At 43.9% G+C, this 129,841-nt stretch overlaps 14 protein-coding genes, 1 long non-coding RNA gene and 1 other non-coding gene across 27 annotated transcripts; 7 read left to right on the plus strand and 9 right to left on the minus strand.

Moving 5' to 3' along the window:
• Positions 1-395: 395 nt before the first annotated feature.
• On the plus strand, positions 396-1,226 carry LOC112938264 (uncharacterized). The gene has a single exon (XM_026023945.2). It carries the CDS (start codon positions 396-398, stop codon positions 1,224-1,226), a length of 831 nt encoding a protein of 276 aa, XP_025879730.2.
• A 5,113-nt stretch (positions 1,227-6,339) lies between these two features.
• LOC4334713 (uncharacterized) lies at positions 6,340-9,206 on the minus strand. 2 transcript variants are annotated; one of them, XM_015773777.3, is made up of 8 exons: positions 9,030-9,206; positions 8,714-8,803; positions 7,987-8,046; positions 7,739-7,778; positions 7,553-7,646; positions 7,158-7,217; positions 6,957-7,048; positions 6,340-6,816 (listed from the first exon to the last, which is right to left on the minus strand). In XM_015773777.3, the coding sequence occupies exons 1-8, from the start codon at positions 9,158-9,160 to the stop codon at positions 6,733-6,735; spliced, it is 651 nt and encodes a 216-aa protein (XP_015629263.1). In that variant the 5' UTR covers positions 9,161-9,206; the 3' UTR covers positions 6,340-6,732. The 2 variants fall into 2 exon arrangements, with proteins under 2 accessions (XP_015629263.1, XP_015629262.1); XM_015773776.3 differs by having other exon boundaries at positions 7,739-7,781.
• Positions 9,207-10,686: 1,480 nt separating this feature from the next.
• On the plus strand, positions 10,687-16,539 carry LOC4334714 (uncharacterized). 2 transcript variants are annotated; one of them, XR_001544396.3, is made up of 11 exons: positions 10,687-11,136; positions 11,236-11,356; positions 11,745-11,830; positions 12,053-12,449; positions 12,559-12,659; positions 12,741-12,807; positions 13,175-13,402; positions 14,177-14,626; positions 14,783-14,855; positions 15,501-15,869; positions 15,990-16,539. XR_001544396.3 is itself a non-coding variant. In XM_015774558.3 (10 exons), exons 1-10 carry the CDS (start codon positions 10,736-10,738, stop codon positions 15,743-15,745), a joined length of 2,169 nt encoding a protein of 722 aa, XP_015630044.1. In that variant the 5' UTR covers positions 10,687-10,735; the 3' UTR covers positions 15,746-15,953. The 2 variants fall into 2 exon arrangements, 1 of the variants encoding a protein (XP_015630044.1); XM_015774558.3 differs by lacking the exon at positions 15,990-16,539 and having other exon boundaries at positions 15,501-15,953.
• Positions 16,540-16,605: 66 nt separating this feature from the next.
• TRNAQ-UUG (transfer RNA glutamine (anticodon UUG)) lies at positions 16,606-16,677 on the minus strand. Its single transcript has one exon. It is a non-coding gene; the product is annotated as a tRNA-Gln (tRNA).
• Positions 16,678-17,334: 657 nt separating this feature from the next.
• On the minus strand, positions 17,335-20,470 carry LOC4334716 (G-type lectin S-receptor-like serine/threonine-protein kinase At1g34300). Its single transcript, XM_066308820.1, has 2 exons — positions 17,638-20,470; positions 17,335-17,523 (listed from the first exon to the last, which is right to left on the minus strand). The coding sequence occupies exon 1, from the start codon at positions 20,231-20,233 to the stop codon at positions 17,657-17,659; it is 2,577 nt and encodes an 858-aa protein (XP_066164917.1). The 5' UTR covers positions 20,234-20,470; the 3' UTR covers positions 17,335-17,523; positions 17,638-17,656.
• Positions 20,471-36,092: 15,622 nt separating this feature from the next.
• LOC4334717 (ammonium transporter 3 member 2-like) lies at positions 36,093-39,789 on the plus strand. Its single transcript, NM_001418998.1, has 3 exons — positions 36,093-36,805; positions 37,078-37,363; positions 39,001-39,789. The coding sequence occupies exons 1-3, from the start codon at positions 36,146-36,148 to the stop codon at positions 39,492-39,494; spliced, it is 1,440 nt and encodes a 479-aa protein (NP_001405927.1). The 5' UTR covers positions 36,093-36,145; the 3' UTR covers positions 39,495-39,789.
• Positions 39,790-39,911: 122 nt separating this feature from the next.
• Positions 39,912-40,759, plus strand: LOC4334718 (subtilisin-like protease SBT3.17). The gene is made up of 3 exons (NM_001419001.1): positions 39,912-40,112; positions 40,226-40,323; positions 40,432-40,759. The coding sequence occupies exons 1-3, from the start codon at positions 39,937-39,939 to the stop codon at positions 40,506-40,508; spliced, it is 351 nt and encodes a 116-aa protein (NP_001405930.1). The 5' UTR covers positions 39,912-39,936; the 3' UTR covers positions 40,509-40,759.
• Positions 40,760-48,872: 8,113 nt separating this feature from the next.
• LOC9267218 (zinc finger protein STOP1 homolog) lies at positions 48,873-50,445 on the plus strand. Its single transcript, XM_015774561.3, has 2 exons — positions 48,873-48,998; positions 49,088-50,445. The coding sequence occupies exon 2, from the start codon at positions 49,120-49,122 to the stop codon at positions 50,275-50,277; it is 1,158 nt and encodes a 385-aa protein (XP_015630047.1). The 5' UTR covers positions 48,873-48,998; positions 49,088-49,119; the 3' UTR covers positions 50,278-50,445.
• A 280-nt stretch (positions 50,446-50,725) lies between these two features.
• LOC4334719 (uncharacterized) lies at positions 50,726-53,074 on the minus strand. 2 transcript variants are annotated; one of them, XM_015774564.3, is made up of 3 exons: positions 52,865-53,074; positions 52,319-52,391; positions 50,726-51,556 (listed from the first exon to the last, which is right to left on the minus strand). In XM_015774564.3, the coding sequence occupies exons 2-3, from the start codon at positions 52,388-52,390 to the stop codon at positions 50,972-50,974; spliced, it is 657 nt and encodes a 218-aa protein (XP_015630050.1). In that variant the 5' UTR covers position 52,391; positions 52,865-53,074; the 3' UTR covers positions 50,726-50,971. The 2 variants fall into 2 exon arrangements, with proteins under 2 accessions (XP_015630050.1, XP_015630048.1); XM_015774562.3 differs by having other exon boundaries at positions 52,857-53,074.
• Positions 53,075-53,690: 616 nt separating this feature from the next.
• On the minus strand, positions 53,691-56,552 carry LOC4334720 (uncharacterized). The gene is made up of 5 exons (XM_015774566.3): positions 56,317-56,552; positions 55,199-55,398; positions 54,277-54,378; positions 54,129-54,180; positions 53,691-54,041 (listed from the first exon to the last, which is right to left on the minus strand). Exons 1-5 carry the CDS (start codon positions 56,423-56,425, stop codon positions 53,929-53,931), a joined length of 576 nt encoding a protein of 191 aa, XP_015630052.1. The 5' UTR covers positions 56,426-56,552; the 3' UTR covers positions 53,691-53,928.
• Positions 56,553-57,261: 709 nt separating this feature from the next.
• On the minus strand, positions 57,262-62,374 carry LOC4334721 (uncharacterized). 2 transcript variants are annotated; one of them, XM_015776659.3, is made up of 10 exons: positions 62,248-62,374; positions 62,020-62,119; positions 61,788-61,890; positions 61,291-61,434; positions 60,564-60,622; positions 59,941-60,008; positions 59,802-59,853; positions 58,729-58,917; positions 58,038-58,640; positions 57,262-57,774 (listed from the first exon to the last, which is right to left on the minus strand). In XM_015776659.3, exons 1-10 carry the CDS (start codon positions 62,262-62,264, stop codon positions 57,559-57,561), a joined length of 1,551 nt encoding a protein of 516 aa, XP_015632145.1. In that variant the 5' UTR covers positions 62,265-62,374; the 3' UTR covers positions 57,262-57,558. The 2 variants fall into 2 exon arrangements, with proteins under 2 accessions (XP_015632145.1, XP_015632146.1); XM_015776660.2 differs by having other exon boundaries at positions 61,784-61,890.
• Positions 62,375-64,038: 1,664 nt separating this feature from the next.
• LOC4334722 (protein DETOXIFICATION 54) lies at positions 64,039-67,592 on the plus strand. The gene is made up of 2 exons (XM_015776661.3): positions 64,039-65,081; positions 66,588-67,592. The coding sequence occupies exons 1-2, from the start codon at positions 64,107-64,109 to the stop codon at positions 67,161-67,163; spliced, it is 1,551 nt and encodes a 516-aa protein (XP_015632147.1). The 5' UTR covers positions 64,039-64,106; the 3' UTR covers positions 67,164-67,592.
• Positions 67,593-83,069: 15,477 nt separating this feature from the next.
• LOC4334723 (uncharacterized) lies at positions 83,070-85,189 on the plus strand. The gene is made up of 4 exons (XM_015772713.3): positions 83,070-83,124; positions 83,208-83,560; positions 84,584-84,807; positions 84,887-85,189. The coding sequence occupies exons 2-4, from the start codon at positions 83,339-83,341 to the stop codon at positions 84,993-84,995; spliced, it is 555 nt and encodes a 184-aa protein (XP_015628199.1). The 5' UTR covers positions 83,070-83,124; positions 83,208-83,338; the 3' UTR covers positions 84,996-85,189.
• Positions 85,190-92,087: 6,898 nt separating this feature from the next.
• On the minus strand, positions 92,088-93,500 carry LOC112938206 (uncharacterized). The gene is made up of 2 exons (XR_003241245.2): positions 93,073-93,500; positions 92,088-92,462 (listed from the first exon to the last, which is right to left on the minus strand). It is a non-coding gene; the product is annotated as an uncharacterized lncRNA (long non-coding RNA).
• Positions 93,501-101,450: 7,950 nt separating this feature from the next.
• LOC4334726 (uncharacterized) lies at positions 101,451-108,766 on the minus strand. Of its 8 annotated transcripts, none has more exons than XM_066308826.1 (5): positions 108,304-108,766; positions 102,731-102,810; positions 102,492-102,651; positions 102,098-102,284; positions 101,451-102,011 (listed from the first exon to the last, which is right to left on the minus strand). In XM_066308826.1, the coding sequence occupies exons 1-2, from the start codon at positions 108,720-108,722 to the stop codon at positions 102,759-102,761; spliced, it is 471 nt and encodes a 156-aa protein (XP_066164923.1). In that variant the 5' UTR covers positions 108,723-108,766; the 3' UTR covers positions 101,451-102,011; positions 102,098-102,284; positions 102,492-102,651; positions 102,731-102,758. The 8 variants fall into 8 exon arrangements, with proteins under 8 accessions (XP_066164923.1, XP_066164924.1, XP_066164922.1 ...); XM_066308827.1 differs by having other exon boundaries at positions 102,492-102,547; positions 108,304-108,743; XM_066308825.1 differs by having other exon boundaries at positions 102,492-102,645; positions 108,304-108,743.
• A 1,976-nt stretch (positions 108,767-110,742) lies between these two features.
• On the minus strand, positions 110,743-115,321 carry LOC4334727 (uncharacterized). Its single transcript, XM_015776759.3, has 9 exons — positions 114,752-115,321; positions 114,229-114,350; positions 112,831-114,116; positions 112,498-112,746; positions 112,234-112,400; positions 111,958-112,037; positions 111,725-111,872; positions 111,351-111,500; positions 110,743-111,267 (listed from the first exon to the last, which is right to left on the minus strand). Exons 1-9 carry the CDS (start codon positions 115,127-115,129, stop codon positions 111,031-111,033), a joined length of 2,817 nt encoding a protein of 938 aa, XP_015632245.1. The 5' UTR covers positions 115,130-115,321; the 3' UTR covers positions 110,743-111,030.
• Positions 115,322-129,841: the final 14,520 nt, after the last annotated feature.

Raw genomic sequence — 129,841 nt, forward strand, 5'->3', positions numbered from 1 at the left:
TTATTTTTTTATCTTCAGGAGAAATGAACACCACCAATATTTTATCAAACCGGATTGTTTTATCTCCACAAGTGGTTCGGATGGCAATTTCATCTTACTTGGCACGTTGACCTGGTTTTCATCTAACACAATATCTACTTGACATTTACATAGTGTTAATGTCAAGAAAAAAATAAAAATAGATAGACCCATATATGTAAGTCTATAAAAAATAGAAAATAAAATACGCATATAATCCGACTCGGTTCAGCCCTGTCGTGACCCACCATCGGTATCGGACTCGGACTCCACTCTTGCTCGCTATAATTGGCGCGCTCGGCAACAGCCAACACTGCAATTCGTCTTAATTAGTTCGCGCGTCCATCGATCACTCGCTGCGCTGCAACCCGTCTCCAATGGCGACCGGTCGCAACGACGAAGAGGAAGCCGAGAAGGCTTACGAGCTCGCAGAGAATCGCTTCCGCGCCAACGACATCGCCGGAGCGCTCCACGCGGCCCGGGAGGCGCGGCGGCTGTTCCCGCCACTCCCTGGCGTCGCCAGCGCCGTCGCCGCCTACGAGGTCCACCACGCCGCCGCCTCCCGCGCAGACGCCGGCGACAAGTGGTACGCCATCCTCGCCGTCGGCGACGATTCATCCGCGACGACCTCGAGCGGCACTAATGGCGCCGCCGCCGTCATCACGCACGAAGACCTCAAGCACCAGTACCACCGGCTCTGCCTCCTCCTGCACCCGGACAAGAACGCCGCCGCCGCCGCCGAGGGCGCCTTCAAGCTGCTCCGGGAGGCGTGGGACAACCTCTCGCTTCTCCACCCGCCGGGCTCCGCCGCGTCTCCTTCGGTAAGCTGTCCGCCACCGCCGCCGCCGCCGCCGCCAGGGCCGCGTCGCATCTCCTGCCGGAAATGCCGCGGCTCGTTCTTCACGGTGGTCGGCGACGGCGTCTCCGGCGTGAACTGCGTCCACTGCAACCGCTGGGTGAGCTTGTTCCCGTGCCCCGCTCGCTGTGCGAGGTGCGGCGTGAGGTTCACGGAGACTGTGTCCACCGGAACGCGTCTCCTCCGGTGCGCCGCCTGCGAGAGGAGCTCCTACGTCTTCGTCAAGAACCCCTACTGCGCCACCTCCTGGATAACCGGATCTTCATATCGATTAAAATGTTGTCGAAGAAAACCATTTAGTGCTCCGACTCCCATCACAAATTTTGACAATTTAACCCTTTATAAAATCTAATTTTACAAATGAACTGTCGCCGCCAAAACTTATTTAAAAATGACCTTTTTTTTCAGCGCCAAATCGTGTGACGCTGAATTTAGACACATAAGCGCCAAATAGTATGGCACTGAATGCAGATTGACACGCTGACTCAACCTTTCATTCGCGGTGGCACGACATTCAACGCTAGTTGACGTAGTGCTGAGGTGTCTAAGTTCAGCGCCATAGGATTTGACGCTGAAAAAATGTTATTTTTTAAATAAGTTTTGGCGATGTTTCATTTGTAAAATTAGTTTTTTCAAAGGATCAAATTATCAAAATTTGTGTACCCCCATCCTAAATCAGTTAGTCTCTTTAGCATTTAAAATTTACTAGATGAAAACATTCAAATTTGTCATGTAATTTGTTGAAGACATTAAATATGCAATTCAAAAGAAGCCAATGGATTATTTTGTGAAATTTGTACTGTTTGGACAGGGGCATGGACAATACGTAGCCACTTTTGTTTCTCTCGCGCACACACACACTTTCTCTTCCATCTCTCTCTCGGGTACTCTGCTTCTGGAATCATACGGCCAGTATTTAGCCATATGTCAGTAAATTAATTGGTGAATGAGGAGCCAATCAGCTGGCGGCAACACGACCAGCTTTAGATAGATAGATAGATAGATAGATAGATAGATAGATAGATAAATTCCAAGATAGTTCCATCAATTATGTTAATTCAAATTTCTCTCCTTTGTACTGTTATATTATTGTCGGTCCACTATAGTCATTTTTCTCAAATCTTAATCTATACGTACTAAATAATCTAAAATGATAACTAATATGAGACGCACTCTAAAAATATACAAATTTAAATTCAACTTACATATATGCAGGAAAACAAAATATTTTACTCTAAATAAAGTTTCTATGCAAACCTCTGCATCTTCAAGATATGGTGCTTCTCAAAACTCAGGATGCAGTCGATAATTAGATCATCAGGGAAAGGTATATACTAGATCTGTAAATCTGTAACCACGTTCATTTCGTTCCAGATACATTGAGTTAGAAAGTACTTTGATTTTTACGTGCACGCTTCCCAAACTATTAAACGGTGCACTTTTTTAAAAAAAAATCTATAGGAAAGTTGTTTTAAAAATCATATTAATCCATTATTGAAATTTAAAATAGTTTATACTCAATTAATCATACGCTAATGGCTCACCTCGTTTTGCGTATCTTCCCAATCTTCTTAATCCCCTATCCCTCAAACCTAGATCCTCAGCAAGAAATTGAAAAAAGTGAAATATGCTGAGATATTCTGATCGTTTTTGTTTTACCTTTCTTTTCTTTTTCTTGTTCTCCACGCATACATCATGCATTACTTCAGTAACATGGTGTGTATCTGTATATATTTTATCTTATCTTAATAGCTTATTTACCCATTAGGTATTGTTCGGTTAGTCCCTCTTTCAAAGATCAAACTTTATATAGATTTATGTCGGCCGCACTTAATAAATCCTCTAAAAATATTGCGAAACAAACACTACAAATCCCTCTATTGCTTAGAATCTCACAAAACCTTACAAGTGGTGTTCAGCTATGAAATTAACTAACTATAGTAGACATGTATTGATGAATGTAAATATGTTTTGTTGGTAATAAGGCTTTTTTCTGGAGGTTTGGTCTTTGGCTTTCCATGTGGCAAACTTCTTTTATACTCCATCCGTACTAAAATATAAGTGGTTTTGGATAGATCAATGAGACACTTCTTAGTACTATAGATTTGGACAAACAGCTAGTTCCATTTATCCAAAATCTCTTATATTGTAGGATGGAAGGAGTATTAGCACAACCTACTTTTGTATTGAATGGTTCTCTCAATAGGAAGGCCATTATCAAGGTCGCATGACAAGGCTACATTGTCAAGCTTGCGTGACAAGACTAACCAACCAGGACGCCTGCAAGTTTAGGGGCATGTTTAGATCGATGATATTTTCAACCATACCATTATTTAATAAAATCGATAATTATGTGGTTACATTTAGTTTATTAAATATTGACAATATGTATAAAATTTTGGTAACATTATTAAGCCAATTCTATTAAAATTGACAATTATTATCAAATTTTAGTATGATTTTTATTTTGGCACCAATATGAACGGATCCTAGATTATACGAGGCACGGCATTGTTTTTTAGTCAGCAATCTGCACCAGCCTTCGATGATCCGACTCGGTTCAGTCCCCTGTCGCGACCCAACCATTCGGACTCGGACTCGGACTCCCCTCTGCTCGATATAATTGGCGCGCTCGGCAACAGCCAAAGCTGCAACTCATCTTGTTCGTGTCCATCGATCACGCGTCACCCATGGCGACGCCCGGTCGCGTCGAGGAGCTGGCGGCTGAGAATGCTTACAAGCTCGCAGAGAATCGCTTCCTCGCCGACGACATCACCGGAGCACTCCGCGCCGCCCGGGCGGCGCAGCGCGTCTTCCCGGCACTCCCTGGCCTCGCCAACGCCATCGCCGCCTACGAGGTGCACGCCGCCGCCACCACCTCCCGCGCAAACGGCGGCGGCAAGTGGTACGCCATCCTCGCCGTCGGCGACGATTCCACGACGACCTCGACCGGCATTAGCGGCGCCGCCGTCATCACGCACGAATCCCTCAAGCAACAGTACCGCCGGCTCTGCCTCGTCCTGCACCCGGACAAGAACTCCTCCGCCGCCGCCGAGGGCGCCTTCAAGCTGCTCCGGGAGGCGTGGGATAAGCTCTCGCTTCTCCACCCGCCAGGCTCCGCCGCGGCTCCGGTAAGCTGTCCTCCGCCGCCGGCCACCGCCCAACCGCCTGACTGGATGCCCCGGCAGCCGGGGCCACATCGCCGAACAATGTTCTGCCCGAACTGCCGCTGTTCGTTCGCCACGGTGGTCGACGACGGCGTCTCCGGCGTGAACTGCGTCAACTGCAACCACTGGGTGAGCACGTTGTGGCAGACTGGTCGAGCTCCGCCGCCGCCGCAGCAGCAGCAGCAATCGTCGTCGAGGTTCCCGTGCCCCACTCCCTGCCCAGGGTGCGATGCGAAGTTCACGGGCACTGTGTCCATTGGCAAGCATCTCCTTCCCTGCCGCGCCTGCAACAAATGCTTCTTGGTCTTCGTGAAGAGCCCCAACGAAGCCTACGCCTGGATACCCACGCCAAAAGAGAAAATGCCATATGTACACATGGAATTTTAGCTAATCTCTTTTATGTCCCTAAATTTTGCTTATTTTCTTGTATATACTGTTTACATCTAAATTTAGTATCTTAGAATGGAAATAGAGAAATTGCCAATGTTTGGAGGTTCTGCTGGTTTTTCTCTGAGAGCGCCGGTATGACCACCGTGTATAGCGGTGTGTGGCCGGTCTGACCGGCAGAGTCCGAGCCTGAGTCTGCTTTGTCGGGTCTCGAGTTTTCCTTGCTCGGAAAGACATGTTCGGGCTTGCTTTGGTTTCTATCCTGAGTTGGACGTGGAGGAGAGTGGCAAGATCAACCCCTATATAAGAAACAAGGCCGGTTCAATTATAAAAATATCCTACACTCAATCAATAGAATCGTTTTTTTCAATATTGCTTTCTATTTTTCAATTAGCTTTAGTTTAGTTCGTCCATCTTTGTCGATTTGCGCTGAAAATCGTTTCCCGTCACTGCCAGATAGCGACACCTCTTTTTGTAGGTTTGTCCTGAAAATCTTCCGTTTTACCCATGAGACGGATAGTTATCCGTCGTTTCATCTAAATCGGCTCCGCTAGCCGGTTTGATCTATCAAAACTAATCTTTAACTTAGCGATTGCTAGGTTAGGGTGGTTGGCGACTCTACTATCACCGCAAAGCTTTAGGTGTTGCGGTCATACTTGTCAACTTGTCACAAAAAGTTGCCAACACGATTTTTGACGATTCCACTAGAGACAAAATGACAAGCACGACCGCAGCACCCAAAACCTTGCGGTGATAGTAGAGTCGCCAACTACCCTAACCTAGCAATCACCGCATTGATCCTGTTGCCCTTTGTGATGATAGTCTCTGAATCCGATTTAAATATCCAAATCCAAGTCGGTTAGGATTTAGGAGTCGGACTCTCGGACGACCATAAACCTCCTACCCATGGTGCGCACTTGGGCGTCCTGGCTAGGCTAGCTAGCTACTCGCCATGGCGGTAGCCAACCAAGAGCAAGCCGAGGAGGCTTGCCGACGCGCCGAGGAGTTCTTCCTCGCCGGCAACATCGCCAGCGCGCACCGCCTCGCCTGGAGAGCCCAGAGGCTCTGCCCCTCGCTCCCCGGCGTCGCCAACGCGCTCGCCGCCTACGACGTCCACGCCGCCGCCGCCGCCAACCCCGGCCGCCCCAACTGGTACGCCGTCCTCGGCATCGACCAGCCCTCCTCCGCCGCCGCCGCCGTCACGCGCGACGCCATCAAGAGGCAGTTCCGGCGCCGCTCCCTCCTCGTCCACCCGGACAAGAACCGCTCCGCCGCCGCCGACGGCGCCTTCAAGCTGCTGCGCCAGGCGTGCGACGCCCTCTCCGATCACCACCACCCTAACGCCGCCGCCGCATCCGCCGCCGGCACCGCCGCCGCTGCCGACACCGCGGCGCAGACCTGGTGGAGCGAGTACTGGGCGCGCCACCCGGAGATGGCGGCCGCGGCGTCCAGGCGCCGCGGCGCCGCCGCCGATGAGGAGGGGCCCGCGCGGCGTCAAGGGGAGGCACCCATGGTCATCTACTGCAAGCGCTGCGACCGCGAGTTCGTCAGGGAACCCGATGAGTTCGGCGTGACGTGCCGCTGGTGCCGCCGGCCGGTGAGACCGCCGTGGGTGAAGGAAGCCATCGTCTCCGACGACGAAAGCGCCGCCGCCGCCACGGCCGAAGCCGGAGATGTTCCCGTGCCCCGGGCAGTGCCCGCGGTGCGGGGCGCAGTTCGCGTCGATGGTGTGCGCCGGTAAGTGGCACCTCCGGTGCAAAACCTGCTCCAAGTACACCATGGTCGACGTACAAGGCCCCGACATGGCTACTTGCTCCAGGTGATGCTGCATCATCAGGTATTCAGGCTGTTTCAGGATAGCTGACATATCTCATAGCTCCACCTTTTTCCAGGGAAGCTTGCAGATTTGTAAATTAGAAGGAAGATTCATTGCAATTCTATGCTGTTGATATACAAATCTGATACTGTATATGAATAATTTGTTGCAAATATACAAATATATTGACAAGTAAGTTTAGCGAGCTACTGGTTATGACTTACTCCTATATAAGAAGGAAAATCAGGCCAAAGAGGTTAAACAATCTTGAGCCTCTTGCTGTTGAATCGACCAAGATGCATTTAAAACAGATGATGGAACCGCCTAACCCAATGAACTTAAAACAAAATAACGGATGATGTGGTACCTAACTGTATGATGCTACCAAATCTCTACAGAACTTTGTAACTTCTGTTCATATATATACTATCGATATTCTCAAATACTATCCACGGCGTTCTAAAAGGACCATTTTGGCAACAGCAGTTTCAGTCATCGTCTGCTCCAAACTCATCATCCGGGTCCAGGAATGAGCCAATGGACTTGCGAAGGTTGACAATGGATTTGTCATCCTGCAAACACACAAAGAGAAGTACTTGCGAGTAAGAAAATCAGGACACATCAATTCTAACTTGGACTATGAGACATGGTATCAAGTATCAACAGAAACAAGAAATTATAGTAGATCATGTAAGCCATTAAATGACGGAACCTGCTTCATCTTCTTCAGAGATTCTTCTGCATTAGTTATCTTCTCTGAAAATGTTTTCTCGAGTTCAGACAGAGTAGCCTTCTCCTTCTTCCCTGTTAGACAAGATCAGAACAAATGTCTTTCACACATGGTAACTGTTTAAGAGACACTGGTTAAGAATAAAGAACATTTACAATGAGATAGAAAATGATATATCCTTACTTTGCAGTTCATACTGGATAAGTAATTTCTCCTTTGCATCTTCGAACTTTGAGAAAAGGTCTGCAGAACACAGTATATGCATGTGTAAATAGGTTGATAACAGGTGACAACTGATGATATCTATGTGGCAGGAACTAATGAAGTCAGGAAACTGCCAAGGTGCATGCACATTGCTCATTATGAGTATTATTTAATGATATCGCTCCATTTTTGTACAAAAGAAAACAAAGGTCAAGGTTAACTAGTACAATAATCCTGGTACCAAATCTCAAGATAAAATATGACAGTTTTTCCTTGCACAAAGTTCACCTATATAATTCACCTAATAGCACAGGAAACAAACAGCAAAACTCACTTCTAAGTAAATGTGTTTGCAGGTAGCTCATTTGACATACCTTTGAGAGTTTGCATGTGTGCAGCTTTTTCTTTGCAGAATTTATCATGTGTTGCTTGAAACTTGGTGTACTCGTTCTTCAGTAAACCTTCACACTACATCAAATACAAATGAAGCTGACATTAGCACAAACTATGAGGGGATTGTTACCAGATGAGCATCACTGCATTGGATACAGGTCGGTAACCTCTTTTGAAGTCTTTGATAGAACTTTCAGATAATTTTGCCTGCTAATGCAAATAAAAAACAGTTGTCAGAATTCATAGTATATTTGAATGATGCACCGTAATCATTTCCAAGAAAGCTTCATATGATAATCATGTTATAGGAATGAATCAAAAACCACTTTAAATCTCACCACAGATGTACAACAAAAAAGAACTGCATTCATACAAGTAGAAGTTCACAGGCAAGTAAAATGAATTGGTCCTTTACCTTTCCTTCTCAAACTTGCCCTTGGCATCCTGTACGATAGTCTGAATTTCTGTAGCAACACTGAAAATTGAGCAGAACAGTTAGTCATGTAATCTAATATTATGCACGTGGTAGATAACTTCAGAAACAGACCACATTGAGACACCATATTAATTTTGTCATGTGGATATGAAAACCATGTTAGATGAAGCTATTCTTCCACATCACTAGTCTCAACTCATTTTCCATGCTTTGGGAGCGATTCAATTAACGCACTCTACGCCTCACATCTGCTACATTGAGTATAGCCTACAGGAGCTCCAAGGCTCACACAGACTTATACAGTAAAAAAAAATCGGATTCAGGAGATAAGTTGAACAATAAGCAGTTGGCACACTGGTACATCCTACTATATCATTGGTTCATAAAAGATAGGAGACCTAAACGGTGATCTGTTCACAATTCCACAGAAATTAAAGTGACGTGGACCAACTACTGCTGGTCAACACAACGGAACTCATAACAGATCATTGGTGTATAGAGACTTGAGCACAATTCTGCAGAAATTAAGCAAGTGTGGTGCATAGTGACTAGTGAGCACCATCTGTTGATATCTAACAGTAAGCACGTTAAATTATCTCTCAATTAGCACTAATAGAAAACTTAGAAACAATTTCACGCGTGTAATCTACAATACCAATTGGCATGGTAATAAAGCCGCCGTAAAAAGGGTGGGACTCGGAATCACCTGGAGAGGGTTTGCTCGGTCTTCTTCTGGCCATCCTTGTGAGCCTTGTCCTTGATCTGGCGCAGCAGCAACACGATCTCCTTCATGTCACTGCCTCCCCCGATCCCCACCGAAGCACGTCACGAATCACGAAATGCATACGCAGAAAATCGGTTAATCGCACAAAAATCCGGCGCAAAATTAAGACAAAATCGCGGCAAGCGGGAGAGCAACCAGGAAACCCTCGCTTCGAGTTCGATCCGAACATAGCGCGGGGACCCCGGGGAGGAGGGGGAAGGGGAGGCGAGGGGGGGGGGGGGCGCTGCTAGCTAGGCACCTGTCGAGCTCGGCGTCGTCGGAGTCGTCCATGTCGCGGCGCTTCTTGTCGGAGCGGAGCGCGTCGGTTGGGTCCTTGGCTCCTCCCCGCCTCCCGCCGCCGCTCGCCTTCGCCTTCGCCGCCGCCGACATCGCTGGTGCGGTGTGCGAGTGTAGGGGTTTGAGCTTTTGCGGGTGCGAGAGAGAAGGTGAGACGAGGCCGTTTTGGGCTCGCGGGTTTTGAATTCCAGCTGTCACGTACGGACACATGGGCTTGGGCCTCGTCCAGTACTCTGGTACCGACCCAGCATGTTGATGTAGGCCTAAAATACTGCACTGATCTACTCATTCCAGTCATATTTGAAGTTTAGATAATATTCAGTTAAAATTTCAAATAATCAACTTTATGTTAGCATAAGTTTATAAAGTCTAGATAATGATTGTATTTTTTTAGAACAAATTTATATGTATGACATTTTTATTTTGAAATAAGCATTTGAGAAATTATTGAATATTGAAACTTGATTTAATTATAAATTTGTTAGAACAATATACTATCTGTTTTTTTTCTCCAAATCGGGATTTTACAAGAAAAATCTAGCATTTGGTCTAACCAAGTACACCACGGTCGTTTCAGACCACTTCTCGTTGGGTTATGTTGGAACAACCTACTTGGATAGCGATGGTGACACTGATGCGTGTGTAAAAAATCGGCACTCACAGAGCTTTCTCCAAAAGGACAAAGTTTATACTTCAAAGGTCGGAATTTGCCTCAAATAAAGCCTAGTAGCTTCTAGGCATTCGTGGTCATCGGCAAATGTCAGTTGCAAAATCACTTGATGTCAACTCGCAAGGAAGATAAACAAAATCAACATGTTCATCATCTGAAGTACATAATGGCAATACAATGATCATATATCACCGGTAATGTGGAACTTTGGATATAGGAGGGACTTTCCAAAAAAACATAATTTCCCCTTTTCTTCACATGTGATAAATCTCATGTGAAATGTGATGCATCTAGGTGTAGACTGTCATTTTGGACTATCTATCTTATTTATATTTTAATTAAAAATAAAGATTCAAGGTCTGTTTGGTACAGCTTTAACTCCTAAATATAACTCCAGGAGTTGAGTCTGGAGTGGAGTTGTGGAGCTGCCTAAACCCAGCTTCACAACTCTAGTATATTTTGTGAGAGAGCTCTACCCAACTCCACTCCCAGTTTTGATAGAGCTGAAACTGTTTGGCTGAGCTCTAACTCTAGGAGGGGTGGAGTTGGAGCTGGAGCTGTGCCAAACAGACCCTCAAATTACACTGTGCAAACTCCGAACTCTGCAATTTTTTTTACAAGTTGAAAATAAGCTCAAACAGATGGTGGAACGAGATTTGGCCCACTGCCCAACCCGATTTTTCTCATGGGAGGCGCAGGACGGGCCACGTCGGCCCAGAGCCCGGTCACCACAACCCCACGCTGACAACCGGGCCCACACCAGATTCATTGTACCACGCGCCATGGCTGCGCCCCTTCCCCTTCCCGCCACACATCTCACCTCGGCTATCCCCATCGCGGCAGAAACAATCCCGACGTCTCCGTCGTCCAGAACCACGCCACTGACAAGTGGGACCCACGTTCGTGTCCCCCCATGTCAGTGACTGCAGCCCCACCTCCAAAAAAATCCGTAACTCTCGCCTCACCGGCCACCGCTCCTCCCCCCCACATGAGCGGCGATGACGTCGAGGGTTCTCGTCTCCTCCTCCTCCTCCTCCTCCTCCGCCGCCGCCGCCGCATTCCTGCCGCGAATTCCGAACCCCTGCGCGAACCCTAGCCACCGCGGCGCGCCTCCTTGCGGGGCGGCGCTCTGGCGGCACCATTCTGGCCGTGCGGTCACCACGGCCGCGGCCGCCGCCGCCACCGGCGACCACTGGGGCGCTGAGTACCACGGCGGCGGAGGCGGGCGCGGCGGGAAGAGCGCCGCGGGCCCCGGCGTGCAGTGCGACGTGGACGTGGTGTCGTGGCGCGAGCGGCGGGTGTTCGCGTCCGTGGCGGTGGCCGCCGACGTCGACACCGTGTGGCGCGTCATCACCGACTACGAGCGGCTCGCCGAATTCATCCCCAACCTCGTTCACAGGTCCACATTCCATCTCTCCTTCTCGTGTGTCATTGCAAATTCTCGCATGCTCATTGAGGGTCTAATTGGGGGAAATTTGTGCGTCGTTCGGCAACGCAGTGGGAGGATTCCATGCCCGCATCAGGGCCGAGTATGGCTCGAGCAGAGGGGGCTGCAGCAAGCGCTTTACTGGCATATCGAGGCACGCGTCGTGTTGGATCTCAAGGAGGTTCCGGATGCTGTACGTGAAGTGATCACCCTAACCTCGTTTTTGTTATGTTGCAACTAAATTAGTCGTGATTTTCGTTTTTCACGAGGTAATTAAGATGCAATTGAAACATATAGATGGTTAGGTTAGGTGAACATTTGAGCTGAATGCATGAGAATATTTGTAGATTTGTTCCTGACAACCCATGGCATGAACGAACCTAGCCGTCATCTTCTACTGTTAACCTTTCTGAATGCGTTGATTCTTGTGGTGAAACTATCTTGATGTTACACCATATTTGGCGTTTAGTTGTATAAATTTTAGATAGCGAATTTAAAGAGGTGTTGACTATTGAATGATTCTCCTAATTTCCTAGTTATTATATCAAGCTATTCTTCCTTATTAAACAGTCAACATCCAGGTTAATGGACGAGAGCTCCACTTCTCCATGGTTGATGGTGACTTTAAGAAGTTCGAAGGGAAATGGTCCATCAGATCTGGTCCAAGGTGGGGATTTCATGGTCATCGTCTTGTCTTGTTTATTGCATATGCCTTTGATGATCGTCCAGACTGTTTGCTTACTGAGTTACCAGTTACTTACATTTTTGGCAGCCACATGATGCTCTGATCTAGAATTCGTGGATCCTTAAACATCTTCATGTTTTAGCTAGCAAAAAAGTAATGCCAGTTTAGAGGTCTCATATGACATTTTGTTTCGTTTTATGACAGGTCATCTAGTGCAATTTTGTTGTATGAAGTTAATGTGATTCCAAGATTTAATTTCCCAGCAATATTTCTTGAGAGGATCATAAGGTCGGATCTTCCTGTGAATCTTGGAGCGTTGGCCTGTAGAGCTGAAAACATATATTTAGGAAACCAAAGACATGGAACTGCAAAATTTAGTGGTGCAGGCTCCAGGTTTCATAACTTCCGTAATGCAACCACTGAGAATGATGCCATTGCTCCTAGTAAGTTCAAAGAAACACCTCCTTCTGGTCTTGGTGGTGTGCTTGCTTCACCTCCTTCTGAGTTGAACAGCAAATGGGGAGTATATGGAAATGTCTGCAGACTTGATAGGCCGTGTGTGGTAGATGAGATCCATCTTCGAAGATTTGATGGTCTCCTGGTAACTTACTAAATTTGTATGCATCTAAGAATTATCATTGGGTTCTTATATTTTGATGGGAAGCACACTGACAGATTTGTCTTCCCCTCGTGAAATGATTTGATTGAAGGAACATGAAGGGGCTCACAGGTTTGTGTTTGCTAGTATCACTGTGAAAGCGCCAGTGCGAGAAGTATGGAATATTCTCACTGCATATGAGAAGTTGCCTGAGTTAGTAGTTCTATCTTCCTTCAGTTTTTACAGTTCAGATATCTTGTTATACAAGTATGAGCTAACAAAGTTATCTGTCAGATTTGTGCCGAATCTGGCTATCAGTAGGATTATTCGTCGGGATAATAACAAGGTTCGCATACTGCAGGTGGGAGCTTTGCTAAATACTTATCTCATACGTTACTGAATTAGCATCTTAAGTCTAGAGGTGGGATTGCTCCTTTTCTATAGAAAGCGTCAATCCTCAATTTCACTTTCTGGTTGATAGCTAGCTTAGGTTTTCACTTTTAGTCCAAGCTACCAAGTGATCTATCATTTTTACCAAGTCTTGCAACTTCATGCTTTTATGCACCTATCACTCCAGAATACTAAACAAATGGAATTTAGCTTTTGTCCTAAAAATGGGAAGAAAGATCACCTTCTCCTCCCAAAAGATACTTTTTCTGGAAGAATTTAATTCAATTTGGTTGTTTCATGAGCTTTGCAAGAACTGCAACATCTCATATCTTTTATAGGAGGGTTGCAAGGGTCTACTTTATATGGTGCTTCATGCCCGTGTTGTTATGGATCTTCGCGAGAAACTTGAACGTGAGATAAGCTTTGAGCAAGTTGAAGGTGATTTCTACTCATTTAAAGGAAAATGGCGCCTAGAACAACTTGGTGATCAGCACACCTTATTGAAGTATATGGTTGAGACTAAGATGCATAAAGATACCTTTCTCTCAGAGTCTATCCTTGAAGAGGTATAAGAAATTTATATGCATGTAGTTTATCAATAAATATAGAGAACACGTTAATGTTATGAAGTGGAAAAATGGTAATTAAAATACGCTTTGTTGTGCCCCTGAATTTCAATTGTGGTTCACTGAGGACCAATTGTACTAATACTATTTAATCCAGGGGTATATGTTCATAATAGTTGGTTTTGATGCTTGGTGATTAAGTTTTCAAAGCAACTTTCTGATGGATGTATCATCTAGTTGAGCATAACATCGTGCTATTGTGCTCATGCGAAAACTTTTAGTCTTTATGTTCACCAGAAATTCAGTAAAAATAAACACCTTCCTGAAAAATGAATGAATCTCTAAATTCTGAATAGGTATAAGCACACATCCTCTATCTGTATTATCCTGCGTTGCTTCATTTGGTTAGTGCAAGAATAATAGTTCCATATTTTATTATCTCTGGATAACCTCACATGGATTTTTTCCCCCTCTCGTCAGTACCAAAAACTTGTTTAAACAGCTTTTTATAAGATATCCTCATGACGCAGACATTGCGCTTTATTAAACTTAGTTGTACCGTCACATTCTTTAAGGATATCTAATCTTATGACTTGATGCTATTTGGGGGGGGGGGGAGGGGGGGTATGTAGGGGAATGAATGCAGCTTTATGATTTTTTGCCACTCTTTCTTCTTATCAAAAGCTGATTTATGCATGGTCATGGTGCTTTGATAAACATGTTAATGATTTTTTTTTGCTAAAAGAAAACAAACATTTTGATTACGTACCTCAGGTCATATATGAAGATCTTCCATCAAACTTATGTGCAATCCGTGATTATATTGAAAAGGCAGAAGCTGAGAGCGGTAACTCCACAAGTAGCTCTATTGTAGCATCAAATGCAGATACTATTGCTATTGATTATGCAGAAGGTAGGCAATCAGAACAAGCATCCACGTCATGTTCTTCGAGTCCTGTGAAGCAGAGACCAAAAGTCCCAGGCCTTCAAAAGGACATTGAGGTCCTCAAATCTGAACTTGAGAAATTTATTGCAAAATATGGTCAGGATGGCTTCATGCCTAAGAGAAAACACCTTCGTTTGCATGGAAGGGTGGATATCGAGAAGGCAATAACACGCATGGGTGGGTTCAGGAAGATTGCCAGCATAATGAATCTTTCACTTTCTTATAAAAACCGGAAACCAAGAGGTTATTGGGATAATCTGGAGAACTTGCAAGAAGAGGTAATGAAAAGTATATACCCCTCCTCCCACTGTGTTCTACAGGGCTTTAGTAGTTCAGAATGCTAAAAATTGTGAGCTGAGATTTCCAGCATGAGGAGTGATAATGAGCACTCCTTTCATTCTTGACATGTTATTAACAGTAACCATTATATACAGATCAGGCGATTCCAGAAGAATTGGGGGATGGACCCTGCTTATATGCCAAGTAGAAAGTCCTTTGAGAGAGCAGGTATTTGATTATTTTTGTCTAAATATTTGCTATGGTCAATTTATTATCTATATTTTCTTAGTGTAGTTTATCTGGCAGTTGATAAACCTTATAGAGTTATACAAAGTCATTCTGACTTTTTTCTGGTCAAAATTATTGAAGCCATGTTTGACTGAGGTGTTTTGAACAAAATTTTTCCCATGCTTGCTTAAGGTACCTGGAAACCTTGGACCCTTTTTTTTCTCTGGGGCATGAAAATATGTTCAGTTTCCTCTAATCATATTAAAATTTTGGCAAATTTGGTTATATAGCATCGAAAGTTCACGTTTTTGGTTTTATAGCACCGAAAGTTACCGGTTCACTTTAATAGCACCCAAAGTTCACCATGTTCCCATTTTTAACACTTCCGTCAATTCTCGATCGTCAGGCCAGATATATATACATGTTAAGATTGGTGAATTCAGTAGTTTTTTTAGAGCGGTGAATTGAGGAGTTGACTACATAGCAACATAGCATTCATGGATGCCATTCCTTTATGTCAGACTGATGTTTGTAACAACCTTATTGCCTGGGTTCCTATCATGCTAGTTTTACCAGTTCTCTCTTTTGTCAAGAACTCACAATCTTTCTTTATGAATAATGCTCGTACTTTGTTGTTAATGATAGGACGTTATGACATTGCTCGGGCGTTGGAAAAATGGGGTGGAGTACACGAGGTTTCTCGCCTTCTTTCTCTTGAACTCAGACGACCTAGAAGGCGAGCCAACTCTGATGATGAGAGTAAGGCTGGATCCTCATATGCCATAACAAATAAACACGCAAGCAAGCCAAACAAACCAAGCGTTTCTCCGGACAAACAGAAATGGCTCCTGAAGCTGAAGGATCTGGATGCTAATTGGATTGAGTACTAACTAGGAGGACTTCACTAATACGGTCCTTCAAATTTATCATCTGACTTCAATGAAGAAGGATCTGATAATCATGTACAGATAAAGGTGGGCAAGTTTCTTGCCTACAATACTGGATTACAACACTGTAAGTTTTCCACGCAAAACTCCCCGCTCTGTAAAGTATTCCACAGCTTTTCTTCGTTATCTGTCCTTTTTCTTCAAAAGAAAATTTGAAGTGCTTGGGTCTTTCTGAATGACTTTCTAGAACTGCCAACTTTGTTGTTGCAACCGAATTGAAGTGCAGAACTGGTAAGAATGGAATTATTTTAAACCCAGGGCATGTTCAAAGTTATTCATTGACATTTGAACCCCGCCTTTTGTTCATCCTGTCCAAGCTCACAAACATTGGAAAAGCTGAGGATGATTACTTGTGTGGTTACACTAATTGTTCTTGGGCATTGGCTGACCGGGAGGCAGGAGACCTGGAGAAAGACCGTATATGACAGTTCAATTGGTGGTGGGTGAGACTGGCGAATATCTTAGTTCGGACTGCTCTTATCATGGCTGAATGTTTCTTCGGTGTCACATGTTAAACTACGAGAAGCTAAGATAAGGACGATAAGTGGTCCAACAATAAAAGGACATGACACTTAGTTCGTTTTGATCAAGAAAATGACTTCAACAGTTTGAGGGTAGGAGGAATTCTGTCGGTAAGGTTGTTATTGTTTTGGAAACTTATGGCTCCAACATCATAATCATCAGTAACTTCGCATAAATGCACCTAAGAAAAGGAAAGGATATGCAGTTTGCGTCAAGAAGTTGTTTAGACAGTGATGATGTTAAATGCAGTGATGCAAAAAGATTAGTAAAACTAAAAAAAAAGGTCCCACCGGGATTCGAACCCAGGTCGCCAGATTCAAAGTCTGGAGTGCTAACCACTACACTATGGAACCATTTTACTTCATTTTCTTAACTAAAGCAATTGGCCAATAAATCTAGGTTCAAGTTGGAATGTGCCGGTATTTTCTGAATGTAACACCGATGAGTCTGCTTGCTAAACAGGAAGCTTATAAATCAGTGAGTCTAAGCTCAACAACATTCTTCAGTGACTGCTTCTGAATGAATAGCTGAACAAGGGGCCAAGACTCAAGAACAGCTGTGTGCTCATAAATCTAGCATTAAATAAGACCCAGTATAAGCCTTAATCACATGTTTCCTCAGCTACTACGCAATTGCAAGCTCTCCATGGACATGGAGATGCAATTGCCAGTGATGACACATGATGCAGGCAATTTGATCTTTGGAAAGGGTTGTCATGGGTCCCATGCATTTAATTTAATGGAATAAAGGTTGATAGAGAAGTTTGTTGAAAGTTCCTGCACATGTTTTTGTGTACTATCAATCTGCCAGATTGCTCATGCCTTGCCCCAAATGCCAAAACAATCTCTTACCAGTAGTATGCATGTGAGTGTGAGGCAAGCTGCTTCTCAGTACTGAACAAACTGAAGTAGCTGAATTTTTATTGATCTGCTTATCTCTGCCTTTGCTTTAGCTTCCCCAAAACCATAATCTACAATCAGACAAGCTATTGCATCTATGTTTGCACTCCATTTATCAATGCATCGCCTCATTTGAATTATTTGTACAAGTTACAACGCGAATATACCATTGAGTTTGATCTAATCTGTACTTACAAATTGCAGAATTCAGCTCATCAGGCACATAGATATCCTCTCAAGTAGAAGTACGAAATTGCTCACCATCAGTGAAAAGCACTTCTCTTCCACCGACAGCTGCTTCTATGTTCCACCAAAACAAAATCAACCAGATCAACTCCCTAATTGCTCACTAACCAGAGCAATTTTCCCATTTACTGGAGCAAAAAAAAAAAGCAAAATCATTTTGCTATTCACCTCATGAGAAGATGAAGTTTTACATTGTCATGTATGGCTCCTGCCCCAGCAGCGAACGAGACGCCCGGTCGCGGATCCTGGCCGACGCCGAGCGTCCCACGGCCATCTCCTGCTGGACCTCGTCGACGTTCGGCGACGGCGTGGGCGCCGGCGGCGCCGCCGAGGAAGTAAACGTGGAGACCATGCTGGTGCTGCCGCTGCCGCTGACACCGGTGGCGGTGGTCGCCGACGTCAGGCTCAAGAAGCTGTCCGACGACTTGGGCGGCGGCGGCCTCTCGAGATCCATGATCCCTTCCAGCATCTGCACCACCTTCCCCATCGACGGCCGCTGCGCCGGCTGCTCCTGGATGCACCAGAAGCTCACCTGCAGCGCGCGCTCCACCTGGACCATGTCGATGTCCTCCCCGGGGAGCTTCTTGTCGACAATGGCGGCGATGTTCCCCTTCTCGTACTCCTCGTACGCCCACACGGAGTACTTCTTCCGGCCGGTCTCCTCCGACACGTCGAAGTTGCGGTGGCCGCTGACGAGCTCGAGCAGCACCATGCCGTAGCTGTAGACGTCGGACTTGGCCGTGATGGGGAGGTTGGCGAGCCACTCCGGCGCGAGGTAGCCCCTCGTCCCGCGCACGCTGGTGAGCGTCCGGTGGCGGTGATCCTTGGGGTTGACGAGCTTGGCGAGGCCGAAGTCGGAGACCTTGGCGTTGTGGTGCTCGTCGAGGAGGATGTTCTCGGGCTTGATGTCGCAGTGGACGATGCAGTCGCGGCACTCCTCGTGGAGGTAGGTGATGCCGCGGGCGGTGCCGACGGCGACGGCGAACCGCGTCGGCCACGGCATCCTGCCGCCCGGCGCGTCGGCGAAGAGGAAGGCGTCGAGGGAGCCGTTCTTCATGAACTCGTAGACGAGCAGGCGGTGGCGCCCCTCGGAGCAGAAGCCGATGAGGCGGACGAGGTTGAGGTGGTGCGTGCTGCTGATGGTGGCCACCTCCATCCTGAACTGCTTCTCCCCCTGCTCGATCCCCTCCAGCTGCTTCACCGCCACCACCGTCCGGTTCGCCAGCACGCCGCGGTACACGGCGCCGAACCCGCCGGCGCCCAGCTTCTCCTTGAACCCCTTGGTCGATCGCTGCAGCTCCCGGTACGAGAACTGCACCGGCGCGCCGGACGCGTACTCCAGCAGCGCGTACTGCGCCGACGCCGCGCCGTACTTGGGGCTGTGCCGGCAGAACACCCACCACAGCGCCCACTCGCACAGCACCAGCCCGGACACCGCGCCGAGCACCACCACCGCGACCACCCACCCGCGGACGCCCGACGCCCTGCCCGACGGCGACCCGCCGCCGCCGAGGGGCGGGTTGGGGATCCCCGGGAAGCAGACCTTGACGAACGACGTGCTGGGCAGCGCCGCGGACTGGTACCCGCTGACGAAGTTGGACACCTTGAGGAAGCAGAGGCCCGAGCCGTCGGAGAGCGCCGTGGAGGCGACGCACGAGCTGCCGGAGAGGCAGTTGAGGCGGCAGGCGGTGATGCCGACGAAGAACTGCTCCGTCGTGATCTCCGGCGGGTAGGTCAGGAACTGCGTGTTGTCGAGCTGGAGCATGGTGGAGTTGCCCGGGCAGTTCTGGAGCTCGATCTTGCGCCGGCAGCCGCCGCGCGGGTCGGCCGGGTTGCTCAGCTGGAAGTTCTCCGACGGGCACCGGCACACCGGCGACGTGCCGTTGTAGCCGCACACGCCCATGTTGCCGCAGTAGCCGAACACCTGGCACTGGTCCGCCACCGCCGACCACTGCTCCGTCGGCGCGTTGCTGCCGCGCGCCGCGCTGTAGGCGCGGAAGTTGCCGTCCGTGTCTAGGCGCACGAACCTCAGCATGTCGCCGCTCTCGCCGTAGTTGCTGCTGTACGCGACGACGACGGGAGAGGTGAGCGAGCCGTCGGTGAGGGAGACGATACCGTTGGTTTGCATCGCCAGCGTCGGCGAGCTCAGCGTCTTGTTCGCCGTGAAGGTGGTGTTGTACCCCTTGTTGAAGTAGGTGACCGTGCCGCCGCCGGTCCACTTGAGGGTGAGGTTGCCGGTGTTCCGGTCGAGGGAGAATTGGTAGCTCGCCGAGGTGAGGTTCATGCCGGAGGTGAAGTTCTGCCCCATCACCACCGTGTCCGTGGGGTGTTCGAACGATTGCCACAACGTCGCCGACGAGTTCCTGAGCAGGAGGTTGCCGCTCTCCTGCAGCGCGGCGGTGGTGACCCCCTGCCCGCCGGTGTTCGATGACCAGACCACGGCGCCGGAGCCGTTGACGAGCTGGAGGTCGCCGCTGGACGAGAGGCGGAGCGCGCCACCGGAGTCAACGGTCGCGCCGTTGCCGGCCGTCCACACGGGCACCCCGCCGGCGTAGGTGATGGCGGCGACGAAGAGGGACGGCGAGGTCGGGGACGCCGTGAAGGAGAGGGAGAAGGTGTTGTTGGGAGACGACCACAACGCCTGGTTCGCCGGCGAGAGGGAGGAGCCCAACGGCATGTCCGCGCCATGGGAGAGGAGAGGGTGGAGGAGCAGCAAGAAGCAGCCGCCTACCAGAGCAGCATCTCCGGCCGCCTTCCGCCGCATCTTCCTCCACCGGAATCAGCCGCCGATTCCGGCTGGTTTCTTGACCGGCGCAGCGATTGCAGCGAGCTACACGCACAGCTCGGCTTCCCCTCTCATGGCGACGTCTCCTCTCTCGCGGAATCCATCGGAGCTCGCGAAATCGGTATTGGCACGGGGATGAGGAAGAAGAAGACGAAGACCTGATTAGGCTCGCTAGGCTGGCAGATGCGGTGAAGAAGAGGAGATGCTGCTGCTGCTGCTGTTGCTGTGGAGGAGAACGTTGAAATGTCTAAGCGTTGGGAGGGTGAGAGACAGTGACACACACTGACCGACCGGGCTGCTCCTTGTAATGACTCTATTAGGGTCAAATCGTCTGCTTATTGGACTAATTAACGCCACTTCAACACCTCAAGTGCTCAATTAGTTTACATAAAATGCTTCCATATCATACATGATACTAGTACATCCAATGAGAGCATAGCTGGTTTGTTAATCCTTAAGATTTTTTTTTCTCAGATGTAACCCCAAGTGATTTTTTTTAAGATGTATTTTGTTTTGTACAACCTTCCGTTTCACAATGTAAAATTTTTTTTAGCATTGTTTACATTCATAAAGATATAAATGATTCTAAATATTTATATGTGTTTAGATTCATTAACATCTATATGAATGTGAACAATGCTAGAAAGTCTTATATTGTGAAACGGAGGAAGTACCATTTTGTACTAATCAATTGTTTCTGTTCCTGGTAAGAAAAGAAGCAAATAATCTTTTTTTTTAAATTAAGAAGTAAAAGAAGCAAATAGTCAAGTTCGTCGAAGCATCGAAAGAAAGAGAGAAAAACAAGAGACCATGGTTTATGAGCATAAATAGACCGAGTCAGGATGGACATCGACTTTGCTGTTGCAACACGGTATGTGGACGTTCACGAATGACAGTCTCCCTCAGGAAGCAATCACAGGCGTCCAATGGACCATGGACGGCCTTGATGAGTCCTCGTGCTCGTGCTCCTGATGAGCTGATGGTTGCAGTGGTGGTCAGCCTAGTGGAGTAGGTTGGTCAACATGGGCGGCTCATCATCCTCAGACCACATTATCGTTTGCTGTTTTCGTTGTGGTTCTCTCCATGGTCGTTAATGATTCATCTTCTTCAGGTGTCAGTGTGTCACTCGGTTTAGTAATTAACATAAGCAGTGAGATTAAAATTCAGAATTAATTACGAATGTTTCTTTTCCTTCTCCCTTTCTTGTACGACTGTCTTTTGTGCTACTGAATTTTGGGACAGAATTTGATATTTGACCTTTCAGAGAAGATTATTCCTTAATCCTTCTTGGAAGTTACAGTATTACTACTTCTGTATTGCTAGCGAGTTGTGCGATATCTGGAAGGTTTTGACGGCTGAAATACATGTATTAGTACTTGTATGAAAATTAAAATCTGTGACAACGGAAGATCAACGCAAGAGGGATCACAATTTACAAAATGTCAAACTGATTGTTGACCCTGGGTAAATAGTAAATTACAGGCAGACAACAAGTCAGACAACACGAAAGTAGTACGTATTACTCCATTCCATAATACAAGGGATTTTGAGTTTTTACTTACACTATTTGTTCACTCATCTTATTTAAAAAATATTAGAATTATTATTTATTTTTTTGACTTACTTTATTATCTAAAGTATTTTAAGCACAACTTTTCGTTTTTTATATTTGCACAAATTTTTTAAATAAAACGAGTGGTCAAACAATGCAAACAAAAACTCAAAATCTCTTATATTATGTGACGGAGGGAGTACTACACAATAATACATGTCAGGTTAGGAAAGCAGAAAGATAGGTTTGTGAACGGTGGCGCTCTTCCTTGAGTGGAGCATTTGTGAATTTGTCATCTCATCGACTCATCATCGTGCAATGGATTTTTTTCGGTTTTAGATTTTTTTTAAAAATATTTACAGAAATAATCTATCGGCCAAAAAAAATTACAAAAATAGACCCTGCCGCCCCATCTCTGGGGCGGCAAGCTGACGTGGCAAACGGGGGAGGAACGGGCGGTGACGGAGGGAGGGTTTTTTGCAGGAAAACCCTTGCCGCCCTCTGGTGGGGCGGCAAGGGGCCCGAATGCAAAAAAAGCCAGTCGGGGCCGGCTATTTTGCAGGCGGCCCCTTGCCGCCCTTTGGCCGGGCGGCAGGCCTCGCTGCCTATAAAAGGCCTGCTGCCCAGCCCCCAGCCCTCATTCTTCTCTCCTCAATTCCAGTGAAAAAAAAAAGAAGAGAGGGGAGGAGAAGAGAAGAAGGGGCGAAGCCCTGCCGGATTCAGACGCCAATTTCAGGTAATATTCATAGATCCTATATGTGACTATTGAGTTAAATAGTGTGTATTCTTTAAAAATTTGTTTGAAAAAATGCATTATATTTTTAGGGTTTTAGTTGTACTAATCTAGAAGTGCGTATTGTAGATATTAGTAACTACGTAGATATGCTAGTTTGGAATCAATACATTACCGTTGCATTGGCTTACACAAGAAGATATTACGTTGTAGATGTTTATTGCATGAAAGAGTAATATGATCTAGTTATTTCGTTGACAGATATGTCGAACAAACAAATATTCCAAGTTTACCATGGACCAGGAAACGTCCGTTACGGGCCAACTGGGGTAGATCTGTCAGATTTTATTGTATCAGAAAGGGGAATTGATAGACCGGCTGAGAGGAGTGTACCTTCTATAAAAGGATGGTTAATGAAGGGCTTGAGAGTTGATCCACAGACAAGTGACATAACAATCAATGTTATAGTAAGTCGGGCAACTGAGGGTTTTTATTGGGAACTAATGCCAGTTCAAAACTCTCGAGTGTGGAGATGGTATTTGGAAAATGCATTGCAACGCGGGTGGCCTCTAGCTTTGGTTCCGTTTGTTCACCCGAAGGATCCAGGTGTGCAGATGAACATGGATGATGGCGAGGGACCAAGTGCTGAAGTAAACGAGACTTCTGTGGAGGAGGTCAACGCACGAGAGGACGGGGGCGTAGTAGCTCCAGTTGGTATTCAACCAGGTGGAGTGGCCGACGAGGGGGAGACTGTCGGTGCCATTGTGGATGAAATAGAGAGGGAGAATTCTGACAACGAGCGTGTAGAGGAAGGTGATTCGTTAGATGATGAGACGGATATTAATCCAGCAGAATGGGCTAGTGAGGATTTTTCTGGGCTGATCGTCTCTGAAGAGGATAGTGTGAGATGGGAGTACAAAGAAAATGAGGTTATTCAGGGAGCGATTTATAGTAGAGCAGAAGATATGAAGGAGGCGGTAAAACATTTTGCAGTGTCACTTCATAGAGAGTTTTGGGTTGCCAAGTCGAACCGGTCGCAATATGAAGTTCGGTGTGTTAAGGAAAAAGATGGTTGTCCCTAGAGAGTGCACGCGTATAAGGGGAAATGGAAGGATTATTGGACAGTGTCAGTCGTTACCAAGCATACATGTTTTCTACCTGGTGTTTAGAAATACCACAGGAACATTACTTGTGCATTTGTTGCATCTGAGATGTATGCGCATGTCATCGATAATCTCACATATGAACCAAGGTCAATAATCCGACACATCGAAGAGACATACAAGTATACTATTAGCTATGCCAAGGCCTGGAGGGCCAAACAGAAAATAATAGAGATGAGATTTGGAACTTACGAAGCCTCGTATGACAATTTGCCACGCCTGCTTGGTGTTATCGAGGAAAGAAACCCTGGGAGCTCTTACGAAGTGAAGAAATTCCCCTCAATTGAATATCCTAGCAAGAGTGTGCTGCAAAGGGCGTTCTTAGCTCTACATGTATGCAAGATGGCATTCGTGAACTGTCGTCCTGTTCTCTGTATTGATGGGACATTCTTGACAGGAAAGTATCGGGGCCAGATACTAACAGCAATAGGGGTAGATGGGAACAATCAGGTATTGCCCTTGGCATTTGCTTTTGTTGAGAGTGAGAATACCGACAGCTGGTACTGGTTCCTGAAATTGGTTAAAACAAAAGTTGTTGGTATGAGGCCAAATGTGTGCCTGATACATGATAGGCACGCTGGCATTCTGCGAGTGATAGAAGAGTTGCAGTTTGGGAGTATGGAACGAGGATACCCCGGTGTTTGGGAAGATGTACAGAGTAGGTGGTGCATGCGTCATATGGGAGCTAATTTCTTCAAGCAATTCAAGAACAAGGAGCTCATGAACATGTTCAAGAGGCTGTGCAATCAGAACCAGGAGAAAAAATTCAATGAGCTTTGGAAGAGATTAGATGAGTTGACAGCCAAATGCAGTGATCAGCGTGCAGCAGCTCCATCGACCGCCGTTGCTGACCCTCCTCAAGCTCTTGGACCTCTCCCAACGGATAGTCCAACATTGGTTAGAAGAACTGGATTGGAGATTCGGAAATTTTCTCAGTGGATTCTGCATGAACCAAAAGAGAAATGGGCCAAGGCGTATGACACAGGTGGTGCTAGATATGGAATAATGACAACAAATTTGGCAGAAGTTTACAACTGGGTGATGCGCGGTGTCCGTGGACTGCCACTAGTTGGCATAGTGGAGTTCATTTTACATGGGACATGCAGGTATTTTAGGGATCGGTTCCAGGCAGTTCTTCCCTCTATGCCGAACAACAGCATTTTGTTTGGAGCTTTCATGCAGAAAAAGCTAGAGGAGTTGCGTAAAAAGGCCATGAAACATCGAGCTCTAGTGCAAGGTACCCAACAGCACAGGTTTGAGATACTATGTCAAGATAAGGCAGGCAGGGGTATCTACCGCAAGAGAGTGAAGTAGGAGTGTGTTCTCAAAGCCGACGGCACATGTCATTGCTCTTGTGCAAAGCCGAAGCTGCTCCACAGGCCATGCACCCATGTCATTGCTGCCGCAGCGGAGTGTGGCATACCAGATGCAGTATATGTGTCACAGTACTTCAGTAAGCAAGCAATATATCATACATGGAGCGGCGAGATTTATGGGTTCGGCATAGCTGGGGAGTTCACAGAGACTAACGATGAAGTACTCAATATTCCTGACCCATCGAAGCTCCGAGGCAAGGCTGGAAGGAGGAGGACTCGTCGCATCCGCAACGATATGGACGAGTCGGAGGCTGGCATGGTGAAGCGTTGCAGCAAATGCGATGAACATGGGCACACCTACAAGCATTGTCCTAAAGACAAGGAGAAACCAAGTGCGACGGAGGCAGGACTATCAGGATCAGCAGCAGATGGAGCTCGCCCTACGGGTGAAGGCACTACCTCCACTCGACCACGTCCTAGGCGTCGTCGTGCCACGTCTGGCTACGTGGTGTAGTTCTTATGTTCTATGTCGGCATGTGGATTTGCTTGTAATTCGTTTCGAACTTATCGATGTGTTTATGTTTCGTCGTGTAATGTCAGACTTCGGCATGTCATGTCTTTAGGTCTCGTGATGTAACGTCGGACTAAGGCGCCTAACGTCTTAGGTATGCTGATGTATGTCGGACTTCGACACGTAATGTTATGTTATATTATTGAACTCTACATATATGTTAAATTGCACGTCATCGTTATGTACCATTAGTAACGTTTGCTATATTTAAATAGCCTGTACTCTTGTTGTACATAATTAATCTCATGATTTTATTACTATTTTATAATTTTGCAAGTTATCTTTTGTTTTACATTACTATTTTTTGAATTGTTCTAACACGAAACACTATATTTTTCAGAGATGGCACGTCAGGATACACCTCAGTTGTTGGACCCGGCGATAGATCACCGACACCGGTCTCACCTTACTACGGTGCAGGGGGCTCAGCTTGGGACGTTCCGGGCACGGACGTGCGGTGAGCTACTCACGGTTCATGACTCCTTTGTCGAGAGGTACGAACAGTGTTTTACTATAAGTTAGTTGCACTGTAATATTTTTTATAATGACATATTAATTTGTTATTGCAGGCTACGTGAGGCCGGCCTCCTACCGATGCGTCGGCTGGTGGAGGCTGCGGCCGGCGACGCGGACCCAGCCAGACGATGGACTGTGGACAGGTCCCTCCTAGCAGCTTTGGTCGATCGATGGAGGCCAAAGACGCACACTTTTCACTTGCCGTGCGGTGAGGTAGCCCCTACCCTACAGGACGTATCGTACTTGTTAGGGCTACCGCTCGCGGGAGACGCTGTTGGGCCAGTGACCATGGCTGTGGACTGGCAGGACGATCTGACGGCACGTTTCGCACTAGTACAGCGCGCACCGCACCTCCCGCTCGAGCCGTTGGCACACCACCGCAACACCGGACCTACGAAGAGGTGGCTGCTTCAGTTCACCGAGAGTGTTTTTGTACCGAAATGACAATCGTATTACATATTTAGTCCGTAGTTAAGGTGCCTAACATTTTATCGACGGCTTGCAGGTTGAGCAGCTATAGGCGGAGGCCGACGAGTACTCCTACAGCCGATGTTTGGAGGCGTACTTGCTCTGGCTTTTTGGCTGGGTGATGTTCTGTGGCGGTCACGGGCACGCGGTCGACAAGGGACTCGTGCACTACGCCAGGAGCATCGCCGACGCCGCGGTAGGCGAGGTGCCTCAGTGGAGCTGGGGTTCCGCGTTGTTGGCGGCTCTGTACCGTGCACTTTGTGAGTCTTGCACGAAGACGGATCCCAGCGCGACCTTTGGTGGGTGCCCTCTCTTTCTTTCTATCTGGGCAGCTGAGAGGATTGCGATCGGCCGCCCTGAGGTGGACCAGCACGCGTACGAGGAGTCACTGTACGAGGAGCGACCAGAGGTCGACTATCCTACGATGGGTACTCTGTGGTGCCGTCGTCAGGTACGTTGCATCGATCTTATCGTATTGTTAAGTTAATTGCTAAGTTCATTGTACATCACATCGATCGTCTCGTATTGCAGCGCCGATGGGCTCACGTCCAGGTTAGGCGGTCGTATCCTGAGTTTGTTATGGAGTTCGACCGCCTTCTGCCGACTGACGTCGTGTGGGAGCCCTACAGTGCCGCGGCTACCCAGGCTCATGCGCCGTTGGGTCTGTCCACACTCTGCACCAGGGACCAGGCGTACTGGATGACTACAGTTCCGATGGTCTTCGACATCTGCGTTGAGCCTCACGCCCCTTTCCGCGTAATGCGGCAGTTCGGCTTCCGTCAGCCCTTTCCAGTACCGTTTCCGACCACCGTCCCAGCTGCTGTTCACCGGTAAGATCTTGCACTACGCTTTCCGTTGTTGCATTAAAATCTGCCTGTTCACAATAATTTGTAACATCTGTCGTTTCACACTAATATTACACATTAATTCGCAGGTACTCGCGCAAGGGTCAGCAGTCAGCTGGCGACTGGCCCGCCAAGTTGGCGACTTTTGTTGAGGACTGGTTGCTCGCAACCGAGGAGGTCATGGACCACGAGGGAGAGCCACACACTGAGGAGTCGTACCAGGCCTACCTACGCTGGTACCAGCCACGCACCCGTACTAGGGTCACCTTCGCTCCCTTGGAGCAGCAGCCCCACGTTGCGAGCACTAGAGACCTCTATGCCAGGCACCGCGACCAGGACTTCGCTCGTGCTGTGAGTACCCTGCATCGCACCATTCCTTTATGTTTTCATGTCTTTCTCTTCGTCAAATTTTACAAATATTTACGAACAAATTAACCATGCAGGTCGACGACATCAACCGGGTCGTCGTTGACGGTTCAACGACGATCCAACGTTTAGGCGCGGGGATTCCGGTACCCGTAGAGGAGCACCTGACGACGTACACGCGGATGGTGGAGTCGATGCGCTCGATTCTCCGAGTGCTCACCTGTCGTGCAGACGACATTGCTCGGGCAGACGTAGCTGTACAGCGGCCACCCGTACCGACTAGTCCCCATCCAGCTGCTCACGTTCCTAGGCCGACTCCCCCTCCGCACGGAGGTAAGTATTTTTATTACTATTTCTGTACATGCCTCGCACATATAAGTGAGCCGTTTCACTTGCCGATTGCTTCAGGGTTTCGTGCACCGTTCAACACCCCGCCTTCCTCGGCTAGGCCTTCTGTTGTGCCCCCCACAGGTACTTAAAAAAACAACATTACTTCGACAATCAATTTACATACATTTTATGTCTTAGCTTACAAGGGTCCCGTTGTCGATGTGTAGGTTTCGCCCAGTTCGCTATGACGCAGGCTGCCCACTTCTCCCAGGCTGCAGGGTCAGCGTCTCAGGCAGCTGTGTCGACCTCGCACTCAGCGCAGTTCTGGCAGTACACCGGGACTTCGTCACAGGCAGCCGGCACGTCGAGTCAGGGTCCACCACTGGACCATGCTGGGACCTCGTCGGACCGCTTGCTGCCTTCCACCTTGCTCTTCGACATCACTGACTTCGACTTCGCTTCAGGCTCGACAGAGGACATCATCGGCCCCTCACAGCTGGGAGGCGCACCGCCGGTGCAGACGCAGGACCAGGCGCAGGCCACTCCTCCGCGGGACACTCGTGCTACCCGTGCTATGCCACCGGATCGTTTCACCTACTCCCAGGACCACGTGCGAGCACAGGCCCGGAGGACCAAGCGTGGTCGCGGCGCGGGGCAGGGCCAGTAGAGCAGTCTTCTCTTTGTTTACTTGCTTCACTTTCCAGTACTGTATGCTTGTGTAATGACTACGTTGTTGTTATATATGCACGATACCTTTCGGCGCATGCACGATACCTTTCGGCGCATGCACGACTACTTTCTGCCGCACCGATGCAGCCTCCTTTATTCGCGTGTGATACGAGTATTTGCCCGCCATTTGGCGCATACGACCAATGTAACTTTCGGCGCCGATCATGCATGTATCTTTCGGCGCCAATCAGGTGTACCCACCATACCCCACCACGTTCACATGTCAGGGGTATCACTCGATTTTTTGCGCCTATATAAGTCGCCTTAACGAGTGAGGCCTCACAATCTTTCAGAACTCAGTCACATTCAGTACTCTCTTCCCCACTTGCTTCATTACAAATCCGACCGGCTTTCGTCAATGGCTAGACGCCGGGGTGTTGAGGATCCAAACTGGCGTAGCGATCCTTGTGTATACCTACTACCACCTTGGTGCCAGCGTCCTCGCTGCCTATGCGGTGATCGATGCCAACTAATAGCTTCGAGGAATCCTGATATTCGAGGAAGGCGCTTTTTTAGGTGCCCTAACTATGACCGTGAGGTATTTTATTATCTGCATATGCTTATTCATTCCGTATGGGCAATCGCTTTATTCTTCGTAACACTACTCTATTCGGCAGACCCGCACTACGGCTTGCGCATACATCGAGTGGGTCGATACAGAAAATCCCATTCTCGATCTAACCACTTGTTTACAAGAAGGTCGCTGGTATTTCGCATCCGAAAGTACTGAGCAATACTTACAGAGAAAAGCGGCTTATGAACGACAATGTCGTGAACAACAGAGCGACTGGCGGGTGCTAACTACGGCACTCCCTCCATGGGAAGCCCGTCCAAGATGCAGGTGTGGTGATCGTTGTCAGGTTCTTCGTTCCATAAATCCTACAACATTGGGTCGAAGGTTCTTTGTTTGTCCAAATATTCTTGACGACGATTTCATGGTAAGAATATTTTGATTACATGAATCCTTATTTTCTCACAACATTTACTAACTTTGCTTGCTTTACATCTATTCTTTCCTCCCAGGAACCACCAAGGAGATGTCAATACAGAGAATAGATAGACACCAGAAGGGTTCTAACTCCACCTAGCCGTGTTGTGCAGCTTGAACTACCAGAGCAATACAGGGTTACTAAAGCACGGTTTGAGAGAGGAGAGGGATCCTCACGTAGGGGTTAGCTATTATCGGACAACTTGGCATATTGAAATTTCTACTGTCATGCTTCCTTGTCCCATTACTACATCGTCGTTGTGTTCAACTATTGCACTACCTCCCTTCTAGTTCGAATCTAATATCATCTATGTAACCGCAATGCAAATAGTCGTATCATGTTCAAATTGTACTACTATTTCTTCATGTTACATAATTCTCCTTGTTTAAGTCCATATAATGTTTCTACGTCCCAGACTGCGATAGGCCTATATAAATTATCCGAGTACTAATACGTCGAATAAGGTACAAAATAATACCTCACTTAACATATGAAATTGCGCAACAACCAACTTCAATACATTTTTATAACAATATTAACAAGTTTTACCAATAAATACTTCTTTATTTATTATTAACATAACATAGAAAAATCTTTTGGCCGTACTTTTTTCATCTGGGTCCCTTGCCGCCCTCTATTGGGGCGGCAAGGGATCCAGATGAAAAAGTACGGCCGCAAGCTCTTTATGGGCAGCCAAAATTGCAATTAGCCCCTTGCCGCCCTCTGTATGGGCGGCAAGGGCCTAATCGCAATTTTGGCCGACGGCGGCAGACGGCGCGGTCGACCCACCGTCTGCCACGTCAGCTTGCCGCCCACCATTAGGGCGGCAGGGGCTATTTCTGCAATTATTTTGGTCGATAGATTATTTCTGTAAATATTAAAAAAAATCTAAAAACGAAAAAAATTCATCGTGCAACTACTCCGTTCGAGGCTTCGAGCTCGAGCCGCCGAAAACGACGAATTCGCGAGGTAGCTGGGCTTTCCACCGAGATTTTTCATGGGCTTCTTCTTTGGGCTGTAGTATATGAGCCTCATACTTATCTGGGCTGACAGGAAAACGGCCCATAGGCTTCGCTCGGCTATGCTGGGGCTGGGCTTCAAAATCTGGCCCAATGTGAGCTCTAGGGCATGAGAACGTGGGCTGAGCTCAAAACACTCAGAAATAACATGAACTTGAACCATACCATTTCTTAAAACAAATAATAAATATATGGATGCATTTAGTTTGTTATCACATATTGGTACTGCTTAAAGAATTTGACAATAACATATTTAATATATCCTACCAAAATTTAGCAATGTTACCAACTTGCCAAAATTTGGGTATGACCAAATTTTAAAATGTTCATTTTGGTAGTAATTTGAACAGTCCCGAAGAAACAACAAGGGCGTTGCGTTACGTTTCCTTGGGTTTTCCCAAGTTTACAAGCTACTACTACTTCTTCGTCCTTTTTCTTTTGAAATAAATCTACGTCAACTCTTCAAGGGCATGCAAATTTGCATATACTCCAGTCAGCTAATACCTCGTCCACCGACTAGTGAAGTATATTTTACAGAGCACCAACCCTATCAGAATATTCCAAGATCAAGTTTATCACCATCGGCCAGCTAGGGCTAGCTACTACTCCAGTAGCATGCAGTTCATTGCTTAACTTTTCAGGAGTCTCACATCACCCCCCAAGGCCAGCATCATCATTGTCATCATCGTTCATTGATTATTGTTTTGCGATGTCAACGGTTCTTGAGACAGCATTGCTTAATTATGTAGTTATCTGAAGATGAGCCTATCAGCTGCCATTATTCTGGAGCTCACTACTCTGAACCAATAATAATAATAATAATAATAATACTGACTGATGAAGTGATGATGCGCCGCATGACGCATGACAGCACACATTGGGTGTTCATACTGGCTACTAGATTTCCTTAATATTGTGTTCTTAGGTTAGTCATCAGATCATTCAGAATATACTCTCTCCATCCTACAAAACTGAACTGGTACTAGAATGTGACACATTAACAAGTTATGATTGTTCAGGCATACAGTACCTGTTTCTCCTGCTGGATGGATCCGAGGACGGATTGATTGTTCTGAAACTTCTGATTCCTGTCACAAAGCGTTGTCCGATCCCTTTCCTGAATTTACATACGCTATCACTTTGCCCTGAAAAAAAGAGGAATTAAAAAGTTTAGGCTATTAATTCCTAGTACGTCGTATGAAACTCTGGTTGACATTGGTGCACAACGTGTATTTTTGGTTGCCGCGCCCAACGGTTTAAGGGAGTATTCTTGTGATTAAAAAGTACTTCCTCCATTCCAAATCGATCTACATATTTGTTCATTCATTAAGTCTATTCGTTATTTGTGTATTGAAGTAAATGGATATTGATGCATACATTCATGCACATAAATATTTATAACACACATGTAATATCTTGATTTGCTATTGGCTAGAAAATAGTATGGATGGTGCATGCATCGAGTTTGTTGTTAGAGTAAATATAGTATGAGAGAGTTATTAGCTTTTCTTGATCTTAGTGTATATATGAAATATGTAGACCAATTTAGAATTGAGGGAGTACTGTCATAATCCACAAAAGTTAGCTTATGGCTGTCTCTTACACTAACTAATTAATTAATGTAAATATGCCATTATGATGACAGGTCTAATTTATTTGTACTCAAACTGGTGGCATGATGATGTGCAATTACACAGCTGTTTCCCTCGATATATACATATATATAGAAATTAGAACACAAGTAAGCAGGACAGATTACACATAAAACAAAATAAAAGTCTACTGGTTGATTTGGTGTGTACTCAAACCTGATTTTTCAGTGTTTATCTAGCAGATCTTCTTGTACTATGCTTAATGATGTCCGCTCGTTGTTGGGGACCTGCTTGATTGCACTTGTGTTTTCTGTCAGAATTTGCAATGATGTGTGGATGTGATAATTGATGACAATATATTGTATATGAACTAAAAAAGAACAACACATAGTTGAATCATGTAATTACTTGAAGAGCACAAGAGATTTTGTATGTATACAATTCAAATGCATACTTGCAGACTTTGGTGATAAATTGAAGGTTAAGTAATCTAAATTAATTTGTTGTAGTAGTCCTTGTCCTTCTAATCCTGGCTGGAAGAACAAGCAATGGAGCATGCATGCCTGTCGTTGATTGAGTTTGCCACATGATGAGACAAACTAGGCATATGCACTCATCAAAGAAAGCTAGCTAGCTATAGTAGTAACAAGAAACCATGGGCAACGTGCGGAATAATTGGTTACAACTTACGCACGTTAACTTGCAGAGTAATTAAGCTTAACCCCTTACTTCCTTACTCAAGCGAAGTCACATGTTTGGATTCTGTTTGCTGTCTCTCAGTCGTCCTGACAGTCCCCTAGCCACGTATAACATGCATGTACAGAGTAAAATCAGCGTGTTTTCATGCACATCGAAACGAATCATAATAACATTCTATTATCCTTTACCTAATCCTAGAACGAGCTTATTTTCTTTAGCTCCGATAAATGTTCAATGGTAATCATGGCCACCTCAAAGAACTATAGCTTATAGCAACGATGTGAAGGTATACAATTTTTTTTACGTTTAATATAAAACAAATCACTACACCAGGATACAATTTTTTTTGTTGTTAAATGAAAAAAATGAGTCCATCTAGTTTATTGTGTAACTTCGATGAATATACATAGTACTCCAAATTAAAATGTACTATTTTCACTTCTTAGCATTTGTTAAGTCAGGGCTTTAATATATACTTTATATAAAGTTATAGTCCACCAAATCTAAAGCTCAAAATATAACCATGCCACATCATTACCTACTAGTAATAATTATATATTTAAACTCATGCAAACATACAGCATCATCTACAATTTACTCCCTCCGTCCCATAATATAAGGGATTTTGAGTTTTTGTTTGCACTGTTTGACTACTCGTCTTATTAAAAAAATGGAATTATTATTTATTTTTTTGAATTACTTTATTATTTAAAGTACTTTAAACACAACTTTTTGTTTTTTAATTATATTTGTATAAATTTTTTGAATAAGACGAGTGATCAAATAGTGTAAGCAAAAACTCAAAATCCCTTATATTATGGGACGGAGGGAGTATTTAATTCTACAAATCAACATGCAAGCATATCCAATCACATCACCCCTCTCATCATTTGCACAATATTTTAACAAATCTATCTATCATTTACTAATATTTAACATATACTTATCAATATATTTCACATTAAAGCACGGGTATCATTTGTTTGTTTTATGATAAGTACTGATGTTTCATTATATTTTTGCTTTTTACTCCTAACTTGATTGTCGAAAAAAAATATATATTGAGAATTGCTTAGTAATTCCCGCTGTAAAGCACAGAAAATCACCTAGTTTCTAAGATTCTAATGTACGCCCAGTTACGAAGCCTATATCGATGGATCAAGGTAAAAAAAAAAGCATACCAGCGCAATAATCTAAATGCAAGAGTACTCTATAATTAAGAATACTAATTTAAATAAATGTTATTCGGGTCGTATGCGTGAGGTCATGCATACGAAGCTCCTAAAACTAATAGGAGAGGGATGCTCGAGAGTATTATGAATATGACTTTTTTTGTTTTGAGAACTTATGAGTATAACTTAAGTGGTCATTGTAGCACTATACATGGAAAGGGACGGTCAAAATGTTCTGCGATAATACTGCCTCCACTTTAAATATAAGACGTTAACTTTTAGACATAATATTTGATCATTTTCTTTATTTAGAGAACCATTTATTTTGTTTTGTTGCGATGTATTTTAGGAATTAGTCTTTTTATTAAATTCATAGTATTTTATATTAAGATAAATAGTTAAACATTATGTCGAAAAATCAACCATTGAATATTTAAAAATGGAGGAAACAAACTTAGCATAGCTTAGCTCGCTAGGTTTTCTGTAGTGGAACCTACCCACTGATATAACCAGCCATATTTAAATATTAGACTCAACACGTTTAATTGCTCGTATTTTTTATTAACTATTCTTTTGGTGGTAATTAAGTGATGTACCCGTTAATAGCAATATGTTTATATTAACTTTAATAATCTTAAGGTATATTGGTCTAGTTTTTGGATGTGCTCACATAAGAATACACGCGTGCGCCTAGCACCTGCCTTATATATGAAACACACTTGTAGCAATCCCAGTATTTGCACACATGATCGAATATATATGTTTGGTGAAAAGTAGTACGGAGTACTAGTGTTCAGTAGAAATGTATACATGGGCCTGTGTTAACTGAGGTCAGAGCTACAAGAATCTCTATGCACTGTCAGATTTGTTGGTGAGGTCAATAACACTGGTGCTAGCGTTTAGTCAAAGATATCATGCCATAGATTTCTAGATGCATGTCCTTGCTAGCATTGTCATGCTCATGCCAGTAGTACGTCTGCTAAAACTTAATGTATTTTTCGGTATTAATTTCATCAGTATTACTAGTATGATATAGGTTTGAGTACTCATTTTGCAACTTAGCGTATATTTTTAGTTTTTTTTTCATCAGTAGTCACGTAGAAGAAGAAAACATGAAGATCGCACTTGTACTGCATGTTCCCGATTGGAATAGCCATTGCATCGTAGGTTGCATCATTGAAACAGAAAACTACATTTACTAGAACTTATGATGTACCGGAAGAATCTTTGCGCAGCATAGATTATTATGCAGAAAGTTCATGTATATGACCAGCACGACACAACCTCCAATTAGATTGCTTGATCATGCTAAGCTGCACTTCTCTGCACACTACTAACAGACCAAAATATACAGTATTTGTAAACTTAGTGCAAGTACAGATTTCTTTAGTCAAAACAGCAAGTATACTTGATCATTTCTTAATCATTATTGAATCTTGATGGACAAAGCTAGGGTTGTAGTAGGCTTGTAGCCAGGAATCTGCTGCTGGGTAAAAATGAGAAAAATATATTAATTAGTTGATGTGGATGATGATCTGTACTACATGCAGCCAAAGTCATGTGCTCATGGCTACTTCAAACGAGTTTGTGGTGTACATGCTGGTCGTTGATGATTCCTTCCCTAATTAAACAAACGAATTTAACCTCTCTTAAATTTATCTTAACCGCTAGTACGTACAGTCCTAGCTAGCGAGTCAAAATGGTTAATCGATCGCCACCTGGACCATGCATCCTCTCTCTATCTCTATATAAGCTGCCTAACTAACACTAACTAGGATACCAAATTAAAGAAAGCATACTAAGCTTAGTGTGTGTTGAATCGGCGACGAAGATGTCGTCGTCGGCGACGGTGGTGCCGCTGGCGTACCAGGGGAACACGTCGGCGTCGGTGGCGGACTGGCTGAACAAGGGCGACAACGCGTGGCAGCTGGTGGCGGCGACGGTGGTGGGGCTGCAGAGCGTGCCGGGCTTGGTGGTGCTGTACGGCGGCGTGGTGAAGAAGAAGTGGGCGGTGAACTCGGCGTTCATGGCGCTCTACGCCTTCGCCGCCGTGTGGATCTGCTGGGTCACCTGGGCGTACAACATGTCGTTCGGGGAGAAGCTCCTCCCGATCTGGGGGAAGGCGCGGCCGGCGCTGGACCAGGGCCTCCTCGTCGGCCGCGCCGCGCTGCCGGCGACGGTCCACTACCGCGCCGACGGCAGCGTGGAGACGGCGGCGGTGGAGCCGCTGTACCCGATGGCGACGGTGGTGTACTTCCAGTGCGTGTTCGCCGCCATCACCCTCATCCTCGTCGCCGGCTCCCTCCTCGGCCGCATGAGCTTCCTCGCCTGGATGATCTTCGTCCCGCTCTGGCTCACCTTCTCCTACACCGTCGGCGCCTTCTCCCTCTGGGGCGGCGGCTTCCTCTTCCACTGGGGCGTCATCGACTACTGCGGCGGCTACGTCATCCACGTCTCCGCCGGCATCGCCGGCTTCACCGCCGCCTACTGGGTCCGTACCACCAGTCTCATCTTTTCGCTTATGCTTATACTCATAAGCCAATATTAAAATTTTTAACCTTATATTAATTTAAAGCTGATTTTGGAGCTTTTTCATCGAAGTTTATTTTTCAGCCTTTTTTAAGTTCGCTAAGAACATATATATAAAAGTTTTATTCACGAATTACTTATCGTTCACGAATAAGCTAAACAATAGTACTCCGCCGCCGCCGACGTCGAAGTGGCTCTGACAAGTGTACATATATATCAATGTGTGGCTGGCAGGTGGGGCCAAGGGCACAGAAGGACAGGGAGAGGTTCCCGCCGAACAACATACTGTTCACGCTGACGGGGGCAGGGTTACTATGGATGGGGTGGGCAGGGTTCAACGGCGGTGGTCCGTACGCCGCCAACTCCGTCGCCTCCATGGCCGTCCTCAACACCAACATCTGCACCGCCATGAGCCTCATCGTCTGGACATGCCTCGACGTCATCTTCTTCAAGAAGCCCTCCGTCGTCGGCGCCGTCCAGGGCATGATCACCGGCCTCGTCTGCATCACCCCCGCTGCAGGTACGTCATTCATCACACTACACAGAAAACGAAACCTTATTACTTAAGTGTTAGCTAAAATAACTTAAAAGTAAATTATTGTTATTTTTTTTAAAAAAACAATCTTTCTATACAAAACTTTTACGAAAATGTACCATTTAGTAGTTTGGGAAGACACGTGTATGCAAAACAAAGGAGTTGAAATTGGAAAAACTGAGTACCTAACATAGCCTTATATTAATCAAATTGTTGTCTAGTACTCTAATTAACTTTGGGATCGATGAACTATAACGTGATGGCGCGCGTGACGAGCTCGGATCGATTCTTAATTAGATTAGATTATCCCGGTTTGCAGATTAATGATCCTTCACGCCCAGGTTGTTTTGACTTTGAATTCTAAACTGTCTGCGTTGCCAACAATACAGGAGGTTCGTTACCTTGCCTGCCAAATAATCTGCATTTTCCCCGTAGATTACGCCGTTTACCATTTTGTGGCAACTAATTAAACACGCACACGCAACTGATTCATCATGTCTCTCTCTCTCTCTCTCTCTTGTAGTCGAAGAGTCGTAAATTTTTCATACTCAATTTCCGGTCACTGGTCACTACAGTACCTAATGTGAACAAATACAAAACGTTCATCGGAATCTAGGTTGGTTGATACATAATCACTTCGTCCCAAAATAAGTGCAGCTATGGTTTTCCGCATTCAACTTTGACAACTCGTCTTATTTGAAAATTTTTTGAAAAAAATTAAAAACATAATTCACGAGTAAAGTAATATTTATGTTTTATCATCTTATAACTACAAAATTGCTAATTATAAAAAAATTTTAAATAAAACGAATGATTAAAGTTGGGCGGAGGTAGTACATATTTCGTCGGAAACCAGGAATCTTATTTGTCGTTCGTGCTTATGTCAATACCTATCACTAACTCGTAGTACTAGTAAAGTCAAAGTCGTCTGACACTGCCAATTTGTTTTTTCTGAGTTTTTCTTGTACGCAAGCAGCCAAGAAAAGCACACTGAAAATAAAAGTAGAATATTTTACAGCCTCCCATTCCGTCGGTGACTTCGTTCAAAGTCTATTTACGCGGCGAAGATGGACTACAGTACTCCATAGCAATCGATGACATCAGCCACCGTCACTGCTATTGCAAAGGATCCGTGTCCTTATTTACGACACACACCTACACCCCCTTATCGTTATATTTGTTTTTAGATTCGTGCGTATAATACAGATTTCAATAGAGCATAATATTATGATTTTTCTTTTCCATACAATATATACATGAATGTCAATAAAACATATACTACCTCTGTTTTACAATGTAAGTCATTCTAACAAATAACATCAATATAAATGTGGAAAATGTTAGAATGACTTACATTGTAAAACGGAGAAAGTACTCTTTTCGTATCAAAACATAGCAACTTAGTACTGAATTACTGCCTCCGTTCTAAATTAAGTTCATTTTTGTATTTCTGTATCCAACGTTTGACCATCTGTTTTATTTAAAAAATTTATAATTTTTTTAATGAAATAGACATATATAAAGTATTATTCATGTTTTATCATCTAATAACAATAAGAATATTTATCATTAAAAAAGTAAATAAGACGAAGAATCAAACGTTGTATGGATTGGTATTGCAGGGGTGGTGCAGGGGTGGGCGGCGCTGGTGATGGGGGTGCTCGCCGGCAGCATCCCGTGGTACACCATGATGATCCTCCACAAGCGCTCCAAGATCCTGCAGCGCGTCGACGACACCCTCGGCGTCTTCCACACCCACGGCGTCGCCGGCCTCCTCGGCGGCCTCCTCACCGGCCTCTTCGCCGAGCCCACCCTCTGCAACCTCTTCCTCCCCGTCGCCGACTCCCGGGGCGCCTTCTACGGCGGCGCCGGCGGCGCCCAGTTCGGCAAGCAGATCGCCGGTGGCCTCTTCGTCGTCGCCTGGAACGTCGCCGTCACCTCCCTCATCTGCCTCGCCATCAACCTCCTCGTCCCGCTCCGCATGCCCGACGACAAGCTCGAGGTCGGCGACGACGCCGTCCACGGCGAGGAGGCCTACGCGCTCTGGGGCGACGGCGAGATGTACGACGTCACCAAGCACGGCTCCGACGCCGCCGTTGCGCCCGTCGTCGTATGATCGATGACATTGCATGTGCTGTCACCTGATGAAAACCTCAAGAAATTCATACACACAGAAATTAATACTACGTGTTTGCTTCTACTCGTTAATTATGAAAATCTATGTTCAAGTTTTACGTGTATTTAACAGCGCGCGTGTGGAGTTTTTAGGTATTGCACTTTGCAGATTCAGGGGAGTCCGGTTCTGTATTTTTGTTAGTTTGTAAAAATACATACGTAGTTTTGTATCCTTACTTGATCTGAATGAACACAAGTGTAATATTGTATTTTGTTAATTAAGCTCCATTTTTTCCAAAATGCAGATTAGCTATACATTCACATTCTATTATAGGAGCTAATGCTAATGCATCCCGCAGCTTAATACGGACCTCTCGTTCGCTGCTCATAAACAGCAATCCGATAGAGGAGAGGCACCGCTGAGATCCTTCGCCAATCTCGCCATGAAACCTTGGACCGCCACCGTCTCCCTCCTCCTCGCCGCCGCCGTCGCCATGGCCGCGGCTGTCGCCGCCGGAGAAGGCGGCGCAGCTAATTACCTCGTCTTCGTCGACCCCCCGCCCTCCGGCGTCGTCTGCACCGCCTACCAGCTCTCCATCCTCGCCGCCGCGCTCGGCAGGTAATAGTATACCATCCTCGCCGCTGCATCGATCAAAATCAACCGATCCAAATTAACAATTCTGAATTAATGCAACTTCTGATAAATGATTTGGAATCTGGAAATGAATTCAGCGAGGAGAAGGCGAAGGGGGCAATCATATACAACTACAAGAACGTCGTGAGCGGGTTCTCGGCGAGGCTCACTCCGTCGGAGCTGGAGGCGGTTAAGAGTGAGTAGTCTAATCAAATTAATTAATTGGTGATTTTAGCTACAGTTTTGTCAGATCCTGATGATGCGAACTGAACGCAATGGTGTGTTTGGTTTAATCAATTCGCAGAGCAACCTCAGGTGAACCGGGTGCTACCGAGCGCGACATTGTCGCTCATGAGCAGCAACTTCGACGGCATCAGCTGATGAGATCAAAACGAACGATTTCGCTGGGAGATCCGCTCGGTGTTTTTAATTTTAATTTCTCGTGCTTTCATGTTCTTTTGCTGCGTGTAGGCGTGTGCTTTGGGTGATTGTGTAGCACACTGATTCAGCTTTTTTTTCTCCTTAATTAATCTTGTTTAAACTGCCGACGTGTGCTTATCTCTGTACTATGCAATTCTACGCTGTACAAATACTTGTCTATTTATGTGAATGGATAATTATAGACGAATGCACATATGTTTTGGAGCTAGATGTCAGATCATGTTGCTGGTGGTGTACAAATAGGAAATAGTACACCGGAGGTCCCTCAACTTTGTCATCAAGTTACAAAATCATCCCCCAACCACAATACCAGATATTCGGCGTCCCCCAACTTATAAAACCAGTGCAAACTAGATCCCTCGGTGGTTTTGAGTCTTGTTTTATCTGATGTGGCAGCTGACTCAGCGTGGCACCCCACGTGGGCCCCACGCGTCAGCCTCTTCTTCCTCTCCCCTCACCTCTCTTCCTCTCTCCTCTTCATGGCACCGGCGGGGGGAGAAGCCACGCGCGGGCAGCGGGCGGCGGAGTGGCGCACGGGCAGACGGCGGGCGGAGCGGCGCTCGGGCGGCAGGCGGCGGAGTGGCGCGCGAGCGGTGGGCGGCGGACGGCGGGCGGAGCGGCGCGCGGGCGGACGGCGGAGCGGCAGCCGCAACACGGGCGGCGACACCGACAGCGGAGGCGGCGGCAGCAGCAGCTGCCTCTGCGTCACGCTCCACTTCCACGGCTCCCCCGGCGGCGCCGTCCCCTTGCTTCCCATCTGGGTCACCACCGCCGCCGCCGACGACCCCAACATCCTTCGTTGGATTCCCGTCTCCCTTCGCCATCTGTCGTTGTGCTACCCCTTGCGAAGCCGGCGGCGTCCTCGATGAGCTGCTCGCGTCATGCTATTCCTTCCGGTGCCCTCCGTTCTCGCCGTCGCGGCGCCGTTCACCGTTGTCGCCGCAGTCTTGTGCCGCCGGCCATCTGCGAGCTCCAGTACCCGTCGTCCCACTCCGCCTGGTTGCTCCGCCGCCCTCGCCCCATTCCACCTGCCTTCTCTGCCCGCCGCCGCCTCACTGCCGCGCCGCCGCTCCGCTTCGCCTCGTCGTCGCCCCACTATGCTTGCCGCCGTGCTTGAGGTCGTCCTCTTCGATCTCCCCCGTGCTCCCGCCGCCACCGCCCTTCCCTTCTGCCTTGTGTCCGCCTGAGCGCCGCTCCGCTGTCCGCCCTCCGCCCACCGTCCGCCCACGCGCCACTCCATCGCCTGCTGCCCGCGCGTGGCTTCTCCCTCCGCCGGCGCCGTGAAGAGGAGAGAGGAAGAGAGGTGAGGGGAGGGGAAGAAGAGGCTGACGCGTGGGGCCCACGTGGGTCCCACGCTGAGTCAGCTGCCACATCGGACAAAACCGGACTCAAAACCGCCGAGGACCTAGGTTGCACTGGTTTCGTAAGTTGGGGGACGCCGGATATCTCGTATCGTGGTTAGGGGACAATTTTGAAACTCGATGACAAGTTGAGGGACCTCCGGTGTACTTTTTCTTGTACAAATATACTTTACTACTACGTGGATACGACCCTACAACTTCTTCGGCCCATATGAAGTGTACGTAGTCAAAGTCCATATACATAAAGTTTACATATATTCTTTCTATATAAAAAGTCTATTTATAGAAATTTTCTAAGGATATTATTCATTTAAAAAACATTCCTTTAGCATTTTGTTATTTCTGCACTAAACTTTGTAAGTATGATGTAATTTCTATATAAAGTTTACATATACAAAGTCTATATATATATATGTATAAAAAATCTCCCTACATATATAGGAAGTTTTCACGAAAACTTTTTATATAGAAAATTTCCGTTAAAAAGATAAAAAAACTAGAAATTTTTTTATAGCAAATCCCAAAAACTATATATAACAAAAAAAATCTGAGAAATAAATAGAAGTGAAAAAAAAAACAGAAATGCTTGATACTTGCAACATATTACAGAAGAATCTCGTAAAAAGAAGGAAAAAGAAAATTGAAAACGGAAGAAAATGACGTTTATCCGATTTCTCCTTCCGTCGACCGATTCGCCGGATCAACTAATGGCGAATACTCGTGCACTACTTTTTCGATAATTTGCTACTTACCTCACCTGATGGAGTGATGGACGGTAAAAAACAAGGAAAGAAAGAAATCACTGGCTCGTGTAAATTCACGCATAATGCTCATGGCTACACTTTGAGACGGAGAAAATATATATGTAGGTACCGTATATTAATAGTAAGCGATTATTATATTATATATTATATAATAGTAGTACATATAGTTGACGTGAATGGATAATTCGAGGTAAATGCATGCCCATATATCTGGGAGATGTCAGATCATGTTGCTGATGGTGTGCAATTTTACGTGTTCCGTTTTCCGTTAGTTTTTGTTTGTCTCTCTTCCCTGTAACTTGGCTACGGCCCAACAACTTAGTTCGGCCCACTTGTTGTTAATGGGCCACGGCTCACGGCTTCGTTGTCCGGCCGCGGCCAGCAATTGGGCCATGCCATGCGTGCGGCCCAAGGCCCATAGCCCTCACCGTCATTGGACTGTCAGCTGGTGCGTGTCCCGTGGGGGTGGGGCCCTGTACAAAGACAACACTCTTTCCCGCACGAACGGTCATAGTTACGTTTCGCAATCATAGAGATCCGCTTTTGTTGTTTTCCGCAGCTTCTGCGAAGCCACTCTTAATATGATAAGAGCATGTATAATAGCGGGCTATAAGCCAGCTATAAATATATTTTAAATAGACAAATAAAGAGAGAGAAGAGCAGCGGACTACAGATATGTAGCCAACTGCAGCACAGACTTCACAACGTAACGAGTGTATGACAGGTGGAATCGGGTATTAATAGTATAGTAAGCAACTATTGTATAAATTGACTATTACATTAGCTCTAGATAATTTGGAGTTAGTAGTTGACTATACTATTAAATTTGCTCTAATAATAGTATTCCATGTCGGATACCATTGTTAACAGTGAAATTTGGTAAGCCCAAAGTTACCATCGGTTTAGAGTCAGTATCGGCTTCAAAGTTCTAGAATCAGCCGATGGGAGTCAAGTCGCCACGATGTCGTGTTCTTGGTGGAGTCGGATCAATTAAAGGAAGCTTATTATCTATTAATTAGGTATAGTTTGTTAGTTTCCTTTTATCTTTAGGAAAGTGTGTTTAGTGTCCGATAAGAACTTTATCTTTTCCTTTTTAGTTTCTTTCTTGTCCGACAAGGACTAGTATCTCCCTATGGGTATAAATATGTACACCCGGGGTCATTGTAATCTATCAATCTATCGATCAATAATACTCTCGGCACATCGCCACCCTCTTCCCTGAGGTTTTCACTTATCTTCCGGCGGAACTTGGGCACCTGACGCAGGGCTGCATCGACTTTCGATCTCCAACGAAGGGGTAAGTCCTACGTTCTGTTGGGCCCTGGTGAATCTGTCGGCTATGTTGGTGTTGTTCAAGGCTGCATCGATTCGATCTCTTGGATCACTCTGGTTTGGTTGATATATTTGCCTATCTGATATCTCAAATCTATCTCTAATTGCATTGTGTTTAGAGACGCATCGGTTTAGTTGGGACTATCTCGGTTAGGTCTGATCCCCTATCTTAGCCGATATATCTCTACAATCATAATGTTGTTCTAAATAGATTTGTTATATCCATCACATTAGACAGATCTATCGGCTCATCGAGTATTAGATTATCATATACAATCTCGTGCTGCATCGGTTAGGTTCGATCTACTAGATTGTAGTTGATAATATAAGTCTTGTTAAGCCGATAGGTTCATGCTAATATTTTATCGGGGTGCTAGCCGATAAGTTATCTGGACGTTGCATCGGCTTGTAGGGATTGTATATACATATAAGTTGGATTTAGCTGATGGCAACAAAGGTTTCACTGTTTAATATAATCTTGTGGATCTTATGACATCGGACCTCCAGCCGATGCGTGCTTTAACCTTCGGATCAATATTTGTTCTACTATTTCATATTGTTAGCCGATTGGTTTCTACTGGATTATATTGCTATATTATATTATCATCAGCCGATTGTCTTTATATCATTATCTACATTGGACATATAGCCGATTGCTTAAACCTATCGCTATCGGCTGGTATCGGCATCGGCTATTATCGACTATCGGCTGGAACTACTCTATCGGCTTGTCAGCCGATCGGCTGTTTGATCTATTATTTGTAAATCTTGTCAGTTGTAGGATTAAACTAACTGGTACGCCCGCATCTCATTAATCTTTAAACCTGCACAGGAGCTAAGCAGATCTCCTAGACCGGTGTGTTCGATTTTTTCAAGAACAACCATCAACAACAGTGTTTGTTGAAGGATATACTCCCTAGTACAGCTGATCGACCAAGGCATGGCTGGTGTCTGGTGAGAGCTGCGTTGTGTGTTGTGAAAGCTTCAAGATTCTGCCACGTAAGCTACTAAGTTTGGATAAGCTGTTTCAAAATATAGGCAAGAATAGTAATCAGACACGTGCAGTCGGTGACAGTTCAACGGCAGCAAGCATAGGGTCGGTTAGTTACATGAAAGGGCAAACAAGTTACACTAGCTTTCTTGTCCTTGTTTAAGAACTTAAGATTCTTATTAGAATATGAAGAAACTCATAGTAGTTTATAATTAGCTTCCGACTTTTAATTATTTTTTAATTCTACAACTATATTTTTTTAAAAAAAAATAAAATGAAAATTTAGAATGTTTACATGATCGCTTCTAATAGCTATCAGAAACTTCAATAAACCCTTTGTGTCAGTAGGTGCATGGAGCCGTAAGCCAATAACATCGACAGGACTAACCGTGTTAATTTGGCTTTGGCAAATTTTGCTACAAGACATCGCGACTTGTGGTTTTAGCTGTAGGACACCGCACAAATTTACTTTTGGGGGAAAAAAATACTATCTAAACGTGGTTATTTGCCAGAGTCAATAGAGTATTCGTCCATTAAAATAGTGTATTCGTGTTGACGAGTCAATAGAGGGCTCAAAATTTTACACGAAGTGACCAAATTGCCCCTCCTTTCTTTTCCTCTTCCTCTCTTCTTCCTTTAGCTCTTCCTCTATCTCCCACCACGGCGTCTCACAGGTGATGCGCCCACGGCTCAAGATGGCAAGCACGGGGGCGAGAGAGTCCCAACCGCCGGGGGCCGTGGTCGTCGGGCGAGACCTCTTGCTAGGTGCGCCGCGTCCAGATACCACGGCTAAGCTGCCGCCAACGGTGCCTGAGCACTCTAGCCAGTGGTGCCTGAGCACTCTACAACGGTTCGATGGGGGGCAGCAGCAGCTATGCTTGTGTGTGGCTTGCTACTGTACGATTTGGTGTTTGAGTGTTGCAATTTGGCTCAATGGAAAAAGGAAGAAATTGGAGACGAGAGATTTGACTCCGTGATGTTGGTTGCTTGTGGATTAGCACAAAGAGGGGGAGAACTCCGAGCCGGCCCAAGCCACGCCGCCGCTACTTCATGCCGTCGCCTCGAGCTGCGACATCGTCACTGCCACGTCATTCCCGTGCCGCTGCCGCCGCCGGTGAGCTCCGGCCGCTCCGAGGCCGAAGCCTTCTCTTTTCGCACTGCCGCTTCCCTCTCTCTCTTCCTCAACTTCGGCAGATGCCGCCCGTCGTCGAGCGCCGCCTTCCCATCGTTTCGGAGCTCGATGACGCGCCACGAGTCCGCCTCCATCTCCTCATGCAGGCGCCACCACTCACAGATACTGCCAAAGCGCTGTCTCCGCCGAATGCCGCCGTGCCAGAGTGCACCCACGACGCGGTGGAGCGCTGCCGTGACATTAGAAAGGGAAAATAAGGAGGAAGAGGAAGAATATGACAAGTGGGGCAAGGGGTATTTTTGACATTTCACACTCTTTATCTCTCCTACTCAACTAGAAATTAATATTTTAATGCGCGCGGTGTCCAGCAGCAAACAAATAACCACGTTTAGATAGTGTTTCCCCCCAAAAGTGAGTTTGTGTAGTGTTAGATAGTGTTTCCCCCCAAAAATGAGTTTGTGCAGTGTTAGATAGTGTTTCCCCCCAAAAATGAGTTTGTGCAGTGTTTTACAACTAAAACCACAAAGTCGTGATGTCATGTAGTAAAATTTGCCTTTTGCTTCTAAGCAGAGCGCAACTGTACGTGGACATACGTGGCACACTGTCACTTAATCTGGACGCTGTTACATGCATGTCCGAATACGGTGCACTGCATGCTGCCATTTCGCTCTTCGTTTTGACTTGGTCGCCCCTCTCGACTTACTAATTTCTACACACCTTGTTCCGTGGTTCGTTTACACAATACTAACCGATAATGTATAATCCAACTATGCAGTTTTTTCCATCATGTTTTTAGCGAGAATTATCTAGAGTGTTATAGCCGTTGGTCTAGCTTTATATATGTTGACGATTTCGCATATGATTGTATCTTTTTTCTGGTAAACAAAACTCAAGCTCTTGGTCTTAAAAAAAAGAAATATTACTTTACTTTTAATCTTCACTATTGATGCAACAAATTAGTTGGTAGAGAAAAACTTAGTTTTAGTGTCTCCTTGTCCTCGCACACAACATGCGAGAGAAGTGTGATACATTTAAGACTAATCTCAAATAAAAGAAATAAAAGAAATGTGGTTGTGTAATTTTCAGTCACCTAAAACTACCCATAATTTTAAGTTGTGTTATGCATGGCTAGATTGCATCAATATTTGTGTGTGCTACTACAGTAACGGACATCTTCCCCTGACTCCAGATCTGATTGAGCCACATGCGTTATAATTTGTGCTTTTTCCTACCCCTTGCGTATTGTCAACAAGGCTTGCCCTACCGGCCTTCTCCCTTCCCCTCCTCTTGCTCCTCCTAAAGCCCAAGCGGCGGTAAAGTACCCCCACCCTGCTTGTTTTTTTTCCCGACGGCTTGTGCTATGAGACACCGCCACCACTGCCACCCTCATCTTTCTAACTACCTCCTCCGTTTCATATTATAAGATTTTCTAGTATTGTCCACATTCATATAAATGTTAATGAATCTAAACCCATATATATGTCTAGATTCGTTAACATATATATAAATATAGGTAATATTAAAAAGTTTTATAATATAAAACGGAGGAAGTACTCCAGATCGGAAGCACCCATTGTCGACCTCGTCCACCGTGGCTCCTCCAACCCCTCAAGCCACCTGCCCACGTCCACGGCCGATCGCATGTCCTCAGCGCTTCCCGTCATCCTTCCAAGTTCATGGAATCCCCCTGTTTCTTCTGCCTTCAACCCCCTAACCTCTAACTTAGTATCGCAGCCGCCATTGAGTCCTTTGCCATTAATTTCCCTCTCTCTTTTCTCCTATTTCCCTTGATTTAGAGGTTGGAGGTGAGCGAAATTTCTCACAATTTTAAGTTATCTAAAGCCTAGAGATCTCCAAAACAAAATAAGTACCAGTAGCGTATGTGGACTGTGGAGCATACGTATCGTGTGTAAACACTTCTGTTACAGCACAAATATGCGGTTAGCCCGCTCTTAATAAAATCGGTTGGTGTGAACACTCACAGATACTCAAGAGGAACACAATACGGTAATACCCGGTGACATCAACCCAACTTCCCAAGCATATGCATCATGCTTACCTTGTTACTTATGCTGTGGAAGGAAGGTGACCTTGCTGTTCTCTTTCAGAGGAAAGGCAAAAAAATGATCAGTGAAGGAATGGTGATCGGCAAGTGAGGTCAACACATCCATGGGGCCTTTTAACGCAACGTGTACCCAGTAAAATTATAAAATACTCCATCCCCTTTATATTATAAGTCGTTAACTTTTTTTCTAGTCAAATTTTATTAAGTTTAGCTAGATTTACATAAAAATTAGTAACATCTTAAAAATCAAATTAATTTCATTAAATCTAACATTGAATATATTTTCTAACATTAAATATACGGAATTGCTATTCATCTGTTGATAGATTTTTTTGATAATATGTTTGTTTTGTGTAAAAAATATTAAAGAAGTTTAATTAGAAAAAAGTGATTATAATATGTAAGCTTTCTGTTGTTCAAAAGGGCAAAATTTGGTGGCTTTCCTGACCAAAGCAGAGCACCAAGAGCCAGGAAGAAAAAGCACGAGATCCTGAAGAAGAAACCAGTCAACCAACTCGTGCACATTACATTTCCATGCCAATGCTTCGGCTTTAGTGACGCAAGAGCTTACCATGCCGTCGACCTAGTCGCCGCCGCCGTGGAGCCCACACACCTTATCAATTGGAGTATATATTACTGCCTTGATTAGCTCAGCTGTCAGCTCGACTCACATTTCATCACCGACAAGCAGAAGTGATCTGATCAGGAGCACAAAAAAAATCATCTGACACTCGATCGAATTTTTACCTTTCTTTGATCAGCATTGTCATTCTCATCATCTCAGGGTAAGTGTTATGCCATTGCCAATGCCACTCTGAACATGTCCATTTGGGTTCTTGATCATTGATTCAATTTTTGTTGGCATGTATTTCAGGGGAAGGATCATATTCATCGTTGTTGTCGACGATGATGATGAGTAGTAGTGCCGATCATTTCAGCAACAATAATAATAATCAGGCGATGTACTTGGAGCAAGATGAAGATTTCTCCCAGATGATCATGGAGCTGTGTGATTTTGATGCGAGTAGCACGACGCAAGCTCGCCATGGCGGCGAAGCAGCAGCAGCAGCAGCTGGGAACGCGAGGGCGGTGCTGACGTACCTGACATTTCTGGAGCAGAAGATCGGCCACCTCCGCGGCATAATCTCGTCGACGCCGAACCCGCCGCCGCAGATCGTCGCCGCCGAGCTCAGCTGCATCGTCGTGCAGCTCGTCTCCATCTCCAAGAACCTCGCCGCGGCGCGCCGCGGCGGCGACGACGCGGACGCGGACGCCAAGCACGACGGCAGCAGCGACGCCGACGAGGGCGCCGATGGCGACGGCGAGCGCGCCCCGCCGCGGGGCTCCTACGAGGTGGTCCAGATCGAGAAGGAGGAGATCCTGGCGCCGCACGTCCACTTCTGCGGCGTGTGCGGCAAGGGCTTCAAGCGCGACGCCAACCTGCGGATGCACATGCGCGGACACGGCGAGGAGTACAAGTCGGCGGCCGCGCTGGCCAAGCCCGGCGGTTCGCCGTCGCGTTCGCCGGCGGCGGCGGACGCGGCGGCGAGGAGGCGCTTCTACTCCTGCCCGTACGTGGGGTGCAAGAGGAACAGGGAGCACAAGAGCTTCCAGCCGCTCAAGACGCCCACCTGCGTCAAGAACCATTACCGGCGGAGCCACTGCGACAAGAGCTTCACCTGCCGCCGCTGCAACGTCAAGAGGTTCTCCGTCGTCGCCGACCTCCGCACCCACGAGAAGCACTGCGGCCGCGACCGCTGGGTCTGCTCCTGCGGCACCTCCTTCTCCCGCAAGGACAAGCTCTTCGCCCACGTCGCCATCTTCGACGGCCACTCGCCGGCGCTGCCGCCCGAGGACTACGACGACGACGCCGCCTCCGGTCAGCTGCCGCACGCCGCCGGCGAGGCAGTGGGCAGAACGGTGGACACGAACCGCTTCTTCTCCGATGGATTGATGATCAAAGGCAGCATGGAGGATGAGCGAGGAAGCCTCTCGCCGATGGGGCTCGATTACTGTGAATTCGATGGAATTGATCTCTTTGCAGCAGCAGCATTCGATTTTTGAGAACAGAGGATGGTTTCAAACTTTGAACTGTCTCTCAAACCTGATGAATAATGTCAAAGCTTAAGCTTAATCAATTGACACTAGCATGTACAACACTTAGGAAACATGTTAGAAACATTTTTTTTCTCTCTAAAAAGGGGAAATCAGAAGAGGGCATTAGACTGGACATACCTTAATCCTGCACATGTTGAAACAACCCAAGAGATTGGGGAATCTGAGACCCCTTCCATCTGCAGATACTGACATATCATATTGCATTTCATTACTCAGAACCGTGAAACACTTGTTCATCATACATATATCAGGTAATCAGATGCAAATGAGAAACTGATTTTTTTTAATACACAAATATGAGATACTGATTATATATCAAGCACAATGACAAGAATGGCAGAACAGCACAATTCAAGTACTCTCATTGCCTCAACAGACCAAAAGAAAAGAACAATTAAACGTTGAAGCACTCACAGAAATTCAGGTATCTGATATATTTGTTTTTACATCCCTGATACAGATAGTATGGAAAAGGTGCTGTTCAAGATGTAAACAAAACTAACATGCTGAGGCTAATCCATCTACTATAAATGTGTTTTGTTTATGTTAAGAGAGGTTTTGAGTAACCGATATAGAAATAGACAAATAGCTGGGAACCTATAATTCAACTGTAAGTTCTGCACATTAACGTAGAGCAGAACTAGAACCTAACCCAGCAACGGGTGCACTGCGCCATGCAGTCCCCTCGGCAGTCCACATTGTACCCCAAAACTTTTGGATTCCTTAAAAGAAGACTCCGGAGTGTTTTTCCATTTATTCCCCAGTCACTGTCCAGCTTGCCTACATTCAGTTTCACCTCGCTGTCAAGATCACATCCAAGTACTTCTGGGAATTTCTTCAGCAATTTGCGAAGGTCATCATCGGAGAGCCCAAGAGTTCTAATGTAGTTCAGTACTCCACTAACCACCTCAGCATTTGGAACCTCCTTCTTTCTCTCTTCACTCCAGTATGGTGAATGAATCCATCCAAATGCCTTCTTCAGCATTTTGTCGGCGTCTTCAATGGAGTAATCCAGTGATGTTAGTATCTGTTTGGCTTCTTCCCATGTTTTGTTGTCACCAGCATCGACAACGGTAGCTTGAGCTTGATCAGCGGAGAATGTCCTCCATTTTCTCTGAGTCCTACTATTTTGAGTTTTTCCAAATTCAATGTTTGGCTGGATAGTTAATCTTCCTCCATATTTCTTCTTGGAAAATCTCGCATTTGGTGAACTAAAGAGATCACACTACACAAAACATGAATCACTCAAAATTCATCAAAATACATTAAATCAATCTGAAGCAAGCTGGAACTGAATGTGATATAGTGAACCAGTTTTTTCAAGGAAAAAAAAGATAGACATATAGAAATAGAGAACTCCTAATGGAGATATCAAGCTTGTTACAAACTAGAGGTAACATAATAAAAGTATAAAACACCGCATAACTTATTACATAACTCCAAGTGCAGAAACACAGTACATGGCCCTTCACTGAAAACATAGATTTTTGAACAAATGGAGAATTGGTAAATGATGTTTGAGAAAAGCATCTAGTATTGAACATCAAATCAATGAGAATGCTGCCAGGGACCTAACCAAAATAAATACTTAAATGCAGTCTGAATTTGCTGAACGTGTCGAGGTGTAAAGGTATATCTAAGTATCTAACCACTGGATGACTGAAGAACCCCACGCACATCTGTTTCATTAAACGCATTTGAGAGGCCATTTCATCAAATTCATATGGTGTCATAGTATATGATACATAAGTAGTCAGCTGGCACAATATTTTTTTTTCACTGAACAAGACATTTAATCCTTATGTGGGGCGCACGTTCATATAAAGAGTGCCAATAAATATAGTCCGACACTGAAAGGCGCACATGCTCAATATTAACAGTGCAAAACTATATAATTTGTCGATTCAGCATGGCAGGAAATGAAGGTGAGAATCTCTGGAAAAACACAACATGAATGGCCATCACCGGACAAAGTGGAGCATCTTACGCTTGGAGAGAGGCTGATCGCAGCAGTTTCAGTAGCAGTTAAGAAAGGCAATGATGGGGATTTCGCCAACATCCTGCATATCAATCAAATGGCTAAAACAGTTAATGGCATGGAGGAAAGGCAGACACTTATATACAGGTGACAGAAGGGGGAATTTGATGGTCTTGGTGCTCAGAAATTTCCTAAGGAGATAAATGGGGCCGCAAATTCTGAGTCAGATTTCAATCTAGATGAACTCTCGCACAACCCCCCCCCCCCCCCCAGGTTATATACCCTCCATTACTTCATTGGCTTCCGATCAAAAGAGCTCTCTGTAGTCTGTAGCACGCGACTGAATTCCTTTCCCTTTGACACCAGAGCACAAGCAATTACTCACACAATTTCATCCATCCAGAGAGGTAGGGACTATATGGTCTATGAATGAAGAAGCAAGTAACGAGCATAGCAGCCGATTGAAATCACAAGTACTAGACACTAGTAGTAAAAAACAACAGATAAATTCGAGGACGAGAGAGAGAGAGAGAGAGAGAGCACGCACGCACGCACAGGAGGGAGGAACCGCGCGCGAATCTGGCCGCCTCCTGATTCCTGAAGGCTTTGCTCTTGCTCCGCTAGCCGGTTGCTAGCTCCTCGAGGAGAAGACGAGTTGTGTCTGTGTGGCTGAATGAATCTGCTCCCTCCCCGCCACAGGAGCGCGTCTCTGCCGGTGGGAGAGGGGAGAGAGAGAGAGACAAGATGGGAGGCGAGCCGTAGCCTAGCCCTTCACACTACTGGGGAGCTGGAGTACTTGGCATCAGCAAGAGCCACGCCACGACTACGAACAATTTTTTTTCCCCCGGAATGTGACGAGCTATAGAATTTCGACAGATTTTAGAATGTATACACTATTATTTGATGAGGAGAATTTTCTAAATACGTGTATTTGAAAAAAAGGAAAATAAAAGAAAAAAGTGTATTTGCCGTTTGGAAACTTAATTTCTGAGTTTTCGTGTCTAACGTCCGTCTTATTTTAAAAAATTATGAAAAAATTTAAAGAGATAAGTCATGCACAAAATATTATTTATGGTTTATCATCTAACAGTAATGAAAATACTAATCACAAAAAAATTTCATATAAGACGGACGGTCAAACGCTAGACACAAAAACCTAAAAATTGAGTTTTTTTGGGACGGAGGGAGTAGTGTATGTTTCTTTCCACTCCTCAGAAAAGGAAGAAAAAATAAAGAGAAAAGAAAAGAAAACTTTCTCTGGCAGAGGCCATAGGCCCATCCATAGTTGTTGGAGCAGCAATGCCATTGGGGCTCATCAAGGATGAACAAGTGCTCACTGTTGTTGCTATTTGCTAATCTCGTGTGAGTATATATATCAAACTAAAGAAAAAGCAATCGGTCTCATTAAATCCACCATGTGAATATCACCAAACAAGGCATAGCATAGCGAAATAGAATACACAGGGGGAGAGAAACTACTGCCGCCATCATTCGTACCATCAATCATCATCGACTTTAGCTAGCAATCTCTTCCAGCACAAATGAAATATCTCTTGTCTCAGAACGTCAGCCAGGGACGCAAGTACTCCATCTGCCATCACGTAATGTGCAGCAGCAATTCAGTGGCCTCCGTGGCGGTAGAGCAGCAGAGAACGGTAGACAGCAGCAAGGTGGAGGAACACGATCAGCAGCACGAGGAAGTCATCGAAGAATCCAAACAGCCCCAGCACGTCTATAATATATTCAAAACATTAACATTTAACAATCGTATGCCCAGTGGTACTGGAATTCAGATCGCGGAGAAGAATATCGAACTTACTTTCAGGAAGAATGTCGATGGGGCTCAGGACATAAATTGCACTCAGGGCTACCTGCAAATTTTAATCAGTGAGAAACAATGTTTACTTCCACAAACATATAGTAGCTTTACAGATAACAAAAGGCACTTTAATGGCATAAAACCTTACCATCATGACCATCCTCGCCCTGAAGACAAGTGGGAGGGTCCTCTGGGGATCCAGTAGTTCCCTGAACAGTCTTCTGATGAAAAAGGGTAGGTCTTGCAACCTCTGAAAAAAGATCGTGAAAACATCAAGTAATTAGCTACCAAAGCTACTGCAGTTAGTCAACTAGATATGCTCATATTTGTTATATCTAAGATAGTTAAATATGACAACATGTTACACCTTAGTCACATTCCTCGTACAACAACTATGACAACTCTAGTCAATATGTACAAATAGAGTAATGATGAATAAGGGTATGTCACACTATTATCTATAATCTTTCCAACATAACAGAGTAACCGTGTTCATGTTTCCATTTTACCCTGATTAATGTTGAAGTACTGCCTTTCAGAGCAAGAGTAGAAGCTACTATTAGCGTTGGTTTGATTATGTAAAAATGGATGTTACTCTGTATAGGGATACACAATCACAAAGAAATAGAAAGCTAAAGATACTGAACCAACAGAAAGGCATAAAATGCTAGGTGTTATGAAACCTGACCTAATAGAGATTATCTAGCAACAATATTAAATGCATGCTACCATTTTTTAGAACTCAACGGTGCAGAGGCCCATTTGCATGCCAGTATCTGAAATGTGCATGCATTGTAGGAGTTAGAAGACAGATGATTTCTCAATCATAACCTGTGCAGGAATCAAAACTACACTATGAATCCTATAAAAGAATTTGGGGAGCATGCAAGCAAGGAACAATGAGCTAATTATGAGAAAATGAAACATATCCCCTTGGAGAACATTTATTGATGTGTGTGTGTGTGTGTGTTTGCAAATACAACATTTATTGATGTTGATTAGTCCTATGTACATTCAAATTTCCAAATCTGAAGACAAAATAAGTAAGCTTTCGTGAACAATGTATAAACCTGAGTCAGGTTGCGGGGTGTTCCACCAAATATGCGGTTGTAATGCTGAACCTCTCCTAGAACATGCTGAATTTGCGGATCATCATCATTATCTATTGATACATTTGCTGGTACCAGAAGATTAATAAGGCGACGGCAAATGGGACACTTGCAAGGCTGTACAGAAGGTCCATGATTCCAAACACGGATAATGCACTCTCCTGCAACAAAATTAGCATAGTTACTACTAATACTTTCAGTAATACTAGAGAAGTAGTGAAGGAAGTATAGTTGGGTAGGAAATACATGCTCAAAAAGCATATGCGCTACCAGGTCTTATGGCCAAACTGAAATAAAAAGAATAACTGATGCAGTGGGTAGCTCTGTTGTAAAAGACAAAGTGGTAGTATAATATATCATATCATACTGATTTCATAGTGTTGAGCCTGATTCATGCATCATAGAAGATATTGCTCTTTTGGAGTGAATAAAATTAATGCTACCATTTCATAACATGACAAGTAATACCATTGAACTAAGGGGGTAAGAGCCATTTGGTTATCCCAAATAATCCTAATGTATAAACCTAATTCAGTCCTATAAATATGAATGCGCACAAGCACTGAGATGGTGTTTGATTGGCTTTAGGGATGAAGTTGACTTTTCCACATAGTTGCTCGATGAGCAATTGTGGTGTTCATTGGTATTCAAGTGTATGGCACAATCTTAGATCTGACCTGGTTTTCCATCAGTTCATGTAGAATGTATTACACACTACTCCCAGTCTTCCAGCTACATGAGTTCCAAAATTTCAACCAACCTACCAAAAAACCACCATAAACCCTCATTTGGCATCGACACACACATACACAAATTATCCTAAACCGGCAAATTAGAGCCTTCTCATCATGCAGCCAACTCAAAAACCGCGTAATCTACAACATCCTTGTCAATTCTAGCCAATACAAACCATTTCTATATCCAGCGGAAGCCAAAAAAAAACGACCGGAATCAAATGAAAACCTACAGTTTCGCATAATCTCCCAACCTAATCGGTGGAAACAGGTGGATCGAGGTTCCAGGAAGCGCGCGGGGGGGGGGGGGGGGGGGTAAGGGCGAGGGAAGATTGGGAGACGAACCGCAGAACCAATGGGAGCAGTTGGCCTGGCAGGGGATCCGGAAGCGGTCGTGGCAGACCGAGCAGACGTCGTCCTCCGGCGGCACAGCCGACGCCGACGAGGAGCTCATCCCCTTCCCTCCGTCGAGCGGACGCGGTGTCCGCGGTTTTTTTCCGAGTCGTCGGCAAGAGGAGAGAAATTTGGGAGGGCAGCTGGTTGAGTTGCTTTCTTCAGCCACGGCCACGATCCGATTTGACACCCCCGCCACCAAGGAAGCTAGTAGGAGTTTATACTCTGGTTTTATTTCTGTGTTTTTCTTTTCTTTTTCATTTTTTTGTCATTTTAACAGCAGGTAAAATTCTGGTTTTTTTTCTGTGTTTTTTTAGTTTTTGTCATTTTAACAGCAGGTAAAAGTTCTTGCTTATTTTCTGTTTTTTTTTTCATTTTTTTTGTCATTTTAACAGCAGGTAAAATGGTGGTGTGATGTTATCATCGGAAAATGGTGGTGTGATGTTATCATCGGAAACATTAGCCGCTAGGACCCACATGGCTCAGACTGGTTTTGCAATTATGCCTAGGAAAGTTCGATGAACCGGACTTCTAAGCATAATTACCTATAGCCCCATTTCGCTCGAATTGATAGATTATATGATTTCCATGATAGCTATATGAGGGTACAGACAAATGGATTACCTAACACAAAGTAAAAAAAATGATTTAGAAAGATATTCTAAGAAAAAAAAATTTACACGAAACAAACTTAATAAAGCATACAAACGAAAATCTAAAATCTAGAAACCCACACAAAAAAAAAACAGCTGAACAATCGTTCTTTAAAATTCAGTAACCCCACCCAAATATTTATAGAACTTTCACACGAGTTGATTGATATAGTACCCGTAGAAATCGAGAAAAAGAATATCTACGTGCAAAGGAGGTGCTAGACTGCAACCTGCACAGATTGACTGATCTTCGTCAACAGTCAACACTTCAATATCATCTTGCCTTGCACAGATCTGAACTTTGTGGGTCAAAACAGAAGCGAGTTACTGGAGTGCAAGAGGAGTACATTCAAGGTAATCCTAGATCACCAGGAGATCCAATTTATTTCTTTCTAGCTACATTTCTTCTCTGCAACGTGTGCCTGTGATGCATTACTACTCTGGATGAGAACACTGGAGACAAAGTACACTATACTAATTTAGAATAACACATCGACACTGCAGTAACAACTAACAAATTTAAAGTTTCCGGATCTACTGTCTATGAAAACAGCGGCCATTTCGCGTCGCCCATTGCATACGAGATTATGTTCTTCTTCAGTGGTGATATGTACTGGGCACCGTGAAACGCTGCAGCCCTAAGCACATTGAGGGGTCCAAAATCAACAGAGTACATCTTCTGGAAACCATCTAGCAGCGCTGCCATTGCAACATTGGCTGCTTTGCGATTATTCTCATACCTTTTGAGCAAGGAAATCTGTCAAATAAAATCATTTATCATGTTAGTTTGATGTGATGATAAATATGATGTTTATAGTGCACTCCAACAAGAATTACACTACACTAAAGGGGAAATGAATTACAATATTTCAGATGCAGCATGATCGGTTCTTTCACTTGTATCTAGTCAAGTACTTAAGTTTCAACTTTCAAGATGATGATATATTTGCTAATAGAATCCAGGTTGTGTTAGTATTTGAATAAAATGTTAACCAAAAGATTGCAGCAAGAGGTACTTACATCCCCAAAATCAGCACCCACAGAAACTCCTTCAGCGATAACTTTTGCTAAAGCAGCTGCATCTCCAAAACCTAAGTTGACACCTTGGCCAGCTAAGGGATGGACTGTATGAGCTGCATCACCGACTAGTGCTAACCTTTTTGAAATATAATCATGTGAATGCTTCAGCGACAATGGAAATGCCATTCTCTCACAGACTACCCCGATTGCTTTTGGAGGTACTTCAAAGCATTCCTTTGTAGATGCAGCAGTACTTCCAATGTCAGAAAATAACTTTTCCATGTAATAGTCAAGACTACCAGAGTGTGGATGTGGACCGTAACCAAAATCCAATGCATTGTTCACAGACTTCACAAAATCTTCAGGACTCATTGACTTATGGCGCAATGACTCCTCTGGGCTCATTGTCCACACAATATTGCTGTAGTTGTCACCTATTGGAAGTAGAGCAATTGGCCCAGAAGGGAGAAACCTCTGCCATGCACAATCGTTTTCGGTAATATGCTCCACTGTACAAATAATTGCACTTTGAGGATAATTCCACCCTGTTGTTTTTATGCCTGCTGTTTGCCTTACATTGGACTTGGAACCGTCAGCTCCCACCTGCAACCATACATTTAAGTAGGCAACTGAAGGCAATGGACAAAGACAGAAGTTTGAACAAATGCAAAAGAAGATGGTAGGCAATTACCACTAGTTTTGAATATAAAGTTTGTCCATCACTTAGCTCAAGTTTAACTAAATTGCTGCGATTTAATTCTTCTGGAGGGTAACCACTGGATATTGCTTCCCTTGTTGGTGCTTGTCTGCTCTTTGATGGCAAAGCAAGAGAAATCAGTCTAGTAGGGTAGATCATCTTTTCAATGTCTCCATTTTCCTCCTGATCAAGCAAAAATCTTTAAGCATTAGCCTTACTAAAAATAAAGGTAAGATTATCTGGCTGCAAATAACCCGACCATCAACTTCTATGTAGGTTTACTCTGTCCTACACATGGGTGGGAGTATTATTATGAGTAAATTGTATCAGAGGTACACGAACTTGTCAGATGGGTGCAATCTAGTACATGAACTTGTAAAACGCTTGTTTTGGTGCACAAACTTGTTTGGTGCGTGCGAACAAGGTCAAAATCGCACATCAAGGTTAATCTTGTTGATTTAAACTCTATGTAAACATGTGTCTAAGAAGGATAAACATATAGGCATAACGATTGCATAAAATAAAAAACCGAGTAATGATGTAAGAGATAGAAACAAAGAAAGATAAAGTGGAAAGTAAGTTTACAAATATAACATTTCTACTATGTGCACGCACATCATCTACTAATTTATAATTTATAATGTTCAGCATAGAAAAATCGGTCTTGTCGTGTCATTTTAGCCTTAGTTTGCATGTATCAAACAAGTTCATGCACCAAAACGAGCATTTTATAAGTTCATACACTAAAGTGCACCCACCTGACAAGTTCATGTACCGCTAATGCAATTTACTCTATTATTATCACAAAACCTTTACTGCTAATAAACTATATTGGTTAACCAAGAGGAAAGGAACCATAAAATGGTGTGTGTGTGTGTGTGTGTGTGTTTATAAAGGCCTCATAAATTTAGCTGTCTTGAATGCATAGATGGTAAGAATGTTCTATTCCAAATATATGCAAGGAAGCATACAATTCCATTTACAGATTAAAGTGGTATTAGACGAGTTCAAACATCACGCTCCATGCAGATACTAAAAAAAATCAAATATGTCAATTGAAGACAAACCTGTAATCGTAACAACAGTGAGTTGCAAAGCACCTTGTTCTCCACCACGCATCTAAACATTGAATTAATAAATAAGAAGTTAGTAATGAGTTGGTGACAGAAATTAGTCATAAATCACAGCTGCTTTCATAGAGCATACCCGAGATATTCTTTTCCCACATCCCTTGCACTATACCTTGTGTAACCCAGTCCAGTGTAATCCCATACCTGTTAGCAAATAGCACATGAGCACATCCAGAATTGCAGTTAGTGCTTAAACTGAAGCGCCCACTATCTGGAGGAAGAAACTGCTCTTATTTTGTGCAAGTTCAACATCAAAGAAGAAAATACAAAAGGTAAAGGATCCAAGTTCTAATACTTGCATGTATGGGTCCAGACTACTAAAAATATGGGTATGCAAACAGAAGCATAATATAGGTATACAACTATTCTATGTTCCAATTGAGAACTGATTACGAGTATTTTAAAATTCTAAGTACAATGATCTTTTATTGCTAGCCTGATGTGGAACCTGCAGTAGATGAATTCAGAGGCTGACTTAGTTTTTCATTGATATTGATATAAAGGCAAGAACAAAGCCGCCTAGTCCAATAAGAATCAACATGTTCAGAATTTTGAACTTTAAAGAAATAAGTGGGCTCAAAGAGGAAATAGAGTTAAATGTGTTGGACAAAAATAGAGTAAAGGTGAAATTGAAAATAAAAGGATATTCACTATACATACAGAACAAATCATTTCATCAGGACAAGCAAGGTATATCACCTGCATTTTACCAAAGAAAGCGTGTCTTTGCTGTTGAACATGATCCCATGCACCAATATCTGCAATATAACATGGTACAAGTATGAAGAAATTGTTGAATGGTACGCTACCATCACTAGTAGGTAAAAGTAGCTTATTTGCACGTTTGAAGGGAGAAATACAGATACAGCAATTCTCAAGCTGTACTGTGCAAGCATGCAATTTCCCAGCCTTAATGTGCAAAAATAGGGCTGAAACCTTAGCAAAAAATTGTGAAGATCACACATGAGAAAGGATATATAATATGATGCAACTGTACTGCAACGGAAATGGTGAGCATATAGATCAATGGAGTTCACAAGTCGCTTCAGCTTATCACTATACGGTACTGTAGTACGTACTCCAAAAGAAAGAAAGTTCAGCCGAATATTGCATAGTGATCATCCCAGGTAGGCGGTAGGCTATCAACTAATTTATATAATGAAGCAGATATCCACAAGAGTAAAAAGGAAGATAATAAAATAAACTACTAATGATGTAACTAGATAACTTTACAAAATGATGGAGACATAGAAGTAATACAAAAACGATTATAGCATTATGTTTATATATCTGCTCAAAACCAACATAAAACGTCATCAACAAAGTACCCAACCATGTTAAGAAAAACTTAATTCAAAGTACAAGCGCCTGAAAAATTCTGAACACGTACAGATAATATCAACGCATGTTCGATTAAAAACTGTACCTCTGAAGAAGGATATGGTCGCGGGAGTAATAGTACTGACCCTTGAATCAGGTACACCATCTTTCTTCAGATAATTTCTTGACTTCAATGCAGGATTGCTATCAATGATGCCAACCCTCAGATGTTTAGTCAATGGCATATTGGCTGCATGTGGATAAATAAGCATGTGAAAAACTTGATCCTTAAATGACAGGTGTTTCTGATTTGAAACATCCAATCGTCATTTTCACATGTCTAAGGTGCGATTCAACTATAGCATGAAAAGCTACTCATACCAATACCAATGAAAAAAAAGAATCATTAATAGCACTTCAAATTGCACTAATAGGTCGGTGAGGATCGTTGAGAACTATTTTCATCTGGGTTAAAAACTTTTTTCTAGACAATATCATAGCCTACAACAATAAGGGAGAAGTCTTCTTTACAGCCGAAAACGACTGACAGTAAGCAGAGCCAACAAAAAACAAGGAAGCACAACATGAACAGAAAATACCTACACAATGCACAAGCAACAGCCAATCCCACCATGCCTCCACCAACGATAGCAATGTCGAGCTCGTCGGGTCTAGCTTTCACATCATCAACCTTCTCTGTGTGATCCTACAAGTTTACAGCCAGAGTCAACACCAGTATACGCTTGTTCCACATCAACTCCTCAGTTCAGTTCCACACAGAGCAGTTCACAACACCCTAAACAACAAAATCGGCACGCTCCAGTGGTAAAAGTACCTGCGAGCTGGGCACCCCGGCGGCCGCATCCTGGAGCGAAGGCGGCACGTCGCAGAAGGCCCTGACCAGCGGCCGGATCCGACTCGCCGCCGGGAAACATCTGGTTTGGAAGGGGGGAGAGGGAAAACCCACGGAATGAGTAAGGAATAATCCAAATTCAAGCGCAACGAGCAGGGGAGGGGGGAGGAGGAGGCAGTAAGGCTCAATCGGAGAGATCGCGCGGCGCACCTTCCTCTGGAGAGCATGCCGGAGATGGCGGCGGCGGCGGCGGCGGCGGCGTCGTCGGCGACGGCGGAGAGCTCCCGTCCGGTGCTAAAACCTGTGTGCCGTCGCCGGGTTTGGTTTGCGAGTTTGTGGCCGACTCCGCGACACGTCCGCAGAAAGCAGGCAAGCGCACTGGGCCCGGACTTGGACTTTTCTTTTCGTCGTGGATTGGGCCCAACCAACCCACCAAGCAGCCCAATGTGAAAACTTTTCGGCCTTGTAACTTATACGTACCAATTTTAGGCCTCGATCTGGCCTTCCAAATGCAAGCAGGCCGTAATTAGTAACCTCTCGGGGAATAAGTTCACTTTAGGTCCTTTTATTTGACTAGTAGAATCGAAATACCATATATAAAGCGTTCTTCAACTCCTAAACCGGGGTAATTGATGGTTTTGATGGCGGTTTTCGGTTACGTGGCTGGTTTAATTAGGTCCTCGTCTCACGTGGTGTTAACGTGGCACTTGCAATCGTAAAAGACGGTGGGACCATGTTTGTATCGGTTTTAGAAGTTGAAGAACGTGTTATATATGGTATTTCAGTTCAAGAATGAATTTCAGATTTGATGTCAAATTTAAGAGATCTAGAATGAACTTAATCTATCTCTGGATGAAGGGAGTGTTTAGATCCAGGGGTATAAAGTTTGGCATGTCACATTAGATATTATATAGGGTGTTGCATGAGGTGTTCAGGCACTAATAAAAAAAACTAATTACAAAATCCATCAGTAAACCGCGAGATGAATTTATTAAGTCTAATTAATCTGTCATTAGCAAATGTTTAATGTAGCACCATATTGTCAAATCATGGAGCAAATAGGCTCAAAAGATTTGTCTCGCAAATTAGTCACAATCTGTATAATTAGTTTTTTTTAGCCTATATTTAATACTTCATGCAGATGTTTAAACGTTTGATGTGAAGGGATGTAAAATTTTTGTAGACCGAAGAATTAAAGAAGAATCTTGACCCTCCGGTACCATATTAATTGACGTTTTAGACAAGATTAAGATCAAACTTTTATAATTTTGACCATCAAAAACTTTAAAAATATTTAGTTTAAAGGAACTATAACAACATATATAGATTTGTATTTCAAATCACTATAATAAAAGTAAACATACATATATTTATTGTATATATTATAATAGAAAAATAAGGTCAAATATATATTTTGTAGACCGTGTCATTGTCTAAAACGTTAATTAAAATGAGACCGGAGGGAGTGTTCCATTGACTTGTTGCGACACTGAAAAAGGCCATAATCTCCTCGTGTTTGGAAGAAGCGTATAATAAATCCACGAGAATTTAGAGTGAATCCCAAGCGTCGAGAGCGGGACAACAAAGTGGTAATACATTAAATATTTGTAAATAACAGATTAATTAGGTTTAGTAAATTCGTCTCGTAGTTTATAAGCGGAATCTATAATTTATTTTTGTTATTAATCTACGTTTAATACTTTAAATATGTGTCCATATATCTAATATGACAAGTTAAAACTTTTTACGCCTTGATCTAAGCACACAGCCTTAATGTGCTAATGGCAAGTTACGCGTTATGCGTTATGCACGGCCATTCGTATTTGGAGGGATTTTCTGTCCTTTTATTTTTTTAAGAAAAATAAAGAGAATAAAATACAACAACAGAAAAAAAAAAAAGGAGTGAGGAACAGTGAGGAGAGGAGCAGACGCAGGCACGCAGCAATGGAATGAGAGGGGTCAAGCCATATATAGTGGATGGAGTGGGGAGGGTGCAAGCCTGGAGGGAGGCAGCATAGCTCGGAGACAGCAAAGCTACAAAGTAGAATCAAAGACATCCAAGATTTGCCATGGCCATCCCGCTGCAGGGGAAGGCGCAGCAGCAGCAAGGGGAGGGCGGCAAGGGCGACGGCGCGGTGGATGACGACGGGGACGACCAGCCGTCGGTGGCGTCGGAGCTGCGTGAGCTGTGGGGGATGGCGGCGCCGATCACGGCGCTCAACTGCGTCGTCTACCTGCGCGCGATGGTGTCCGTGCTCTGCCTCGGCCGCCTCGGCCCGCTCGACCTCGCCGGCGGCGCGCTCGCCATCGGCCTCACCAACATCACCGGCCACAGCGTCCTCTTCGGCCTCGCCTCCGGCCTCGAGCCGCTCTGCGCCCAGGCGTTCGGCTCCAAGAACTACGACCTCCTCACGCTCTCGCTCCAGCGCGCCGTCCTGCTGCTCACCCTCGCCGCGCTGCCCATCGCGCTGCTCTGGCTTCACGTCGGCCCCATCCTCGTCGCGCTCGGCCAGGACCCCACCATCTCCGCCTCCGCCGCCGCGTACGCCGCCTACGCGCTCCCGGACCTCGCCGCCAGCGCCGTGCTCCAGCCGCTGCGCGTCTACCTCCGCTCGCAGGGGATCACCAAGCCCATGGCCGCCTGCTCCGCCATCGCCGTCGCGCTCCACGTCCCGCTCAACGTGCTCCTCGTGTTCGGCCTCGGCTTCGGCGTGCGCGGCGTCGCGGCCGCGCAGGCGCTCACCAACACCAACATGGTCCTCTTCCTCCTCGCCTACATCCGCTGGTCGCGCGCCTGCGACGCCACGTGGAAGGGCTGGGCGCGCCCCGCCGCCGTGGCGAGCGGCCTCGCCGGCCTCGTCCGCCTCGCCGTGCCCAGCTGCGTCGGCGTCTGCCTCGAGTGGTGGTGGTACGAGGTGGTCACCGTGCTCGCCGGGTACCTGCCGGACCCCGCCGCCGCGGTCGGCGCCGCCGGCGTGCTCATCCAGACCACGAGCCTCATGTACACCGTGCCCATGGCGCTCGCCGCCTGTGTCTCTACTCGGGTACGCCTCTCATCACTCACCAACTTAATTTGCACTAATCACTCATATCAGTCACTGCATCCCAACGGGAAAAAAATAAAGGTATTGCATCAAGATTCGTGAAAACGAAACTAAAATCCTCTAGCTACAATAGCAGATTATTAGGTCAGCTGCAGCACGAACTCTAAAAGACAATGTGTGTATAACAGTGAAACCATATACTAATAATATAGTAAGCAACCATTGTATGAATTAACTATTAGATGGCTATAGGTGAATTGGAGTTAGTAGTTGGCTATACTAACCTTGCTCTAAAAAGCCACAACCATGGTCAGCTTGCCAACATCTTTACACACGAATATTTGGCACATTGCCACTTTTATTTTGATTCGTGCCAATCCGAATGTCAACAGCTCAGGCTGAGATTTTGCTTTGAGTTCACATCGCCGGAGTTAATTCGTCAACGGGTAGGGTTGTTATACTTTCGAGAAAATTCAGTGAGCGAGTTTGTTATGAGCTAGTGCTGGGCAACATCATCATATAGTACTAGGCATATAGCATAATTTGCGCCGAGCTAGATGTTTTTAATCCTCCTTCTTGTTTGCTGGTGTCACTGTTATCTGAACTTATAGAATAGCTCAAGTTCAGATACAAACAAGCGAAACGACTGAATCTATCAAGATAGATATATATATCTTCGTGAACAGATTTGTGTCCCAATCTTGGCACAAGAAGATAAGTGCAACCTTAGCACAACAAGTTTATCCTAATTGCTTCCTGCCACACACTCGTCAATCGCGAAATCATGTGGCTAAGTGTGTGTTGATGAGCTAGATACTCCTAAGACTGAATTTTCGATGTATAGTAGTAACAGATACCAACATTGTAGCAACAGATTCATCTCTCTTTTTTTTTATAGCATGGATATATAACCAAATCTTGAACATGTTCATCATCTTCCCTACACACATCAATCAACGGGCAAAGCAAGCGAGAGAAGCGACAAAATTCTGAATTTTTGCTGATTTTGTACAGAATCACCCCCTTCTTTTAAAGGCTGGTTGCCGGATACCATTTCTATCAGAGAATCGATTTTAGTAGCACTATTTACTGCATGCGAAACGGGACAAAGCTTGTGGGTTTTTTTTTTTGGTTTGTTTCTTCCTCTGGCCATTGGTGGTTGGTCTTGTCATTGCTCGTGCATGTCAGCACAGTGCACACGAACAGTGCTTCCTCTGGGTGCCAGTGAAGCTCACAGCTGCACTGTAGGTGTTCGGAGAAAAGACAGAATTTGCACACCGCGATGTCGCTGTTCATCCACTGTTTGTGAATTGTCAATTTGTCATGCGTTGTACAGTGCAGAATTGAATCAGGAGTTGCAATGTTGATCTGGTTTACTTCCCAACTTTTTCTTCAAACTTTCAACTTTTTTATCACATCGAAACTTTCCTACACGCATAAACTTTCAACTTTTATCGTTCTAATTTCAATTAAACTTTCAATTTTGTTTGATTGGTGATGATGCAGGTGGGGAATGAACTGGGGGGAGGGAAGCCGAGGAGGGCGAGGATGGCGGCGATGGTGGCGCTGGGGTGCGCGGTGGTGATCGGGGTGGTGCACGTGGCGTGGACGGCGGCGTTCAGCCGGGAGTGGGTGGAGCTGTTCACGCGGGAGGCGGCGGTGGTGAGGCTGGCGGCGGCGGCGATGCCCATCCTGGGGCTGTGCGAGCTGGGCAACTGCCCGCAGACCACGGGCTGCGGCGTGCTGCGCGGCACGGCGAGGCCGGCCGTCGGCGCGCGCATCAACCTGCTCTCCTTCTACCTCGTCGGCACCCCCGTCGCCGTCACCCTGGCGTTCGGCGCCCGCGTCGGCTTCGGCGGCCTCTGGTACGGCCTCCTCTCCGCGCAGGCCGCCTGCGTCGCGCTGGTCCTCCTCGCCGTCGTGTGGCGCACCGACTGGCACCTCGAGGCCCTCCGCGCCAAGAAGCTCACCGGCCTCGAGATGATCGCCGCCGCCGCCGAAGGCGACGACGACGAGTGCAAGCGCCTCATCGCGCCGCTGCCGCCGCCCGATGGTCACGATGTCGCCGTCGACGTCGTGTAGGACGACGTCGTTTACGATCGTGCACGTACGCTTTTGGTTTTGGGTACACGGCGACGCATGGCGCGGACACATGCATCGATCGATCGTTGATCGTACGGACCGAATTGGCCTAGCTATATGCTGCTGATCATACGCTACGCGCTGCAAGTTGGGGCGTCAGTGGCTGAAGCTGCGTGCGTGCGTGGTTGGAAAATGACAGGGGCTGAATTAGATTAAGTGGGCTAGCAATATCAGGATCAACAAGCTATATATAGCTACAAGCACTGGTGAGGTGGGTTTGTTTTGTGTGTACATGTGCGTGTTTGTGTGAGTGTTGACAAGTTGAGATCGATGGCGATGGAACATGCAACGTGTACTGCTAGATGATCAGGAGCTAGCTAGGCCTGCCTGAATGATGATCATGGAGTATGATATTGCATGAAACTGCCATTTTATTGCCTACTAGCACTATGGTAGGAGCGTAGAGTAGAAAGCGATGGATCGAATTTAGGAGAACCTGGCATACAATACAATGCTGTTACGAGTACACGATCGAGTAGATGATGGATAGTGTGGGGGCCTGGGGATGAGAGAGATGAGATGGGATGAGATGAGAGATGTCATAGCTAGGGTAGGGACGACGATGGACGTGAGTGTGAGTGGGCTTTTTTATTTTTGTGGGAAAGTGGCTTTTTTGCGATGGATGATGATATTCTTCCCCCTTTGGGGAGGACAGAATCCCACCACCTTCGCTTTCGCCTTTCACCGCCGGTCCGCCGCCTGTCCCTCCCCTTCCCTCCTCTTCAATTCCCCTGCTTGTCTTGTCGCCGCCCTCTTGCCTTGCCTCGCTTTGCTTTCACTCCGCGAATCTTTCTTATTTTTCCCACTATATTTCTTTCACCTCCCCACCACTTTATCCATCTCTCTCCGTTTCAAATAAGTTTATTTTTCATTATCTTACAGATATCAATACAACACAAAAAAAAATATCTCTACTTTATCAAATCTCACTATAATTATTTCTTACTTTATTTACTCCTAATATAATTATTTTACACTTTTATAAACTTAAATACATTGGTTACTTAAAAAACTTATTTAGGATAAATAAAATGAGCTAAAGAAAATATAGTAGAGGGTGTAGTTTTCAAACAAATTCAGCTCCATTTTAGTTTTGCAGACTGCAGTGCTCATATAGCAACTTTTTGATGGACAGAACATATCCTGCTAAAATAGATTATATGTCTCGTCTAATTAAAAGTTGTTATATTTTAGGACGGTAATGCCTATCTGTAATGCACGTGCTCTGTGTATGTCGACGTCTTGGTTACCGGCCGATATGTTCATGCGTGCGTATGTGCTTCTCCTGTCTCTCCCTCCCTGAATTCATCATCGGCTGCGTACGTGCGTGCGAACCATGCGTATCTGTTGCACTCGTCGTTACAGGTCTACATCACTATATCCACCCTCCGTGCTTGCGTACGTACGTTTAGGCCTCCTTTAATTTGCACCCTAGGAAAAATAGAGGATTGTAATTCTATACATACCATTGGCATTTGGAACATCAAATCCTATGGACTGGTGGATTGAGTTCCTATATACACCAATTTCGTATCAGACTAAAGCCATGTTTAGTTCCCACATAAAAATTTTACACCATGTCACATCGAACGTTTGAATATCTGCATAAAATATTAAATACTCCTTTGCGAGACGAATCTTTTAAGCCTAATTGCTCCATGATTTGATAATGTGGTGCTACAGAAAATATTTGCTAATGATGGATTAATTAGGCTTAATTAATAAATTCGTCTCGTTGTCTACTGTCGGATTATGCAATTAGTTTTATTACTTCCCGAATATCCTATATAATAGCCGATGTGACACACGCCAAAACTTTACACCCCTTGATCTAAACATCCCCTAAACACTTAGCTCACGCCTCTTTCTTTTTTTTCCCATGTAGAAGCCGAGTGAGCCCTTATTCTACATGCAGCTAGCTAGACCCTGTACGACAACTCGACGAATGAAACACACGGAATGTCGGAATCAATGACGGACGACTGATCGACACCATAGTCTTTTCTCCTCATTGTAATCTCTACTTTCTCCGTCTCATTTTAAGTGCAGCCATGATTTTTCGTGCTTAATTTTGATTGTCCGTCTTATTTAAATTTTTTGAAAAAAATTTGAAAACATAAGTCACGCGTAAAGTACGTTTTATGTTTCATCATCCTATAACATTAAAAATACTAATTATTTAAAGTTGGACATAGAATCTCATGGTTGCACTTAAAATAGGACGAATGGAGTACTAAGCAACCTGGAAATACTCCCTTTATTTTTTTAAAAAATACAATGTACCACGTCTAGCATTTGAAATTTATATCAAAATATAAGCAGTTTTTCACGTCTAGCATTGTTCAGAATACCACTTTTTCCACTAATCAGTTTCCATTTAAATTTCGTAAATCAATCACCTTTTTGTCTTAACCATCCTCGTTTAATGGGATGGGTCGTCAAAGTCTTTTTTTTATTTTCAACTTTAATATTTATACTAAATAATTTAATTAAAAAGGTTTATGTTTTAGCAAAGATGGCACTTATATTTGGGAAGGGAGGGGAATATATATATATATATATATATATATATATATATATATATATATATATATATATATATATATATATATATATATATATATATATATATATATATATATATATATATATATATATATATATATATATATGTTGCACGTATATGATGGACTGCTGCTGGTACGGTGGCCAATCGAGGAGGACAGAAATGCATGCTCACTCTGATGATCACACATTGGATGGGCCGAGCTTGTTTTAATTTACAGCCTTAAAAATGCTAAGAAAAATACTCCCTCCATTTCAAAATGTTTGACACCATTGACTTTTTAGCACATATTTGACCGTTCGTCTTATTAAAAAAAATTTATGAAATATGTAAAACTATATGTGTACATGAAAGTATATTTAACAATGAATCAAATGATATGAAAAGAATAAATAATTACTTGAATTTTTTCAATAAAACAAATGGTCAAACACGTACTAAAAAGTGAAACGGTGTCAAACATTTTGAAATGGAGGGAGTATATCTGAACCTTTTTGCGCATGCGGCCATATCAGAGGCCTACCAGCTAACAGAAAGGGCAAAAAAAAGAGCAGGCAGTGCCAATCAGGTTAACGGCTTGATTGGGATCAAAAGGGAAAGCAACTTTTGTTTTGAAAAATCACACCACTAAAATTGGACGGTGATTAGTTTGTGTCGAACACCATGATGCCTGACGCATTCACGATTGAGCGAACATAAAGTCATGCTTAATATTATCATTTTTTTTCTTGGGATAGCCTAACTAACATTGACATAAAAATCCTAAAAATATCAAGTATAATTACAATATAACTAGTACGTAGTATATAATTATAATAGCATAAGTTATAAGCAACTATATAAACCCGCGGCAGCTCAGTAGATATATGAACACACACATGATTTTTGTTTCCCAGCATGGTACGAATCTCGGCGCTTGTCTCTAACGGTCAGCATGAATCTCAACGTGTATTATTCAATGGCCAATTATCAAATAATGTTAGAGAGTAAATCTGATCTTTTGACTTCCAGCGTAGATAGGCATCGTACAGCGATGTAATTAATCCATCTATAAACTAAACTTAAAGTACGTTTTCTTTTTCACCACAAAATTGTTGTTGCGATTCAATTCGATGAACCTCCATGATTGAATATAAAGTAGATCAGCATGTCCTAGCTAGTGCTGTCAAATTAACCAGCAAGATCGTGATTAGGACGCGTGATCTGTGGCTAGCTTGTACTACCTTCATCTCAAAATGTTTGACGCCGTTGATTTTTTTAAAAAATGTTTGACCGTTCGTCTTATTAAAAAATTTAAGTAATTGTTAATTCTTTTCTATCATTTGATTTATTGTTAAATATACTTTTATGTATACATCTAGTTTTACACATATCACAAAAGTTTTTGAATAAAACGAACGGTCAAATATGTTTAAAAAGTCAACGGTGTCAAACATTTAGGGAAGAAGGGAGTACAAATTAAGCTCTTGTAGCTAACTAGCTACTCCCTCCGTTCCATAATACTCCCTCCGTTTCAAAATATTTGACACCGTTGACTTTTTAGCATATGTTTGACCATTCGTCTTATTCAAAAACTTTTGTGAAATATGTAAAATTATATGCCTACATAAAAATATATTTAACAATGAATCAAATGATAGGAAAAGAATTAATAATTACTTAAATTTTTTAATAAGACGATCGGTCAAACATGTGATAAAAAGTTAACGGTGTCAAACATTTCGAAACGGAGGGAGTATAAGGGATTTTGAGTTTTTGATTGCAACGTTTGACCACTCGTCTTATTCAATTTTTTTTTCAAATATAAAAAACGAAAAGTTGTGCTTAAAATACTGTAGATAATAAAGTAAGTCACAAATAAAATAAATAATAATTTCAAAATTTTTTTTGAACAAGACGAATGGTCAAACGTTGTAAGTAAAAACTCAAAATTCCTTATATTATGGGATGGAGGGAGTACTAGCTTAGACGACGACCGGGCACAGGAGACAGGACACTGAAACGAACACACACAGCGTGCGAAAGCGATGCAAAGGTTAATTTGCTAAATTGAGCACCAATTTCTAGCCTCGCCGCTCCATGGCGCTGGACCTTTCCTTTTTCTGAACACTTGTGACGGTGTGTGGTTTCTTTTTCCAAGTGCAAGGGCCCACATAGACAGAGAGGTCCGGCCGGCCGGAAGCTAGCGGACAGGGTAACCGGATGCAGAGACGAAGGAATTGAGGGATTACAGATCTCGACAGGACAAGAAATAGTCAGGTGCTGTTGCTGTCGATATTATTGGTGCACTGCATCTGCATGTTCCACTTGCTCGATCGATCGATATTGCCCCTGATTGAGTTAATCAGATCATCAAGAGATGATCGATCGTATCATACCGAATTGGACCTGACCTGGATCAATCGGCCATATATGCATGGTCTTAAATATATCAATAGATATGGCACATGATGACTCCGAGACAGAGTACTGTCATTTTCGCTGGTATCATGGATTTTTTTTCCAGTCAAACTTAAAAAGTTTGACTTAGTTTATAGAAAAATATAATATTTTCGACACAAAACAATTATATTATTAAAATATATTTTATATTATATTTAAATTGATTTGGTCGTTGCTAAATTTTTCTATAGATTTATTTAAATATAAAAAAGTTCGATTAAGATAAAAAAAGGTCCAAAACGATTTATAATATAAAACGGAGGGAGCAATTACATGGTTATTGGAGGATGTGATGAGAAAAAATAAGCGGCAAACCGCATATATATATATATATATATATATACGCATGCGCTTGTGCGTGGGCTGGTGCGTACGCTTTATTCCCGGTTGATATTATCAACCGGGAGTAAAGATCCCTGGGATCTTTAGTCCCGGTTGGTAACACCAACCGGGACTAAATATCCTATCTTTAGTCCCGGTTGGTGTTATCAACCGGGACTAAAGATATCGGGGGGCCTGATAAGGCCTGACAGATTTAGAACCGGGACTAAAGATCATTTTTAGTCCCGGTTGGTAACACCAACCGAGACTAAAGATCAAATATGCCCGCTGTAGCCACCAACCGGGACTAAAAATCATCTTTAGTCCCGGTTTTTAGTGGAACCGAGACTATTGTGGATTTCGGGCGACCGACCAAAGATGGTTTCTCCACCAGTGTATGTGAATACTTAGGAGTAAGCAAGAGGCAGTTTAATTAAGTAATAATCGTCATATATGAGCAGCGACAGCACGTGCCTTTTGGCTATATGTTGCTTTATTTGCTGGAGATGGATGCAGATCCTGAGAACCCGGAATATATGGCGTCGTGTTGGTACATCTCCGGCCTGCATACCATGCATGCAGCCAGCTGCTGAACACCCGGTCAAACAAATTACACACACACACACAAGTAGTCAAAGCTGCAAAATGGACAAGTGCATGCATTTGCATATGCGTGTGTGGATCCGACAAGGGAAGGGCCTCCCCCTCCCTACGTTGCGTATGTACAGCATGTGTTGATTGATTGACTCATGTTTTGGACAACATGGAGCAGCTACGTACGTTCCAAAAATATTAAACTTATTTTATATTTTGGTTTATCCGTTAGCTATGTTTATAGTTTCATGTATCTGAGATTTAGTATAATGAAAAGATAAATTAAATATTTAATTGGAACCCAAAAAGCATATAAATACCCATTAGTTTCATATATACAAAGACTACTTGATTTTTATTATACACAAGATGAATTAATTTCTCCTTTGTTTTAATGATAAAAGTGATACACCTAACTTTTCTTTATAGAGGGAACAGTACACTACACACATTTGTATATATACTAGTACATGGTCATTCTCAATATCAGATATATGTACTAAAAATTCAACGCGGGTCGTCACAAGATTGTCGGTGCTATAGCTACAGTATACAATGTTCGTTTTAAAATAGATAAACCTAATAGGGATATTTATTTTAAAATAGAGAAAATATTTATTTTGAAACGAACAGGGTATATGCCGTGAATAGCGATGAACGGATGAGGCATATGCACGCATGCAAATGAATGGCAAGGACCGAAAATGATGTATTCCTAGTCAGCTTTGAATTCAATGGTGTCTTGTGCATGTGTGGTCTTGTTGCCATTGACGGTCCGATAGATTTCACGTGCCAACGCACAGCCAAACTCGCTGCTCCCCATGCAATGCGATGCGTGCAACCAAAGCAGCTAGCTACTCGCCACAAATTTTGACAATTGGAACCTTTGCAAAAAAAATCTATTTTTATAAATGAACCGCTACCAAAACTTATTTCAAAAATGATCTTTTTTTTTCAGCGCCAAATCGTATGATGCTGAACTTAGACATATCAGCGCTAAATAGCATGGCGATGAATGTGCGTTGGCACACTGACTTAGCCTCCCATCCGCGGTGGCACAGCATTCAGCGCCAGTTGACGTGGCGCTGAGGTGTCTAAGTTCAACGCCAGATGATTTGGTGCTGAATAAAAGAGTCATTTTTTAAATAAGTTTTGGTAATGATTTATTTATAAAAATAGTTTTTGTAAAAGGGTCAAATTGTTAAATTTTGTGAGCTACTCGCTGCCACACAGCTACTACTCCCTCCGTTCGATAATGCAAGAAATTTTGAGTTTTTACTTGCACTGTTTGACCACTTGTCTTATTCAAAATTTTTTGGAATTATTTTTTTTCCTGTGACTTACTTTATTATCCAAAGCACTTTAAGCACAACTTTTTATTTTTTATATTTGCACAAATTTTTTAAATAAGATAGGTGGTTAAATAATTCAAACAAAAACTTAATATCCTTTATATTATGGGACTGAGGGAGTAATACCTCAGTACTGGTTGCAACTGTTGCTACAGCTGCAAACAGATGCATCATCTTGTCTTGTTGTCTCACTCTTTTGCATGCTCGTCCAGACTCCAGCTGATCCCTGTACTAGCCTTAGCCTGTGCATGCATGCACGGTCAGCACGGCCACTGTACTGCACGCTAGCTGGAGTACTTGGTGTACAGTATGCATAGTACTGCCACGTCTTGCCTGGTTCACTTTTCACAGTCCTGCGCTATGCGTTGTCTGCTGTGTGCTGTCACAATTAAAAAAAACGTAAATATTACGAATGAATCTAATATCAAATAATTAAAATGGTGAGACTTCAAATTCAAACAAACTAAGCCACCACCTTTGAATCTAGCAGAAAGATTCTTAGACGTTTTTCTGTTGTCCCAATTCCTATATGCCTCGTTTTTCATGTCAACGACCCAGAAGTAGCTTAATTACCAACAGCCTTAGTATATTTCACTAAGCATACTAAGCAGCTAGCATGTTTAAAATTAATTGTGGTAGCTGCTACAGGTTCTCTCTCTGCAGTAAAACCTTGAGATTTTTTTTACGAGATAATGCGCTCAAGTAAACCACTACAAACAGCAGCTATAGAATAGTGGAATGCAGCAATGCAACTTTGGAGTAAAAGCACAAACCACCACTACCTGCCCTAGATACCACCTAGTAGTGACTAGAAGTAGTGTACTGTATCATATCAATGACACACAAGCACACACAACAAATGTCTTCTGCACCAGTGCCTAGCTATCAAATGCAATGTACGTATGTCGTCTCTGCAGCTACCTTTCTTCTTCCATTCGTCATCTCTTCTTTACTATGGGTCCTCTCCATGACTTGACCTCAGCATCCCCCCATGTTTCACACACAACTTTAATTCATTTCAGCATGTACTAGTAGATTTTTGAGAGATAATGGAAATCAATCTGGCCCCTACATGCATCATTATCTAAAAACGTCCTACATGCATGCATGCATACATGTACATCCAAACACAACAGCATGTAGATGAAGAAGAAAGATAGTGGATCATGCTGCTAGCTCATCTAGCTCGATCATGTTCTGTAAATTTCAACCCGGGATCTAGATATATATGCATGGGGTCACAGCTATATATGATGCAAACTAATTAAGCAGAGATTAATCTAGTGCGTTTTGCCATCATATCATGTGTACTAACAGTCTCGCAACAAACTCACAAACAAACAGAGAGCTAAACAAAGTAACAAAAACCTAATGATGGTGCAGGGTTGTTAGGGAGTAATATGCTGCGTGTGTGCGCTTGCAGTACTGGTGCAGTATATGGGTATAGGGTGTCTTTAGTTTTTTAGTTTTTTGAGTGTAAAGTTTTTAAAGGATACGGATACACATTTGAAGTATTAAATGTAGATTAATAACAAAACAAATTATATATTCCGCCTATAAACTACGAGATAAATTTATTAAGTCTAATTAATTCGTCATTAGCAAATATTTACTGTAGCATCACATTGTTAAATTATGACGTAATTAGGCTCAAAAGATTCTTCTCGCAATTTACATGCAAACTGTGTAATTGGTTTTTTCCCCATATTTAATGTCTCGTACATGTGTTCAAATATTTGATGTGATGTTTTTGGCGAAAATTTTTTAGATCTAAACAAGACCATAGTGAGGCAGCTTTCGAAGTGATTGTCCCTGATTTCATGATATCTATCTTTGAGAAAATAATCCACTGCATCACCAGTACAGTGCAAATGGCCAGTACATTCGCACCTATATATATCTGCTACTCGATCTGTCCCCCAAAATACTTCTAGCCTCATCTTTTGATTTATACTTATGCTTATAAATTAAAATTTTAAATTTTAAATTTAAATTTAGAGTTAATTTTGAGGTTTTTCATCGTAGTTTATTTTTTAGTCTTTGTTTTTAGATTGCTAAGAATACATATATAAAAGTTTTATTTATAAATTATTTTTTATTTGTAAATATGCCGTTTCGCTTATTCCGTCAATAAGCGAAACGATGAAGTCTGAAATCATTTCCGATCGACTATACAACTGGATAAATACTAGCTCCTAGTATTTGCTACATCTGTTTCAAAAAGATTCATTTCTGATTTTACAATTGGTTAAATATTTGTCTAAATTCATTCATAGCTAGGAATAAAGTTTTTGCGGGAGGTACTAGATTGCATATGCAGGCTCGTACTTCCTCCGTTTCACAGTGTAAGTCATTCTAGCATTTTCTATATTCATAGTGATGTTAATGAATTTAAATAGATATATATGTCTAGATTCATTAACATCAATATGAATATAGGAAATGATAGAATGACTTACATTGTGAAACGGAGAGAGTAGCTACTAGCTAGCTTTTAGTGATGCAGGGGCGTATATATGCATATGCCAGCTACTATACAGTGGCATTATTTCACATGCATGCAAGCTGCTAGTGCTATCAACTGGAGTAGTGTTGTGTTGACAACATGGGTAGATCGACCAGTCCCTTTTGTTACAATCAGTTCGTCCAGTTGCTTGACTCTTCTAGCTGAAATAACACTACTAGTGCATGCAATCGAGTGGATGTATGACAGAGAGCACATATATGAGAGTGACAAGAGAAGGACAGGAGATATATATGAGAGCACTGGCAATGGTAGTAGAAATTAATCATCATCATCATATAAATGGATCTAAATTCAGTCTACAGTATTATGCACAAGAATTATGCATGGACCAGTGGACCATGTTATAATTAGCCCCAGATAATCTAGTTCGTAATATCAGTGACAACTTGAGAGAAATTTTGGATGTATCAGCAGAAAGCAATTCAGGGACCAGTTCATTGGATGCTATGGTTGTGTGGCTGAAGGGTGGAGACTGATCATATCCCCTCTCGTTAGGTAGTACAGTCCATTAAATATATTAATTAGTCTCATTTAACATTAATCTTTTTTTAGCGGTTTAATTATTTCTTCTGGCCATTCATTCAGCTAGCTAGGCTGAATAAATATATATAAATGTATCTATCATGTAATTATCATCTCCACTACTCACAAAATGTTTGCACACATGGACCACAAGATGCGCAAGCTAATTGAAACCTCCACGAAGTTTCAACTTTTCTTCAGATGACGCACTTTCTCTCGCAGATCGAAGCAGATGTCGATTGATTGATTGATCACTATTTCTAGCTCCAGCGCGTGTAAAGTTGCAATAACATGAGTACACATGAGCCCTTTTTTTTTTTCTCAAATCAAAAGCTAATTGATCGATCAAAATCTCCATGGATCTCCACAAGCAAAGCATTGAAGCTAGCAAGCATTGGTGACTGGTGAGTCTGATCATGAATTCATGATAAGATACTCAACCGTCGCCACTATCAGTGATAAGAATAGTGAATTATTCACAACTGTGTGCATGTAGACGTGGATCAAGATTAAACTACTCCTAACAGCTTCGCTTTCAGTTAGTTCCAGATGTTAACTAACTAGTTAAAATATACTCCACCAAAGCATATATATAGTGGTTCATGATGAAGCATGAAGATGCAGAGAAGGCCTTCAGAGACTTGCGCACTAAATTCCACGATGTGCAGAGTTTCAAAATGCATGGATAGTATAATAATGAAGCAAAGTTTGAGGTTGCATTGCATTGTGGCACTCCCACTACGCAGAGTTGAAATCCAATTCCTAGACTATGTGATGCCCTACACTACACTTTCTCATGAAATTAAGTAATTAACAAAGAGATTAAGAAGGAAGCAGCGCTAGCTCAGCAAACTTCAGTCCCAAAAAGAAGCTAAAGCCAGGCAGGAAGTTGTGCTTTGTACTAAAAAAATCTTAGAGTTTTCTGCAACTGCTCGAACTGTAAAATCTGAACACTGCTATCGAACATGGTGGACATCTGCTTATGCCCAGCCCAATTATAGCTGGGCTTAATGTGGAATAAGATGATGGGTGTGTCTGGTTCGCGAGTGTTCGCTCGTCGCGAGTCGTCGCTTCTCGGCTGCAGGTAATCTGTCGCGTGATGTTTAGCAAAATCGTTAGCAAAATCTTTTCCAAAAAACTTTTTTCTCTTAGGGCCCAACACTAACCCTAGTGGGCTAGGCCGACCTAGCTAGCCTGCCTGCGTACCTAACACGAGGAATTTAACTAGTATTTGCCACTGCTACATTTGGTAATTATCCGCGTGTACTTTTTAGATTCTAAACTCCAGCAAGATACAATTTTTTTTCTTGGCTTCCTTTTCAAACTGTTAAATGATATGTTTTACACGAAAACTTAACTATAAAAAAATCAAATAAATCCATTTTTATGTTTTTAATAATGAAATCTTAATTAATTATGTATAAATAACTTATTCATTTGCGTGCGCACTTAATCTTCATCATTCCATCACATTCAAATGGGACCTTACAAAATTGCCACTGAAGATAGATATTTTTTTAACTATTTTCAGTTTTGCCTATGTGAAGAGCCAACATGTCTTGTTCGTGTGGAAAGCAATGTGGGCACCACATGTCAGCCTCTCAATATTGCATCCAACTTCAACCTCGGACAATCACCACTTGACTCGTGCCCTTGGCTCCCGAGCACTCCTAGGCACACCGACCACACCCAGAACCCCTAGTTGATCAACCAGAACCCGTGGATTCCCATGTCCTTATCTCCTCCACGCGTGATGGTTAGCTCCGCATGGTCTACCGTCATCGAGGCTCTGCACTCTTGAATTAAATTTGAAAATATACTTTTTTTTTCAATAATTTACATTTATATACCTGGACAGTAAAGTTTGGCACAAATATACCTTCTCCGCACGCTGGAAACGCGAGAGCGATTTGGTAATGCAGGTTGGTGGCGCGGGAACGCGGTCGCGTGGAGCGGGGGCGTGGGATCGGCTCGGTCACACGAATTGGGTGTGTGGAACCGAGTCGGTCCCACGGCGCGGCTATGCGGGCGGGACCGAAACGGTCCCGCAGCCCCAATCGGCAGCACCGAGGTGGTTCCGTGCTATGGGCAGCCAGGCCGATCCGCCGATCGCGCAGAACGGAGGCGCGGGACCGAGACGTCCCGCAGCCTCAATCTGCGGCACCAAGCCGATGCTTCGGTATACTTCTGAACAATTCAGTTATTCTGTGATGCTTCGGTTGCACGTATATGCCAATTTGTGTCCAGGGCTATTAATCATTGTAAAGAGTTGCACAATTGACACTTCACATTGGGTTGACAGATGGCTCGTGCCTCTGTAATAAACCTGAATAATAGTCCTGTACGGACTGTTGCGGTGATTAATTTAGAACCATCTTATCTCAGCAGCAGTAAAGCACTACCACGTATGTATAGGCACCTCTTTTAACTGCTCTAGATCATGATCACACTCTTTTCATGTATACTTCCTCCGTCCCAAAATAACTCAATTCGTAGGTTTCCGCGTCCAACGTTTGATCATCCGTCTTATTTAAAAAAAAATAAAAAAATTTTAAAAGGATAAGTTACGCATAAAGTATTATTCATGTTTTATCATCTAACAACAATGAAAATACTAATCATAAAAATATTTCATATAAGACGGACAGTCAAACATTGAACACAAAAACACAAGAATTGAGTTTTTTTTGGGACGGAGGGAGTAGGCACTGGTCCCACAGTCCCAATGCGCGGGAGCGCGTCGATCCCGCTTGGCCAGTCTGCGCAACCACGCGCGTGCACCGGTGGGGTCCCACCCAACTCACATGAATCTGTGTTTATTTGCTTTAACTGTGTGTAAAATTTAGGAGTGATTGGACATAAAGTATAGGAGTGGTTGATTAGTTTTAACTGTTTGCAAAAGTTTAGGAGTGATTGGATTTGGTTTTACCGGGAAGGAGAGCGCTCCCGCGTTTCCAATATGTGGCAGCCCGTCCCGTACATCTATTCCGCGGGACCGAGCCGGTGTCGCTCGGTCCCGCAAACCACCGCGGTGCCGCTGAACTACCCAGCGGAAGTGCGCCGATGCCGCATGCGCAATATGCGGGACCACGTCGGTCCCTCACATCCAACCTGCGTGACCGATACGACCACTGGTCCCGCGCCTTCGATCTGCGGTTACGCGTCGCTCCCGCATCGCCGCACCGTGGGTTAGGTATATTTTCGCAATTCCGCTCCATGCATATATATAAACACAAATTATGAAAAATAAAGGTATATTTTTTAAATTTAATTCCTGCACTCTCGGTGTTCCACCCTCATTTCTTCTCCATTACCCTACTTAGGCCGTGTTCGTTTCCCACGGTTGGAACCCATGCCCTGCACACGGGAAAAACGGAGTAGTCCATTAGCGCGTGATTAATTAAGCATTTCCTTTTTTTTTTTCATAAATAGATCAATATGATTTTTTAAACAACCTTCGTATAGAAACTTTTTTAAAAAAATGTTTAGCAGTTTAAAAAGCGTGCGCGCGAAAAATGAGATGGAGGGTTAGGAACCTGAGAAACGAACTCAGCCTTATAGCAAGGATAATAGTAGAGCCCACTTCCTACTATTAGCTCATCTTAAAGCCAACATATATAATAAATTAGCTATCAGATTGGCTACAATTTTTTTTCCTCTCTATCATAAACAACATGTATTTGTTTTAGAGCTTGTGTTAAGCTAGTTCTTGCATGAGAGCCAATACTCTTGATTTTTTTTGTTACCTCTCTCCTCCACGTAAATTTGTACTACCTCCGTTTCAGGTTATAAGACTTTTAGCATGTGCCTAGATTCATTAACATTTATATGAATATGGGCAATGCTAGAAAGTATTATAACCTGAAATGGAGAAAGTAGTATACTTATAGCACACTATTATACTTGCTCTTAGGGTGGCGCTCTCCTCGATGAAGCGCCTTTGGCATGTTCTTCAAGGATGAGTACCTCGGCCTTAGGCTTAGTTCGGCAGGATGGGTTTCCCAACCCATCTCACTTGTGTTCCACGTACACGCTTTTCAAACTATTAAACGATGCGTTTTTTTTAAAAAAATCTATACGAAAGTTGTTAAAAATCATATTGATCTATTTTTGAAAAAAAAGGAAATACTTAATTAATCATACGTTAATGGACCGCTCCGTTTTCTGTGTGCTGGAGATATGTTCCTAGGAGTAGCGAACACAGCCTAAGGGCCTGTTTGGAGGAGTTTCTAGCCGCTGCAACTTCTCACAGTATCAGAAGCTCCCCTAAACAGTCCAGCTTTTGGTCCAGATTCTGAGAAACTGTACTTGTAGAATCCAGAAAATAAGCAAGCCAGAAGCTGGGAAACCCAACTTTTCTAGGGCCTGTTCACTTTGATGCTATTTTCAACCTTACCAAATTTTGGTAAAGTTGTTAAAAAAGTGGCTACATTTAGTTTGCTGCCAAATTTTGCTAACTATATAAGAAATCATGCCAAAATTTTGGCAAGTTGCCAAACTTTTAGTAACTATGCCAAAATTTTGGCAATGCCAAAATTTAGTAAGGTTTTTTTTTGCAACAAAGTGAACAGGCCCCTAGATTATCAGAAGATGGTTACCAACCAGCTGCTTCTCAGAATCTTAAGTTCTCCAAACAGGCCCTAAGCCTCGCCAAGAGCGCCATCACGATATCCCCCATTGTCCCATCTTCTCCACCGCGCCACAAAGCTCCGCCCCCTACAGTGTCATCCCCAAGCAGAGGCCGTTGTGGAGAGGAGAGAGAAGGAAGAGCAGAAAGCGGAGAGGGGAAGGTGGCAGAGGAGAAGTAGGTTCCCATATTAATGGGCCTGTTTTGTTGGTGAAATGAAAATTTTTTGGTGTCACATCGGACGTTTGACCGGATGTCGGAAGAGGTTTTTGGACACGAATGAAAAAACTAATTTCATAACTCGCCTGGAAACCGCGAGACGAATCTTTTGAGCCTAATTAAGCCATCATTAGCACATGTGAGTTACTGTAGCACTTATGGCTAATCATAGACTAATTAGGCTCAAAAGATTCGTCTCGGGACTAATCATAGACTAATTACTGTGCAATTAGTTTTTTTATCTATATTTAGTGCTTCATACATGTGTCCAAAGATTTGATGTGATGTTTTTACGGAAAGTTTTTGGGCATCACGTCAGTCAAAAAAAAAAAACAAACCATTCTCGAAAACAACCGAGCGAGATGGTTTTGGTTTTGTGGTAAAAGATGAGATTCAGCCAATATTCCGAGGGAGTCATAGTGGACTTGTATTTCTTTCCCGGGTTGCTGATTCCGCCAACATTTTGGTCTTTACTGGGCCCACGAGCTGCTGCTCCTCTTTTCTTTTAGTACTCCATAGGAACCTCCTCTCTCATCTGAGATGAGATAATCCCTTTCCTCTCCTCTCCGTGGGGGTGCTGTGTCCACCTTCGGCCGCCGCCATGGACAGGAATGGTGTTAGCCACTAAAAAAAACTAAATAAATAAAAGGGCCTCCGCTGGGAACACACAAAGGCCAAGGCGGAGGTGGGGAGGTGCCTGTAGAGCGATTGGATTCGTATATAAAGAAAAGGTAAAACTGTGCCCTAAACCGTTTCCGATTCTTCCTACCGATCCCGTTTCCGATTATTTCCAATACCGATCTTCGATTGTTAGGTACTCGTATATACTATATATGTTGAGTCGATTTTGACGAGAAGGGAGCCCCTTCCCGAGAGATTAGGTCTGGTCTGAGGAGAAAATACGCTCCGCTCCGATCCGATATACTGTCAGCGAAGTAGTTGTCGATGGCTGCGCTTCGCTATGCGGCGCGGAAGATCTGCGGTCGCGCACTACAGCGACCGCGGGTTGTATATCCGGCGGTCACATCGCCGGCTTTGGAGGCGGAGCGGAGGCTGTTGCCCATGCTTATCCGTGGCGAGATGCCTCACATCTCATATACCCGCCACTTCAGTTCCTCCGCTACTCCTCAACCACCCCTTGCCAACAATAATAAATCGATTTCTGGAGTAAAGCATCAACCTCTCTTTAATTAATTACAGTTTTCCAATGCATAGCACATGTACTTAAATTCATTTCTTTTATTATATTGTTTTTTATAGTGAGATACTCAGGTTTCCTTAATTAAATGCACCGATGTAATTATTTTTGTATCAAAACTTTTCTTTGCATCTTTATTCGGCTAATGTCTATAAGTTAACCCCTTTTCCTGTAGGCTCCACTTTTTTTTTTTTATGTATGTAAATTTAGTGTAGCGGCAATGTAAATTTTTCCATTTTGTTTTCTGCATGGCTTCAGTAAAGCCTACAAAGGCACTTCTACAATAGTTACACAACCAAAATTGCTCCAATAGATTGATGTCCCTCTTAGACAGGTCTCCACAGTCCGTTGGGCAAGACCAGTCCAATAATTCAATGTAACCACAAGACCATAACCTGTTATGCTTTATCGACAATTTTAGCCCATTGGTAGGCCTAAAAAGAATTCAACCAAAGTCTTTTTTTTTTAATTTTTCAAACTCAATTTGAAGTTGATTTTAAGATATTTTCAACATAGTTTCTTTTTCAGCATTGGCTTTTAAGTTGCTAAGAACACATTGTAAATGTTTTAGACAAAAAATTACTTTTTTATCACTAATAAAAGCCGTTGTGGCTTATAATAAGTCTTTGGTAACCGATGAGACCCTTAGACCATGTAGTTGAAAATTCGGTTTTCTTTTACCTCACATTTGTGTCAAATCTCCCTCATAATATAGAGCATGTATTATCTTGAAAAAAGTTGAAGGCCATAGATTTTTACCAGCAATTGGTCCAATTATTATGGGTTCATATTTGGATGTACTTTCACGCAATATTGTTTTCCAAATTCTGCCTAAAGCTTGATGTAAAAGTGACATTGACACTGTTCAAACTTTAAAGCTTCTTCTTATCCAACCAACCAGTTTTACCACTGTACTTGTTTCCTCATGCGTTTTGTGTTACTATTTGGTTTCCTTTTCATAATGCAATTCACGGTGTTCTTTGTATTTTCAGCATCGTTTGCCTTGCCCAAATCCTGCCGCAGATGCCAAGGTTCATAACAACATAGATCCTGCAAGTCTTGAGACGCTAGTGCAGGAGAAGAAAGACGAGCTGTTCCGTCTGCTACTTCAGATGGATCTTCACAATGGCTCGTGTGAAAAAAGTGCCGAGGAGAACAAAGCCATACTGAGGCTGCTTCGGCAATTCCGTGCTGAGACGCGAGATAATGGTACCTTGTAAGTAGGCTCTACGAACTATTTACCTTTTGCTTGAACTTATATTTATCTTATATTAAGTTCATCTTGTGGGCTGCAGGTCCGGTGCTGATACGAAAAACTTGGCCAATCGATACGTCCTACCTGTGTCCATTATTTTGAGTGGTATCATCATCGTCGCTCAGGGCCATTTTATATCTCACCTCTGAAATGGGGGCCCTGCTCGTTCGAAGAATAAGTTATCTAACGGTGTGGATCCCCATGGTGCGGAGGCTAAATATCACCATGTTATCTTTTCCTCTTTTTTTTTTTTCATATTTTAAGAAAACGATACCGATGTGTTCTCTAGTGCTAATGGTTAGCGAGTTCGCTTGCTGTCATAACCAATTCTCTTGTTCGTCTATGTTCGAATTGTCAATGTCTTCTTTCTCTGAAACTAGCGAAGTGCATGTGCCTTTGCAACAAATCTAAATAAATTGTTAAACAAACATGCTCATCGTTTTTTTGGAGAAAAGGCATAAGCCCAGCTTTTTAACAAAGCATAAGAGTTCGAACAGAATGCTGGGATTACCAGCTATACAGGCCAAGCGCTTACAGTCTAGAAAGACAGAAAAAAGGACTAACGCTGCTGGCACAGCACAGGGAACAGCAAGCATACAAGTCCAAAAAGGAGAAGCAATGTCAGAAAGGGGATTGATCAGAACGGCGACATTAAGGCCCTTTGATTTGGAGGAAAAACATAGAAATTTTAGAGGATTTCAATTCTATAGGAAAATTTTCTATGAAACTCTTTGAAATAAAGAATTGAATCATATATAATCCTTTGAAATTACTATAAAATGGACAATCCTAAAGGGATTTTGGAGGAAATTTAGCCAGAGTTTCATCCTCTTGCTAACTTTCCTTTGAGTCTATATCTCTCATCCAATTCCTGTGTTTTTCCTATGTTTCAATCAAACGGTCATTCCTGTGTTTTTCCTGCGTTTTGCAATCCTCTGTTTTACACTTACATTCTTATCAAAATCCTACGTTTTTCCTATTCCTACGTTTTCTCAATCATGCGATTAAAGAGGCCTAACTTGAACCTTCTGTCGCGCGGATACTGGCAAACAACAATCCCTGTGCTCTCTCTATCTCGCCCCTTAACTCAATTGGTGACAAGCTTTTCCACTTTCACAAACGATAAAGCTTTATAAGGCAAAGATACAATATTTTTCACAAGTCAATTGAACACCCAGTCGTTTCTCACAAGCCAAATCGCCTAAGCCCCTGCAGCAAAATAATACCACAAGGTTTTGTTTTCAACTCCCCTCTGGTTCTGAATTAAATTCAGAAGATCAAACATCTTTGACTCCCCCAAAAACAATTTCTCTGTAAGGAGACTTTGTGGTAAATTGTCCTGACTGAGTCAGCTTCCAAACCATACTATCTTTTTCTGTTGTCAACTGGATTGGAGCAAGCCTCTCTTGCAGCTCCATCCATTCAACCAATTCATTTTGACCCAGAGTTCTTCTCAGATTGATCTCCCATTCCCCCTCTATCAACATTTGTTTTACAATACTGTTAGGGTCAGAACAGATGCTATAAATATAAGGAAATTGAGTTTTTAATGGCATCTCCCCTATCCAGACATCATCCTAGAATCTGATAGCTTCTCCTAGTTTCATTCACCTTTTAACACACACACACACACACACACACAAAACAAGGACTATTACTTCCAGATTTCAACTTATAGATCCACTAGTAATATGCTCGTGCTAAACGCTACGGTGATATTTTGTAATAAAAATCAAATAACCAAAAAAAATATATTTTTAATGGTTAATTGGATACATGCCATTACAACTTTTATGGTTTTGATATATACCATTACTATTCAACTATTTAAAACCATGACATTATAATTTCACCGCTTTCAATATGTGCCACTACTTACCCCTTCAGGGTATTTTCTCAAATATTTTGACCGAAGTGCCCTTGTCTTCTTCCTCTCTCCCGTTCATCTTCTCCCCACCCTTATCCTCCTAGAAGCAGCAACTCAGGTCATAGCAGCAAGCAATGTGGTCAGGCCACCGGCGACGGCATGGGGCATGGCAGCGAACAATGAAGTTCTGGCGGATCTGGAGACCACGACCACCTGAACAACGCCGCACATATCCTCCCGGCCAACTCCGTCGTCCAGGACGCGAGGATGGGGGCGGTAGGAGGAGCAGCCACCTCCTGTGGCGAGGATGGGGGCGGGACGGGCAGGGGTAGGGACCTTGAGGCGAGGTAGTGACGAATGGGATGGGATCGACAGCATTGGGCTGGTGCCATCCATCGTTGTCGCCATCCATAAGCTCAACTTCCTCTGTCGTCCACAAGCTCACCGGCGACAATAGTCCCTGCCTTGCTGACAACCTCAACAGGGGGGAAGGCTGGATCTTGAGGAAACTCTCCCGTGCGGCGCTCCTCACCAAGATTTAACCCGACAAATCAAAGAACTCAACCAGGAGAAAAAAAAAATCAAAGAGCAACCCCATAAAAACCAGGAGCAAAAATCATCACAAAGATTTGACCAAATTAATCAAACAAGAACTAGAGCAGGAGCAAAAATCGTAAGGAAAGAATTCAAAGAAAAAACAAAAAAAATAAACAGGAAAAAAAATCGTGGGGAAATTCTTTGCTCTCTGAGCCGTGTCCTCCTCATGGATGCAACGAGGTTAGAATGTTGGATACTTGATGCCACCTGCTCGGCGCCCTGCCACCGCCGCTGCTTTTGCTTAGAGCTGCAGCTCCATGGAGAACATGAACGTGGGTGGGAGAGTATGGGATGAATGGAGAAGATAGGGGTAATATGGTCCAAAAGATTTAGAAAAAGCAATGAAAAGGTAAGTAGTGGTATATTAAGAGGGTTAATTGGATCCATGCCATTACAAATTTGTTGGTTTTAAAAAATATCATTACTGTTCACATATTTGAAGCAATGCCATTACAATTTTATAACTATTGGAGATATACCACTACTTATCTATTGGATGTGTTTATATTTTTTTTTACCAAATTATCCTATCTTCTTCCTTTCCATCTCTTTTTCCATGGGAACACCCAACACAACAGTGATGAACTCGTTCAAGTTTTCAAAAAAAAAAGAAAAAAAAATCGTGCAACCATCGAACCTTCGGTTCTCGTCGAGTAGGTAGCTGAGGACGATGCAGGCGAGCAACAGCGGCACAAATAGGTGCGAATCAATCAATCCATCACCCCGAGCTCCCTCTTGCTCATGCCAAGCTAACACGAGAAAGGGGACAAATCCAAGAAAATCACCCGGGATTGCTGTTGCTCGAGAAAGTGGGGGGAATGGATTGGAAATCTGGTATTCGATGTGAACAAAATCCAAACTTTTTATCCCTCTCGTGCCCCTCTCCCCTACCCTTATAGACCAAAAATGTTCCTGTAAATTCATAGGGACAAAACAGAAGAAAAATCCTTGATAACAGTTTCCTAGGCGTGTCTGCCTCTATTGCTGCTTCGAGCACAAGAAAGTTCTCGCGTCATAGCTAGGTGGCGGATGCCTTCCGTGCTGTCGCGCTCCAAGAGCTTCACCCTGCTCCATCCATCGTTCCGCCGCCAGTGAGACAGAGGATAGAGGTTGAGAGGGGAGGGAAAGAGGGATGAAGAAAGAAGACGAGGGTAATTTGGTCCAAAGAAAATTATAAACACATCTAATGGGTAAGTAGTGGTATATCTTCAAAAGTTATGAAATTGTAATGGCATGGCTCCAAATATATAAATAGTAGTGATATTTTTTAACACCAACAAATTTATGATGGTATGGATCCAATTAACCTATATTTAAAATAGCTGTGAAGTTATAGTGGCATGGTTCCGAATAGATGAATAGTAATGATATGTTTCAAAACTGTAAAAATTATAATGACATGACTGTAATTAACCCTTTTTTTAACAATAGGACGAGATACGATGGTTATGAACAATGTTGCACATAATTCTTAATAATCTTTTTAACTGAAGAAACAAGAGGATTTGTGAATACAAGAAATAAGATTAATGAAAAAACAAGAGCATTGTCAACATATAATCAACAAATAAAATTGTTGACATAATATTTTTCATCCTCTAACAGAAGAAACAAGATGATTTCTCAACGGAAGATAAAGGATGGAACAAGAACATTTCTCAGCATATGACAAATAAATTGAAGGAGCAGGAAGACCCGCTCAATAACCCTGCTCGTTTTTTACCATACAAAGCATGCATCCATTCAGACAGAAATAATTTAGTTTAGATGAATAATAGTTTCACTCACAAGCAACTAATAACTGACAAAGACACCGCTTAACTTGATCTTACATAATACTTAAAAGCATTTCCATTATCATTGAACAATAGTTATATGGAACTTAAGGCACCCAAACCACTGGTCAAAATCTGCAATTAAAAATGCACTCTGTCGATTAAATGGGCATAATTCACCAAACCGGTTTGAGCTTCCAGGATTATTGTGCATTTGTATGTTGATAGTCCTTCACAGAACTACAGAACAGAAGAGACCCAGCGAGAATCAGGCTCGCGAGTACAACATCATAAATCCACTGGAGGTCTTGATGCTAGAGTCCATCGCCCATGGCGTGCTGGTCGTGGCGTGGCCGCACTTCTCCGACCAGTTCCTGAACGAGCGGCTCGTCGTCGACGTGCTCGGCGTCGGCGTGACGACGCCCGTGCTGCTGCTCGGCGACGAGGCCATGGCGGTCACCTGTCACCCGGGGTGACGTCGCGCGGGCGGTGATGGCGCTGATGGACGGCGGCGAGCACGCCGGCGAGAGGAGGAAGGCGAAGGAGTACGGGGAGAAAGCTCGCAGAGCCATGGAGAAAGGAGGCTCCTCGTATGAAAGCCTGACGCAGCTGATACACAGCTTCACCTTGCAAGGAGCCAAAAAAGCTCTATAACAGTAGAACAGTGGAGGTGCAAACAAAAGCACATTTGAATCCAAAAGTTGCACTGTTTGCTGAATATTTTTCCATTTTGTTGGCATCAGATTTGCACTGATTTACTCCTTCAATTCACCTTTTTCTTATTCTGAAGAAGTTAATGGATAATGTAATTCTAGTAGTGAACAGACTTTCTTCATGATGTGGACTGAGAATCCCAGAAACGCGGAGGCGGCTGCGGCGGCGGCGGGCGCGGCTGGGCGACGTGGCGGAGCTGGAGAGCGTGCTGGAGGTGGTCAAGACGGAGTCCTCGAGCGCACGCGTGGAGCTGGAGCTCGACCGCGCAAGGAGGTGGGCGACGACGATGCCGCCAACGCCGCCTCGCGCCCCACCGTGCCCGTGGCGCGCGTGGAGCAGGAGCTCGACCGCGCGTGGAGTTGGAGCTGCTCCCGGTGGTGTGCGAGGGCGACGGCGTCCGCCGCCCGCCGGACGTCGCCCACCTCTCCATCACGCTCGCCGCGCCCCCGCCACGCCCATCGCCGGCCACCAACTCGCCGCTCCACATCTGTGACATAGAGATTGAGAGGAAGAGGGGAAGAGAGAGAGAGAGAGAGAGATTGGGAGGAAGAGGGGAGGAGAGAGAGGTCGGAGAGTATGACAGGTGGCCCCACCATTTTTTAAAAAGAAATGCTAACTAGATTGCCACTTGCATACCACGTAGGACAATACTGCTTTGGATTGGATCGAAGGGGGTTATTCATCTAGTATAGATAGTTCAGGGTATAAAATGTCTGGTTTTGTGGTTTAAGGGTATAATTCATACTATCGTAATAGTCTGGGGGGTTAATTCGTACTTTTTCTTTAATCAAATGGTTGAGGTTTATTTCTACTACCACCATAATTAACAGTAGTAGAAACGTGGAGGGGTAGTATTATCTAAGAAAAAAGTATGCACGGGGTATAATCGTAATTTATCGCTCATGAACCCTAGCAACCACTTTTGTCGATGGATTTTGCCGCCGCCCAAAACGAACCGCTTCCAACTCACTTCCGTCGCCTGTCCCCCTCCCTTCCCGCCTAAGCCGCCTCCCCTAACCTCGGCGATTCCACCGCCTATGTTGCTAGTTTCTTAGAACAAGTATAATAGGAGGCTGTATGTCGGCTAAATGCTTAGGTGGAGGAGAGAAGATAGGAGAGAGAGGAGTAGCGGGCTGTAAACTTACAACTGACTTGGACGCAAGAACCAAGAATTTCTGTGAGAGAGATAAGTGGTCATATATTAATTGTAAATAGCTAACTATTATATGTGTGGGCTAAGAGAAGGCTGAAAAAAACCTTAGGCCATTCCCAACCCCAAGACACTAGACATGGTTTCCATAAACTTCACATCATCAAAAAACTAGTACTAGACACTACCCTTCCAATACAAACACCACTATTCCATACTTAAATTTAATACTACTTATCTCACATGATGTATTGGATGTTGTGTAGAAACCATGTCTCATACAAGACATGGTTTCCTTCTCTTTCCTCATTTATTCACTTGCCACATCATTTTTCATCCTAGGTGATAATTTATTTAATGCTATGGATACTATCCTAGTCATTGTGTTAGGAATGGCCTTATAGCCAACAAGTCGGTTGTATTATTAGCCTTGCTCTTAAATGGAATCGATATGTTCAGCTGTAGAGTGCAGAGCTCATGTTTCTTAAATGAAACCATCTTTTCTGGTGGTTATACTGATACAGTAAGCAGTACACAAATTTTGACAAGAGGAACGAACAGGATCGCAGCCATCTTATTACGTAGTATTGATAGATCTGTCAACCGCTGTCAGTTTGAGCATGTAGCAGCCTTGCCGTTATTAACCTGTGTTCTAAAGAATGGGCGTGTAAATATGAGAACTCCACGTACAGTTAAAAATATGCATATTCCGGGAGGTTCCACCATTTTCAGGTGCAGGACAATCACAGTCAAACACAGTCCACAGGGCATGTTCAGCACTATCTCATTTTGCAAGCCGAAACGTGGAAATGAACAAGCATCTCGCTTACAATTACAGATCATACCATTTAGGACATGTTTAGTTCCCTAAAAACTTTTCGTAAAAAACATCACACCGAATCTTTGGACACATGTATAGAGCATTAAATATAGATAAAAAACTAATTGCACAGTTTGCATGTAAATCACGAGACAAATCTTTTGAGCCTAATTAGTCCATAATTAGCTATAAATGCTATAGTAACCCACATGTGCTAATAACGGTTTAATTAGGCTCAAAAGATTCATCTCGCGGTTTCCAGGCGAGTTATGAAATTAGTTTTTTCATTCGTGTCCGAAAACCCCTTCCAACATCTGGTTAAACGTCTGATGTGACATCCAAAAATTTTTATTTCACCAACTAAACAAGCCCTTACCTTGCATAATACTCCATCCATCCCAAAAAACACTCCTTTCCTTGGTTGAGTTTTTTTTTTTGGACGGAGGGAGTAAATAGATCACAAACAGAGTACTAACTGATAATAATCTATACACGAGCATCTCTGAATATTCTCACCAGCTTCACACATAGGACTGTTGTTTTCCATCAACCACTAGCTTCAGACATTCGCCATATAGGACTTTTTTTTTCCAGAACCACTACGATCTGTGAATCTTGGTGCTCTTGGAGAAGCATTCGCCGGCGGCTGCTCCCAGTCCCAGCTTCACTGCCTGGAGCGTCCGCCCCCAGATACTGTTAGCAAAGTAACATCATTTATGGCTTGAGGATACATCACAACTGAAGCTCAATACTTGAGATGACTGAAATTGCATCCTTCACAAAGTGTCCCCTGTCTAAATCTTTATCATATATAGTTTCTTAAATAAGGTTAATAAAAGAATCAAGGTATAATATCCCAGTGTACATCACAATTGATCATATATAGGTCTTTTCAGAGCTATCTAAGCATAGAAACTGAATCAGTTCGTGCATAAGAAGAAAACAAATGTCTGCTCATTACCAAGGATTTATGCTCACACTACATTGCTATTCGAACATGAACTTGGGTTGAAAATAAGAATTTGTGAAAAAAAAATGGAACGTTAATTGGTGAAAAATTTAACCAAATATTTTCAATACACACTGTGATCAGACTGCCAAAACTAATATACTATAAAACTACCATCGCTACATGCTGCAACCAAAGTTTGGGATTAATTGTTCTCAAATGAAACACAGATTTCCTTCACCTAAAAATGCAGAGCTAATCCCAAGCAACTCACTGTTGGCCTTGCAATTATCTTAGCAGGTAAACAATGTTAAACGAATATAAGGCAAATCAATAAAAAACCGGACAGCAAACCTGAGGATGTGATGGCAAGGGTTGTTCTTCGCAGTACTCGTCGTGCGCACGAGACTTGCACAGGAATGGAACGAATCGGCCTCCGAGGTTGGCGCCGCCGCAGGTCTCGGCCGCACGCGGACGGGGATCGTGAAGGCGGCGCCGGAATTCGTCAGAGCGGCCTCCGAAGTGGGCGCTGCCGACGCAAATCGGGCGCACGCGGAAGGCACTGCGCGCGCATCCAACGCCAGCGGCCGGAGTCGCGCTCTCCACAGCAGTCGCTCCTGCACGTACGCACACACGGCGGAGAAGTGGGTTGACGCCGATTAATGGAGGAGGCGAAGAGGAACGGAAGGAGAGGGGGCGCCGGAGAGTTTCGCCGTCGGCGGAAGGGAACGCGATATACTCCTACAAGCGCAACCGTTGGCCGGAGTCGCGGATGAGGAAGCGGCGACTCTGCTTTTTGGATTCGGGTTTTGATAAGGCCGTGGGCCGACCGGCAAGGGACGGAAATAAGTCTATATTAGGTCCCTCGGGCCTTCAGAAGCATTTACAATTATTGAATGTGTTTATTTCTAAGCAAACCTAAAAGAAAGGATTTTCTTTCTTTTTCCAATTAAATAATTATTAAATGATGTTTGTATTATTAAAATTAGCAATTAAGCTCTGAAAATTCTAATAAAATTTCAAAGAGCGTAACTAATCATTGAGAATTTAATAAAATTAAATTTAACAATGTCATTTTATTTCTCACACTTGCTTTACTTGTAAATTTATTTAATTATACACATACCTACTTAAAAATACCAAATATTTCAGTGAATTTGTATTTTAATTAATTGTATATTTTTTTGATATATGCGCTTCCCGGTGCAACGTACGGGCACTTTTGCTAGCCTATCCTTAAATAAAAATAAAGGGTTCAGATTAGTTCTACCGGTAGTATTATACTATGCACCGAAGTGTCGCCCATATCAGGTAAGCGTGTAAGCTTTGTGTCATTTGTTCAGTTTGGGTAGAATAATCAAATCTCACAACGGAATGGTCTAATAAGGCTGTATTTAGATCCATAGGTATAAAATTTTGGCGTGTCACATTGAATATACGGATACATATTTAAAGTATTAAACGTAGACTAATAACAAATCAAATTATAGAATCCGCCTGTAAACTTTGAGACGAATTTATTAAGCCTAATTAATTCGTCATTAGCAAATGTTTACTGTAGCACCACATTGTCGGATCATAGAACAATTAGGCTTAAAAGATTCATTTCATAATTTACACGCAATCTGTTTAGTTAGTTTTTTTTTATATTTAATACCCTATTTATGTGTCATAACATTTGATGTGATAAGGCGAAAAATTTTGCCAGGGTCTAAATAGGACCTAAGCTTATTTTGGAAAGCATATGCCCTGCTTTGTGACTTCTTGTTTCATATTATAATATTCTGCTAATGCATTCCTTTACGAATTGCTTACCAGTAAGAGATAATTCATTTCAAAGGGACTTCCGTAAGATATCAACACATTGAAATAACCTCATACATTCTTTGACTTGTTTCTCCAATTCGCAGGGTGCAAGTGTTACTTTTGATCTGCTGTTCCTTCTGGTGATTGGCTCCTATGTAAGGCTCTCATCTTTTGGCCCAATCAACATATACCAATGTCAAAATTTAATTTTTTAAACTTAATTTTAAATTTATATTTGATTTTTTTATCATAGTTTTCTTTTACAATATTATGATTTAAGTCGTTACAAACATAAATGTAAAAATTTTAATCACAAATTATTTTATTTTGCTAATATGCCAAATTTTCTGCATATAGCCATTCGATGAGGCCCTTATTCTCTTCAATTTCGTAGTAACCGCTGCACGGGTATGTATCATTTCATGAGTCTTCGAGTATGGACAGGAAGCTTTGTTTTTCCTGCAGTTGAGAACTTTTTTTTTTCCTGAACAGGGTCCTGAAGATCTCATTAACATATTCTGGCGACCTCCGTCAAGCAAAATCAAGGGGCATAGGGTAGATTGTGCTCTGTGTATTTATACCTCGTTTAGTTGGAGAAAATTTTCGTGTTTAATTGTCATATCGAATATACGGATACATATTTAAAATATTAAACGTAGTTTAATAACAAAAATAAATTACATATTCTGCCAGTAAACTATGAGACGAGTTTATTAAGCCTAATTAATTCGTCATTAGCATATATTTATTGTAGCATCACATTGTCAAATCATGGCGCAATTAGACTTAAAAGATTCGTCTCGCAATTTACACGCAATATGTATAATTGATTTTTTTCCTATATTAAATACTTCATGTATGTATCAAATATTCGATGTGTCAGCGTGAAGTTTTTTTTTTGGAATTAAACATGGCCTCTTATCCAGAAACGCGATGCCAGTAGAGCTAGACACCAGGATGGCAGGCGAGACGACCCCGCTCTCCGCAGCAGATTGACTTGCAATTTCAAAATTTTCTTGGGCTGTGTTTAGTTTCACATTAAAATTAAAAAAGTTTGGTTGAAATTGGAACGACGTGACGAAAAAATTGAAAGTTTATATGTGTAGAAAAGTTTTGATGTGATGGAAAAGTTGAAAGATTGAAAAATTATTTTGGAACTAAACACGGCCTTGTTCTCTAGCCAATGTTAGTGCCTTCAGATACTGCTGTATTTTGACTGGAAAAGTTGGGTTTTATTTTGGGTGAATAGCTAGATTAGTCCTCAATTTTCACTGGAGGCACAATTTGGTTCTCTATATTTTATTTTGTCCACATATATCCCCTAAGTATTTATTTTGGCTTAAAATCATCTTGGCCCAACATAATATTCTATATGACTATTTCTAGTCAATATTTATATTAGAAAATGTCCCTTTTGCCCTTAATTTGTATACAAGTATACACTAGAAAAAGAGAAAATCAAGATGAATAAACAACATTGCATATGTAATTCCCATTATTTCAATATGTGCACATAAAACTTAAACAATAGCTATCATATACACTTGCAAGTACATAATTTATTTTTGCTTTACATAAATTACTATGTATTATCTATAAAAAAACCCATTGCATGTAATTTTTTCTCTTATATATGTAAATGGGGGATATAAGTGTCATTTATCAAGAGAGTTGTTGGTTATGTTTAGCCATATGGCTTCTAAGTGGGTCTAAGGATAAGTTTGAACTAAAATGAAAACCTGAAGAACTAATATGGATAGATTAAAACATCAAGGATTAAACTGAGTCTCGGATAAAACTTGGAGGACCACTTTAACTACTCACACTATTTTCTCTTTTATTTTACTGCCTTTTAATTTGCTGGTGCTCGCCATTTTGGCTACTGTGGAATCAAAGGCATAATTATCCTGTTAGTATATCACTGCACGTCTAATATGTGCAAGATGTTTGATTTGTACTAGCAACTTTTCCATGTATTGTTGGCGTTCCTCAGAACGTGGGATGGTAAATATGGCGTTTGTTTCACTGTTTGCTCAATATTTGCAGAACAGGCATCGACAATCTTAACTGGTAAAGCGAAATGAAATGATGCAACTGAACGCTGAATCAACACTATACTATACTGAACTTAAAGGAAAAAAAAGAAAAAAAATACTTCTGTATGTAGATGATGCTTGAGCAAAAGGTATAAACCATACAAATCGACGATCGTTTTATTTTAGGAAGGAATAAGTTCACTTCGACTCTCTTAACTTGTGGCCAAATCTAATTCATATTCCTAAACCACAATACCGAATATGTTGACGCCTCAATTGTTAAAATCGGTGCAATATAACTCTCTCGGTAGTTTTGGAGGATGGTTTCGCTGACGTGGTGCCTATGTGATGGTGTTGACCTGGTCATTGTTCTACGTGGCATTGATGTAGCGATTATATGACATTAGAACTAAAATATATATGTGTGACACATTTATCATTCACACTACAAAATATTGTGGGACACACTAACATGTGGGGCCCACATATAATCCTCTCTCCTTCCTTTCTTCCTCTTCCCTCCTCTCTCCTCATTTTTCTATCCCCTTTCTCTTCCCCTTCAGACCTACTCCCTCCGTCCTAAAAAAAACACAACCTAGGATGGGATGGGACATAATCTAGTATAACGTATCTATGTCCAGATACGTTGTACTAGAATATGAATATGTCCCATCCCATCCTAGGTTGTGTTTTTTGGGATGGAGGGAGTACGTGGGGGAGCGGGGACCAGATCAATGGCAGCAGAAGGAATAGCGGAGCGGCGGCGGTTGGAGGCGAGCTTCCACTAGGACACAGCAGAACCAAGGGTCGCGGTCGTGCGGCTAGGACGACAGAGCCAAGGAGGACGGTGGTGGCTCAGCCTCATGGAGGCTCACGGCAGCAGGAGGACGAGGGTAGTAGCAGCGGTGGATGGTGGCGAGCTCTCACCGGGCTGCAGTCGAACAAGGGGCGGCGATCAGCGTCTAGGACGGTGGCCACTCAGCCTCACGAAGGACGGGCGGATGAGTTTCTCCGCAGCGGCCGCGAAGTAAAGGCCAACGACTTCGTTGAGGCTGTCGTCAAGAGTTGAGGTGATAGTGGCAGCGTCTCGACTGTCGCACATGGCGACGTCCATGAACCGCGAGATGAGATCATCCTTGTCGCAACGGATGACCTAAAGAGGTAGTCACAACCGTAGTCGTCGTCCTCCTCCTTATCGGCTTGGTGGTGGTCGTAACCCGCCGCCGCCGCCGTCGATCCGGTCCCTGCTCATACCTGGTTAAGGTCGTTAGCTTAGCATAAAATTTCCCTATTGAAGCACAAGAGAGGGAGAAGGAAGAGAGAGGGATGAGGAAGAAGGGAATGAGAGAAGATGACAAATGGGTCCCACACATATATTTTTAATTTTAATGACACATAAGCGCCACATCAACGCCACGTGTAACTAAGACAAGGTCAACACCGCCACCTAGGCGCCACATAAGCAAAATCACTCTCTAAGACCGTCGAGGGAGTCAAGTTACACCCTTTTAATAGTTGTGGTTCAAGGTTATGAATCAGATTTTGTCACTAGTTAAGGGAGTCAAAGTGAACTTATTCCTTTTAGGAAACGAGGGGAATTTGCTGGGAAAAGCGGCCCAGTCGAAGACAGAAGATACAGACGGCCCAGTCTGGCCCGTGAAGTTGGCACCCATATATATACGGACGGGATATCTCTTTTTTCCTCGTTGCTCTCCTCCCCCTCGAGCCTAAACCCTAGCCGCCGCCACGAGCGCGCGCCTTCGAGCAACCGCAGCAAGGCCATGGCGCGCCATGGCCTTGCTGCCCAAGGAGATGCTTCGTTTGGCCTTGGCCAGGCGTTGCACCGGGGTCTTCATGGCGAGGCGTACCATCCTCTTCACCGCAGCCGATGGAGGGGCGTCGATGATGCTGCAGAGGGCGAGGAGCTCTCACGCCATTCGTCAGGCTCATGTCAGCCGCGACTTCGTCAAAACTACTATATATATAATACCCATATGGGGCACCATGGTGCCCGGGCACCATGGTATCAAAACAACTCAAACTCAAATTCATTTGTATGAATTCGATTCATACAAATACCTAACAACAAAACAACTCAAACTCAACTTTATTTCACAATTCATTATTATATACCTAACGAATTATATGTTTGGATGTTATATACCTAGAACCAAAATCTAACAAAAAAAAAGTTCAAACTCAGTTCAAACTTGTTAGTAAAGAAGTTAATGTTCATATCTAAACATTTAAAAAAATTTCATACTCATTCAAATTGGGTATATACTCAATTTGAATCTTGGAGCCCATACTCCATGTAGCACCAGTTCTATATATATATATATATATATATATATATATATATATATATATATATATATATATATATATATATATATATATATTACATATATATATATAGGACACTCATATGGGGCAATACACAAATTCGCCCAATTTTTTCAAAATTTTCAAATTGTGAGTATATATCTAGTTATATGTATTCGATTCATATATATATATATATATATATATATATATATATATATATATATATATATATATATATATATATATATATATATATATATATATATATATATATATATATATATTGGTAAGGATCGGCAGCATGCCAGCATCAACATATACGAAGATGCAGACCAATTGCACAGGAAAGCTATGGGCCAGTTGTAATCATAGCTAGAGGCCCAATAAGCTCCAAGCCAGGCCCAATAATACTGTGCGCGGTTGGAATGGATAGAGCGGAGGGGAGGGGAGTAGAGGCACAGCAGCAGCAGTAAGAGGTCTGCTAGGGTACGGTATCCCGTCCAAACAAGATACTTTATATTGATGATGTCAGCTCCGCCTCAGCTTTATCCACTCATGAGTCCACGACTTAGCACCGCCCTACACGCTCACGCCACAGCCGGTGGAAGAGCACGCGTGAGGCGCTAGGAGAAGGACACGACACTAATAGTGGATTAGGTGACAAAGTTGGTCCCTGCAATAGCATGATGACCCTTGTATCAACACCACATTGAGAAGAAAAAGGATGGTGATAGTGAAAGGAATGGAAGGGAGAAGACGAGACAAAACGCTGGTGGTAGATGGCTCACCACCCAGCCAAGAGGCAACAACGTACGTTCTCTCCCGATACCTTGATACCTCGTACTTAGTACCTATGGGTTATCGGTTAGCACCTATAGGTATCAGCTGGTACCCGAGACATCAACCATGATACCATAGGTACCAGGTCTGAAACCTGTAGGTATCAACCATGATACCACAGGTACCAGATCTGAAACCTGTAGGTATCAACCATGATACCATTGGCACCAGGTCTAGTACCTGTAGGTATCAACCATGATACCACAGGTACCAGCCCTGTGTAGGTATCAACCATGATACCACATTACCACAGGTACCGTGCCTGGTACTTGTAGGTACCAGCTAAGCCATGGTGATATGCCGCACACACGACATACCTGCGCACAATGTCAACAAGCAGCCAATGTCTGCAGCACCACGTCGATTGTCAATCGAAACTTCAGATCTAGCACCTTCATTTGTTTCCCCTCCATCACCACTAACAGTAGCGTGGGAGGAGGATTCGCATCGATCGGCATCCTCCCCAACGGCATGACACCGAGGTGGAGGCCACGGGGGCTAGTGCGATCCATCACCTCATCACTGACATGGCTCAAGCGGATCCAATGATGGAAAGGCCCTAGGTATCTCCAGATCTGATATTGGCAGCGCCCTCCTTGACTCTTTGATGGTGAGGGGGGACAGAGCAGGAGGGTAGGTGAGCAAGAGAAAGGAGCACAACCTATTTTCAGGCTTCCAGCCAAGTAAGGAAGAAGAGGGGAGGAAGGAGAAGGGCGGTGCCGGAAGAAGAGGAGAGGAAGGAGAAGAGCGGTGGTGGATGAGAGGCGTATGGGCAACTAGAAAAGCGACAGGGAGATTGGGGATTGAGTAAGGTGGAAAAGGATGCGGACGGATAAGGACGATGAGAGCTCATTATGTATCCCGTCCCCACTCCCCCGGACGGGATACCGTAGGTTAGTTTTTCTGCAGCAGGAATTAAGAGGAGGGAAACGATGACGAGGGATTCGGAATCGGAGAAGGAAAGATGCCTTGCCTCAACGTGTTCCACCAACGTGAACCTCGACGGAGTGGACACCTCCGCCGTCCTCGCCGACGCCTCCAAGACCGTTCATCCCTTTTCCTCTTCTTCTCTACCCATAACCACCCTAGGTTTAGGCCTGCTCTCTTGGTTTCTTCATCGATTTTGCTTCTTGTAGCCGTGCTCCGTTCCTAGCTTGCAGTTATCTACTAAACTGGCAATTTTAGTGGATTATCGCTCTCTTGTCTGGTGATTCAGTCTGCTCGAGGAGGATTATTAGGGTTTAAGTACCGCCATCGATCTTTGGCATGCAACTGATGCAATGGGGATTTTGATCTGTACTTTAGTATGGAACTACCAACATTTCCATTCGCACAAGTTCTCACCTCTCAACTATGTATCAACTATGGTGATGTTCATTTGGGTAATAGGACGAGGGACAGGGAGGGACTGGTTGAGGGGATAGACAAGTTCCCTAATCCCTATTCTTCTTGGATTTCCTTCACAATTCACAAACTTTGTATTACTGGTGCCTGAGTAAACCATCATCCCTCAAAATAAATAGTAAACCATTTACTCTATGAAATCTAAACTTGCAGTATTGCTAAGCTTCATTTCGAGTTTGGCTGCAAAAATAGTAAACCATTTGGAATACAAACTTTGTACTTTTGCAGCCAAATTTATAAACTTGCCTTTTCTTTTCCACATCAAATCCTCACCTTTTGGATTTTTCAGCAAGTAATAAATTATTTGCGAAAATAGTGTGCCGAGTCTGTTCATTTGGCTGCAAAACAAATCTTGATGCACCATGAAGCCCATCAGTGCTACATACCAAGTAGGGCCAAAGGCCAGTAGGGTTAGATCTACCACAATTCCTAAGCTACTACATCTGCCTTCTGCCATCTGAATGTGCATATCATCCTCCAATCCACTTTCTTTCCATTCACCATTCCAACCAATCGACACAACAACAGCAGTAGCAAAGGTATGAGAATTGAGAGACTCTATACACAGCTCCCATTCACATGGCTCAAAATCAGAACAAATCACAAATGGTGGTTAAGAAAAAAGTAGCAGGAGGTTAGTCGAAGCTCGATGACCGGCTCCAGTACCCGTCAGCTGAAGTGTCCATGGTCTGTTCAGTGCTGCAGTGCGAGAGGGTGTCATCCTCCACGCCCAGCAACGCGAGGTTCAGGTGTGACTGCATGTTTGAGTCAGGAGCCGCCACAGCCTCCTCGTCTGATCCGTCGAAGCTCGCGGTGACGTGGGACCTTGCCCAGTGGTCAGTGGATCGTTTCGTCATCTCCTTCAAGCAGTTTCAAAATCTGTGTTGCCAGAACATAGCAAGTTGAGGTCAATCATCAAGACATTTTTTAAGTATTTTGCACATGTAATTTGTTCAGGTTCTTACCTGTGACATTTCCGGTCGGGAATGAGAAGATGTCCTTGTGCATAGCAAGGCTGCAAGAGTCAGTCATCAGCTAAAGAATGGAGGCCTAATCCAACATCATCCTCTCCATTTCGTCACAGTCATAATCATTTCCCAAGAATGGATCAACCAATTGTTTAATTTCCCCACTTGATAGTAATGGCTTTGCCTGAAACCGTCAACATAGAATTAGCAAAAAGAAAAAATAATTAATAACTTGCTCGTGCAAGAGTGCTTGTGTGGTCAACAGAGCAAAAAATGCAGCAAAAAATTCCAACAGTGCGTGAACGTGCAACTACCATTTTGTTCTTGGCTCAGGGCATGTTACTGCTCAGAGCAAGCCAGCTAGGCATATATGGGGTTAAGGATCACTCACCCATCCAACCAGGCTTTCCTGACCCTTTGCACATCCTGTTCTAATATGTCTTCTTCCTGAAATAATCTCCAGAACCAGAATTACAACTCCAAATGCATAGACATCAATTTTCTCATTGACCTTCCCGTGCGAAAAATACTCGGGAGCCAAGTATCTGTCACTGGAGTAGTTTGCTTAGGCATTTCACACTTGACAAAAGTAGCAATAGCAGGTAAAAATAGCATAGAGATGGTACTTACCCAAAAGTTCCCGTGATGTCAGTACATGTTAGGCGGGGAGTTGAAGCTGACACTTGCTTTGCCAACCCAAAATCACAAAGCTGGAAATTTCAAAAGAGATGATGTCATAAGCAGAATCAAAATTAACTAGTAAGGCTACCAAATACTCAATGCAATTCGTCACTGCTAACGCATTAAGACACTTGCTTTGATCTGAAAATAAATATTTACTGTACTGAGATTGCTTCAGGTATTTCAGTATTTGCAAATCTCTTGTGATTATTTACCTGTGCCTGAAAATCCTCTGAGAGGAGGATATTCGAAGACTTAACATCTCCATGAATCACAGATTGGGTGATACTTCCATTATGTAGATATTCAAGTGCCTTTGCTATGCCAATTGCTATTTTGAAGACCTCACCTGCCACTGGTGCTGCCTATCCAGGCATCTAGGCTTATCGTTTGTGATTTTATTTGTTACCAACAATGTGTTGGCTGACTTATCTTCAGATCAGTTTTTCTTTATGTTGATTTTTTTTCGCGAACACGCAAAAAGATTGCACGTCAATATATTAGAGGAATAGAGTTTTTGTTACACACTGCAATTGGCCAGACCGGCTTATGCCAAGGAAGGGGAAAAAACGCAAAGTCAAAAAACAACGAAGAGAAAAAAGAAAAAGAAAAACTTGAACGCTACTCTAAACAACGGGAGGGGGCAGAGTCATGCTACACTCCCAACAAGTCCCTAAAGGAAGCAACGCCCGCTAACGACCACAACCGGCCCTCCGACAGGATGGACTCTAGGACCACTGAGACCGAAGAGAGCGCAGAGTCAAACACCCCGGAGTTATGTTCCTTCCATAGCTGCCACAAGACCAGGAGGACCAGGGAGTCGAAGCTGGCACGGAGGTGATCAGGTAAACCAGCCTTGGAAGATGGCCACCAGTCCTGGAGCCAGCTGCCACGGGGGGCGAGAGGGCATTCCAGCCAGGAGGCGACAGCACCCGTAACCAGACCTGACGAGCGAAAACGTAGTCGAGGAGGATGTGGTTCGCTGTCTCGAGCTCTTGAGCGCAAAAGGGGCAGGTCGAGTGGCTATCGATGCTACGCTTTTGGAGGAGATCAGCCATCCAACAGCGCTGCTGGAATGCAAACCAGAGGAAGAATTTGCATTTAGCAGGGCCTTTCGCGTTCAAGAGAAGATCGACACAAGCAAAGGAGTGCTGGCCAAGGAAGAACGCCTGGTACGCCGAATGCGCCGAGTAGCGCTGGTCACTCGTCCAACGCCAGACAAGACGATCCTGTTAACGACCAAATTTGCTAATCCAGGGATCAGAGATGAGGAAGAAATCGAGAAGGAATCAAGATTGAAATCATTCCGGAAACAGAGTAAGGATCAGCTAGAATCTGAATCGGCTACGACTGAAATCGGCAGAGTTCGGTCAGATGGGTTAGCCGATTGAGCCAAATCTGACAGCATGACATGGCATACGTTGTCGGTTTAGGTTGATGCACTTCGTGATGATTGCCGCACATGGATAGAGTCCTAAGAAGGCAATTGTATCTATTAATTAGGATATTTTATGTAATTTCCTTAGAGATAAGTGTGGGCAAAAGTTTGCCGCAAATACTTATGGTATCTTAGAGTTTGTTAGAGATAAGAGTCGTGTTTGATATGGACATGTTTTGTAATTCTCGGGTATAAATAGACCCCGAGCCCCATGTAATCAAATTAACACACGTTCAATACAATCTCGGCGCATCGCCACCCTTTTTACTTTCGTCTTGTTTCGACGAGTTCTTGCTTTCGGGTTGAGCTGCATCGGTTTCGATCTTCAACAAGAGGTAAAACTTGTTATGGTGGCTTGCGTTCTCGGGATTAGTGCTTCCATCTTTATGATACTCTAATCTTGTTTATGTAATTTGTCGAGTTATCATATATCTTACATAATCTCCGGCAATATCGCTATCTAACCTATAATCGGCTAACATCTGTCGGAAGAGGGCAGCCGATTAGGTTAGATATCGATGTTGACTTAGATTATATAGGATATCCACCACTCTATGAAACTTCCAATGGCTTGATTGTCTAGATATTGTCATTCTTTTCATACTTATAGCTGCATCAGTTGAGTTTGATCTTATAAGTCGTGATTAGAATCTCAATCTCTAGCCTGCTTCTTGGTTGCCGATTAGGGTAGTATCGGGGTTTCAGCCGATCTTACCTGATTTAACTATATTTACTCTATATGCTTCGCTGATATGTTAAATCTGCCATTTATATTAAGATCTTGTTGCATTTAAGTATATTAGGCCTTTGTTTAATATATCCTATTTGCTTTGATATCCTAGTATAGAGTTGTATCGGAATATTAGCCGATACATGCTAGATCTATCTGATCGGCTATGCTATGAACGTATATAGTCTTGTTGTTAATATATATTTTGATCTAAGTGATTTATATTGTCTCGGCATGGCGACCAATCTATCCCAATCACTTGATTTATGTATATATCGACACGGGGATTATATATTGTTAATATCTACAGCCGATCGAGTAGATTTAGTTCTTCCTTACTTATTTATGACTGCCGATCGATGCATATGTGACATCGGCTCAAAGATAAATGATATGTCATCGGCACCTAGCCGATCGGCTATCGTTTATGGATTTAACCGCGGTTTCTTTGTCTTTGTTTCTTGTTGATTGCAGGATCAAATCAACTGGCACGCTAGCATACCCGAAGGCGAGTTTTGGACCTGCACTGGAGTTAAGTAGATCCCCCAGGCCTCGTATTTTTACGTCAACAGATCCCCGACACCCGGTGAAAGTTGGAAGTGAAGCACCGCGTCCTAGACAAGAAGAAACTGGGAGATGCCCGGGACAGTGAGGGCCCCGCGGATGTCAGAAATCCAAGCGTTGTTCGCCAGGCCAGAAGAAACCGTGCGCGAACCACGCAGACGCGGGGGCACAACGAAGAGGAGATCTGGAGCCAAGGAGGCAACAGAGCGGCCACCGATCCATTGGTCAGACCAGAAGAGAATCGACTCACCATCACCCGGCACGAAGAAGGTGGACGCCTGAAACATGTCAGTGACGGCTCGCTCGGCTGGGGCTTTCAGGCCGTCCCAGTAAGGATTCCCTGAGTGTTGGAGCCAAAGCCAACGAACTCACAGGGCAAACCCTGCCAACTTCAGGTCAGGAATTCCTAACCCACCGAAAGCTTTGGGACGACAGACATTCGTCCAAGACACCCGGCACTACCCTCCATGAGCCGAGTCTGTACCCGTCCACAAGAAGGCGCGGCGCTTCTTGTTAATGGCCTTGATCATCCAGGCGGGAAGACCGATCACCATAGACACATGGACCGGAATGGAGGAGAGAACAGACTGGACCAGCACAGAGCGGCTAACCAGAGTGGTGAGTTGTCCCTTCCAGGGCGGAAGACGATGGGAAACTTTGTCCACAAGAGGTTGCAGGGCCGCCTTCGGCAATTTGCGAATGGACAACGGAATGCCGAGATAGGATTAGGGAAAATCTGAGATTGAGCGGGGAAAGCAGGACTGCACCAGGTCCAGGTCCTCCGCCGAACAGCGGATCAGAGTAACCGAACACTTGGCAAAGTTAGTGCGAAGCCCGGATGCTGCACCAAAGATAGAGAGGATACCCTGGATGAATTCGAGATCCTGACGAACCGGGGAGAGGAAGAGAACCAAGTCATCAGCGTAGAGGGAGGCATGGTCGTTGAGCGGAAGGAACCCGCCTGACTCGGAGGCTTTGCGGAGCATCGTATTGAGCACATCCATGACCAGAATGAAGAGCATGGGAGAGAGAGGATCTCCCTGCCGAAGACCGGGAAACAAGGCCCCGGCACCCCATTGATCAGCACCCGGGAAGAGGAGGCACCAAGAATGAGGAAAATCCAATCACGCCAGCGCTGACTGAACCCCAGGTGGGCGAGCATCTCAAGTAGAAACTGCCAGCTGACCGTGTCAAAAGCCTTGGCGATGTCCACCTTAAGAAGGAGGCGGGGGATATGCTTGGCGTGGAGAGCCCTGGCCGCGAGCTGAACATAGCGGAAGTTGTCATGAAAGGGATCGGCCTTTGACGAGGCACTCTGATTGGGCGCCACAAGCTCGCCAAGGTGAGGAGAGAGACGGGAAGCCGGGATCTTGGAGAACAACTTCCCAAAGCTGTGGATGGGGCTAATCGGTCGGAAATCCTTGACGTCAACAGCCTCGTCCTTCTTTGGCAGAAGGGAGATGAGGGTATCATTGAGGGAGGAGAACCCCCGACCGTTAGCGAGAAAGAGGGAGTTGAGAGCCGCCATGACCTCTGGCTTGATCACCGACCAGCAAGTCTTGTAGAACCGGCCCGTGAACCCATCCGGACCGGGCGCCTTGTCAGAAGGTAAGGCCTTGACCACCGCCCAAACCTCCTCCTCCGAGAAAGGGTTGTCCAGCCCCCCAAGATGCGCAGGGCAGAGACCAAGGGAGTGGAGGTCAAGGGCGAAATCGCGCTCAACAGACGTCCCCAAGATAGCGCCAAAGTGAGAAGAGGCAAGCTCCTGAAGCTCATCGTGGGAGACGGCAAGTTGGTCCCCATCTTGAAGACGTGTGATGAAGTTCTTCCGCCTTCGGGCTCTAGCGTGCAGGTGGAAAAACATGGTGTTTCTGTCACCCTCCTTGAGCCAGATCAGACGCGAACGCTAGCGGGCTCGAGCGAGGCAAGCTAGCCCAAGGCACTTCAGTTTCAAATCCCGCTGCAACCAAGTCTCCAGGGGGAGAGAGACCGGTTCTCTTGCGCGACGTCAAACCGGAAGACGTTCTCCTTCGCCATCTGCAGTTGGAGACGGACGCTGCCGATGTGACGGTCACTCCAACTCTTCAGGCGCTTAGCCGTGTTAGCAAAACACCATGCCAGTGCGGGGAGAGGGGGAAGGTAGGAAAATCTGTGTTGAAACAGATTGCCATGCTACCATGTTGTGCTGAGGATTATCTATGTTCTACTGATTCATCAGCGTCACCAAAGCAATGACTAATATGATCTATTTAGTGCTGCAATTTAAAAGTTCAATTATTGTCACAGTACACTACACACTCATTTAACTCTGGCAATTACGCAGTGTAGAGTTTGTAATTAAATGCATAATGCTCCAATTGTCTCTTTCCAACCTCCTTTCGAAACCGAAATGAAGGAAATGATGCCTCAGTGCTCAGTGCTTACTTTAGTACTCTCTATTCTATGAATTTAGACACGTAAAGCACATATATACATCAAAACAGCCGAAATTCTGACAAATCGACCTTTAATAAAATTTATTTTGAAAATAGACCCAAAATATTCCTTACTTCCCTAAATGTTTGACGCTGTTGACTTTTTAAAGTATGTTTAACCATTTGTCTTATTCAAAAACTTTTGTGAAATATGTAAAACTATATGTATATATAAAAGTATATTTAACAATAAATCAAATGATAGGAAAAGAATTAATTATTATTTAAATTTTTTTAAATAAGACGAACAGTCAAATATTTTTAAAAAAGTCAACGGCGTCAAACATTTTGGGATAAAGGGAGTATGAATATTTACACAATCTTGTCGCCATAGAGCACCGTGAAGGCTATGTCGTCCTCGTCCTTTGAATTGGCTGACCGTCCCCGCCGCGGCCGCGTGAACGGCAGCACCAGCGATGCCGTGAACCGCGCAGACATGGACCGCCGGTGAGACGACGACGAAGGCGACGGCGTCGTCGTCGAAGCGAGAATGTTCGCCCCCGTGTCGCAGCCGCCATGGGACGCCGCGGCTGCAGGAGGAGGCGCGAGGAGCCTCGGCGGGAGCAGCAGCGTCGATGCTGCCGCCGGCGCCGGCGCCGGAGAAGAAGATGCACTGCTACTTCCGACGGCGGCGCCGCCGCCGCCGTGGTGTGGTTGCTGCTTCGGGACGCCTGGCTGGAGCTCCCACTTGAACGGGATGGTGCCCGGCCTCTTGAACGACTCGTCCAACGCCATTGGCGTCACCAACCAGAGCTTGATCACTCGACGTTTAATTCTTGCGTTTTTATGTGCAGCGAAAGCCATTATTTGCACATGGCACCTCGCTTTCTTGGAAATTTTTTACAGGCAAGCGACGTGCACATGCAAGTTAATTACCAGCGAGAAAATTAATTGCAGTGGCTGTTGACAGCATCAGTACAGTCGATGAGAGTGATTAGCAGTACTGGTAATCACTAATCGCTCTTGAATAAATAAAACGATCGTGTTTACAGCTAGCTGCTTACAGATCGGACCATGCAATTAGCAACCATGCATGTATAAAAGTAGTCAAGTAGAAGGTTCACTGTAGTGGTGCTGCGTGATTTTGGCAGTCAGAATTGAGAATGTCCACACAATCACAATTAATGTGCGGATCGGTCGATGCATACGCAGATTTGAACATATACGATCGGGATTAAAACGGTGACGGAAATTCCCAACCAACCGTCCGAGCATCGTTTCAGTAAAACATGGTATTGTTTCTAACTCTCATCCTATATAAAATTTAGTTTAGCATTGTATATATTATAATCAGCCCTAAATATTACCTCTGTTTTAAAATATAAGAGATTTTCTCATATAATTACGTGCACAGCATCTCTTATATTATATTTTAGGACGAAGTAACAATTAAAATGGGTAAATATGGTTCATTCCCGATCAACCGATAATAACTGTTCTGTAGAGTTGCAATTTAGTCTCCAAACGGGCTGTTTGATGGAAAGTTCCTCTCTCTTTTTTGTGAGGACTTAGCTGCAAAATGACGAGCATGATGCAGAGGAGGACAAATAGGAAGCTATCAGTTGATCAATCCAGCGAGGAACAAGCTGTTTGATGGTGCCATTCAGTATATTTATGTAGTAGTAATGAATATATTTCAAGCTGCCTTGCTTGTTGTCTTGTGCTCCAAATGTCATCGCTCCGATAACTCAGATCAAGTTCGCTGGAGCATACTTATTATCTTAGATAGTAGGAATACTAGGCACCAACTCTTAATAATAAATAAATGGATACATCATACATGATACTAACAGGTAATAGCATATTATTTGCTGCTTCTCCTAGAGATCACTCCGGAACATATCTATCTGGAATCATATGAACTAGTGTTTTTGTCTTCCTGAGGACTTTGTTTTTGGAGGTCTTGTTGAGAGGACATGGGCCGGTTACTAGGTTGGGCCAGATCAGTTGCAGTTGATGATGGGCAAATAGCTAGGCCCAATTGTTATCCAACCGCCCAGTGAACTGAGGCCCAAATGATCTTGTAACACTCTTCTCAGTTTGATGATGTCCATTTTCACAGCACTCCTACTAGAAATATCTGACCCCCACGATCTATACTATTGCACCACGTTTCAACAAATCCTCTCTATACTATTAGTTCCCCCGAATTTTAAAATCATCTACTTGTTTAATAAAAAGAAATCATAGTATTACTTATAAGTGCTTATTAATTGATTTAATAAGTTAGAAACTCAATTTGTTTTCCGTTGCAACGTACGGGCCACAGGCTAGTCATATCTGAATGATGCAAAATTTGCAAGTGTTAGGTTTACCCCAGTAGCATCCTTTGTATTGGAGGTGTCCTGAAACTTCAGAGTTTGACAGAGAGACAAGGCTCACATGTGTTGATGCGAAGAGAGCTCCGGTAGGGAGCATGCGGTGTCAGTCCTGTATTCATGAGACTCTGGTTTTGTCTGAACTGGCCCAGCCATTCCTGTACTGAGAACAGTACATCAAGAACGGCGTTTCGTCATGCCATGTTACATTTACACCTGGAACTGCAAACCAGATCTTTGCTGTACAGTAGCTGACAAGATCAGTTACATCATATGTCTCAGTGAGAGAGAAACCTACTACTAATGGTGTGGCTGGCCAATTCACACATACAGTATGTGTAGTATGTTCTTCATCAAATGGTGGTGTTAGATGAGCATCTGAGACAGGCAGCCTGTCATGGCATGGCATCTGAGAGGAAAAGCAAAACAAAAGCAACTTGGAAAAGAATCAAATCTTGATGCACCATGAAGCCCATCAGTGATACATACTCCTACCAAGTAGGGCCAAAGGCCAGCAGGGTTAGATCTACCACAATTCCTAAGCTACTACATCTGCCATCCGAATGTGCATATCATCCACTTCCTTTCAATTTGCATTCACCATTCCAACCAATCGACACAACAGCAGCAGCAAAGTTATGAGAATTGAGAGACTCTATACACACAGCTCCCCATTCACATGGCTCAAAATCAGAACAAATGGTGGTTAAGAAAAAAGCAGGAGGTTAGTCGAAGCTCGATGACCGGCTCCAGTACCCGTCAGCTGAAGTGTCCATGGTCTGTTCAGTGCTGCAGTGCGAGAGGGTGTCATCCTCCACGCCCAGCAACGCGAGGTTCAGGTGTGACTGCATGTTTGAGTCAGGAGCCGCCACAGCCTCCTCGTCCGATCCGTCGAAGCTCGCGGTGACCTGGGTTCTTGCCCAGTGGATCGTCTCGTCGTCTCCTTCAAGCAGTTTCAACATCTGTGTTGCCAGAACATAGCAAGTTGAGGTCAATCATCAAGACTTTTTAAGTATTTGTACATGTAATTTGTTCAGGTTCTTACCTGTGACATTTCGGGTCGGGAATGAGAAGATGTCCTTGTGCACAGCGAAGCTGCGAGAGTCATCCTCTCCATTTCATCACAGTCATAATCATTTCCCAAGAATGGATCAACCAATTGTTTAATTTCCCCACTTGATAGTAATGGCTTTGCCTGAATCCGTCAACAAAGAATTAGCAAAAAGAAAAAATAATTAATAACTCGCTCGTGCAGGAGTGATTGTGTGGTCAACAGAGCAAAAAAAATGCAGCAATGGTCCTAGACAGCTTTAATTCCAACAGTGACTGAACGTGCAACTACCATTTTGTTCTTGGCTCAGGGCATGTTACTGCTCAGAGCAAGCCAGCCAGGCATATAGGGGGTTAAGGATCACTCACCCATCCAACTAGGCTTTCCTGACCCTTTGAACATCCTGTTCTAATAGGTCTTCTTCCTGAAATAATCTCCAGAATTACAACTCCAAATGCATAGACATCAATCTTCTCATTGACCTTCCCGTGCGAAAAATACTCGGGAGCCAAGTATCTGTCACAGGAGTAGTTTGCTTAGGCATTTCACACTTGATAAAAGTAGCAATAGCTGGTAAAAATAGCATAGAGATGGTACTTACCCAAACGTTCCCGTGATGTCAGTACATGTTAGGTGGGGGGTTGAAGCTGAGACTTGCTTTGCCAACCCAAAATCACAAAGCTGGAAATTTCAAAAGAGATGATGTCATAAGCAGAATCAAAATTAACTAGTAAGGCTACCAAATACTCAATGTAATTCGTCACTGCTAACGCATTAAAGCACTTGCTTTGATCTGAAAAAAATATTTACTGTATGAAGAAAAAACTATAATTGCTTCAGGTATTTCAGTATTTGCAAATCTCTTATGGTTATTTACCTGTGCCTGAAAATCCTCTGAGAGGAGGATATTCGAAGACTTAACATCTCCATGAATCACAGATTGGGTGACACTTCCATGATGTAGATATTCAAGTGCCTTTGCTATGCCAATTGCTATTTTGTTTCTCTTCTCCCAGCTAAGGCTATCCTTGCTGTCATGCTTGCCTGAAGAGCAGTTACAACCAGTCAATCACAAAGTAAGAGATGAGCTATCAATAAGGTCAGGGAATAAATATGCAAAGTATTTCATTTTAAGGATTACCATGAAGTGCTTTGTCTAAGCTTCCCTGGAGCATGTAATCATATACCAACACAAGACTGTAGTTATCAGAACTGAATCCTCTTAGTGAAACAATATTGTCATGTTGCAAGCTGGTTGCAATCTCCACCTCTGTAACAAACTCTTGTATTGCATCAACTGAAGGTTTCAGAATCTTTACAGCTGATAATGTGCCATCAAATAGTTGTGCCTTGTAAACTTGGCTTGTTCCTCCCTTTCCAATTAACATATCTGCATTGGTGTAAAAGAAAATCAGCAGACAACTTTGCCAAAAAGCCTGTGAATCAAAGTAATGCACATCCCAAATGACATTACCTGGTGAGAAGTTTGACGTAGCAAGTTTCAGCTCTTCATAGGTAAACAGCCTACACGTTGAAGAGTACTTCTCTTGAAGCGATTCCACTTCATTTGGAGGCCATGATATATCATATAAAGAGAACGAAAACATAGATTCTGTGTCAACAGCTGAAGTGGATTCACATTCGGAATCACAATTCAACCTTGGACTTGCATCTGATTTAAATGATTTGTTGTCTGCAACTGAAGTATAACGGCTTGGAAGCCTCATTGCCCACTGAACCATGGAAATTTTGGCCCATTCAAAAGATGAGCTTCTTTGATGATTGAAGATCCTCCTTCGAAGTCGACAGCGGTCGGGCCTTCCCTCTATCATCCTTCTTAGAGACATTGGAGAGCTGGAGGGTGTATCGACATCACGTGCAGCGTTCTTTGGTGAATCCTCAGCTTCTGTAGATACCATGGACGAAGTCTGTTCAGTTGTAGTCGTGCAAACTGAGACATCCTTTTGAATATCACTGGAGAAACTACTGCTGCGCCTAATCAAACCTTTTGCACCGAAGGAACGCTTTGATCCCCCAGAACTTCTACCTGAATGGCCAGTCCTTGGCAATCGGCAGTACAGTTCACCATCTCCTTCAGCAGACAGACTGGCAGAATCATCGTGTTTCCGACTCGCAGTTGAACGGCTAGAATCACCGCTACTCCTGCCTGAATGATCATTTCTTGGGGGCAAAATACAGTACAGCTCCCCATTCCCTTCAGTCGGTGGCTCGGTCGAATCATTGGATTGCCGACTGGACGTGCTTGCAGCTGAATGGCCATTCCTCTCTGGTAACACACAGTACAAAACACTAGCACCCTCACCCGGAAGCTCAGAAATCTCATCTTTCTGGTCGGCAGTCGACTCTTCACCCTTGTCAGATGGATCAACATCACCCTGAACCTGATCCGGAGACAACTCAGCAGGATCCACACCGGAAGGCTGCTGTTCACCGGAGACGGCATTCACCGGCTCGGTCTCCTTTGTGCCAACATCGTGCTCTTCTTCTTCCTCGCCCGCACTACCACCACCATCTCTGGGTGGTTCATGTAAAGGTAAAGGTTCCTCTTTACACTGACGGGCTAGGAACGGCACCTCGCAATACAACTCATTATCACCACATCCAGGAATCTCCGCGGAGACCTTGCCTGAGTGGACATTGGATTCTCTCCTGAACACGATCTTGCCGCTGTCCACGGCGAGCACCGCGCACTTGGCCGGCAGCTTCTTGGAGCAGTATTTGGCGACGGAGTGCAGGGACCTGACGAATCCCCCCCAAAAAAAACGAAAGTTGGCCATCAATCATATCATCATTGGGTGAAAAATAAAAGTTGATGAGATTTGATAGCGGATGCGGATCGAATGTCACTTACGAAATCCCGCGCTTCTTCTTGGCGATGCCGACGATAACCTTGGATGCCCCAAACAGGTTGGCCTCACGAACTAGCGCCTTGCGGACCGAGGAGTCCTTGCAAATCTTGAGCTTTAGATTGATCTGCACAACACAAGACCCCAAAGTTAGCTTGCTGAAGCAGTCAATTACTGCGAAAATACTGCGATTTGCAGAGGGGAACGAGCGGGAAGTATGTGAATTGCAGAAGGAAAGCCATAAATAAAGGTAAAAAAATCGCATTACTGCAAAAGTTAGCGGAAACCACTCTCTGAATATTTGTTGCAACTGGGATAATTTATGCAGGATGGGTGAAAAATTGTAAGGATATGGGCTAAAAATCTAATCCTTCAAAAACAGCCAAAAATAAAGGAGAGATTGAAATCAACCAAACAATTGAGAAGAAAAAAGATGAAGCAGAAGAGAAGGATGGACATGGTTGGTAGAAAGTGGCGAGCAAACTGGCAAGTCGAGGGCGAGAGAAGGGAGGGGAGAGGGAGCTAGACCTGCTTGAGATTGCAGAAGCCCTCGTAGACGGCGAGCATGGTGTCGAAGTCGACGGCGGTGGTGGCGGCGGCCACGGGCGCGGAGGCGAGCACGACGTGGACGGCGACGATGCGGTCGCCGGGGGCGGCGACATTGATGAACGTCCACGTGAGCAGCGTCCGGCTCGCGGCGTCCGCCCGCACGCCCACCACCAGCGTCCTCCCCTCCCGCTCCCCCTCGCCGCCGCCGCCGCCAACAGCGACGTCGGCGACTCCCTCCCTCTCCTCCCCGGAGCACCCTTCCTCCGCCACTCCTCCGCCAGCGCCGTCCATGGCGCCCTCCTCCATCGTCGTCGTCCCTCCTCCTTGCTGATGATGCTTCTTGGATACTACCTTCATCTCTCAACGGCAGCAAACACAGCGCGTCACGACTCCCAAGGCAAGCCCACCATGGCCGCGTCGTTTCTTGCCTCGAGCGCCGTTGGCTGCCTCCTCCTGGCAACCGTCGCGTCCTCTCTCTCTCTTCTTGGGGCGGTGGTGGTTTCTTTCTCTCTCTAGTTTGTCTCTCCCACCATTATAGTAGCCGCGGCTGCTGTGGCTGGCGATGGCAACCGCTCTTCTCTTTCTTTCACCGTACTTCCGTTGAGCAATTCGCCTGCCTCCTTTTCCATTTCTTTTTTTTTCTCTCTCTCTTTTCTTTACAGGTTATTCTCCGAATATTAGTTCATCTTTTTTTTCTCTCTTTTTTTGGGAGGCAGTTGTGGTAGTAGTAATGTGTCACTGACAGATGCACGTGGGAAGAAAAGGCGCGTGGGATTTGCGAGGAGTGAGGGGGAAGATTCCAAGGAAAAAAAGCCTCTCTTTACTCTGCTGCTACTGTTAATCTTTGATTTAGTCTAGTCATCTGTGACTGCTGCTGCATTTAGTCACTGTGACGACGATACTGTGATCTCTGATGCAATCTGACCCTTTTTTCTCCGATTTTTTATTTACTAAACGTACTATGAATTGGACTTTTTTTAAACGAGAGTAATTTTTTAAAAGATTACATACTACCTCCGTCTCAAAATAAATGCAGCCATAGATATCCATGTCTAGTGTTTTGACCGTCTTGTCTTATTTAAAAATTTTATAAAAAAAATTAAAAATATTAGTCACACATAAAGTACTATTCATGTATTATCATCTAATAACAATAAAAATACTAATCATAATTGTTTTTCAAATAAGACGAACGATTAAACGTTGAGCATAAACAATGTTAAAACTGCACTTATTTTGGGACGGAGGGAGTATATTATTGTGGAATTCATTTATTAAAATTTCGATTTATTGTGTTTATCATGTAAATAATCTGCCTCAATATCACGTAAAAATCTGTTTTAAACGTGGCCTAAACTTTGTTGATTATAGTATGATTAGTTATTCATTTTCCAAACTTCACATGCCTGAGAGACTAGTACAGTACATGATTTTTCCAGTAATGCAGTTGCATTTTCTTCTGTGCTCTTTCTATTTTGGAAGAAGTAACATGAATGAAACTACTCCATGCAAGAATCAAGATATATGACTGCAATTAGGAACCAATTATTCAATCTGTTGGGAGGTCAGATGACCAAACCTTTTTCCATCCATTAATTAGGTCAGATCTGACAGCTACTTATCCAAGTCCCAAACTAATGGGGAGAATTAAGAGTCGCTGCAGGTCTATGCTGGGTCTTCCAATTAGTAGTTCTGGCTTTGTTTAATGGATGATTGTCTGTTGGAACTGAGCATCAAGGTCACTTGCTGCATCGCTGGTCTCCTAGCTGTTAAGGTAGCATGCACATTCACTGTTTCAATTAATCTTGTTGCATTTTTCAGCTACCACGAAACTGTCAGAAACGTATTGACCATACTTTCCTGTCCCAAATCCTAATTGTCTTGTTCTGCAGGCGTACTCATTAGGTGACATTTGATTCAACCTTCTGGAACAAATAATACTTTCATGCATTAGTTAAAGAATCATGAGGTGATGACAAGCCTTAACTTGCAAGTCATGATTTGATAACCCAATGACCAACACTGCAAAGAGCCAAAACTGGTCAAAAGGATTGTCCAGTGGTGATTATCCATTGCATATTTATACTGGATTAATCAAGATACTTGTTTCAGCCATTGTCTTAGCAACAAAGACATATTTTTTTATCAAGCGAAACAATTACATAAAACAAAACAAACAAATTAATTTTTTTAAAAAAACATATTCCTTCTAGAGATGATGACTTTTAGGACCCGGCCTGACCTTAAACGTACGAATCAGACGACAGTCGTATATGTGAAGTTGTGAACCTATATTGAAATATGAACAAAAGGTCAAATTAAAGACCAGATGAAGACAAGCAGAAAATTGTTGGCCTGTGGATTTAGCTACATAATTAATGGTAACACACACAAACACACGGCATGTTTTACTCGCCCGAAAGGAAATAAAATGTGTTGTCTGCGAGTGGGTAATGCACAGTTAATTAGCTAATAGGGTGCACTTAACATGCGTATTAATTAGCTAATGGAACAGTAGCAGTAGTTCTCAATCAGTGAGGTTTCGAGCTTGGAAGGAAGATTGTTTAATTGTTGCGTACAAGCTTAGCGTTAATTGCGCACACGCACATCCGTCACATTAATCAAGCATCGAGTATTTATGGAGCAAATTGCTTACAACGGTCGTCCTAGGCTCCTACTCCTTCAGACTTTCAAAGTACTCATCCAACGAAATGCTTGATCAAATAAATAATTAAATAGATAGATAATGCTACTGCCTGTATGAAATAGTAAGAAAAAAAGTTGTTTGCTCCCAAAACAATTCTTGTGGCTGACAATTGTGTTGATCAAGTTTCAGCAAGTAGTCAGTAAGTCAGATTAGAATCTAAATAAAATACTCATGCTGATCTGAAATCTATTGGCGTATGAGATAGGTTAGTTGTGTTAACTACGCTGCACCTTTTTCATAGCAAAACTAATTAGTACGGCACGGAGTAATTAAGTTGCAAAAACGTCTTTGCAGGATTTAGTACAGTAGCAGCAGCTGGTCCTGTTGTCTGTCGGTGTGAATGTGCAGTATTATACGAGAGAGCCCACAGCATTTCGTGCAGTCCTGAGTTGTTGCAAACCAAGGTGCAGCAATTAGCTGTAGTTGGTCACCTGAGCAGATCATGCAATGGCACTTAATTAGCTGTATAGTCTCCACGCATCTCATGTGGAGCAAATTGCAGGATTATATCTGTAGAGTAGGAGGAGGATTATAATTGTAGCAAATGTGTATTGTCTGTACTTCCCTTGTTCATGTATTTAGTGGTAGTACCACCACCAAACAGAAATGCATTATCACCTTCACCTAACTAATCCCAAATCTGTGCAACAGCTTTTACTACAGCAGAAGGGACATAGGAACTCTAATGTATTATTCCCTCTGTTCCATAGTAGGAGTAGTAGTATTATAAAGCGTTTTTTTGGCTTGTCTTAAGTTAATTTTTAAAGGTTCGATCAAGTTCATTGAAAAACACACAACAATTAACAACACAAAATTAAACTTATTAAATCCACCGTTGGATATATTTTTATAGTATATTTATTTTATGTTAGAAATGCTCCTATATTCTTTATCAATTATCATGTGTCCAAATACACTGTGAAATAGAGCTGTAAAAAAAGCTCTGAAAAATGCAATCAATGCAGTACACATCATGCTACGTGTGTACACACTTTGGTGGTCAGCTTGGTCAGCATGTTCTTCATCTTCTTCTTCCTGGGTTCGCTGACGAGTAAAAAACGTGGAGAAGTGAAACTACTCCACTGAACGTGTCCATGTCAATGCACAAATGCACAATACATGTACCTGTCATCAACGATACAAAGATGTCGATTCAGTGGACCCTTGCTTGATAGTTTAATTAATTTTGTCCTCACTATAATCCAGTCTTATTCCAATGTGAGGTCAGGAGAGATGAACAATGCAAAAATATATGCATTATTTGGTGCTGTGTTTGTAATCCTGGAGGCTGAAGCTTTTTGCCTGTTGGATTTGTGTTGGTACTTGGCACACACGCACGTCAGCATCGAGCTGCCTCTACTGCTCTGCTTTGTTCTCGATTGCTTTGATTTTTTTCACAGTTTCAGACTCCTCTCGTAGGAAAACTTGACCTGGATTATTCTTCTGAAGGTTCACACTTCATTTACCTTTTGGAAGAACAAGAATCATTCCCAATTGTGATTCTCCATCGTCTGGATCGAATTCTGTTCAGAAGTTCAGACAGACACCGTAGTTCACGGCTTCATGCTTCTGAATCTCACCCAAGAAAAATAAAAAGAGCCGGTAGCTATCTGCCTTGGATTATATATCGTCCCTGACATGCATTATTTTTTATTGGGATACCATACATGTATTCTTTCACTTGTTTGTCAGTAGATATGCTCGAGTCTTAAATAAATCCTCAGATTTGACCAGAGATTAATCAACTGAATAATTAATGTATTCGATGGATATATGATGGTTCACCTCACCGACCTAACCTCAATCAGTAATCCTAGAGCTATCGCTGCAGGCCTGTAGAACAAGTCCGGTTCACTGTCGTAATCCTTCCAGAAATTAAAAGATGAGGAGAAAACTGCTGCTGCAACATGATTAACCACGTGAGTAGAAAGCTAAACCTCCATCATTTCAGTATAATTCTAGGCTTAGCAGATGTAAAGCTGACAACTTTATGATTAAGGGTGATGGTACATGACTAATCAATTAATTAATTAAACTCTTCCTGTCTACATACGCTGGAGTGGTACTGAAAAAGTTCGGTAGTAATAGTACCTTTCTTGATTCTTTACAAGTGCAGACCTAAGAACGATTGAGCTTGAGATCGATAGATCCAGCGGCTGATCATTTCATTTCTGTACTTCTGCTAATTAAATGATGACCATATTTGGTATAGTTTGGGTTCAGAGGAATAAAAATTAGTATCTGATTAACAAAAAATTAGCAGACATTTCATGAAGCTAGCACGGTCAACAGTGCAAACGCATGCTCAACGCACGACTTGTTCCTCAGTGATGGAATGGATGGAGATGACATAATTCCACGTGCTCAAGTAGTAAATGTTGAGTACTAATTGCTAGACCAAATATGCATATGCAGAGCTTAACATGGTCTGATTAGTTAGGAGCAGTTCACACACATGCAAACATAACTCAACTTGCTATAATTAAATTAACAAATGTATAGGAGTATATGTTAATTACTAATTAGGAGTCCTATACAACTCCATTCTCCATTATCTAAAAAAAATAAAAAAAATACAACTCCATTCTGTGAAGGGGATGGACTGAGCAGTAACGTATTGTTCAGCTCGTGAGCACGCATACGTGCAATTAGTTGGGAGAATATATTATTATACGGTTTGAACAACCAGCTTCTGAATTATTTACAGTTGATGAGAGGCGAATATGAAATGAAATTCGAACAGGGGCAACTGGGCAAGCATGTGCAGACAAGTATATATGCATCACGCATGACCACCAACTACTAATCTACTATACTCTCCATCGATCGATCGATCGATCACGCAAAGCTAAAATCTCTTCTAGAATTAACTTATCAATTGGAGTTCTTTTAATGATCTACTGTTAAAGCAAAAGGATATAAAGGTCTAGCTAAATCTAGGTTAAGTACAGCTGGATGCTAGCTAGCTAGTTGCTGATTTCTCCTAATTTCACTGTCAAGTGACTTAATTACCTCATACTTTTTCCTTTACAATTATTCTTCTGTAAAGAACACGGTCTGCACCTTCCTTCCACTCTGCTTTATGTCACTTTTTTCACTTTCTGAATAACCTTTTTACCTCTCTTTTTTGTGAAGTTTCGAGCAACAGCAGATGAAGCAAAAACCTGTCCATTATGTTGCCACGATGAGTAGATCAAAACGATCGATGTGATCGTGATCCATCGCTAGCTGCTTCATGCATGCCGCAACATTAATTAATTAAAAATGCAAGCTTAAGCATCCATGGCTGTGCTGCCAGGTCATTTTCCTGTCAACTAATCGCTGCACAATTAATTCCCAGTTGAATGGAACAGTATGCCATTTTATTTTCTCTCACTCTTTAATCAATTATTGGTCATAGAAGAGAAGTACAAAGTCAAATTTTCAGCCGGCAAGTAGGAGGTCGGTCAGTTCTGCTTGGCGGCCGGAACTTTCCTTGAACAAAATTTGAATTTTCAACTTTAAATTTAAAGTTAATTTGAGGTTTTTATCATCGAAAATTATTTTTCATCCTTTTTTTTTATACTAGTTAAGAACACGCACGTATATAAAAGTTTTATTCATAAATTATATTCCATTTGCAAATATGCTGTTTGGTTTATTTCCTGAATAAGTGAAACGATGGGTAGTATCAGTATATATAATACCAAACTCGTGATTAAACTTGATGTAGTTATTCTAATTCAATGAAAGTTTCTATTATTATTATTTTTAAAATCAATAGACATGGTCGTCACTGGGCGTACATTCGTGAGATGGATCATTCGAAAATATTAATCCAATGTAGCTAGATATATAGCTGCTTGATTTAGAAGTGATCGATGGTCACTAATTAAGATTTAGTAATCGACAAGAAGCCAAAATTATTAACCCAGCATCAGCATGCAGGTGTAGTGTGTTAGTTGGAGAGCGGTTGCAGGATGTAACGTGTAGCTAGAGAGCTCGATCTGCAGAGAGTGACACATATAATGCAGTAAAATTAAAGAAAAACAACCAGACAGATATATAGGCACAGAAAATAATTAATCATTTGGCCGGTCGATCGATCGGTAGTCGTCAACAATTCAACATCATGCATGCATATATCTCACTCGGTCGATCGATCGATTGATTTACACCAACTAATTCGATCGTGACGATGGGTATGTGTATGGCGATCTATTGAGTTGTTAAGTGGTTAACCAACTAACTTGATTACAACATCTAGTACGCTACCCCTCTCTCTCTCTCTCACACACACACATTGTTAAGTGGAATAATTAACATGTATCCATCTATATATGCTAACAAACACATATTGTTTGCAAAATAGTATAGAACATAACAGAATAAAGTGTATCGAGCTACTAAACTAGGTGGAATATAATGTCGGAATGTGTGGTTTTGTCGTTTTGGCAAATACTGTATGAAGCTAAAGATGAGTGTACTATTATATGATGTGCACCTGCTCTGGTCTCTGGCCTGCCTACATATACGCACACTAGTATATATAGTATCCAGGACAATACACGTATATATGTACGCATCTACGGTTCGATTGTGCAGGCTGGTAGGTACTCCCTCTGTCAAAAAAAAGATAAACTCTGGTTTCCGTGCCTAATATTTGACCGTCCGTCTTATTTAAAAAAATTATGAAAAAAATTAAAAAGACAAGTCACGCATAAAATATTGATCATGTTTTATCATCTAACAATAATAAAAATACGAATTATAAAAAAAATTTATATAAGACGGACAGTCAAAGTTGGACACGTAAACCCAGGGTTTGCCTTTTTCTGGGACGGAGGGAGTAGGTAGTATAAGACAGACAGGAGAAAGACAGGCCAGCGTATGTGTATACGTACGTACATACGTGCGCTAATTCGATCGCTTCTCGCTGGACATCACGTGCAGGTCTATACCTTTTCGCGTGTGCGTGCTTTTTGCCTTTTTCGAGCGAGCATATACATATACAAATATTGGATATGAATCTAGCCAAAATTATTACGGAGTATATTTTTAAACAAAAAGGAGTACATGGGAAGACGAAGCTACCCTATAATGCATTTTAATCCTTGCCAATATTGATCAATGAAATTAATATTCTATCATAAGGTAGCACGTCAATGCCACAAGAGAGGCAGTTTGTAGGTTCCAAGCGTTGAAAAAAAACATGCATGAGGGAGCAGTAGCTAGCCGGTCGATCTTTTTGATGTGCGGTTGTGTTGGTCCTCCTATAGTCGACATGAGCAACGCCCTGATTTGTCATCACACGGCGATAATGCAATCTAAAATACTCGCTCCGTCTTATAATATAACAATAAAGTAGAATATCCCCGTAAAAATAAATCTAGTAGAATATAAGATATATCTTAATACGATGAATCTGAACATGAGCTATATCTAAATTCGTGGTAGTAGCATAAGTTCAGATTCATGCGTCGGAAAGGCTAATCCGCGCGCGCGTTGCTGGCGCGCACGCCGGCCCACGAGGCCCATGCACGCGCATGCTTTTGCGCTTCTCTCTTTTTTTTCTTTTTTTTACGCCGCTGTTTCTTTTTTTTCGCCGTATATTGTTCCTGTCGTACGGATAAAAGAAAAAAATATAATTAGTTTAGATTAGCTTCATATTTTTACTAGTGGTTGGTTTACTAGTAATTTTTAAATTTTAACTTTAAAATTTTCAAATTTAGACATGAAAATTTTCAAATCTCAAGTTGAAAGTTTCAAAATTTTCAAATCTGGACTTGAAAGTTTTCGAATCGAGTTGAAAGTTTTGAAATCTCGAGTTGAAAGTTTTCAAATCTCAAGTTGAAAGTTTCAAAAGTTTCAAATCTGGACTTGAAAGTTTTCGAATCGAGTTAAAAGTTTTCAAATCTCGAGTTGAAACTTTTCAAAACTTTCAAATCTGTACTTGAAAGTTTTCGAATCTGAGTTGAAAGTTTTTAAATCTGAGTTAAATATCTTCAAAATTTGACTTTAAAATTTAAATCTTAAATCGAAAGTTTCTTAATCTAACTTGAAAAATTTTCAATCTGTTAGTAAAAATATCTCAAAAAAATCTCTAAAATCTTTCCTAATTACTGTTATTAGTGTTAAGTAGTGTTAACTAATACTAATATAATACTAATATAGGTGGTTAGGTGGGGAAGCGCGTATGCGCGAGCTAGGCGCCCCCCTACAATACACTGAAAATATTGGTCGACTCCGCATCGTACCGCTCTCTCCCTCTTGTCGTTTTAGGCCCACGAGCAGTAGGAAAGCCCACCGATTAGAACTCGGTCCATCTCGCACTAACGGGACGGGAGCCCATGAAAGGCCGGGAAGGACTGAAGGAGAGCCCACTAAGATATCTCTTGCTTACTCCACTGGGCCGCATCATAGCAAACACTGCCGAATTTTTTTTATTTATAATTTTTTTTATTAAAAGTTTTACAAAAATAATTTTCCATTTTGAAAATTAACGGAAATAGTCGCCTACCGCCCTTTGGGAGGGCGATTTTTAAAAATCGCCCTCCCAGAGGGCGGCGAAAATGACGTGGCAGACGGCCGTTCGCTCTCGGGCGACGGCCGTCAACGAAATTTGCAGGCGGCCCCCTTGCCGCCCTCCGCGAGGGCGATTTTCTACTGTGCGGGGGGCCGCCTGCAAATGGGCGGCGAGGGGGGGCATGGAATTTTGCAGGCGGCCCCCTTGCCGCCCTCCGCTAGGGCGATTTTGCACTGTGCGGGGGGCCGCCTGCAAATGGGCGGCGAGGGGGCATGGAATTTTGCAGGCGGCCCCCTTGCCGCCCTGGGGGAGGGCGATTTTTGCCTCCCCCCTATAAAGCCCAGCCCCTCCCCTGTGAAATTTCATTATATTCACTAAAAATCCAAAAAAACGAAAGAGAGAGAGAGGGGAGGGCAGCAGAAGGGGAGCGGCGAAGCCCTGCTGGTTCGCTCACTTCATCACAGGTATGCTCCCATACATCTTTTGCATTTGTACTAATATATTACGTTTGAGTACATATGTTGCGTTTTAGTTTTAGTTCCATATATTTTAGCAGATCTGTAGCACACAGCACATATGTGTAGATCCAGAGCATAGAATATAATAGTATGAATTGAGACATAGACAGTAGTGTTAATTGTAAGATGTAGTTTAGTTTGATCTGGAGAATGTAACCTACTTTTAGAAATTTAGAGAACAATATTGTAGAGAATGTAACTTAGGGCGTAGTGCGAGGTTAACGCAGTTATTGTTTTCATCAGGCACAATGTCAAGTAAGGTCACATTTCAGATAGTTCACGGTGAAGGAAATATTAGATTTGGTCCAGATGGTGTTGATCTGTCAGATTTTGTAATGACATCTAAGGGCATCGATAGGCCTGCGGAGAGAACATTTGAGTCAATTTATAGTTGGTTGTTGAGAGGATTTAGAATAGACCAAGAAGTCTACACAATGTCAGTATCTGTTGTAGTGAGTCGTGCAATAGAAGGTTATTTTTGGGAACTAATGCCGATGGACAGCACTGCTGCTTGGAGACGGTATGTGGAAATGGCTTTTGAACGGTCATGGCCCCTCGTTATATTTGTGTCGGTACAAGAGAAAGATACAAATGTTTCAATGCAAACCGAAGATGTGGAGGGTCCTAGCAATGCAGGGGATGTTGTTGGACCATCGATGCAAAATGAGGAAAATCAACCAAGGGAGGAGCAGGCCATGGGCATGGCGGATGAGGGGGAGAGAGTCGGTATAATTGTTGATGAAATGGAGAGGGAAGATTCGGATAATGAGCAAGCGGAGGACGTTGAGCAGAGGTCGACCTTCGACCGGATGCAGGAGAAGATGCGTGCGGTCATGCGCGTCTTCTCCTGTCGCAGCGCCGTGGACGTCGTACCTCCAGCTGGTCCGGTACACCCACGGCCTCGCGGTCCTACCGTCGGAGCAGGACCTCGTTTGTCTTCGAGCGCCCCTAGCTTCGGAGCAGTGCGACCTATAGCACCGGTTTCGCACGGTACAGTTCAGCCCAGATATTAGTTCATTTTTGTTTCAGCTTTTGCACGAATGTGTCACCATGTTTTAACTGCACGTTTCCTCATCGCAGGACCTCGTATGCCTTCGAGCGCGTTCGCAGGCACGACCGGCGCTTCCGCGAGCTCCGCAGGGGCGTTCGCCACCTCTTCGGGCGCGTTCGCCAGCTCTTCCTCTCACGGAGCGTCGATCCCTCGCCCACACGGTACTTTACTTTTTATTAATACTGTTAAATACCTGTACGAAACTGATGGTCCTTGTCCAGCAGGATTTGCAGCCGGGATCTTCGGTACTGGGGCCTCTTCGTCTCACGCCGGTAGGACTGGTCCTACTAGCCAGTTCTACGACGACGACTTGCACGGTGCAGACCACCAGGACGTACTAGGCTCCTCTCAGCTTGGAGGAGCTCCAGAGGCGCACACTCAGGAGCAGCCAGAGGTCACACCTGTACAGGCAGGACGGGTTGGCCGTGCCGTACCCCCGGACCGACTCACGTACTCCCAGGGGCACATTAGGGCGCAGGGTAGGAGGGACAGGGGTAAGAGGCCTCGTCAGTAGTGTTCTACCTCTTCAGTCCTTATGTGACCGTTTCTTTTGGCTTACAAACTTGTAAAGCAGTACTACTTTTGCTATTACTACTGCAGTACTACTTGTGTTTGTCTCGTCTACGTAGTTCTTTTCATTCGTATGGTGCTTGAACAACTTATGCTCACAACAACACACTTTCGGCGCTTCACGGTAGTGCCATATCCAGTAGCGCGCACAGTCCACAACAGCACACATGAAAAGCGGCAGCTCGAGTTATCACTATCAACTTTCGGCGCTGCCTGTTGACATAAAGTGAATCACGCCCACGCGTGATCGTCTTGTCACATCTAATGAATAATGTATCTCATTGAGTTCACATATATTGCAGTGAAAACGACGCTATATAATTGACAATCTGAAGGCAACCTCTTCATATCTTCTTTCCCACTACCACACCACACACGAAAATGGAAGCCTATTAATTGGTAATACGTAATCTAGAATTGAGATTATGTACAACATTCTTCACTACAATTTTACATTTTGGCAGCAAACCAAATATGATCAAATGCAATTTTACCTTACCAAATATTTGGTAGTGCCAAAACTTGCTTATATTTTGGCATTAACAAAATATTTGTACGGTAACATTCCAAATATGCCCTAAAAATAATAAAATTGTATTTTACCAGTCTTGGAGATTTTAATCTTGTATAGTTTTCAATATAAAAAGATTTGATAACTATTGATATTTATATAAAAAAAATATAGAGCACAGTACAAAATCGCCCTCCCCCAGGGCGGCAAGGGGGCCGCCTGCAAAATTCCATGCCCCCTCGCCGCCCATTTGCAGGCGGCCCCCCGCACAGTGCAAAATCGCCCTAGCGGAGGGCGGCAAGGGGGCCGCCTGCAAAATTCCATGCCCCCCCTCGCCGCCCATTTGCAGGCGGCCCCCCGCACAGTAGAAAATCGCCCTCGCGGAGGGCGGCAAGGGGGCCGCCTGCAAATTTCGTTGACGGCCGTCGCCCGAGAGCGAACGGCCGTCTGCCACGTCATTTTCGCCGCCCTCTGGGAGGGCGATTTTTAAAAATCGCCCTCCCAGAGGGCGGTAGGCGACTATTTCCGTTAATTTTCAAAATGGAAAATTATTTTTGTAAAACTTTTAATAAAAAAAATTATAAATAAAAAAAATTCAAACACTGCCCACCTGCAATTGAGTAGAGAAGGGCAGAAACTCAGCCCATATCTCTGCTCATGTGGAATAAGTTAATCTGAGGTCCCTTAACTTTACACCGAATTCGATTTTCGTCCCTCGATCGGAAAACCAGACACAACGGGTCCCTCAACTATTAAAACCGGTGCAGATTAGGTCCCTCGGCGGTTTTGAGAGCGGTTTTGGCTGACGTGGCGCCTACGTGGCTAATTTGACTCGGTCTTTGTCCGACGTGGCGCTTACGTAGCAATTCGACCCATGGGACCCACATGTCAGTCTCACATAGAAAATAATAAAAAAATAGTGGGACCCACGTGGGTCCCACATGTCAGTCCAACTCACCCCCTCTTCTTCCTCCTCTCTCCCCACCTCCCTCTCTTCATCTCCCTATCTCTGCTCTCTCCAGGCGCCACAGAAGACAACGGCGCGCGGCGACGCGCGGCCGGCGGCAAGAGAGGAGGGAGCAACGCGCAAAGACCGGCGAGGCGGGCAGGGAGGGAGGACGCAGGGAGGCCGGCGATGGCCGAGAGCCATGGGCGGGGACTTGATGGCGACGGACGGAGGGAGAGGTGCGCAGCTGACGGCGGCCAGCGGGAGAGGGAGTGGCGACCGCCCTCCGCCGCGGACGACGTCGACGTCGACCTCGGCATCCTCGGCGACTCCCTGTTATCGCCGATCCCCTTTTATCGCCCGGGTCGATCTGTTCCGGCCACCGCCACCGCCACCGCCACGGCCCCCTCCCTCCGCGGCGTTCAGGTCATCGCCTCGCGGGCGGAGGAGCGTGCCCAGCGCCATCGCCTCGCGGGCCGCAGCCGCGCAGGGCCTCGTCCCTTCCGCCGCTGACGCCAATGGACGCGGCGGCCGCCGCCGCCCCACGCAGCGTCACCGGGCGGCGCCCGAGCTCCTCCGCCTTCGGCGGCCCGTGAGGCGATGGCGCGCCATGGAACGGTGGGGAGAAGGTCGGCGCACCTCTCCATTCCCACCGCCACGCGGAGTCGGCCGACGCTCAGCCGAGCACAGCGGCGCCGGCGTCGCCCGCGGTAGCCTCTCCTCGTGGCGCCCTTCCCCACCACGCCGGTCCATCCTCTCCATCCCCACCTTCGCTGGCCATCCTCTCCATCCCCACAGCCGTCGGCCTCCTCTTCTCCACACCACCATGCCGGCCTTCCCAATCCACCGCCGCCCCGTGAAGCTCCCCTTCCCTCCCTCCTCTGCCCGGCGCCGCCCCGATTCCTCCCCCTACGCCACCTCCTGGCCGCGCACTGCCGAGCCGCCGCGCCCGGCCGCTGCTGTTGACGCCGCGCCGACCTCCCTGTTCCACCCCGCGCTGATCTCACCACCATCCCCGCCGCCGCCAGCCCTTCCCCAAACCCACCGCCGCCCATGGAGCTCCCTTCGCCTTCTTCCCCTTCATTGCCGGTGCCGCGCCATCGCGCCAAACCGCCTCCGCACGCCGCGCCTGGCTGCGCCGCTTCCTCCTCTCCCGCCGGCAGCCGGCCACCGCGTGCCGCTGCCTCTCCGTCCCCGAGAGAGAGGAGAGGAGAGGAGAGATAGATGAAGAGGGGAGATGGGGAGAGAGGAGGAAGAAGAGGAGGGTGAGTTGGACTGACATATGGGGCCCACGTGGGTCCCACTATTTTTTTTATTATTTTATTTGTGATACTGACATGTGGGGCCACGTGGGCCCCGAGGATTTTATTATTTTTCCGGCTCGAATTGCCACGTAAGCGCCACGTCATATAAAGACCGAGTCAAATTAGCCACGTAGGCGCCACGTCAGCCAAAACCGCCCTCAAAACCGCCGAGGGACCTAATCTGCACTGGTTTTGATAGTTGAGGGACTCGTTGTGTCTGGTTTTCCGGTTGAGGGACGAAAATCGGATTCGTTGACAAGTTAAGGGACCTCAAATGAACTTATTCCCTGCTCATGTTAAGCATTCGGCCCATTGAATACTTGGGCCGTTTCGAGTAGTTCAGTATCACGTTTTACTGTGCCGATTATATTCCGCTTCCGGAAGCAAAAGTTCGACATCTTTCCCCACCAGTGACCACAATAACACACGTTAGTAACATTTATCTCTCTCCTTTTTAGGAGTATTTCAGAAAAGAAAAACATTAAACCAGCTCAAAATTACTCAACCAAAAAGCAGTAGGTGTTCAATGTACTATGTCCCCTCCGGCCATGGAAACGTCTGGATGATCTTTCGTGGGGGTGGCCCATGACGACAAACGTTTTCACACCCCAACCTACCAAACAAAATGGCGTATTGCCTTCATTCGACCAGTGTATATTGCAACCTACTCATATGGCTGTAGAAAACAAGTGCGTTCTTTCTCAGGATAAAATTACGCTTTCTTACCGAAAAAGTAGAACGACTTGCGTCCTATCACAAAGGTTGTATCATACTATTATGCTATAATAAAATAAACGTAGCTTAACAGCTTAAGTTTTATATTATTCATAAGACTTTATATATGTGCTTATATTTATAAATATATTATATATTTTTTTAAGCAGCAGACGACGGAGATGGTCATAGACAAGTCGAGTACTCGAGTGTGCGTCTAGTAGAGATTGGGTGGGTGTGTTG

The sequence above is a fragment of the Oryza sativa genome, chromosome 3, assembly GCF_034140825.1.
Source record: "Oryza sativa Japonica Group chromosome 3, ASM3414082v1".
Classification (NCBI taxonomy): Eukaryota; Viridiplantae; Streptophyta; class Magnoliopsida; order Poales; family Poaceae; genus Oryza; species Oryza sativa.

Coding starts and splice junctions, on each gene's coding strand:
- LOC4334719 (XM_015774564.3), bottom strand. CDS start 52,390: ATGTTGGCGAAATCCCCATCATTGCCTTTCTTAACTGCTACTGAAACT. Junction 51,557..52,318: donor CGATCAGCCTCTCTCCAAGC/GTAAGATGCTCC, acceptor TGTTTTGTGTAG/TGTGATCTCTTTAGTTCACC.
- LOC4334726 (XM_066308823.1), bottom strand. CDS start 107,377: ATGTTTTTCCACCTGCACGCTAGAGCCCGAAGGCGGAAGAACTTCATC.
- LOC4334714 (XM_015774558.3), top strand. CDS start 10,736: ATGACGTCGAGGGTTCTCGTCTCCTCCTCCTCCTCCTCCTCCTCCGCC. Junction 12,450..12,558: donor GAAGATTTGATGGTCTCCTG/GTAACTTACTAA, acceptor ATTTGATTGAAG/GAACATGAAGGGGCTCACAG. Junction 13,403..14,176: donor CAGAGTCTATCCTTGAAGAG/GTATAAGAAATT, acceptor TACGTACCTCAG/GTCATATATGAAGATCTTCC.
- LOC4334716 (XM_066308820.1), bottom strand. CDS start 20,233: ATGCGGCGGAAGGCGGCCGGAGATGCTGCTCTGGTAGGCGGCTGCTTC.
- LOC4334720 (XM_015774566.3), bottom strand. CDS start 56,425: ATGAGCTCCTCGTCGGCGTCGGCTGTGCCGCCGGAGGACGACGTCTGC. Junction 55,399..56,316: donor CTGCTCCCATTGGTTCTGCG/GTTCGTCTCCCA, acceptor ATTTTGTTGCAG/GAGAGTGCATTATCCGTGTT. Junction 54,042..54,128: donor CATCGACATTCTTCCTGAAA/GTAAGTTCGATA, acceptor AATATATTATAG/ACGTGCTGGGGCTGTTTGGA.
- LOC4334722 (XM_015776661.3), top strand. CDS start 64,107: ATGGCCATCCCGCTGCAGGGGAAGGCGCAGCAGCAGCAAGGGGAGGGC. Junction 65,082..66,587: donor CCGCCTGTGTCTCTACTCGG/GTACGCCTCTCA, acceptor GTGATGATGCAG/GTGGGGAATGAACTGGGGGG.
- LOC4334713 (XM_015773776.3), bottom strand. CDS start 9,160: ATGTCGGCGGCGGCGAAGGCGAAGGCGAGCGGCGGCGGGAGGCGGGGA. Junction 7,218..7,552: donor ACACATGCAAACTCTCAAAG/GTATGTCAAATG, acceptor TGTGTTCTGCAG/ACCTTTTCTCAAAGTTCGAA. Junction 7,049..7,157: donor TATCCAGTATGAACTGCAAA/GTAAGGATATAT, acceptor CTTGTCTAACAG/GGAAGAAGGAGAAGGCTACT.
- LOC4334727 (XM_015776759.3), bottom strand. CDS start 115,129: ATGAAGGTAGTATCCAAGAAGCATCATCAGCAAGGAGGAGGGACGACG. Junction 114,117..114,228: donor AAGAAGAAGCGCGGGATTTC/GTAAGTGACATT, acceptor GGGATTCGTCAG/GTCCCTGCACTCCGTCGCCA. Junction 112,038..112,233: donor CAGAGGATTTTCAGGCACAG/GTAAATAACCAT, acceptor TGAAATTTCCAG/CTTTGTGATTTTGGGTTGGC.
- LOC4334723 (XM_015772713.3), top strand. CDS start 83,339: ATGGCTGCGCTTCGCTATGCGGCGCGGAAGATCTGCGGTCGCGCACTA. Junction 83,561..84,583: donor ATAATAAATCGATTTCTGGA/GTAAAGCATCAA, acceptor TTGTATTTTCAG/CATCGTTTGCCTTGCCCAAA. Junction 84,808..84,886: donor ACGCGAGATAATGGTACCTT/GTAAGTAGGCTC, acceptor TGTGGGCTGCAG/GTCCGGTGCTGATACGAAAA.
- LOC4334721 (XM_015776659.3), bottom strand. Junction 58,641..58,728: donor CTTTATATTCAAAACTAGTG/GTAATTGCCTAC, acceptor GTATGGTTGCAG/GTGGGAGCTGACGGTTCCAA. Junction 57,775..58,037: donor TGGGTGCTGATTTTGGGGAT/GTAAGTACCTCT, acceptor TTTATTTGACAG/ATTTCCTTGCTCAAAAGGTA.
- LOC4334717 (NM_001418998.1), top strand. CDS start 36,146: ATGTCGTCGTCGGCGACGGTGGTGCCGCTGGCGTACCAGGGGAACACG. Junction 36,806..37,077: donor GCTTCACCGCCGCCTACTGG/GTCCGTACCACC, acceptor TGTGGCTGGCAG/GTGGGGCCAAGGGCACAGAA. Junction 37,364..39,000: donor CTGCATCACCCCCGCTGCAG/GTACGTCATTCA, acceptor TTGGTATTGCAG/GGGTGGTGCAGGGGTGGGCG.
- LOC4334718 (NM_001419001.1), top strand. CDS start 39,937: ATGAAACCTTGGACCGCCACCGTCTCCCTCCTCCTCGCCGCCGCCGTC. Junction 40,113..40,225: donor CTCGCCGCCGCGCTCGGCAG/GTAATAGTATAC, acceptor AAATGAATTCAG/CGAGGAGAAGGCGAAGGGGG. Junction 40,324..40,431: donor GGAGCTGGAGGCGGTTAAGA/GTGAGTAGTCTA, acceptor ATCAATTCGCAG/AGCAACCTCAGGTGAACCGG.
- LOC9267218 (XM_015774561.3), top strand. CDS start 49,120: ATGATGATGAGTAGTAGTGCCGATCATTTCAGCAACAATAATAATAAT.
- LOC112938264 (XM_026023945.2), top strand. CDS start 396: ATGGCGACCGGTCGCAACGACGAAGAGGAAGCCGAGAAGGCTTACGAG.